This window comes from Abrus precatorius, unplaced genomic scaffold (assembly GCF_003935025.1).
Source record: "Abrus precatorius isolate BTA unplaced genomic scaffold, Abrus_2018 Scaffold11, whole genome shotgun sequence".
Lineage (NCBI taxonomy): Eukaryota > Viridiplantae > Streptophyta > Magnoliopsida > Fabales > Fabaceae > Abrus > Abrus precatorius.
Genome location: NW_020874303.1, coordinates 1,972,275 through 2,084,912, shown reverse-complemented (window position 1 = coordinate 2,084,912; position 112,638 = coordinate 1,972,275). Strand labels below are relative to the sequence as shown.

Genomic DNA, 112,638 nt, shown 5'->3' with positions numbered 1-112,638 from the left:
TCAACTTACGCGTGATAGGGAGAGGAAGATAAGCAAACCTACGCAAAGGTTTGGGTATGCTGACTTGATTTGTCATGCGTTGGTTACAGGTGAAAAGCTAGAAGGTGCAGAACCTAAAAACTTCAGAGAGGCAACAGAGAACGTAGAAAGTCAAAAATGGCAAGAGGCCATGGAGGAGGAACTCGAATCCCTGAGGAAGAACCACACATGGACACTTGTTGATCCACCATGAAGTCAGAAGGTGATCGGCTACAAGTGGGTACTCAAGAAGAAGGGAGGAATACCAGGTGTGGAGAAAGAGAGATTCAAGGAGAGACTAGTGGCGAAAGGTTTCTCATAGGTTGAGGGGATAGACTATAATGAAATCTTCTCACCTGTGGTGAAACACTGTCCGATAAGGATCCTTTTATCAATTGTTAACCAGTACAACCTGTTGTTAGAACAATTGGACATGAAAATCTTGAGGAGACCATCTACATGCACCAGCCGGAAGGGTTTGTTAAAGAAGGAGGAAAGGTGTGCCTCTTGAAGAAATCACTGTATGGCTTGAAGCAGAGTCCAAGGAAGTGGTACAAGAGGTTTGATGATTTCCTCAGAGTGACGAGGTTTCAAAGGAGCAGCTACGATAGCTGCGTCTATATTCAGAGAAAAGAAGAAAGGTCAGTGTTGTTCTTACTCTTATACGTAGACGATATCCTTATAGCCAGTCAGTATAAACATGAGTTAGATGAGCTCAAGGAGCAATTAGGATCAGAGTTTGAAATGAAGGATCTTGGACCCGCAAGGCGAATACTTGGGATAGACATACATACAGATCAGACGATAGGAGCTCTGCATCTGTCTCAGCAAGGTTACGTCAAAAAGGTGATTGAGAGGTTTAGGATGCATGAATCTAAACCAGTGAGTACACCTTTGAGACACCACACGAAGTTCTCAATTTCCCAAGCTCCAAGTTCAGAGGAACAAAGGAGGGAGATGAAGACTATTCCATATGCGAATGGAGTAGGAAGTATCATGTATGTAATGGTGTGTACCAGACCAAATCTGGTGCATGCAATGAGTGTAGTTAGCAGATTCATGGCAGATCCTGGACGTGCTCATTGGAAGGCTTTGAAGTGGGTGCTAAGATATTTGAAGGGGACAGCAGCGTCTGGTTTGGTGTTTAGGAGGACTACCCATGGCGGAGCTGCTTTAGAGGGGTTTGTGGATGCTGATTATGCAGGTAACGTTGATACCAGAAAATCAACTTATGGGTATGTATTCACGTTGTTTGGGACTGCAGTTTGCTAGAAAGTCAATGTGCAATCAGTGGTGGCTTTATCTACTACTCAAGCATAGTATATCGCACTCACAGAAGGGGTGAAGGAGGCTCTATGGTTGAAAGGGATGATAGGCGAGCTAAGTATTTAACAGGAGTGTGTGACTATTCACTGTGATAGTCAAAGTGTGATACACTTAACAGATCATCAAATTTACCATGAGAGAACTAAACACATTGATGTGAGGCTGCACTTCGTCAGATACGTTGTTGAGTCTGAGGCGGTCAAGATCGAAAAGATAGCTTCGGAAGATAATCCTACAGATGTGTTTATAAAGTCCTTGTCAAAGTCAAAGTTTTGGAGCTCATCCATTTTTTCATTTGAGAAAGAAAAACTTCCATGATTTAGAGTCTAGGTGGAGAATTGTGATGTTTAGACCCTTAAATCATATTTTTAGTTGTAACTACTTAAAACAGTTTTTTCTGTTAGTTTTTTGGTTGTAAGTTCAGTTGCTCTATTCTATAGAACTTTTAAATATGTAGAGAAAGAAATAGAATAAGTGAAATTCTCTCTCGAATAAATACAAGCAAGTTTCTTTTAGATACAGGTAATTAATCAACTTTTATATACATAGTTAAATTATTAACATCACTAAAAGCTAACATTATATCTGAGATGATGTATTGATATCACATTTGTTTTCTATATTTTCTCTAAAATAATCGACCCACCCCATTAAATTATCTTTTTGCATGTACAGGTAAGATTGGAATGCAGAGGCAACAGCTGATGTCGGATGCATTTTCTATTGCTTCTCTAATGGGACTTTCCTTATCCGTCGCTGCACTGCTTCTGTTTCTTTCAGTACACAATTCACGAAAACAAGCAAACAACTATCGCCTGAAGTTACCAATCAGTCTCCTTTTGGGGTTGAGTTTCCTCTTCGTATCAATTGTTGCAATGATTGTTTCTTTTAGCGCTGCCCATTTCTTTGCGCTTAAAGACAAATACAAGCTTACCTTGTTGCCTGCTTATGTTGCTGCTTCCTTGCCTGTGGCTCTCTTTACCATGGCACAAGTTCCATTTTATCTTGCACTTTTCCGGGAATGTCTTCGCCGACTTCCATAGATTATATATTGCATTTGAGTTGTATTCAATGTTTAGATCATTACAATAGATAAAAAATTAAGTTCATCTTTTCTTAACCCTAATGAAATTAACAAAATATAGCAGAAAAAAAAAAGAAGAAACTGAAATATATTATAAAAATAAAATTCATGTTCTAATTAACGGAAAATTATAGAAAAATGTAGATGTAAGAATCACTATTCTATTACAAAGCAAAAGGAATGGAAGGATATAGCTCTACTTCTCATCAAAATCACGTACAAAAGAAAAGAGAAAATTGAATGATAGACATTTATACATAGGGATGCATAGAAAATCTAAAATTTTATGTGTGAAAAGTGTAATAAAAAAGATGCTATCTTTAATAGAATATTATGTTTTTATATGCTTTGTCAGCAATATATATCCTCATATTTCATACTTTAATTATCGCACTCACTTTATATTTCTCTTTCATTGAACTTTTTACTTTGTCACATTACTCAATATGTTTAATAGTTATATAAATAGATAAACACTGTTTGTTCTTATCTGTCTTCAAAGAACAAAAATAAAATCAAGATAGTAAATTTAACATACCAATAATGGCCAATTGTGCTCCACACTACAGTCCTTGCTGAAGCAAAGCATAATTCTTTACTTATTTAGTGATATGGCTTTTCTGTCTCCCTACCTATAGCCAAAACAAAAGCTGTTCATGGTAAAAGTACTGGTCAAAATTCCAATATAGTGTACTTTAAAGTGAAGAAAGAAGCTCAAATATGATGAAGAGGACAAAAAACATGACGCAATTATGAAACCTCAGCCAAAATAATGAAAAAAAGAAGAAGCTTAATTAGGTTTAAGATAAGCTTGTGTTTTAATCAGCATGGAAACAAACGTGCATTGCGTTGTGACATTTTGGGCTGTTTAACGTAGTTCACAGAAGAGGCTAAAAAAGGAATGACGAGGGAAATAAATAAAGCAAATGGTTGGTACGTGGTGTAATATTGTATGCCTTTTTCTTTCTCCAAAGACGTAGACAAGAAGTGATACAGATGTACTTTAAAATGTTCATCTTGATTTAGAAGTTACTTTAACACAATAGTGTTGATAGCATAGAAATCACTTTATCTTCACTCTACTAAGATTCTATTTGGATTTAATGTTTAGGAGAGGATAATGAAATTTAATTTTTATTTAGAAATTACTTTAATAAAAAGAGAATGATTACAAGATTTTTTTAAACCTAGAATTTTTTTTAAAAAATTATAAAAATAAAATATTAATTTTAAATTTATTAATTTTTAGAGAGAAAAAATTATTTTATTATTTAAAAAATAAAAAACTATATAAATAAAAGGTATAGATGCCAATAATGTCATTTACATAATAAAACTTTCTTTACTCTCCCCTCTCAATGTTAAACTTCTAAATAAAGAAAGAGTTTAACTCATCACTCCTCCTTCTCATTTCAAATTCTTTCATTATCTTTCCTCTAAACAGGGATAAAAATAGGTCAGACTGCGCGTGTGATAGGAGCCTATGGCCTAACTTTTTTAAAACTTAGCCTGACTTAGCCTATTTAATTAATAAATTTAATTCAAATATTTTAAAAATTTAATTAATTAAATAAGTCAGGCTTAAGTATAAGAAAAAACCTATTAAATCTATTAGAATGACCTATTTAAAATTCATTAAATTTACAATAATATATTAAATAAGTTTATATAAAAATTATAATATATTAAATTTTAAAATAATAAAATCTTAAATTAAAAACTTTAATCCTTTTTATTAGAGTTAAAAAATGTCTCTAGTACGTATCATCTAAGAGAGATAGCTTTTCTTGTTAAGGTTTTTTGCATATCCTATACGTATAATCATCTTTTTACAATTAATACTAATGTGTAAGACTTCAAAACTATTAGATTTGCTTAATGATTTATAAATTGATGTTTGTTTTTTATTGTATTTTTTGTATGTGTAGTAATTTACTTATTTAAATTAAATATATGGTTTGAAAGTGATAAATAGAAATACATAATTTTATTATACATATTCAAGGTGTTGAATTATTTTTTAATAGTTTATTTATATATAAGCCTAATGATGTAGGGGCTATTTTAGAAGGACTACTTCCTAACAAAAATATTTGTAGGGACTAATCACAAATGACTTATATTTATAGGGACTAAAAATATAATTAAGCCAAAAATTAATTAGAAGGAAAAATAAGACGTAAAAAAAAAAAAAAAAACTTAATAGACACTTCCACATAATTAGAATAAATAGGAGAGTGTGGGCTTCGGACGTAGGGGGTATGAAGAAGATTGCTTTCAACCAAGTTCCTCACATTTCACGTCTGTCATCATCCTCCTTTTCATTCTTCGTTTCACTTGCAAATTGAGTGCACCTGGTAAGTCCAAAATGGAATGTAGATGATAACATTTATAAACTAACTATCTAATACTTCAAAATTTTCCTTAATTATGCTTAGGTTACTCTGATTGTTATAACTTTTGCTGAAATTTCTTGAACATCTTGTCATCCTACTTTTGAATGTATCCTATCGTATTTTTCTTTGTTGTTATTGTTAGAGATACATATGATGAGAAATTTTTTTTTAAAAAAAAAGCGTGTCATCATTTAGCAGGTTAAACCCTTTTTGAGTAGGATATATAACTGATTGATGATGTCAATTAAAGTCTCAATCTACTTATACAACCAATTGTGGCAGCTAGTGTTTGATCTTTGATGTTCTTGAGAAGATGTAATGTGAAATTATTATTTTTACTAAGCGAAAATATTGAGTATAAAAGGGTATACGCGACTCCATGTTCTTTCAAATTACACAACAAGCCTAAATTGCTAGGACCCAAAACTATTGATTTTTACAGGAAAAAAAAAGACACAGAAATGTGTCATCACCTAATTATTTTAACTTTTGGAGCAGTTGATTCACAATATTTAATAATTTATTCTATCAAAATTTCCCTTACCCATTACTTTCCTAACTTTAATTTAAGTACTTTCCATCAACAAGTTGTGATTCCATTAATTCAAACTATGTTTCAATCTATGTTTCATAGGATCAATGTCAACACCAATTGAAGGATCGGAAGTTGATGGGCATCAATTCTCAGTGTTCCGAATATGCGTGTTGGAAGGAAGATGGGATTATGCTTTTCCGGCCTATAAAAATAATAGTGTGTTTCACAAAATAAAAATAAATGAAAGTAGAGGAACTGCACTACACATGGCTGTGAATGATGGAAAAGCTGAACTTGTCAATAGGCTTGTAAATGTAATCATAGAACATGAAGGAAGGGAAGGATTGAAGAGTGATAGTGCATTAAAATCAACCAATGAGAGAGGGGACACACCTTTGCATCTTGCTGCCTCAAGAGGGTTCATTGGTATGTGTAAATGCATCATAGGGGAACATGGAGAAAGAAAGGATTTGGTTAAGGTTATGAACAATAAGGGTGAGACACCTTTATTTAGGGCTGTGCTCACTTGCCAAACACAAACCTTTGTGTATCTTCATCATGTCTCCAAAGATATAGATGTTTCACTTAGAAACAGTGATGGTGATACCATCCTTCACCGTGCCATTTGGAGAGAATTCTTGGGTAAGCGTGCTCTTAATTCCATGTTGATTTTCTTTTTCTTTTTTTTTTCTTTTTTTATCTATGACTAATACATACAAAACTATTTTTACATATTGATAAGTCCAGAGACGGACCTGACAAAAGTAGCAGATAAATTAAGTTAACTTGTAAAATAATATAAAAAAAGATATAATTATATATTTTTCAAATAATATCACCTTGCATACTTTATATTTTCATAATGAATTACAATACACAAAAATTAGGAGCTGTTTTATTTTAAGAAATATCTTCCGTGATTTTTTAATTACAAGATTTCTTAAGTTATATTCATTCTATTTTCAAAGATTTATACAGAAAATAGTAAAAATATTTTTATATTTTTATACAAACTTATAAAAATAAAAAATAAAGTGAAAATTAAAACTGAAAATAGAAAATAAAAATAATTTCTAAACCAAAGAGCTCCTTAATTTTTAATATTTCCATATATTCAACAAGTGAGTGCTCATTCTTTAGTCTTACCACACCTTTAAGTCCTCCCCCACACTCTTTTCTTTGCTTTCTAAAATTCCTACAACATTCCAACAAAAGATTTAACATTATTTATGCTTATGAAATGCTTTCTTAAAAGTGGATGAGGGTAACTTGTTTTTGTAATATTTATACATTAAAATAATTAGTCTGTAATTATCTACTGAAGAAATATTTTTATGTACATATATAAAAATTTATTATATTAACATAAAGGAAAGGATTAGTTTTATTATTTTTTTATGAACGAAGGTTCTTATATAGTTAATCTTTTTAAGAAATAAAAAATTACTAAAATAAATAAAAAAATTCTAATAAAAATTTTCTACCAATTGCTGTGTGTGATTGAACAGATTTGGCACTTACAATAACCCATTGCTATCCTGGACTTATGGACACGCGTAACAAAGACGGAGTCACCCCTCTCAAAGTTCTTGCGCATAAGCCTTCGGCCTTCAAGAGTGGATTAAATCTCTCATTGTGGAAGCGAATTCTATATTATTGTAAGTGTTACCTCGTGACATTTATAGCACATAATTCAAAAGTAACAACAATTTTATTAGTCTTTAAGGTTATAATTTGTTAGTTTCATTCTTAATTTTTTAAACAATCAGTTGTTTTGATTCCCTATTTAATTTGTGTCGAAGGCCACCATAAAACACTTTCTAAGTTTCTTTCTATTATTTTCATGCCAAAGGTACACCGGTAGAACCTCTAGACGCTGAAAAAGAAATAAAATCATATATGGTGGCTATAAAATCTGATGTGGACCATGAACACAAAGGTATACTCCATATCTCAAACGTTGTAAGTTATAATTAACTTCTTTATTGGTGTCAGAGTCATGTTGGTCTTACACAAGGTAAGTGATTTCTATCTCATTCTGCTACTTTTCTTGTTACTTTAGCAATGAATAATAAAATGTATTACTTTTTTCAATTTTGTGAGATTTTACGTAATTGATGTGTGTTTTTCAATAGGGGGGGGGGGGGTAGTAATTTTTTGTTTTTCTGGAAGACATGCGACATTACCATTTCATATTTTTTATAACATCAAATATGATCAGAATCCTTATTCTTCACTCGACAGATTGTCAATGCAATATCAAAATACTTAGTGCAAGTTAATTATTTAACAAGTTCACATTTTTTTCAGTCTTTTAAGGCATATCAAATCAGATGATCGATACACCAGAAGAATTATTAAGTGTTTTTATTAAAATTATATTACTAAATGTTATTAATATATCAAATTTTGTAATATCTTATAAATTTTAATAAAAAAATTATTTATAGTAGCTTAAACTCAATCTAAAGACTTTCGTTTTAAAAAAACATATTTCTATTCTTTATATTTTTAATCGATGGTATTTTAATTTAGAAGAGAGACTCGAATAGACTTATTTCTTAATTCAAGAATTTAAGGATATTTCATTATATCATATATATTGTTACATTTATTTTACTCAGTGAAGTTGTATTTTTCCAGTCACAATACCGTTCGATTATGAAGCAAAGAAATCAGCACATATCTATATTAAACAGAAGCATAATAAATCTGTTCGATTTGTAAGGAGCACTATTTGGTTTGTGTTCAGAGTTCTTAGCCTCTCAGGATTGGATGTCACTGCAAAGGGTATGTGAGTTTCTCTTCAGCTTTTTGACACAAAAGTGTGTACTATCTTAATGTATCCTAATTTAATAAATTTTAGGATTCAATACTCTAATTGAATAATTTTGAAAGGACATCATCTTGAAAAAAACCCTCTGTTCTTAATTAATTTCTAAAGATATTGTTTGCATTTAGTACTTAATTAGGTCAATAATAGATATTGATCTTAATCAAAAGAAGGGGTTTATGTTACAATTGTTCTTGCTCCTTGCATGCACATAATTTTAAAGATTTGAAAGCAATAAGGAAGATGAGGCAGAAGCACAAATGGAGTCATCAACTCTTGAATGTTTTCTTGAAAACACCTTATGAGTCATACATGGGAAATATTGGGAGTCAACAAGAAAGAGTTCTAGACAGAGGCATGGCACAAATCTTTCTTACCCCACAACAGTCACAAAGTAAGTAATAAACACTTCAGTTTAAGAAGTTGTTGCAGATAAACTTCTATTATTTTAAAGTATATAAGTTTAATGGTATTTTTACTCTTTATATTTTAGTTTTTGTGTGATTTTAATTTTTCAATTTTAATTTTTATTAACTTTTAATTATTTAAATAAATTATTTTATTTTTATTAAATTTTTGTTCATCTACATAATATGGAGTATTAAAAGTGCTTGTCTGATTTGTGGTAGTATGTGTTATGAGCTTAGTAAAATTTTTGCAAAAATTTAGAAGCTAGCTAATTATGAGATATAGTCGAGATATAATCGAACAAAGAGAGGGTACATAATAAAAGTAACATCGACTTTTATATTAATTAATATTTTTTATAAAATAATTTTCCCATAAATTAAGTATTAGATTGAAGTTTTTTTATCATATAAATTATTTCTGTACAATATTATCTTAATTCAAAATTATTTTATATATCAAAATTAATTTAATATACACTTTTGAAATATATAAAAAGATTTATTTGATTACATTCTTATAATTATTTAATTTTAACAAAATTCGACACATATAATATTAATTTCAGTCTTTATGATTAATTTTAAATGCATAAACATAATAAATTTTTATTAGAAAATAATAATATTTTATTATATTAAAGTTATAAAAATATGATAAATGTTTTTTATTAAAAAAATTATTATTGTTAGTTTCGTAAATTAAACTTATAGGTTAAAGTTAATTTTTTTATAAAATTATTAATGATGTAAGAATTAGTGAAACTTAGCTTTTGTAATTTAATCCCTCTTCTTAAGCAAATAAAATAAACAAAAATATTTAAAAATTAATATGAAATAAAATATAATTTATCCTTAATCTCATATATCCCAATATAACTACCAAAGAAATATCCTACAATTTAATGTTAAATTAACCTTTGTTAGTATAAGTTTTTTTTTTCTAACATAAATTAAACTATTAGCATATCCACTATAAATTTATACTAACAAAATTATATATCATAGCAATAAAGAATTTTGCTAGTATATATATATATATATATATATATATATATATATATATATATATATATATATATATATTAATATAGTATCAATATATTAAATGTTAGTATGATGTATTATTTATTAGTATATAAACTTTCAGAATTTAAAAATATACATATTAACAATGACAAAAATAAACCTTTTGTGTAGTTTATAACCAAACCTAAACAATAGGGTTGATTTATTATTGTCAATCTGTACATACAACATTGTTTCTCTCATTTGTTCTCAACAATTAGATCCTACAAAGAATAATGACACTTACCTTGTAATATCAAAAAAGGAGTAATACAACTAATCCACAAACAATTATGTATACCCAGAATTTGAATTTGCAGCGGATTTGGCTAGCACAATACAGGGGCCACAGGAAAATATCAAAAGGGAATTCGCATTAAAAAATGAGAAAAAAGAGACACTTGTGGGTGAAACAAAAGCTGGCAGAGTTGACATTGTTAATGAGCTTCAAACTGAAGTGCCAAGTGCCCAACATGACACTAGCCCTAACAAGGATAGCACAGTGCGTGTGGCGTTGAAGAACATCAATTACAAATCAGTTGAAAGTGTTGACAAATATGAGACAGCATTTTTGGCTGCAGCAAAAAATGGCATAGTGGAAATTGTGTTTGCACTTCAATCTGCAATACCAAGTGCCATCCATGAAACTAACTCCAACAATGAAAATGTGTTGCTTGTGGCGGTAAAGAATAGGCAAATCAATGTTGTTGAGGTGTTGCGGAAGGGTTTAGATAAGGAACTCTTTGATAGCCTAATTTTCGAAGTGGATAACAGCGAGAACACTGTGTTACACTTGGCAGCAGGCACAACCAGCAACATTGAAAGAACTTGGCAAATAGCTGATTTTCCAATGCAAATGACTTGGGATATCAAGTGGTATCAGGTGTGTATATAGTATATATGTGGGTCATGTAGAAGGCGTATCACAATTAATACACAACTTAATTAATTTATTTTAAAAAGATTTAATAAAAAATTATTAAAATAAATATTAAAAATTTTGAAGAAATTTAAATTATTTCTATGAATTCTTCCAAATAAGCTCATAATACATTTCATTTTATTTGGATGAAATGTTTGAACAGAATAAAACAAAGGATTTGAAGCTTAAAATCATTTTTAACAAACTTCTGAACATTAAAAAATAATATTAAATTAATTAATTTTTGTATAAATTAAAATTAATTTATACTCTTACCTTTTCAAAACTCAATCATCTCTATCTTTTTTATAAACTCATCCCTCATGAACACGGTACACATATAGTAGCTAATAAACTAATTACTGTTCTTATAACATATGTATAACTTACACATAGCTTGATCCTTTTAATCATATCATGAAACAGTACATCGAACAACTGGTGCCATTGCATTTTAAACTTAGAACCAACAAAGATGGTAAAATTGCAGAGGAAATCTTCGAGGAAAAACATGAAGAACTTGTTAACAAGAGTGCTGCGTGGATAAAGGATATAACCGAATCTTACTTAGCTGTCACAGTGCTCATTGCTGGTGTTGCCTTTGCAACATCTAGCAATGTCCAAGGAGACAACAAAGATACAGGTAATTAATTATCAACTTTTATATATATATAGTTAAATTATTAACATCACTAAAAATTAAAATTACACCTGAGATAGTGTATAATATCTCATTTATTTTCTATATTCTTTAATGTGTGTCCTAGTACAGATGTTAACAAGTATAGAAAGGTTTTATTAAAAATAAAAATATTCACTATCTAAAAATAATCCACCCCATTAACTTTCCATAAGATCTAAAAGGATGTAACCTTTGAGTTCAAATTTAAAACCCAGGAAAGCACACTTTTCTGGATCTTGAATTTGAAGTTTGGAGGAAAGTGTTGTTGCTTGAAGTAGCACAGCTTTTCTTGGCAAAGAATGGTTGTCTGCATGATAATAATCTTTTTGCATGTACAGGTAAGATTGGAATGGAGAGGCAACAGCTGATTTCGGATGCATTTTCTATTGCTTCTCTAATGGGACTTTCCTTATCCGTCACTGCACTGCTTCTGTTTCTTTCAGTACACAATTCACGAAAACAAGCAAACAACTATCGCCTGAAGTTACCAATCAGTCTCCTTTTGGGGTTGAGTTTCCTCTTCGTATCAATTGTTGCAATGATTGTTTCTTTTAGCGCTGCCCATTTCTTTGCGCTTAAAGACAAATACAAGCTTACCTTGTTGCCTGCTTATGTAGCTGCTTCCTTGCCTGTGGCTCTCTTTACCATGGCACAAGTTCCATTTTATCTTGCACTTTTCCGGGAATGTCTTCGCCGACTTCCATAGTTATATCTATACAAATTCTTCTTTCATAGCCTCCATCCCCTTCATAACGCTAGCTACATTCAAAAACATTAATTCTATTTGTACTGAGTTAATGACAATGATGATGATAATAATTTTGAATTTCATTGTTTATTGATGGCTTTTAAATCTCTAAATTTTCTGTCCTGTTTAGAACATCTTCTTCTGACAAGAAAAGATCAGTCAGTCTCTAGAACACATTGCCTTACACCAATTTCCATATTTTGATTAATTTTTTATAATTTTATTTTCAGTGAAAGAATAAAAAATTGTATTATTATAACTGTAGTAAAATAATTATTGTATTTGCTGGGACTTGAAGTGATGATATCTAAAAACGATAAGAAATATTAATGATGAAAATTTTTTATTCTTATTTTTTATTTAACTATAAATATCTTTCATTTAAAACAATATTATATTTATTGAGACTTAAACTGAAAATTATTGAAAAAATTATTATGTAGGACACAAAAGATATTGTGATAATATGTATTAATAAAGTAAATAAAAAATAATTAAGAAAATTTTGACATGTATAAAGAAAAGTATTAAAAATAGGATTGAAAAGAGTTTATTGTCTTGTGAAAAGTACAAGACAGAAATTAACCTTAAATAATTCCGTCAAAAAATTATTAAATAATATTTTTGAAAAATAGATTTTAATCCAGTTTAGTAGTATTTTATCGCTCATCTAGCCTATCTCCAAATAAGATAAGGCTTTATTATTATTATTATTATTATTCGGGAATATCTTTTAATGCTATTTTTAATATAAATTTAATCAATAAATGATAATTTTCTGCAAAAAAAAAATATCTTTGTAGGAGTTTTGCAAATTGAATTAAGTTGTCAAACTGCTAAAATAATTTTAAAAATTTGCATTTTATAATTTAACTTAATTTTTTTAAATTCAATTTTTATCGTGAAAATTGAATCAAAGAAAATGAAAATATACCTATAATATATTTATATTATGTTTAGTATTATATTTTTATATAAAATTATCTTTTAACTTTTACTATAACATTGTATATATACAATGCTTCACTTGACTCACTTCTAACTATTTTAGACTTTTTTTAAAAAAATTGAGTCTTTTCAGAATCAACTAACAAAATCATTCTTTTACAATCTATCCCTTTTAGTTAATATATTTTTCTCTATTTTTTATTTTCTTTATAAACTCACTTTGATTAATAGTTTACTCTTTAGTCTAATTAAAAATATATAAATTTTAAAATAATAATAATAATAATAATAATAATTTAAAAATAATTAAACAAATTAAAAATTCAAACTAATTAAATCAAATTTCATAATATTGATTATTTATTTAATTTTAATATTACATTTAAATTAAACTGTATTTAATTTTTATGTTCAATTATAAATATATTTTTTTAAAAATCAAATCAAACTAGACTACTAACGTCATTACTCTTTTGTCAAAGTCACAGTCAATCAATTAAACATCCATAAAAATTGAAATTTGAATTAAGATTAATTTATTTTAATTAAAATAAAGATCTGTATTGCTTTTAATTTAAATTTTTAATGCATAAACTTATCATGAATTAATTAAAAATTATACATTTGATTCAAAAATAGGTTCTATATTTGAGGTTAAGAATATTAATAATACTATTTATATTTTAATTTAATATAAAATAATTTCATTATGCATTATTTTATGTAAATATAAAAATATCTTTATATCAAACTATCATTTCCTTATTTTTACTTTCTACCCAACCAAACAGATGATAAAAAAAATTAACTTTTTTATATTTTTTTCTCTCTCTCAATCCAAACAACTTAAATTAAAATATCTAATCATTATTAATTACTTTGTATTCTCTTTTAATTTTGTTCATCCTATTTTTTCCTTGTAACTTATTCCTTCATATACAAACAAAACAATATCACTTTATACTTTGCGCATGTTGCACTCATATATGTTAGTGTTGCTCAATCAATTCATGTCACATTATTCATTTATTTTGTTAACAATATATATATCCTCATTTTTCATACTTTAATTATCGCATTCACTTATATTTCTCTTTCATTGAACTTTTTTACTTTGATACAACACTCAATATGTTAAATAGTTATATAAATAGATAAACACTGTTTGTTCTTATCTGTCTTCAAAGTACAAAAATAAAATCAAGATAGCAAATTAAAATACCAATAATGGCCAATTGTGCTCCACACTAGAGTCCTTGCTGAAGCAAAGCATAATTCTTTACTTATTTAGTGATATGGCTTTTCTGTCTCCCTATAGCCAAAACAAAAGCTGTTCATGGTAAAAGTGCTGGTCAAAATTCCAATATAGTATACTTTAAAGTGAAGAAAGAAGCTCAAATATGATGAAGAGGACAAAAAACATGACGCAATTATGAAACCTCAGCCAAAATAATGAAAAAAAGAAGAAGCTTAATTAGGTTTAAGATAAGCTTGTGTTTTACTCAGCATGGAAACAAACGTGCATTGCGTTGTGACATTTTGGGCTGTTTAACGTAGTTCACAGCAGAGGATAGAAAAGGAAGTGAGGAGGGAAATAAATAAAGCAAATGGTTGGTACGTGGTGTAATATTGTATTCTCCAAAGACATAGACAAGAAGTGATAAAGATGTACTTTAAAATGTTCATCTCGATTTAGAAGTTACTTTAACACAATAGTGTTGGCAGGGTTGAAATCGCGTTATATCTTCACTATATAGAAGCATCTTTTAAGACTGTGTTTGGTTGGTTTCAGAATATTTTTTATTTTAATTATAAATTTGTTACTTTACTTTTATTTTTGTTTTGTAAGATTTATATAAAAAGTAATTAAAATAAAATAAAATAAAAATTCTGCATTTTTTGTGTAGCATTTTTATTAATAATTATTTTATTATTTATATGCATATGATTAAAATTACATTCTATATTTAAAATTTTAATAATTATGTTCATAAAACAACGTTAATTAGTATGATGCGTAGAATATATGATAGACCACTTATATATTGATTATGAGTTGAAAGCAATTGAACTTTCACGTAGTGTTTTTAAAATACTAACGAAAACATAAAAAGAGAAAAAGTAATATTAAAAAAAAGTACATTAAAAATATTTTTATTCTCCTTTTTATATATACTAATAAAATAGTAATAGTACATAGAGAATATTAAGTTGGAAGAATCAGATTGAGATGTTTTGTGTATATAAGGGAAAGGGTTGCATGCACTTGGTCTAGTATCGTAAAGCAGCACCCATCTTCCATTTCTCTCATCCTTGTTATTTTCATTCTTCGTTTAAACCTTGGAAATCCATTTCTCTGATTTGAAATTTGATGAAAAATTTATTGGATTACTTGAGCAATTAAATAACTGGATAAGTTAAAATCTGAATTAATGTGAGAAAAACAGAGAATGTGGACAGGAAACAGTTCAGAGAACTTGTAATGGAAGGTAAGTGGGAGAAGGTTATTCCCCTCTATGAAAAGAGTTGCAAATATCACAGAATGAAAGTGAACAGAGCAAACAATAATGCAATGCACATGGCTGTAAACGACGGCGACGAAGCGTCTTGTAGATGCAATTGTAAGGCACGAAGAGGAAGAGGAAGAGGAAGAGGAAGAGGAAGAGCGCGTGGGTTTAGGTGATACCGCCCTGAGATTGACGAACGAGGAAGGGAACAGTCCTTTACAAGAATGAGTTTAATTCTCTATCCTTTCACCTCCTTCTCATTTTAAATTCTTTCGTGGTCTAACATTTTTAAAATTTAATCTAACATTTTTAAAGTTTAATCTGACCTAATCTATTTAATTAATAGATTTAATTCAGATTTTTAAAAAAATTTAATTAATTAAATAAGTCAAATTTAAGTTTAAGAAAAAATCTATTACTAAGCCTATTAAAATAACTTATTTAAAATTCATAAAATTTATAATAATATATTAAATAATTTTATATAAAAATTATAATATAATAATATATTAAATTAATTAAATTTTAAAATAATAAAATTTTAAATTAAAAACCTTAATTTTTTTATTAGAGTTAAAGAATGTCTTTACTATGTATTCTCTAAGAGAGATAGTCTTTCATGTTGAAGTTTTTTGCATATCCTATATGCATAATATTATTATATTTATTACTGGTTCGTCTCATCTCATCTATCATCTTCTTACACTTAATAATAATGCGTAAGACTTTATGCTATTAGATTTACTTAATGATTTATAAATTAATTCATTTTATTGTATTTTTTGCTATTAAATCGCTCTCAGAAGTATACATTAAAAAGTTGTTCTCTATTAACCGCTCTTAAAAATATATATTAGAAAGCAGTTAAATATTAACCGCTCTTAGAAGTATACTTTAGAGAGCGGTTCAATGCTAACTGCTCTCTAAATATATTATTATAAAGCGATTAATATTAATCGTTGTCTAAGTTAGCGCTTCAAAAACTCATTTCTGTTATAGTTTATGTAACTTTTATTATACATATTCAATGTGTTAGATCATTTTAGCCTTATAACTTTTAAAAGACATACCTATTTATAATAAAATTTAATAAACTATTGAATGTCTCGATACGAAATAGGTCATTAAAAAGGCTAGTAAATCAAATCAGACTCTTAAAAAAGTTAGGTTATACTTAATAAAAAATTTATAACAAGTAATATGTGAGGCTTAAGCTTCAATATTATTAGACAGACCTATTTTATTTCATTTTATTCAAAATCAAGCCTATTTATTTAAAATTTAACTTAACCTAACATATTTTCATCCCTACCTCCAAACATCTAAATAAAGCAAGAAGCATCTTTTTATGACTTTGTTTAGTTTCAGAATTTTTTTATTTTTAATTATAAAATTTTTACTTTATTTTTATTTTGTAAGATTTATATAAAAAATAATTAAAATAAAAATTCTGCATTTTTTTGTATAAACCTTTAAAACTAAGAAACGAAATAAAATCATGGTGTATGATTAATTAATAATTGTTTTATTATTTATATGCATATGATTAATTAAAATTACATTCTATATTTATATATTATTATTAAGTATGTTTATATAACAACGTTAATTAGGATGATGAGTAGAATATATGACAGACCATTTATATATTGATTATTAGTTGAAAACAATTGAAGTTTCAAATATGGAAGTTATTTTGCAAGGTATTTTTTCAAAAAGAAATATTTTATATAAATTATGGAAACATCCCTCCTAATAGAAGCAACAGATACATCCAAAAAGAAAAAGAAACATGAAACCAGACAACATGAAACTAAAGGCAAAAGACCAGCTTTTTTTCTTTACAAAATTAATTATTATAATCGTATCAAGAACTTTATATAGATTATGCAGTTTATTTATTTCATTGTTTATCCAACTTAATGTCAAAGTCAAATCACTTTAGAGAATATATAATATTTTTAAAATAAAAAAGTGACATCAGAAAATCCATTCATTTTGGAAGGCATTTACACCCTCAATTCAACTACATATTTTTTTCATTTTAAAATTTTAAAAAGTTCCAGAAAAAAAAAAAAACTTAACAAAAACTTTACTTTCCATGTAATCAGTAAACATAGCAAAAGAAGGAAATGGAAGCCCTTTGCGTTTTTCAGGCCAACTTTTTTTTCTCTTTTTGTCTATTTTGTTATTGTATAGTTAAAAAGCACATTCATGGAATAGAAACTAGTATAAACTCTCATGTTTTGTGTATATAAGGGAAAGGGTTGCATGAATTTGGTCTAGTATCGTAAAGCAGCACCCATCTTCCATTTCTCTCATCCTTGTTCTTTTCATTCTTCGTTGAAACCTTGCAAAACCTTGTTCACCAAAGAGAAAAAGCCCTTGCAAACGATGAATACCGAAATGACAGGTACATAAGAAGCTTTATTTTGGATTTTTCTATTGATTTGAAATTTGATGAAAACTATTTTATATGTTTATTGGATTAGTGGAGCAATTAATTAAGTGGATAAGTTTAAATCTGAATTAATGTGAGAAAAACAGAGAATGTGGACACGAAACAGTTCAGAGAACTTGTAATGGAAGGTAAGTGGGAGGAGGTTATTCCCCTCTACGAAAAAAGTAGCAAATATCACAGAATGAAAGTGAACAGAGCAGACAACAATGCAATGCACATGGCTGTAAACGAGGGCAACGAAGGTGTCGTTGAGCGTCTTGTAGATGCAATTGTGAGGCACGAAGAGGACAAGCACGTGGGTTCAGGTGGTAGCGCCCTGAGATTGACGAACGAGGAAGGGAACAGTCCTTTGCACACTGCGGCATGGAGAGGGTACACGGGTATTTGTAAGTGCATCATTGGAGAAAAGAGAGAGAGAGAGTTTGAGCAGAGTTAAGAACAACAAGGGTGAGACGCCTCTGTATTGGGCTGTTCTTGGAGGCCAAAAAAAAAGCTTTGCTTATCTCCATCTTGTTTCTCACACAAACGATCCCAATATTCTTATTGACAACAATGGTGATTCCATCCTTAACATTGCCATTCGAAGAGAATTTTTCAGTAAGTCTACTTCAGATATTCTCCTATCTATTTTACTTCTTCAAAATCATCATGGAATAAGCATTAATTCAGAGATTCTATCAATAATTTGTATTTGTATTTGTATTGCAACAGGTTTGGCAATTTTGATAAATCATTGTTACCCTGCACTCAGGTCCAGGGAGAACAATGATGGAATCACTCCTCTTGAAGTTCTTGCCACTAGGACTTCCGCCTTCAAAAGTAGAAGCAAGCTTTCATGGTGGAGGCAAATTCTATACTATTGTAAGTGTTCCATCACCAAAAACCAAATTAATTTGCATTGTTCTATTTGTGCTATAAACCCTGAAACGCAGTTCTAAGATTCAAGTAATTTTCACGTCCAAGGTATATTTGTAGAACCTCTGAACCCTCGCAAAGAATTGGATTTATATTCAAAGAAATATGGGACGCCTGAGAGCACTGAAGACAATGGTAAGCTTTCATTATCAATGAACTTGCTCAAATATTAAGAAATTTTCCTCCCATATGTGGCTTAATACTTGCCTCCTTTTTCTTAATTCATTTCGTAAAATATGATATTTATTTGGACTGTGTACAACTTTAATCTCTTAATTTATTTTCTAGTTAATTATATCTTTTATTTGTTCGATTTATATATTTCTTTATTATTTTAGTACAGAGTGCGTGTATGATTAAAAAAAGGGTACTTGTATATTCGTAAATTTGACAAGAAATATCTTCTTTAAATTAACGATTGTAATTCATTTAATATTTTAAAAATGAAAAAATATTAATTTTTTTTTAAATTAAACTATTAATTTTATTATTTATTTATATAAAATTAACTGTTAAGATTGTTTTATGAGAAAATACTTAACTTTCTCAGTTACTTGGAGTACCCTAGATTTTACCTTAAAAAGGTTGTGGCGTTGCAGAGAAAGATGAAAGACACATATCAATATGCTTCTCTTCACCACGTCTTCGGACTTGCGTTGTATCAGAAAAATTTGAAGACAACGACGCTCTTGAGTCAGCATTAGCATTCCTTACTCTTGGCCTCTCTAAACTTTGGGGTATGTATGTCTCGTCCTACAATTTTTATACAAATAATTTTTTTTAATATCTATCTTCACAAAAGATCTTTTAATTATTAAATAAAAATTTATTGAATAAATTTTATATTTTAAAGATAATAAATACATGTATTAATTAAATATTTCGTCCGTTTAAAAAATACAAAATTTAGACTTTATTCTATGAAATATTTTATTAAAATATAATCTTTATTTTTTTTATAAATTATTATTTTAATCTGCTTAACCAACGTAGTTAATTGAAATACTGATAAATGTCAATTTTTGATTGGACCATAAAAATTAGAGTGACTAAACATAAATAGTTAATGAAAAAGTATCATATTCTAATAAGATATTTTATAAAAATTAAGTATAAATTATATAACTTTTATGATGACCGAATACTTAATTAACCTTTTATTTAATACTTACTTTATATGATAATAAAAATATTATTAAAAAATGTATTAGAAACATATAGTAAAACTCTTTTTATATATGAGAAAGAATTAAATGAAGTCACACCATTGTTTACGAAAAAATATATATTATCTTATTATATATTTGTGTAATTTAACAATATATATAAAAGTATATTTCTATTATTCTCTTCATTATTGCTTGTTTTTAAGTCAAAGATATTAACTTAATTTGCACAAAACAATCTTAAGTATCACAATTTTTTTCTCCGTGTGTTACTTTTCTTTTAAGTCCCAATAAGGAAGATGAAGCAGAAGCATGCATGGGGTCGTCAACTTTTGGACGATTTTATGAAACAAGCCTATCAATCATACATTGGAAATTTTGGGGGAAAACCATTCGAGGAAGAAGAAAAGGAACAAATGGAAGAGGATGAAGAAGATCCCTTTTTTTTTTCTACCCTAAGACAGCTTGATCGCAGTAAGCAATAAACCACTACAATTTAAGCTTGTTACATAATTATATTTAAGCTTTAGTTCGGATAAACTTTTTAAAATATTATAAAAACATTAGTAATAAAAACAATTCAAAATCATTTGTGTTTTTTAAACTTTTTTTTGAAGATTTTTCATTTATTTATTTTTTAAATTTGAAAAGATAAATTGTTTCTAATCTATACGAAAAATTTTATTATTTTTTATACTAATTATTTCTCCTTTTCTCTCAAAATTTACTCAAATTGGATCTTAATTAGTAATGCGTTAATAGTTTAAATATCTTTTTAGTCTTTATACTTTTGTAATATTTTAATTTAAAGTGTTTTATTCTAATTTTTTAAAAAAATCAATGTTTTTAGTTTCTTTCATTGATATAGGACAGAAATTTAATAAGTGATAATCTTTTAGTTAATCATGCTATTGCTAAAGATTAAAAATAATAAGTAAAAATAAAAATAAAATAAAATATTGAAAAATATAAATATCAAAATCATATTTAAATATGAATTAATTAAATTAAAGTATAACATGTTGTATTGAATGTTTTATTTCAGAATAATTTTTGGATTAATATATAATTTATGTACAAGTGATATTGTATTGGAACATGTATACCCGTGTGATTCAAAAAGATTGCATCTTAATTACTCCTCTTTAAAATTTTACACTTGAAGCTGACTCTCCTATGATTTACTCTTAGAATGTAGAATAGAGATAGACTCTCGCATGTGCCAGACTTGATAAACTTTAGGTTGACAAACTTAATATCAACAACAAAAATAAAAACTAAAAAATATTGTGGTAATTTGTTATACGAAGAACAAATGTTATAATTAATCGATACAATTAAAGAATTCTAGTTAAGAAGTTTATTTTTTTTTATTTGCTCCAAAGGAAATAAAGAAAAAACAATATACTTAATTACAGCCTGGTATACATAACTCAAGATTTATCAGCAAAGTTATTTATGGTGCATATATACATAACTCAAGAAAGTACATTATTGGATCCCCTCTTGATACTACAAAGGGGAATTGTACAAAACATTGTAATTTATATTTGAAGATTTCGTTAGTGAACTTATTATTTAATTGCGTTCATCTTGTTTTCTGTATATTTGCAGGGAATTTACAACATGCTGAGGGAACAACTAGCTCATCCCAGATACCACAGGAACATAACAAAAAGGAATCTGCATCAAAAAGTGAAGAGAAGGGAACAACTAGCTCATCCCAGATGCCACAGGAACATAACAAAAAGGAATCTGCATCAAAAAGTGAAGAGAAGGAAACAACACTAGTAGCTGTGGCCAAAACTGGCATTGTTGAAGTTACAAATATGGATGAGCTTAAGACTAAGATACCAAGTGACCCCAATGACTTTAACTATACCAAGGAAGGCTTATTGCTTGTGGCAGTGACGAATAACAAAAGTGAATCGGCAAAAAAAATTGACAAAAATGAGACAGCATATTTGGCTGCAGCAAAAAATGGCATAGTTGAAATTGTGTTAGAGCTTCGAAAACACATACCAAGTGTTGTCCATGACAATACCTCAAACATGGAAAATGTATTGTTTGTGGCAGTGAAGAACAGACAACCCCATATTGTTCATAAATTGCAAAATAGTTTGCCCCCTAAATTATTTAGAAGCCTTATTTCAGGATCAGATAACATGGACAATACTGTGTTACACTTAGCAGCAGCAGGTGCAGTAGGCGACAATGAAAAGACTTGGCAGATACCTGGCGCTGCCATGCAAATGATGTGGGATATCAAGTGGTACCAGGTAATATATAATATTAATTATTGCTCAGTTATAATCTACGCAAATAACATATATCTCTTTAAACACTACTGAAATATCTCAACATTTTAGTTATGCATGCCCTTTGCTTAGTTACCGATAATTTAATAACCATTCAGCTTTAGGTTAATCAACTGAAAGTAATAATTTAATGAGTTTCTCTCTTCCACACACATATAATATCCAATCAATTATTTGAAATACCATACTCAACGTACACATAAATTGATCCTTTGAATCAACCGTGAAGCAGTACATTGAAGGGCTAGTGCCGGATCATTTCGCTTTTAGAAACAACAAAGATGGTAAAATAGCAGTAGAAATCTTCCTTGAACAACATAAAAAACTCGTTGAAGAAGGTTCTGAATGGCTAAAGGGAACCTCAGAATCATGCTCAGTTGTGGCAGCACTCATTGCTGGTGTTTCCTTTGCAACTGCTAGCACCGTCCCTGGGGGCACCGACGATGGTAAACCTGCATTAGAAGGCGAATCTGCATTTGATGTATTTACCATTGCTTCACTAATTGGACTTTTCTTCTCAGTCACTGCACTAATAATGTTCCTTTCTATACTCACTTCTCGAAAACAAGCTGCAGATTTTCATAGAAGTTTGCCCTTTAAACTTCTTTTTGCCTTAACTTCTCTATTTGCATCCATTGCTTCAATGCTTGTTTCCTTTTGTGCTGCCCATTTCTTTGTTATCAACGAAAAATTCAAACGCATATTCTTCCCTATTTATGTTGCCACTTGCTTGCCTGTGACTTTCTATGCAGTGGTACAATTTCCATTATATGCTGACCTTGTTAAAGCTATTTTCAAGAAGGTACCACAAACAAGTGGTAAAGGTATCCATTTGTAGAGGTGTTTCTCTTTAGTTCTTTTCTTTCCTTTTGATTGTGATGAGTTTAAAATTATCAGTTTGGCTTGTGCCCAAATAAGGTCTTGTTATCTGCTTCCTATGTTTGGAACATAGGATTCATATATTTTATTTTGGTGGTTGTAATTTGAGTGAGTTTGTATTATTAATGACTATGGCAATGTTTAAACTCATAAGATGATGAATTGACATGGATAATGGATTGTGCAATTTTTTTTTATATGTAAATGTATAGAATAATAGATCAGCAACATTTCCCTACCCCTTGCCCAAAAGCAAGCATACACAAAAACCTTAATAATTTATCACTACCAATAAAAGTTCTTCTTTAATATATATATATATATATATATATATATATATATATAAGAGAACCTATCTAAGAATTCAAGCAGTTTATGAACTCTTAAAAGTCAGTTTCTGATATATTGTTATTTTTTTTATTAATTAATTTCAATCAAGCTTTCGGAACCACTGCACTGTATGAAACAAAAACAATAAGGATTTACCTTTTCTAAGTAAGTATTTATATGAAAAAAAAATAAGAAATTAAAATAAATCAAATTTCTTTAATAAATTTAAATTAAATTAATCTTATCTACTTTTTAAAGATGTTCTTTTATTCAACTTCTCTAAAAAAACAAGGTACATAAGTTGATTTTTTATTTTTTTTTTGTGTAATATAAGTTAATTTTTAGTCATGAGAAAAATTTCATTAATTTTATTTCCTATTTTGTTCTTGTAAAAGTGTTTCTATAAAATTGAGGCAGTGTGTGGTAGGAAAATTTAAGACCTCATTATTTCTTCAAAAAGGATAACGTTTAAAGTGTTATATATGTCCTTAACAACATAGGTTCAATTGGATTGATCTGCCTAACTCGTCCAAATTGGGGTGACGAATTGAAATTTTAAATTCAAATATTTGCTTTGACTCACATCTCCTTAACCTGCATTTTAAAACGGATTAGGCAAAAGTAAAATAGGTTAATTTGTCAGCTTAACTATTTTTTAAAATTTAATAAAAAATATTCTTTATATTTTTTATATGTATAAATTTAATCACTATTAAAGTTAAATCTTAATATCAATAAAATTAGTTATTTATGTAAATTAAAATATTATATATATACATTCTTCGTTTAATTTATATGATTTTAATTATTTTTAATCTTTAATTTGCTAACCCAACAATCCACTAATACAATGGGATGGATTGATCTATTTTATCATCCTTAAAGATTGGCCACTGCTGATAAGCTGAATTGCACATCTAATGTTTACACTCTAATCCACTGTTGATATAATGCTTTTCTGCTATGTTGGGGAGGAGAATTTTTTTCATCATCATTCATATGTTTGGAGAGGTTTTTTCTTTACTAAAATAGTTTTCTTTTGTATTTCTTTTCCCATTATAAAAGTTGAAAAAAAAAACTCTTTTAATTAATTTTGACTTAATTAAATTTGTTTATCCTACAAATTTTATATTTTTCTCAATTATTTTTTATTTTTAAATACTTTTAAATAAATGTCTGATAAAATAGTTTTTTTTTCACTTTTTTCCCTATTTATCTCTTTAAATATCACAAGTTTTTCATGTAGTTCATCATTATAGGATCAAATGAAAAGCTCGTCATATACAGGGTTGAAATGAGAAATATGTGATATTTAGACGAACTAAATAAAAAAATTAAATATTAAAAAGGAATAAATAAAAATAAATACTACAAGAAAAACATTTGATGAAAAAAATAATATGGACTCATTTCAAAATTAAAAATAAATAAATAAAAAATTATAATTTTTTGGAGTCTTAAATTAAACCATTAACTTTACAAAAGATCTACTTGGTGAAACTTCTTTTTTTGTTAATAAAAAACCAAAAATAAATTTTCTATTTTAATCGCAGACAAAAAGACAAAACTCTAATCTTTTTTATTCTATTAGAAAAGATAGGAAATAAAAATAGATCAAACTCTATCCTTAAAAAATGACACCTCTTTAGTTTCAATTTTTATTATTGTAAATTTCAAACTGTAATTTCCTAAATTATTTTTTCTTACGTTTTATAATTTTTAATAAAATTCTTACCTTTTATACTTTACATAAACAAATATGTATATTTATTTACATTTGAGGATTTTCCTTGTTGCCTTTATACTATTATATGTACAAAATTTCTCTTAATAGTATGGATTTTTTTTAGAGGAAAAAAAACATTAGGATGGCAACAAATAAAAGCACAGAGAACGATTTGTTTCAATTCTAGTCATTCATCAGAGACGTTAGTTTTTTGTTGAAATATTTTCATGAAACAAAGGTTACTTTCCGTTTTCTCTCACCTTAACACAAATCCACTGTGTAATAATTCTTTTTAGATTTTATTTATATAATTTCTTTGTATATAAATTTACAATAAAATGAAAGATAAAAAAAAAAAAAAAAGATGTATATGATATGATTATGTGACAAAGAAAGAGATAGGGAAAAAAATGAATAAGTTTAACTATTTTTAATCTCTCAAAAATTTAAACTCTTTATTTGATTTTTTATTTTTAATTTTTTTAATAAGTCATTCATAACATTTTTTTTCTTTATTAGACAGTCTCCTTATGTGTTTAATCTTTCAAATAATACCTCTAAATATCATTAAATTTTTTATTTAATTCCCTAAAATATTACTAGTTTTTTTGTATTTAAACCTCGTAAATGTCATGAATTTTTCATTTAGTCCCATAAAGTGAGAAAAAAACACAAAATATTTAAAAGGGTCAAATTAAAAATGAATGAAAGAAAACATTTTTAATAAAAATATTTTTTAAGGACTTGTTTAAAAAAATTAAAATATGGACCAAATAAGAAAACAATATAAATTTTTAAGAGACAAAACTTAATTAAGCGAAAATAACATGTTTTTAAGAGACTTATTTAAAAAAATAAAAAGTAAAGACCAAATAAAAAATATGAATTTTTATGGGAAAAAGATAAGTCAAAAAACGTCACGGTGTTATTATATTATTGTATAAATAATATAAATAATATAATTATTGCTGTGAGAGTGCTGTTTGTTGAGTTGCAGAGTGCAAAATAGCATAACGCGTCCGTTTTCTTGCCGCGTTACCCATTTTGGAGTGATGTTAACACAGTGACAATGTGAAGTTCTAACAAAGTAACCAATTTTGGAAAATTGGGTTCATTAAGCTATCAACACGATTTTATCACACATGCACATTGTTATCCATATATTTTCTAGTTGAACAACCAAGCACTTCAGTTTTTGTGTCAAATTTGCAATATGAATGAATCAATGGAGAGCATCATGGAGGTGAGGGAAGATTGCATGCTTTCACCTGTTGGTGATAGTGAACCAACTTTGAGAATTGCCCATTTTCTGAAACCCATTTCAAATTCCATTGATGGATCAGTTTCTGAGACTCTGTCATCTTCTGTAACTGTGCCACCTGTGTTTGAACCGAAGGAGTGGCCGTTGGTGATCCATTTCAACGGGTGGCGCCACCCTAAGACGAAATGGTTTGAATGGGTGGATACCCTTCAAGTCAAGTATGAATCAGTGTGGAAAAAAGTTGGTATCTTTGAAGCCATTATGTGTAGCACAAAGTGCCACATAGTGAAAAATCAAAACTTGGCTATTGGGGTTGCAGAGAAGTGGTGTTCTAAGACGAATAGCTTTTTGTTTCCTTGGGGTGAGGCAACAATCACGTTGGAGGATATGATGGTGTTGGGGGGTTACCCTATTGTTGGTGAACCTGTGTTCACCCCACTTCAAAGCCAGGAAATGAGAGAGGTGGAGAAAAAATTGGTTCTTGCAAGACGGGAACCTTGGAGGAGCAGAAAAGGTAAGGCTACTACAACTGCATGGATGGATATTTTTTTCAATAGTGGGAGTGAAATTGAACATGAAGCATTTCTTGCAACTTGGTTGTCAATGTTTGTTTTTTCTCACAATGGCTTGATAAATAAGTTTGTGTTCCCTATTGCCATTCACCTTGCTAGAGGGAATTCCATTGCTTTGGCACCAGCAGTTTTGGCTTGCATTTATAAGGATTTGAGTTTGTTGAAGAAAACAATAGTTGGTTTGACAAAACCTCATGTAGTGGATGATAAATTGCAATTGGAGGTGACTCTTCAATCACCCTTTTACTTGGTTCAAATTTGGGTGTGGGAGAGGTTCAAAAATTTGCAACCACAGCCCAAGTTGATCAACCATGAAGACCCTATATTGTTTAGGTGGCATGAAGTTAAGGCCTTGAAAATTCACAATGTGAGATTTGAACTAGACTCTGCTATGGAGGATTTTCTTTGGCGCCCTTATGTTAAATATGCTGGCAAGTGCAGGATGTTTTATCCAGAACACGAAACTTGTGTACCGTTTGGGACAGATTTGGATAAAGAGATAGTCTCTTTTGTTACATGCTTGAGAGTTTCTGAGCTTGTTGGAATGGAGTCCATTACAAAGCAGTACCTTCCTCACAGAGTTGCTATGCAATTTGGAATGGATCAAGATGTTCCAGGTTCTGTGCCTCGATTCAATGGGAGTAGAGCCATTGCTTGGGCAAATTACTGCAGGCCTATATCTGATAGGGATTTGTATTTTCCATCAAGGCTTTTTGAGGCAGATGTTACTACTCGTTATGCAAAGTGGTGGAAGCAATCAGTATTGGCTCATCAGGATTTCGCCAAGAATATTGTGCGTCGAAAGAGAAGTGCAAGGTCATCAAATCACAGGCCTCGTGTATCAAAAGCAAACAAAAGTGGTAATGATGCTGATGTTCCACCTGGTTTTCCTCCTAAACTTGTTAGAAGAACTGTGTTTTTTGGAAAACCTTGTGATGATGTTTCGGATGCTAGGAAAGGTGAAAATGATGCTGATGTACTTGCTGGTTTGGAAACTGTTCCTTCTGGAAATTCTGTTCAAGATGGTTTGATTGCTAATGAAAATATTGATGCATATGTTCCAACAAGTTTTTCTCCAAAAGATGACACTTTGACTCCTTGCATTTCTGTTGAGAATTTTAAGCCTGTCTTGGATGAAAGTAAATGTGGTGGCATGACTCACTGTTTAGTCAAAGTGAAAACTGATCAATGTAAAAATTTGTCCAACCAAAGTTCTTCAGCCTCTACTGCAGATTATGGAGATGTTGAAAGGATATTACCACTGACAAAAGCAGTTGTAAAAGATGTCATTGAACCTACAATAGAGGGTTTGGAGGAAGATTTTGAAGATGCAAATGGGAGCAAAGAATCAAAGCTATTTGGGACTCAAAGTGAAAGTGGATATGGAATAAAATTAAAGGAACTTGAAGAGAGAATCAGCAGACTCGAGACAATGGTTACAAAACTAAAGAGAGCAAGGTTTGGTCATAGTTGAAAAAACTACTAGCTTAGCAAACTAAAACCTTACCACTTGTAAACATGTGTTACTTATTTCATATACTAACAGAAAAACATGCTCTTTCAGGATCATAGTGCTGGTACATTGTTTTGGTTTCCCTGCATTACTTAAAAACATGTTTACCAATTGGCAGTTAATTTGTAGAAACATAGCTAGCTATTAAGATCTTTGCTCGTGTAGGTATGAGGAATGCTAGTAACACTTTTTCTGCATCCTTTATTATTGAGAGGAATTCATGTGAAACCAACTAAGCACGTGATTGAATACTCTGCTTCAATTCAAATGTGGGTTTGTAATTTTGAACCAGATTTAGGCGGATTTTTAGTTTGTTTAGTTCTACTCATCCCCCTCTTTCAAGCAGGATTTTGCAAAAATCTATACTTGGAGGAAGCAAAGAGCTCATTGCTTTTGTAGTGAGTTGGTCAAATTTAATGCTTCTCAATTGTAATTTTTCTTCTCATTCCCATTTTCTCCTCCTTCTCACATTGGCTTCTTATGTCTGTGGCTTCTCATGTTTTCATTTCTGATTATATAGGTGTTTTCCTTTGTCTTCTCTCACTTCTGGGTTCTTTAAATCTGAAATTTTCCCTTCACTAGATTTTGATATGCGGCTTTGTATATTGATCATCTAAAAAAAATGGCTTCTTGTTCAGATCAAGAAGAACCTTGTTCTTAAGAATGCAACCTAGGTTTGAAGAATCTATGTATTGAGTCTGGAAGGTGAAAGTTAAGTCTGTTGGTAACGGGAGAGTTCTTGTTAAAATAACCAATGGCAGTGCCATGGTAGATTTTACAGATTCTAAAAGGTATCTATTCGTTGCACACTGTTAAAATATACAATGTGGGGTAATTGTACTCTTTCCATGTTAAAATGTCTCTTAACTGTATTCATTACTGATACTGATTAGAAAACCAGACATGATGTATGACCTGATCAGAAAATTTGCGCATCCAATATCAATGACATTGGTTGTGAATAAGCATGGATTTTGTGCATCCAATTGTCAAATTAAGCATGTTTCTTATCCTTCTCAAACAGTTTCCTGCTTTCCTCTTCTCTTTTTCTGTTAAGTTAATCACATTAGGAGCTTTGATTGTGATGGCCATAACAAGGCTCAAAATCTACACTCCTTTCAGAACATAAAATCTTTGCAGGTCTAGAAATGTTGTTAGTGCACCTTAAAGGGCCTTGTGGCTTTAATGCTAAATTATGAAGTTAATATGATAAATGTATAATGCTAGGTTTTCAGTTGAGAACGTATTTCAACAAATATAGAATTAGGACTTTGAATTCATGTTAAGTATCTATACTTAGTTCACACACATTTGTTTTGCTTCAATTTCATTTATAATTTAAAAGATTAACATTAAATTATGAAATTCTTACCTTTTTAAAATAATTTTATGGTTAAAAGTGGTTTTCATACATACAACCTAAACTACATTCATTTTATCAAAATTAATTTTGAGATAAAAGTATACAAGATAAATTATATTGCTATAAACCCAATTTTGTCAAGTTAATTCAAATTCGAGTTGTTAATTCAATTTCAAAGATGCATTAAATCATGATAGGCCTACTCCTTATTTAGCTATACTAAATTACATATTCCATAGTTTTGAAATTTTGTTGTCCTTCTTTTTCTTTTTCTTTTTTTTTTTTTTTTTTTTTGGAAGGTTCGAAGGTGACCAAGAAGAAACATGCAATGAGTGGTCTTAAGGTTATATGTGAAAAGTACAAAAATTATATTTGTATTATATTTTATTTTTAAAAATAAAAATATTTTTTTAAAAGGGAAAAACATGTTCTAATTCTCTCTAGAATTTTTCTAAAAACTTACTTTTTGCACTAATCTTATTAATCAATATTCCTAAAATATTAATTAAAAATTATATAATAAATGCAACGTCAAAAGAAAAAATATTAGTAATACATTTTCTAGCACTTTTTAAATTTTAAAAATTTTGAATTATAAAAATTATTTATTTTATTTTGATTTTAGGAAAAATAAAATATATCTTCTTTTTTTCAAAATTCTAATACAGAACTCACATGTCTTCTATTTAGTGTGAAATTTAGAGAGAGAAAATATTAATAATACATTTTTTAGTATATTTTTAGAATATATGTTTTAGTATTGACTAAAATTTATTAAAAATATTAATTAAAAATAAAAAAATACGTAATTTTTTTTTGTAATTTTTCAACAAATGTTAATCAAAGTGAGATGTTTTAAGAAGAGGACCGTAAAAATTGCGTTTGTTATCATTATGACGGCACAAAAATCAAAGAAATTTGAAACCAAAAGTGGCTTCGAATTCAACGTCAAAAGGGGACCATAAATTCCACATGATTTACACAAATGCCACAAACAAGAGCGCAAACAACAAAGCGAAGAAGTCTTCATAAACAGTGCGTTAGCCACGTGGATTAATAAATAATAGTAACCTTTTATTAAAAGTTATATTGATTTAATTTTTTTAACTTAAAAATAAGTAACTGAAAATATAAATTTTTATTAGAAAAAATATTTTTTATCTTAAGAATAAAAAAATACAATAAATATTATGTATTTTAATAAAATATACTATTTATAGGTATTTAAATTCAGTTTTAAAAGTTAAAATTAATAAAACTAAATATCACTTTAAGATATATTGAAAATTATAAAAATAGCATATTCTTAGTTTTATAATAAAATATTTTATTTTTGAATTTTTAACCTATAACTAAAATTACTTTGTTATCATTTTAAAGGGAAAAAAAAGTGACTAAAAGTAACAAATACTTTGCAACACATTCAATTTTCCTAAACCGCTCTCCTTCATGCGGGAAGTGTTGTGTGGTTCTGAATCCTTCACACGGTAAGTATTTTTCTTCATTGAATCCAGACTCAGCCACAGTATAGATAACCATATATTAAAAAACACATGAGAACAATTAATCTTATCATATAATCATATATTAATTTTATTTAAAAAGTTGATCTAATCATTTATATGATCAAATAACAATGCTTAGATATATTATAAGGTGCATGAAAGAAGAGTTAAACGAGCATATAATTATGTATATGATCAAATAACAATGCTTAGACGTTTGATATTGATTTTACTTAAAATTAATCTAATCATTTACATTAGTTCTTCTCACATATATATTATTTGGTGAGTGTTGTGGGTGTAAAGGTGAAAATGTACAAGACAAAGTTGCAAGAGTTTTGCCACAAGAGAAGGTGGGGTTTGCCTAGGTACTCTGCTATGAAAGATGGACCAGATCACATGCCAAGCTTTAAGGCTTCTGTTTTTGTTAATGGTGTCACCTTTACTTCTGGTGCCTTTAGTTCCTCTAAAGAAGCACATAACCAAGCTGCCATGCATGCTTTTCTCAGCTTCTCTTCAGGTACCCCAGTTCTTTCCCTTTTTGAGTTGTGTTTTTATCCATGGAAATTATTGTTTTGTGAAATGAGTTGTGTTTGACTCCTTGAATTGTTGATAACTTTTTGTCCTTGGATTAGTATTGGTAATGACATTTTCTGGTATGAAATTTAGCATCATGTCCTATATTGTAGAATCTCAATATTTCAATCAGTTTTGTTAAAAAGCTTTCATGTATAGCTTCCCTTCTTACTATTATGCCTTGAATGACAGAACAATGCAAAAAACAGAATGATGGTAGGAACTAGTAATGTTAAATCACGATCATATCATATGGTAGAAGTTGTGGCACTATATTTGTACAATTGTGCTCCAATTAATATTTGTGCTTTATGATTGTTTAGACTCTTTAATGCCAGCTACTGAACAGGATACAAAAGAGCAAATTGGACAGGTGAAACCTCAGGATATTCCAATTCCAGCACGATCTTCATCCATTATAGATGGTGAAGAAATTCCTCCCTCCTTACTTTTGAACTTGTTTTCTAAGCTTTGCTATATCTTATACCTTGTCAACAAAATTCAGATGATTTCAATTTAGTTCTCTACATATATCAGTAAAGAAAATTAACACTTTTAATTTCTTTCTAGTTCCATTTCTAAAGTACAACAATATTCATCAAACCCTCCAAACACCAGATTGCTTTCTCTTGTCAGTAGAATATAATCTTCGTAGCTGTCTAGAATCACTCTAGGCATGTAAAATGCTACAAGGTGTTCATATGCATCCCAGTTCATTTTGGAAATTGCAATTCTACTCACATTTCACTATTGTACTTTGTACTTATTTAAGTTCAAGTTAAATCTATTCTTTCTAAGTCCTAACAATATATTGGTAAAGTTGTCTCTGGATGTTCTTCTCTCTGTAAACATCAAAAGTGTACAATGCTTCTATGTCCATGTGAGTATTTCTTCTGCAATTCGCTTATGATTGTTCAATTTCTAGCATGTCAAAGGTTATTATCGTCTTTGTTTACCATACAAACACATTCCCCATTTTTTCAGAGCCATAAACTGTGACAACAATTTTTACATATACAAAGCAACTAACTACATATGAACATAGTATAATACATTGTTCTAGTGAATCTTTAGAAACATTGTCAAATTACTTTCATGTAATTCACTGTTGTATTTCACATTCATCAACCCATTCCTTCAGATATGGATCGTTTGTGCAAAAATCGCCTGCAGAACTATGCTCAAAAGAACAATCTTGATCCACCTGCTTTTACTTGTAAAGCTGAGGGCCCGCCTCATGCCACTCACTTTAAGGCCACAGTCCTGTTTAATGGGCAATCTTTTGAAAGTCCTTCATTTTTCAATAGTTTGAAAGAGGCAGAGCAGGCTGCTGCAAAACTTGCTTTGATGTCATTGTCACTTGATCTCTTTAAGAAGGCAAGTATCCTAATAATTTTTTTTTTCCTGGTTCCTATTTGGATTCTTTATGATCATCAAATTGATAGCTAGGTGTAGAGGGTTAAAGAAAATTTCTTATGACTGCAGAGGGTTCAAGTGCCAAAAAAGGGTTGCTAAAGTGGTTATATAGAAGTTTCATCTAGCATTAGTTAAGTTAGCATCCTAGTTCTCAAACTAAATGTTTATATGCTAATTATTTGATGTTTTCCAGGAAATATGTAGAATGCAACAATAAGTTTCTTTTCTTATCTTTTATAGAATATTTATATATAAGATTTTTCAGTTAAGAATAGTTTTTGAATCTTTATACTACATATTATTTCAGTGTTTACTTATTATTCTGTATGAAGCAAAGTTGAGTTATAGATGAGATTTAGATTTTTAATAGATGATAATTGATAACCTGATTTATTAGTAATTTTAGATCCATTTTGTTCACAAATTTGTGGGTAATGTCGACATTAAAAAAAAAATTGTAATGAGTGAAATTGGATTTGTATCCTCCTTGTTTAGGGTGACTCTGGTCCATTCAAGACTTTACTGTTCAAATTAACTCAGAGAGAAAGCCTTTGCAAACCAACATATAAGACTATACAATCTGGTTCTCCTCATATGCCAACTTTCTTCTCTACTGTGGAAGTTGAGGGCATGGAATTTCACGGAAAAGGAGGTAGATCTAAAAAACAGGCTGAACAGGATGCTGCAAAGATTGCTTACATTGCCTTAAAAGAGTGTATGTTGATTTGTCCCTCTACAATGGCATCCATCTCCGATTTTCTTGTCATGCATAAGAACCATTTTCAGGAATTTTGATATATTGTATAAATTTGATCTCTATTCTTGTGTATCTTGAACAACTTGAAATTTTCATGTTTAGCATGATATTTTGTTAAAAATCTGTTTGTTCATAAAACTTTTGATATTATTGCATTGATGAGTTTTAAATGATGTACGAGCAGGTAAGCAACTGAGCATACATGCATGAAGATGTTGGATGAACATCCTAGACCAAATTCTACTTTTTTGTGAAGAACAAATATGAGTTTTAAAATAATTAAATCATATTTTGAAGACTTTCCACTCATTCTTTCAAATTTCTTCAAATTCCTTCTATGTACATAAATTATGACATCTGCTAGTGATCCTAAGCTGATTTAGTTAAAACAAGGTGGATTTTGCTTTGGTGCCTTAGGATGAGAAAATAATTTAAGGAAATCTATTGCTCCTTAACTATGTGTTGCATCATGTAGCAGAATATACATGAATATTAATATGTTTTGATAATATATGTCCTGCACAGGTGGAGTTAATATGTATGCTGCTTTTTCTTCCTTTCACATTGAAAATGATGCAATACAATCAATTTATAAATCAAGCATCACTAAAAGCAAGAAGAATCTCAAAGTTAACGGTTTATTTCTTTCAACTTCATTCACACCTTATCTCACTTATCAAACATTTCTTTGAATCATTATGTAACTTTTTAAAGTTGTACTTAAGACACTAACCATAGGCTATATTTATGGCTTTCTGTTCTAGTAGATGAACTTTTGGACGTAAACTTAAATGAGGTGTTACCTGCTAACGTGAAAGTCAGCAATGAAGTGCACAATCCATCTAATCTACAACGACCTGAGGAAGACATGATGAACAATAGGTGTGAATTAGTATTTAATTCTTCACCAAAATCATCACTTCTTTCACAAAGTGGTGTTTCTAAGACTCCGAAAACAAGTAGTTATCTGTTGAGTAACAGGTTCAAGGTCTATACATGTTTTCCAAATATTCCATTCCCTGAGGGAATTACATTGCTACCAATTAGTAACAATGAGTGGGTTGCAGTGAGCCTAGAATTCCCCAATGGTAAAGATCCTTGAGTTAGAGATAAACTTCATGACTTTGCTTTAAGTATAAAAAAAGAACTTAAATTTCACTTTATGTTGAGTAAAACTCTTGATGAATTATCTACAGTGTAGATATGATGCTATTAAAAATTTAAGCATGTCTTTTACAGAGTAAACACATATGGTGATACTGATGCTCATACACTATTTAGTTGACTACCATTCACACACTATTCTAACAAATGATAGCTATTTTTACAAGTTTATACGTGCACATAAAAATTTTGAGCTCAAAATTATGGATTTTCACTGTTGGGTTGGCCAAATAATAAACTGAAAGTTTATATGCGACTAAGTCTTAGTCCCAAGATTATGAACAGGTAAAAATCATATCATCTTACTAAAAAAAAATAGAATTTAAATTCATATTAAATAGCTTGCTACAAAGAAAATCTATGTTTGAGATATGCACCAATAACTCGAAACTTCATTAGCTGGAGTAGGTTTATTGCAAATCCCAGAAAAATTTTCATTGTGAGCACAGATATTGATTCCAATCCTGTTATTAGAGTTTACTGCAGAAAATGAAATTGGTAGATGCAATCTTTAGACCTTCATTTTGTACCACTGGAACCACATAATTCATCACATATCTAATTTACTTCTAAACAACTAGATGATATACATATTTGAACATACATTGAATTTTGATAAAGAGAAAGATCAATCAAATGAACATATTAGGTAATAAGTACTCAATAATATAAGAAAATCCAATTTATCTGTGACCAACTGTCATCTATTTGGACAGATCTAAAAAGACATTTAAGGGAGAAACAAAAATGTTAATAAACGTTTAACATGCACTAGATCTTTTTTATTTAAATATTATTATTAATTTAATTACCCAATAAAAAAGAGTATTTTATATATAAATTATTTAAAGTGGAGCGGCATAGACATTTTAAAGTGACAAAAGACTCCCTTCACAAGTAAAGGTGAGTTTTTTAGTTTCCTAAATTTTTCATTATTGTGAGAGAATTATATGTCATTAATCTCATCATATCTCTAAATTTAGTCCAATTTTTAGCAATGAATTAAATTTTCAAATAAAATCATAAAATAAATAATAAATATTAAAATTAAATATTAACATATAACTAAAAAAAATATAAAAAAAAACTAAATACTAAGAAGTTTTTTTACACAAATAAAATAAAAAGAAATTAATATTACATATATGCACCAAAATAAAATATTTTACACAAATGTCCTGCTTTAAATTTCATAAAAGTCGATTAAAACTAATTTCAGACACAAATACAAAAGTCGATTATAATTATTTTTGTGAAAGCTCAATGACGAAGTCGATTATATGTTACATGAGAGTCGATTATAATTGACTTTTGTGTTACAAAAGAGTCGATTATAATCGACTTCTATGTTATCCCTTTGATCTATATATATTGGCTTATAAAAAAAATTTAAATATCTTACCCAAATTAAAGAAAAATAATAATTTTAATTAAAATTTTTAATATTTTTGTATAATAATTTTATAAATTATTAAATGATATCAATATAAAAATAATATTCTAAAAGATATAAAATTAAAATTTCAAAGTACATAAAATTAAAATTCTAAAATACATAAAATTAAAATTTCAAAGTAGATAGTCCATAAAATATGTAAATCACTATTAGCATATGTGACTATGGGTAACGTATGTTGCATCTGGACTGCAAGGTGACTCCATGTTACGTCATTTGCGTGCAGATACACGTGCTAGTAGATATCAGTACCGTGATGAGGCTTATATATAAGCTGACATTCTGGCACATGATGTATAACCTGATGTAAATATAACTGTACAGCATACATCACACTAAGTATACCACCCGACACCCACATACCCCAGTCATCACTTCATATTAGGTCCTAGCCAACAGCAGTACATGGCTGGTCCTTCTCAGCACCAGTTCATACTGGGCCCTAGCCAACTATGTATGACCCTTAGCCAATATTTTATGGCAGGCTCTAGTCATCAGTTCATGTCAGATTCTAAGTTTACTCTCACTCCTATGCAACATTTTGTCATAGGTCTAGCGTAGAGTGATATTGCACGACATATCTTTCAATCCACCTTTTATGTTAGATGCTGAGGTTATGACTTGGCTAAATTCGACCAGTACAAGCATATCTATGCCACCACCAGATAATCTATATCGACCATCATCAATACATATCTAAACTCCCTCCTTTAATAGTTCAGCGGAGTAGGAGGAGCATCAAACGAATGTCCAACCGTAGGAAGCGGATGACCAATACATGCATGACCAAAGTCAACAAGAGAAGGAACATGCACATCACAGACCTACGACAAATTGTATATCGTCGTTGTGCTACAGCGAGTCACCTTGCTGGGCCCAAACGCAACAAACATGGCCCATAGTCATATATGTCGATAGTAATCTACATATTTTATAGACTATGTATTTTGAAATTCTAATTTTATGTACTTTAGAATTTTAATTTTATGTATTTTGAAATTTAAAATTTATGTCTTTTAGAATATTATTTTTATATTAATATCATTTAATAATTTATATAATTATTATACAAAAATATTAACAATTTTAATTAAAATTATTATTTTTCTTTAATTTAAGTAAGAAATTTAAAAAAATTATATAAGCCAGTATATATGAATCTTGATTCAAACTCACAAAGGGGTAACACAGAAATCGATTATAATCGACTCTCGTGTAACATAGAAGTCGATTGTTATAATCGACTTCTTCATTGAACTTTCAAAAATAATTATAATCAACTTCTGTACTCGAGTCTGAAATTAGTTTTAATCGACTTTTATTAAATTCAAATCAAAATATTTGTGTAAAATATTTTATTTCGGTGCATATATGTAATATTAATTTCTTTTTATTTTATTTGTGTAAAATACCCTCTAAGAAGGAATGAAATAGGTTACTTCAAAGCCCCACTATTTTGTATTTGTTAATGCAAAATCTTTTATTTTTAAAAGCTACTTAAATTGATTCGTATTTACGAGGATAATTCTATAAGTTTCTTTAGAATATGGTAAGGAATGAAAATAAATCAAATCACTGTCAGTAACTTGCGACCTAACTCGCATCTGGCGAAGGTCAAACCAGACCTATTTGACAAATAATAAATTAAGTCATTTTTTTAGAAAATTTATTTAGCCAAAAATATCAAATGTTAGATCATTCAAAAAGTCATTTAAACTTAACAAGTTAACTTATTTAAATAAATATAAATAATATAATGATGATAAAAATATTGTATTAAATGTTTATTATATATTTTATATGAAAAAAATAAATTAAATTATACTTTTTTTCGTAAAGTTTTAATTTAGTCCTTATTTTTTTAATTCAATTTTGTTCTTAAAATCACTTTTTGGTGTTAAAGTTTTTCTCCTAATTTTGATTCATCTTTTATTTTTTACTAATTCAAAAAATATTTTAGTGTTTGATAAAGATATAAGTACATAATGGAGATGGTTAATAATAAAAATTATAAATGTATGAGATTTGATAACGACAATAGTTTCACAATGATTGTTAAGTATTTACAATTTAAAAAAAAAGGAAAAATGGGTATTTGGTTAGAAATGAATTTTGGACAGTTAAACCAGTTTTTAGTAATAATATAACAATTTTGGATGATAAATTAACAATACAATGCATAGAATATATTTTCAAAATTTTGGTTAAATTAAAAGATAGAACAAAGTAATTACAAAATTATTTTATCCTAACAAATAACATAAAAGGAATTAATTGAATAAAAAAAATAAAAGAAAGATGTAAAATTTAAAGGACTAAAGTGAATAAAAAATTATAATATATAATTAAAAAATTACTTAATTATTAATTATAGAGAAAATAAAATTATAATTTTACCCAAAAAAAATTACTATTTATTTGGTACTATTTTCGTTTTGGTACTAAGCCAAAAAATTATCATTTACAAACAAATAAACATTATTAAGTGTTAAAATAATCTTTGTTAATATAATCTTTGTATAACAAAGAAATTATTAGTATTAATTTTAAATATTGATATTAACAAATAACTCATTATTATTTTTATTAACAAAGAAATTAAATATTTTTAATTAACTTATCAACTCTAAATTTGTAAGTAATTTTATCAAACATAACCTAAAATAAATTTATTGTCATTCAAATATCTATTGTAATTTTTTTAAAAATTATTTATATATTAAATATTTGTATTTGTAAATTTAAATTAATTATAATAATACTTAATGTTTCCTAAATAAAAAATAACATATTTATATTTTGAGTCTCGAAGGTAAAATATATATGAAGTGAGCTATGTATGTCGTTTCATGCACTCACTCTACATCCAACCCTCTTCACCTTCTTCCATTCACCAGCAACACCTACAATGGAACCATCACAAGACATCATTGAAGTTAAAGAAGAACTCATGGTTTCACCACTATCAGGTCAAAATCCAACTCACAAAACTGCTTATTTCATCAAACCATGCATGGAAGATTCAGCACGTAACCTCTTTCTTCTTCCTCGTTCCATGTTCTCTTGTGGACCAACCATTTTGACTTCCAAAAATGCAAAGCTACCACTGGATGTAAGATACAATGGATGGCTATATCCTCATGAAGAATGGAAAACATGGGTCCGACAAATGCAACAAAAGTATGAATATTTGTGGATAAAAGCTGGAATAGACCAAGCAATCAAAGCTTCTACTTATCAAATCCATAGGAATGATGGGTTGATTCTTGAGCTTGCAAAAAGATGGTGTTCAAAGACTAGCACTTTCATGTTTCCTTGGGGTGAAGCAACTATAACGTTGGAGGATATGAAGGTTTGTTGGGGCTATTCTGTTATGGGAGCTCCTATTTGTAGCACTCTTGTGAGTGATGAAGAAAAGGAAATAGAAAAAGAACTGATTGCAGTGAGAAAAATGTTTTTCAAGTCTACGGCCAAAAGGGCAGATCATACTCCATGGATGAAGCATTTCATGAAGAATGAAAGCCAAGTTGAGCATGAAGGGTTCTTGTCTTTGTGGTTGTCAAGGTTTGTTTTCCCTGCTAAATCATATAATTCCATGTTGAAAAGTGTTTTCCCTATTGCAATTCATCTAGCTAGAGGGACTCAAATAGCTCTTGCACCAGCTGTTCTAGCAAGCATTTATAGGGATTTGAGTTTGTTGAACAACAAAATAAGAAATGCCACAACAGGGGAGTTAGGGATTACTCTATGGGCTCCTTTTCAGTTGGTTCAAGTTTGGGCTTTAGAGAGATTTCCAGCACTGAAGATTCATCCTCGTGTAATTGAGCAAGGCCAATCCATAGTGGCCAAATGGCACAAAGTGAAAATGTCAAAAAATAAAAACTTGAAATTGATTTTTGACTCTTTCGAAACAAGAAATGGCTTTCTTTGGCGTCCGTACAAGAATTCTCCAACCCTTAAGATTTACAATGAAAAAGACAAGTGGGTATGCAATAATCTTGATTTAGATGATGAATTACAATCCTTCGCGCGCTGCTTGAGGGTCTCAGAGTTGGCAGGTATGGAGTGTATAGAACAGTATTGCCCAAATCGTGTTGCTATGCAATTTGGGATGGATCAAGACATTCCTGGTATGGTATTACATTGCAATGAGAATCCTTGGATAAGTTATGGCCAACCAGTGATAGATTCAAATTTTTATATTGCATTATGTGCCTCTCACCAGCCAAATGTTACTTCTAGGTACTATCATTGGTGGAAGCAATCAAATCCCAGCAAGGCAAGAGCCAAAAGAGACATATATGATTATTGTCTTGTAAGCAGCTCAGAATTGTTACCAAATTTTTTATCTAGGCAGGTAGAGGGTGAAGGGTGCTATGGCCCACCACCTGGTTTTGCTTCCAAGTATAAGAGAGATCAAACACAGGATTCTGATAAAGAGGATAAGTTGTCATCAATTATTGAATTGTCCAGTTCTTCTAGTAAAGTTAGATGCATTGATGATCAAGTTGAAAATGACAAGGCTTTATCTAGTCCTCAATCTGGTGTTTTTCCATCATCATGTGTTGAAGGAGCAAAAAGTTTCAAGGATGATGGAAATGAAGTCAATATTAAGAATTCATTATGGGATAGAAATGGTGCCAATAGCATGGAAGGGGAAGATGCTAGTCCTTGTACAGCATTAGCATCTAATCTTGAAAACCGGATTTGGAAGCTTGAAGAAGTGATTGCTAAGCTTAAAGCAGCAAAATTTGGCCCTAAAGTTCAAAATATTGGAGCAAGGGCAAAGCCATAGTACTCCTTGATTTCTAAATACAAACCAACCTTTTTTGTCACTAGGAACCAACTTCCTAAATCTGATGCTCCGTTTTTTTTGTTTTGGGGGGGGGTGCAACTTTATTTGTACTTGGAAATTAGCTGTAGGTTATATCAAAGATATCCGAATTTGTATCAGTTCATTGATATTTCTCTTTATCAAAGTAAGAATGTAGTTTGAAACTTGTGTTTCATCTTGTTAGTCAGAAGTTAATTTGATTTGTGCTGACTTACATGATGATACTGGCTGAAGAAAGAAAAAGCTGAAGATTTCAAGAGTTTTTATTTACTGTAATAAACTACTAAATTCGAATATTTACATTGACAGTAATTTCAAACACAAATCTATTTCCAATTCAAAATTTTTATGCTATTGTTTCAAGCCTCAGGTGAGGAACAGGGATTATCTATGTACAAACTTGTTGTGACTATCTGTCATCGTACCAAATTACAGATTTCATCGTTTTAAAGTTTAACTGCGTCCTTCTGTGCCTTGAGAGTATGGCTGGAAGGTAATTGAAGGAGGTGAGAATCGAAAAAGATACAATGGATGCTCTTAATATGTATAATGTTATTCTGGTCCTCATGGGTTTCTCTCTAAGCAAAATTTATAAGAGGTTTTTTATTGGATTTGTTCTACTTGAAGTAGTGCTTCTATATTTCATTATTATCTGCTATTGTTTTTATATTTTCTTATATTTTACATTTAAGTAGGGCAGATTGTTTTCATTTATTTGCTTCTAAACTTAGCATTTTTAAAAAAATACATTCAAAAGTGCAATGCATATGTCCTATAATTTCTATTACTTTAGGAGCTTCATTTATCATGTATTCTCTTATATGCAATAATTTGGTGCCATGCTTGTTGGTTTAGATGAGTGCATTTAGAATATAATTTATGCTTAAAGCTCACTTCCTGATTCAGTTTCAATTTTCTCTCATCTCTCCTTGATCATCTCCTCTTCTTAATTACTTATTCTGAGTTCTTTCATTTGGTTAAACAACGAAAATCTTTCTTCTTTATGTTTCTTTCATTTCTCTAATTAAATTCTATATGCATTCCTTCCTGAAACAGTTGCAGACAATGATCGAGTTTAAAAGTATCAAGTAATTGATTTTAGCTATCATAACAATGCAACTTGAATATATCTAATGTATGACTTATTAATTTATTTAAAATATAAAATCAGAGACTATAACATAAATAATTTAAAACTTGCACTAAATGTGTAATGTTTTTCACACTATCTATGTAAAAGAGCCCTAGAATTAATTTAGAAAGTTATTTTATGAGAAGAAAATTTTTTAAAATTGTTTATATATATATAATTAATAGTTTTGCATCATATATTAAATAATTACATAAGCATTTGTGTTTCATAATTATGTTTATTTAAAATGATATTGTGCTAGGTAATGCATTAAAATTAAGCTAAAGTATTTAGATGGTATAATAAACTAATTTTTATTTGGATTTCATGTTGAGGTAGGGATGGAAGAGGGAGGGAAGCGTCAATTATCACTAACCTTTATTTGAAAGTTAATTAAACTTGAAAGGAAGAGTTAAGCGGTTTCTCTAGCTCCCCAAAACCTTCTTAACGTTGCTTTGTTTTTTAGCTTTTGCATTTTAAAAAATTTTACTGGCTCATGTGAGTTTATCATTTATATTTTTATTTATTAGATTAAATATTTAGTATGGTTTAGAGTTAGAATAGTAAAAAAAATAACAAAAATCAAAAAGTGTTAGTTTTTAAGGTGAGATTTTTCCAAAATTATAAAAAATAGAAATAAAAATTTTAAAATATTAATTTTTAGAGAAAGAAAATTATTTAATTTTTATATTTTAAAAAAATAAAAAAATAAAATATATATGAATAAAAAATATAAAAAGATAATAATGTTAATTACATGTTAAACTCTTCATTATCCTTATCTCTCAATATTAAACATCTAAACAATGAAAGGATTTACTTCTCTTTTTCCTCTCATCTTTAAGTCCTTTAAACTATTAATTTTCTTTTTTTTTTTCAAACTTCCAAATAAAGTCTTAGTTCTTCCATTTTAAAAAAATTTCAATATTTCATGTGATGAAAGTTTTAGTGTTGCAGTAAATATAGCTACATTTGATTTTAGTCTTATAAAAGATTTTATTAACTTAATCCTCATAATTTTTTAAAAAAATTAACGTAGTTGTTACTAATAGCACATGTATTTAATTATGTCATGTCATTTGTCACTTTATAATAATCATTGATATATTATAAAAATAAAAATATATCTTTTTTAAAAAATTTAAATTTTATAAGAATCAAAATTAACAAAAAAAAAATATTGAGAACTAAAACTAAATATAGTCATAGAGATTAAAAATATAATTAGACCTCCTAAACTAAATAAACACAAACATATCAACTCTGATTATTCCTTAAATGGAACATGCTATTCACATAATAATATTTATTTAATAGTGCATCCTGATTTATAATTAAATTTTTACATGCTATTCAAGGCACTATATAGATATATTAAAAAAAAGGTGTGTGTTATGATATTTTAAAATTTTTTTATGGATATCGTATCCAAAAAATTTACACCAATAAAAAAAATATATAGTAAATTAAAAAAATATTATTATATATAATTTATTTAAAATTATATTATTTATATTATTTGCTACATAGTTCTATTATTATATATATATTTTATATTAAATTTTTTATTTTATTTTTATCATTTTTTTAAAAAAAATTAGTTTTAAATAAAATATAATTTATATTTAAGCAATTTTAATTTATTATAACATAATATATTAACATAATAATTAAATAATTAAATATTAATAATAATATAATTAAAAATATAAAAAATATATTAACATAATATTATTATTTTATTTTTAAATTTTAGTTTATTTAATTTTGATTATATTATAACTACTTTTTAACTTTCAAATATAGTAAATATAATAATTTATTATTAAATAAATTTATTATTTAAATATATATACTTAAATATTATTGGTTAGAAATTTTTTATGTACGGTACCTTTAAAATTTACCTAAAAAAATGGGATTGTTCTTTCATTCCAAAGTCTTTATACATGTAACTGAGGTAGATGGAAAGGACAAAACATATGTAGATATGTTCAACCATTCGAGGGAGTTAGCATTATTCTTTCTGAGTTGGATTCATAATGAGACATCCTCTATTAGGTGGAATCACGTGGCCCAAGACATGTGTTAAATCCTAATTGTTGTAAGTGTAACAGATAGATTTTAGGCAACAAGAGCCATAGTTAAACATGAATAACTCACTTTGGCTATTTCTGGTTTGGCTTATTTGACCAAGTCTTCACATCCATCCCAACTTCATATACCTTGAAGAAAAGGAAGCACAAGAACCCATGTAAGAGATTTCAAAGATTCTCAGAATCTAGAATATCTTGGTATTTTTCAAGACAAGACAAGGTTTAGATTAAGAACATCGAAACAATATTTTAAGGCACTCGTGGAGTTGTGCATAAGGTTGATAGAACATTGGATTATAGGGTAACATTTGCATACTTATCAAAGAAGGATTTGGAAATCCAATAAAGGAAGCTTTGAAATTTTGTAAATTTGGGGTTTGATCAGATGAAATTGTAGGAGTGGAAAATGAGTTGCTTTTCATGTTGTACGTCCCAAGAGAGGATCAACAAAAAGTCATTGAAGAAAAGCGTTAAGGAATGTCATGAAGCAAAAGCTCTAGCTTCATTTGGCAACATCTCTTTAAAAACAGGTACATTTCCCAACTTCAATGATAATTTTCCTCATGGTTACACAATTTTTTTCTCCAACTCCTATTTGGATGTGGGGTTCTGAATTGTAGGTTCCTCATCATTGAATTGTATGATTTACAAGCCAAAATTCTGTAATTTAATGTATCATCTCGAGCTAATGTTGTTTTAATTATAATCATTTGCTGGTACTATTCTAATTCTCTAAATATTGAGGTCTAACTTGAAAATATATGTAATGTTAGTACAATCACGATTTCAATGTCATCAACTCTTATTTTTTCTGGTGCATAGATTTCATAAACTTTATTCTTATAGCAACTAGTATGAGGAGAGAAGGAAAAAATTGCAAATCTTAAGTACTAAACTTTGTCAAATATAAATACTAGTGCTGAAAGTTTGAACAAATTTTATCTTGTAGATAGTGGGAAGAAAAAGTTCATAGCAGAAGAGATAACAAAGCTTGGTAAAGGAAATATTACCTCAAAGAATTTTTCTTACCGTGAATTATGTGCTGCAACTCAAAACTTTCACCCTGCCAATATGATTGGTGAAGGAGGCTTTGGGAGGGTATACAAAGGACACCTTAAAGACACAAATCAAGTATTACTTCAACTTCTCTTTTGAATATTATGTTTAAGGAAGAAGTTTATTCAGGTTGTAAGTAACCTTCTAACTTCCAAGTGTTGTGTCACATGCAGGTTGTTGCTGTGAAGCAACTTGACAGGAATGGATTTCAAGGGAACAGGGAATTTCTTGTAGAGGTTTTGATTTTGAGTCTTTTGCACCACCCTAACCTTGTCAACTTGGTAGGGTATTGTGCTGAAGGGGATCAGAGGATTTTGGTGTATGAATACATGGTCAATGGTTCTTTAGAAGATCACTTACTTGGTAAGTAAATCATAAATGTACTTATGCAAAGTTAGAATGACATCCAATTTAAGTATCCAATTTAACAAATGGAATGATTAAAGAACAAAACTTAAGTGCAGTTTTTCAAGTGCTGTCGGTACTGCTTATCAATCAAAATTAGAAATTTAATTTGATAATATGCGTTGACATTAAATGTGAATTATTGCTCAAAATAAAACTTCAATTTTAATTGGTAAACTGCACTAACAATACTTTAAAAATTACATATAAATTTTGACCATAATTAAACTAAGATTAAGGAGCAATATAATATGAGCACAACGGGTCATCATCATGGTAGTTTACAACCTGTTTGGCTTGAAGAAAACATTTTCAGTTTTCATTTCCTATTTCCAGAAGTAATTAGAAAACTATCACACTATTTTTTCTCTGTTTCCTATTTTTCAAATATTTATACATCTTATGTCATTATTTAATAATTATAATCTAAATGTTATCTGAACGAACAAAATGATTTTCAGAATTAACTCCAGAAAGAAAGCCTTTGGACTGGCACACCAGAATGAAAATTGCTGTAGGTGCAGCAAAAGGACTTGAATATTTGCATGAAGTAGCAGACCCACCTGTGATATACCGAGATTTCAAAGCATCAAACATACTACTAGATGAAAACTTTAATCCAAAGCTCTCTGATTTTGGACTTGCAAAGCTTGGTCCAACTGGAGATAAAACACATGTATCCACCAGGGTGATGGGAACATATGGCTATTGTGCTCCTGAGTATGCATCAACAGGTCAATTGACTACAAGATCAGATGTGTACAGTTTTGGAGTAGTCTTTTTGGAGATGATCACAGGAAGAAGAGTGATTGACAATTCAAGAGTATCAGAAGAGCAAAATTTAGTCATTTGGGTATGTCTTGAAACTTCCTCTGTCTACCAAAAATCATTGCATTTCTCGAGTGAAAAATGATTCTTCTGTGAAAAATGTTTGTTTCACATCACATTTAGGTACACTTCATTCTCACCTTTTTTTAAAATTTCAAATTATTTGACACAGACAAAAGAAAGAGAACAACAAAATAGATTTTTTGTCAATGGGGTAGATAAACAAAAAATCAACTTGTAGCATGTTTGATAGTAATTGTTTTAGTAGAAATTATGGCTTATTTTTCAAGTGCTTCTCAAGAATAAACGATTATTTATCTAAAATAGGATGAATCAAACACATACTTATTCTTAATTTCTACACCTACCTTAAGCCAGAAAAAGAAACGATTATTTCTAGACTTATTATGTCATATCATTTATTATATCTATCACATAATCTATTTTTCCTTTTTGTTTATCTTTTCCCTACCAAAATGTATACACCAACAAGGGATGTGAAGAAAATTATTTTTTAAAAAGAAAAAGTGTAGTGAAATAACCAGGATTCTTGTTCTTTCCAGGCACAACCACTCCTCAAAGACAGAAGAAAATTTACACAAATGGCTGATCCATTGCTAGAAGAAAAGTATCCTATAAAAAGTCTATACCAAGCTCTAGCAGTAGCAGCAATGTGTCTCCAAGAAGAAGCTGAAACCCGACCTTTGATCAGTGATGTAGTTACAGCTATTGAATTTTTAGCAAGGAAGAAAGTAGAAGTGGATGAAGATGAACTACACTCTATAAAAGAAACTTCTCCTGAGAATGGAGATAGCAGTGAAAACAGTGAATCTGATGTTGTAGATAATGATGACAATGATGATGATAATGAAAACGATGAGGATGAAGAAGAGAAAGAGAACACTAAGAAAAAGGAGGAGAAGAATGGTGATGATATCAACAACAAAGAATAGGGAATGGAAAATGTTACTTCAAATGTCAACATTCATTTTCCTCTAACAGTGCATGGTTGAAGAACTTTTTCTCACTGTGTGTTCTCCAAGTGGTTAACAATGAAAATGAAACCATGCATGGCTGTTAAGTTGAAATTTCAACAGCTACTTGTCAATCATAATTGACGACATGCCATTCAATTTTTTGAGTTACATGCTATGATCCGTTTATTTTAAGATCATGAAAGAATTAATTTAAAAACAAATTGATACATTAATTAAAAAGAATCAACATTTTTATTTCAACCAAGTATCCATTGATATATATTAAAAGTTTCTGTTAATTCGTGTTTTTAAAGTCAAATAATAAAATTAATTTTAAAAAAATGTATTGAAATGATTAAAAAAATACGAAAAAAGTACATTTTACATTATCTAATAAAGAAACCTTAGTTTTAATATCTCATTAGTTAGTATTATCCATATATTAAACACGTTTTAAATAATAAATATTAAAATTTATAAAGAATGTAAGAAACAAATTAATGTTAGTGTAACAATGTGAGTTTAACTTTAATTTAACTATTATTGTAATTGTATTATTATTAAGATAGATTGGTGCAAGTATTTATAATTTAAATGAAATGAAATGAAATCATTTTTATTCTTAAAAATAAGATTTTATTGGATGATATTGGTATTTTTAAAAACCTTTAATGGCCATGTTGAGATCTTCATGATTAAAGACATATTTTAGTGGTTTTCTAAATAGGTTGACTGTTTATAGTAATTTACTCGTAGAACTATTATAGAAGTTTTAATTTTAAAAAATAAAAATGTTTCTCCCAAAAGAATTTTTTAATAAAAACTATTATTTATTGAAGAGTGTTAATCATAATTCACGCTACAAACTTTGGAATTGAATTATTTTAAAACAAGATTAGAGTACATATGTTGAACTTCAATTTAGACTACAGAGTCACTTAAAAAATTCATATATAACTTGAGTTATAAATGAGAGGTAATTGAATAAAAAATTAAACAATTAGAACAGAGTATGAAAATGAAAGAAGATAAGGATGCCATAATTTGAAATTTTGATCGGTCAAAATAAAGAATAGAGATTCTTGACAAATTGAAGTTCAATCTAAAATTCTCATTCAAAATTTGAGTTGTTTTTTTCTTTTTTTCCAAAAACCCTAGATATATTGATCAGCTAAGCAGTTGTTCCTCCAAAGTCAAAAATGTAATACTGAAGACTTAAATGGTAATTGTTCTCTCTATGTATATTTTTAAGTACAAATTTTTAAATGACAATATTTTGAAGTTTTTTTTTTATAAAAACACTTTCAAAAATTAATTTGTTTTCTTGTCTTGTCTGATAATTTTTTTCTACACTATTTATTTTTAAATTTAATATTAACTTACATTTTGATTAAGTATAAATTGTATTATTATTAAGATAGATTTGTGCTAGTATATATAATTTAAATAAAATGAAATAATCTTTATTCTTAAAAATAAGATTTTTTATAATGATATTCTTAGAATTAGTAAATTTCAAGAAAATCTTTATAAGAGAAACAATGATATAAAAATAAAAATTTTTTTTATAAATTAGGAATAACTTTTAGTTTTTTATTTCCTAAGAAGTTCTTTTATTGAGGAAATGAATTTTTATAATTTATAAAAAAAATTATTCATTTTTTATACTAATTTTTTTCTTATAATTTTTTAAATATATTTAATTAGTTTTTCATATTAAAATTACTGGTAGGTTGACTATCTATGGTAATTTACTCGTGGAACTATTATAGAAGTTTTAATTTTAAAAAATAAAAATGTGTAGCTCATAAGATTTTTTTTAAGATAAAAACCAATATAATATGTTAAATTTATTTATATAAAATTTTTAATAAGTATTTATAAAAAATAAAAATAGAATAAATAAAAAATCTCATATAAGTTAACATCAACTTATGTTCTATATTTTTATAAAACATTTTATTTAATTTTTCCAAAAGGTAAAGTGAGCATTACCTTTGTATTTTTTAAAAAAGTTTTTATCTAAAATTTTATTTAAACTAGACCATTATATAACCCGTTACATAATAAATTACTATAATTAATAAATTATTTGTGTATTGTATGATTATTATTAAATTGATTTTTTTAAAATAAAATTTTAAAATATATTAATTAATTAATTTAAATTTTAAATAAATTTATCCTTAGTAATAAATATTTTATTACAATAAATAGGATTAAATTAAATAAATAAAATTTCTAAGATTAAAAATGAACTATGAAAAATAATAAAATTATAATTAAGTTAAAAATATATAAATATTAAAAACTCAAAAGGTAATTGACCTCTCTGTATATATTTTTAAGTATAAATTTTTAAATGAAAATGTTTCGAAGGGTTTGAAATGAAAATACTTTCTTTTTCTTATTATGTCAAATAATATTTTTTACAGTAAGCATTTATTTTTTAATTTAATGAATTTAAATTTTGAGTTTTTTATACTTTATTTTTAAATTTAAATATATCTCCCTGTAAAATTTATTTTTTATTTAATATAATAAAATATTTATTATTAATAATTGTAATATTTTTAATTTTTAATTTTATTAAATTTTATAATAATCATCTAATATATTTTAATTATTTATTTAAAAAATTATTTTAATTTAATAATGTTCATAAGGTGTACAAAATATTACCAATAACTTTTTAAAACACTTTCATTAAGATAATTCTTTAAAGTATTTTCATTTAAAAATAATAATTAACATCTAATTATCATTTAAGATTCTTTACTACAATGATTCAAATTTGCCGTTATACATTTTTTATAATGCTTACTTATAGTGATAAAAATTATTATTATAGAATATTTTGAATCGTTAAAAAATTTCTATTTTGTAATAGTATGGCATCCAAATTAATTTAAAAAATGAAAATATCTTATTTTTAATATATATTAAAGATATCTCTCAATTAACAATTTAAGATGATTTTTTTCCAAGTATAAATATTTTAAAAGTTTTTTTTTTTAGCAAAATTATAAATCTGAACCAATATCTTTAAGAGACTTAATTATTTATTAACTGTACTAAACTTTATTAATAACATAAGATTCATACCCCTCATGGCCCTAAAAAAATCATATAACTAATAACCTAAGATTCAATACTGAATTATCAAAGGAACAAAATGGCCAAGCCCGACTCTGTAACAAGAAGGCTTATACACCAGACAATACATAACTCAGCATCAAGCAACACCCTAACCTAATCCGCACGTTTTTGTCCCTTAAACAATTGACTATTCAAAAAAACAACATAAAAGACAAGCCCTTTTACTATGTTTTTCATTTTTCTTTTTAATATTTTTATTCCTCTTCATTCTCCATTTTGTACTTGCATGAATTTTCAAAGTGCCAGGGTTTATGACCTCTCTTCTCCTTCTAATCCCTCTCTTCCTCTCTCTTATTATTACCCTCCAATGGCCTCACTTTGCACTGCCTCACTCACAGAATGCACCTGTGTTGATACTGAAATAAGGCCTTGACCCACCTTTCATACTTACCCTTTTTGCCACTGCCCTTTTTGTCTCCCAACTCTGGCACACACAAAGCTTGGGAGGCTTGCAGCCATGGGGGTCTCTTCTCAGAGCACCCCTTTTAGACCTTCTTACTATTGCCCCTCTTGTTCCCGCCCCTTTCGTGTTGCTCTCTCTTCTTGGTCCCTTTTGTCTCCACCCCACCCCAGGTTCTTTCTCCTTCAAAGTTTTCATCTTTTCTTCATTGGGTGTTTCTTTCACCTTTGCCCTTCTCTTAAATCCCTCTCCTTTCGTGATTATCGAAAAAGGCTCTGTGAGGTGTTGGGAATTTTTGGTGAAATGTTGAATTGTTTTTGGTTGTTTGTTAGTAATGTGTGTATGCTCACTGTGTTGTTTTGTTTTAGTGATTGACTTTGTTGAATGGCTTGGAGAATATGATTTGCTGTGGACTACTGTTGAGCTGAACTGTCTTGTTCTTTGGTAGCTTTGGTTTCTCTTTGCATTTTATCTTTTATTAGTGTCAATGATGCATTTAAATATATGAATTTTGAAGTATAAGTTTTGTTTCATTTGTTCTTTGTGGTATTTTGTGAGGTCTCTAATTACTACTGCTGTTTTTAAAGGCGTAGAAATGGTTTGATTTTATAGTGAAGTATGGAAGGATTTTGCCTGGAATGTATTTGTATGTGCCTGTTAGTAGTATGTTGAAAAAATTCTTTTAGGGGTTTTCGTTTAAGGTTGTACATTGTAACTGCGTAATTGTAATGTTTAGTTTATGGATGGTTGGACAAGATTTTCACTCATAACTTGAGGATTCAGGGTATTAGGATTTGACATGATTTGAGCAAAAGGTAAAAAAGGCTCGAGGATATATAGTAGCTGTTGCACTGCAAGCCACAAAGGGACTGTAAAGTTCACACAGATTTATGGTTGCTGGTTGACTTGATATTTATGTTAATAATCGTTTTCAAAGTTGTTAGTTGCTTAACTTCTAACTAGTGATTAAAAAAAATCAGCATTGAATGGCAAGTTGATAAAAGGTGAAGGGTAAGTTGTAAATCATGAAGGGATATGTAAATGATGTTGCTGCAGTTCTGTGGTCTTCCTATTGTTTTCTCTTCTGCACATTTTGGTATTTTTATTTCGAAATCATTATTTTGTATTACTCTTCAAACAAAGGGTAGGCTTAAATTGTTTTTTCTGTTAATCATTGACTTTTATAGTGTAAAGATCCACAGTTGCACAAATGATATACTGGATGGTGGAAATATTCTATTATTATTACTCATGAAATATGTATTATTTTATCTTACATGACGTAAGTTTTTTATTTTTCTTTGGCTAGTGCATGGCTGGATAGTCTTGTTTGCCCTAGGTGATTGTTCTTGTATTGCATCTTCTATATGCCAAAAGTGAAAAGTTAAATATGCTGTTACATATTCCATTGATTACCTTTCTATATATATATATATATTTAAACTTTTTGCATGATATGTAACAGGGGAAGAAAAATCCTAACAATCCAGACTGCCAACCATGTCCTTCAACGTAGCACATTGTCTAGTAATTCTGTTCAATTCAGAGAAGGTTTATACTGTCCAAAGAGAACGTCTTTTGGGTTGAATAAATGTAATGACATGGAGTATAGCCGTATATCCCCAGTACATATTTCAGTTATGAAATTTTCAAATGTGTCATATGGCATGTTGGAGGAAATGACACATGAAGAGCTGGGTTCATTACGTTCCAGTAATAGACAAGTAAGGATGGTGGGTTGGGCTCCTCAAAATTTTGGATTGCCCAGAACCTCTGCTAATAAAAAATGTGGGAATGAAAGAGACTGGGTTAAGGAAAGTATTAAATTGTCTGAAAGAAAAAAGAATATGCATGCTCTGAGTAAGTGCAGTGTTGCATCTAATACAATTACTTCCACTGGTCAGGAACAAGCTGTTTCTGTGAATGGGGGGCACAATCTTGTGCAACAGGATCTTGGTGAACCTGCCTCATCTTCAGTCAAACATTCTATATTAAACAACTCAAACATGTTGATAGACACTAAAAGGGTGGGCACCCAGTTAAATGTACCTTCATTAGAGATCTGTAAAGAGAAAGTTGATAGAGTTAATGGCAATCACAGTTCGGGTACAACTGCAAAGGATGCAACTAATGCAACATCTGTTAAAAAGACACGTAGTAGGGAGGAACAATCAAAACTTTGTGACAGGCTTTGTAGTATCTATGAAGATGTATTGGTTGTTAATGATATTTCTCTTGCAGAGAAAGTTGCTAAGATGCTTACAGTAAATTACAGGCATCTTATTCATGCATGTGATACTGAGGTATAATTTTTTACCGTGTTAACTTGTATTATGGTTGTGCCTTGGTTGCAACATTGTACAACTAGATTCTTTTTCTAATAAGTATCCTTTGAACATGCGTTCAGTGGTTTTGTCCTTAACTCATACAAATTGAAAAGATATATTATTCTCATAACCCTTTCTTCAATTGCTTGCACATTAACAGCTATATAAATTTGAATCTTTTGGCTACTTGTATTTCTTAAATGTTGAATATGTAATATGTGCCAATTTTTAATGTCTTCAAAGGTGGCAAAGATAAATGTCAAACAAGAAACACCTGTAGATCATGGGGAAATAATATGTTTTAGTATTTATTCGGGGCCAGAGGCTGATTTTGGAGGTGGAAAGTCCTGTATTTGGGTAGATGTTCTTGATGGTGGAGGCAAAGAGATCATGAATAAGTTTGCTAGATTTTTTCAAGATTCATCCATCAAAAAGGTAACCTTATCTTTCTTCTGACTGTTTTTATGTTGTATCCTATTACTAATCTGGATGTACACAAAATAAAATAGTCCTATGCGCCATGCTTCAAGCACAAATATAAACCTTTGACTACTTGTTAGCTTGAACTTTTGGATTGGTCGTTGACTAATATCATAGTAATCGTGATGTGACAATCTGCTATGTGCTAGTCTTAAATTATCCTTGGATAATCTAGATGTATATAAAGACATCCATATTCCTTTCCAATGTGTTTAGGGGTAGGATTAGCAATTTAATTTGTTCTTTAGTGTCATATTAATACTTGATTGTAATCAGTGCTGAAAGCCTGATACTTGAAATTAATTTTTACCTGGTGGAAAATAATTGGCAGGTACATGTTTTATGTCCAGAACAAAGAATTTGCATCTTTTAGAGGAGCAATATTTGTTAAAGTTGGTTGTTTAAGGCAGTTTGATGTTCTTATTTCATTTTGTTGTAACTTAAACAGGGAAGAGTCACACATTTTTCAGTGTGTCACATATTATTTCTGCCTATCTCTAGTCTCTTTTATCTAAAGGCAGCTTCTACTGGAATATATACCAACTACCGAACCTGGCATGTTTATTTTGGTATTATTTTGTGAGGTCCATCGGAGGTTTAGAAATTACACAAGGGGAGGGTTGTAAAATGCTAGTACAATGCACATAGATCTCACAGGGTACTTGCCAGTAAATATGTGAGCAAAACTTAAAAGAGATATAGAGAGACAGAGATGAACTATAACAGCTTTCTTTGAGGGAATGAACAAAACTCTAGGAATTCTATAAAATGACTAGAATATCATCTTCTGTGTTGTATTATTTACTTGGTGAATGTTTACTTCATATATTTCTATGCTTAGTTCCTCTTACTCTAACGCAAGCACATAATGGTTATGATATGGATTGTCTTACAGTTATGTTGGATACATCTAAACTTAGTATAATAAATATTTTCCTTTTCATTCCTTAATCTCTGAATATTGCATGCCCTTGTATGTCTCCCATAATAGAAACCTACAAATCCCCTCTTAATTAGTGATTGATCCTCTCTATGGTGCATGTGAGTAATGTCTAACATTTGGGTTTTGTCTATGCCTTACAAGTATCCACCCCTTATTCTCCTGCAACAAACTAAATAATTGGTGAAAGAATTGTTTGTTTATACTTTATACAGGAGGCTGATAGAACTGAATCAAAATATAGAAAAGAAATTGAAAGATTATTGATAGAAACCTCTGCCCTTGACCTGTATGGCCGTGACACAAGAACGTAGATGAGGAAATTTGAACCACAGTCTCCTCCAAGTGCTTGAGAGACTTGTGCACTTCCTCCCAATTCCACACCAAAACCAAAAAATCTCTTTTCTTTCCTTACTATTTATTTATACTGTCTCATCACTTCCTTTCTAATTAGGTAATATAGATTTGGCCCCTCTTTTTAGTGAAGTATTTGTCAGTGATGTCATTCCATCAGGTGTGGCAAAATAATGACCCTTTTCTTTATACTTTTTTTTAAAAATTATTTTAATTAAAAACGATTTATTTTAAAAAAAATTAGATTTAGCAAAAAGAAAAAGAAACTGAAAAAATCAGTTTTATGTTTTTCTCAATAACTAAAAATGGTAGCTTCTGTAAAAAAAGGTTTAAAAAAAAGTATATAATACTCAGTTTAAAAGCTTTTCCAATCACATAGTTCTAGCTTCATCTTCATAAACTCATATTTGCTTCATATTACTGGGTTTGTGTGATGTGATTAAAATTAAGTTTTGAAATAAAGTCACTGGTGCCTTCTGTAGGTCTGGCATAACTATAGCTTTGACTGCCATGTTATACAAAACTATGGATTTAAAGTTTCTGGATTTCATGCTGATACAATGCATATGGCAAGACTATGGGATTCATCAAGACGTTGGGTTGGTGGTTATTCTCTTGAAGCACTCACAGGTGACAGAGAGGTCATGTCTAAGGCTAAGCTGGACCATGAAAAGGATTTGATTGGTAAAGTGTCAATGACAACTATATTTGGTCAGAAAAAGGTGAAGAAAGATGGATCTGAGGGTAAAATGATCACCATTGCTCCTGTTGAAGTGCTGCAAAGAGATGAGCGTATACCTTGGATATGTTACTCTGTCTTAGATGCTAGAAGCACTCTGAAGCTTTATGAGAGCCTAAAGAGTCATCTGTCAGGTATGCCCTGGAATCTTGATGGAGTACGTGTTTTACACAAAAACATGTATGATTTCTACCAGGAATATTGGCAGCCATTTGGAGAGCTTCTGGTCAAAATGGAATCTGAGGGAATGCTAGTTGATCAGTTATATCTTAAAGAGATAGAAAAGGTGGCCAAAGCAGAGCAAGAGGCAGCTGTTAATAGATTTCGAAAATGGGCATCTAGGTATTGTCCTGATGCCAAGCATATGAATGTTGGAAGTGATGCACAGTTGCGTGTACTGCTCTTTGGTGGCACTGTGAACAGGTACACATTGTTTAAATCTTGTGTGGAGCATTTGTTTCTACTTTAACAAACTGATAATTTTGAAGTTGCGGTAGGTACCATGGAATCTTTTACGGAAATATGCTATGTAAAAAGATAGAGACATATTACATATGATAAGAACCTTGAGAGAACCACACCATAAAGCTAGCCATTGTAGTTAAATAGTTGGAGAGCCTAAGGCCTTATAAACTCCACATTAGTGTTATCGGCAATTTTATATTGTATGTTGAAACAATTCAACGGTAAGAGTACTGGTTCTTATGCTCTTTGAAGTGTAACTTGTCATTTTCATGGAACTTTGATGGCCAGATCATTGTGTTATATTCTCTTTATTGCTATAGAGTATTCCATAGGATAAAAAAGGTTCTTAACTTCTAGTTTTTATTGCTTGATTGTGACATTTCAAGATACTCCTAATACTATTTTGCTTGGTATGATGTCACCAGTCATAAATTTTTTGGTTTTTCATTTTTAAAGAATTTGATATTTTTATTCAGTGTCAATCATAATATGGCTGACCTTGATATTTTTAACCCATTCTGCTGGAGGGGTGAAGGATTTTGAACTTCTAGGGTTAGGCTTAGGGATAGGGTCTATTCTATTTGTATCAATATGGGAATCATTTAAGTATAATGTATCCATGATTCTTAACCCTTTGATATTTTGTATGTTGTTCTAGCTTAGCTCACAAAGGGGGAAAAAGTTACAATTCCATTTAAGAAACATTATTCTCTGTTGTTTACGCGAAGTTGTCCTAGTATATAATATATACTATATAGATAGAAGTAAAGTTTTCATTGTCCCCTGTTTATTCTTATTCATTACAGAAAAAACCATAATGAGGTAATTCCAACCGAGCGGATTTTCAAAATTCCCAATCTTGATAAAGTGATTGAAGAAGGGAAAAAGGCGCCCACAAAATTTCGTGATATCAAGATGAATAGCATTGGATATAACCTAAATGTTGAGACGTACACGGCAAGTGGTTGGCCCTCAGTTAGTGGTGATGCTTTAAAAATCCTGGCGGGCAAAGTTTCTGCTGAATATGACTTCAATGAGGAATGTGACTTGGATCTTGAAGATGAAGATGGAAATCCTCCTCAAAATGAAGTTGCACCTGTTGAAATAGACAATTCTGCTTATGGAACAGCTTTAAATGCTTTTCCAACATATGAAGAAGGGAGAGAAGCTTGTCATGCAATTGCCGCACTATGTGAAGTCTGTTCAATCGATTCTTTGATCTCTAATTTCATCCTTCCCTTGCAGGTAGTCATTCTTCTCTGAAAAATTTTATTTTGAATTATATCCCTTTTCTGGTTGTGTTTATTGATTTCATACTGCCCCTGTAAAATTTGCTTACCCAGTGTGATTGGCATTAATAGTGTTTGTCATAAGTGCAATATAAACACAGTCAAGGCTAGTTTTTGTTTGTGTGAGGATGGAATTAGGAGCACTTGATTAATCCAGTGGCTGCATGAACTTAAAGGAGGTTGTTAGTATAATATAGATTATGTATACATATTTAAGTTTGTTATGATTCGGTTGTTTTGTGATTGTGTATGCTCTATGTTAGCTTCTTGTTCTCAATGGCAGGGACATAATATATCAGGAAAGGATCAGCGTGTTCATTGTTCCATAAATATCAACACAGAGACAGGACGCTTGTCAGCAAGAAGGCCAAATCTGCAGGTTCTTTTAATTTGCAAGCTTATTAGCTGTTGCCTGTTGGTTTACATGAAATTTTTTAAATTTCATATTTTCCTTTCCTTCATCTGTATATGTTTATTGACTGATGATGATATGATTCCATCTTTTTGTTATGTGTCTTCACTTTATAACTGAAGCTTTTAGAAGAGTTGATTATTGATTTGATATCAAAGCCTTTGTTGACCAAGTGGTCTTAAATTTGATCATAGTTGCTCTCATTTTTCTAAATAAAAGGTTACTTTTTAGCCCAAGGTAGGTTTGGCCTATGCATTGTCCAACATCACTCAAGCTCAAAGGCCTCTTATATGACAGGCCAAGTTACATATATAATTATTTGTGTGCCCTTACCTATTAGCTTAAGCTAGTCAGTTCTTGACAATGCTAAGTTCTTAAGGTACTAAAATGATTTTATAATAATAGTTGTTGAGCAACTCACTTATTGATAAAACACTAAATATCCAAACAATTATTATTGATATGAAATAAAAGCTTAATTTAAGATTATTGTTTTAGATAATAACATGAGCCAACATCTTCCCCATTGACTGAAGTTATTTCATGACCTTTTTCTCATTTTGAGAAAATTTCTTTATCCTCCCTGCATGAATCAACAGTTAAGTTTAAGCTGTTAGGTGAAGATACATAATTGCTTAATGCATGCACACGCACACTCATACAAGAGCCATTTGGGCTTGAAGCGTGGAAAATGCTTTAGCCCACCTTGTGCTGAAATTCAACTTTTTATTAGAAGATGAGGGCAACAAAGATCAAACTCTCAAGTCTCAACCACTTGGTCATAGAGACTCTAATACCATGTCATGGACCATCTCAAACGCTTAAACTGTTAGGTGAAGACTGAAGACACATGAATGATTTTATACACTAGCAATTTTATGATAAAAGAAAAGACAACTCACTAAACTCTTTTTTTTTTCTTTTTTTTTGTATTAACACATCTTCCTTCCTCATACAGAATAATGTATTCATTTAATTTGGATTTGGAAGAGGATGGGGAGTACAAGTCTTAACATATAACTTTCAACTAGAAACATTCATTTTCTTTTCTAATTTCTCCTTGGTCTTGATGCATTATCTCTTAAATTTTTTACAATCATTTGAGCTTAATGTTAGTTACACTGCATTATGAATTTAAGTGATTTTTAATTTGAACTTTGAAATTCAAATACGAGTATTAGATGGATTAGATTAAAATCATTGGCTTTAAAAACGTTACAGATTTAATCTAACATATAATTCATAAATTAGAATCAACCTGCTTTGGAAAAGGACCGGTACAAAATCCGTCAAGCATTTATAGCTGCTCCAGGGAATTCTCTTATAGTTGCTGATTATGGACAGGTTAGCAATCTACTTATCTAGCCGATTGAATTAGTTGCAAGAAATTTCATTCTCTTGATGGAGTTTCATATTGTTACAGTTGGAACTTAGAATTCTTGCACATCTTGCTAATTGTAAGAGCATGTTGGAAGCCTTTGAAGCTGGTGGAGATTTTCATTCAAGAACTGCAATGAATATGTACCCATTTATTCGTGAAGCAGTTGAGAAAAAAGAAGTTCTTCTTGAGTGGCATGCTCAGCCTGGTGAAGACAAACCCCCAGTTCCTCTCCTGAAGGTAAATTGTAAATTGTCGTCTGGTGAAGACAAACCCCCAGTTCCTCTCCTGATCATAACACCTGCTCTGAGATACACAAGTATATCTTGTTAATTTGGCATATTTTGTAATCTATTGTATGTCAATTAGGAAGATAAAGCTTTTTGTTCACATTGAATCCCACCCCTCACTCATCCCCAAAAAAGTGAAAGAATGGTTTCCAGGAATTGGCTGCCAGCTGATGTACCTCAGTTATCAAGAAAAGTTATAGAGGAAATAAATTCTCTGCTAGAAAGATAGTAGCAACAATGGTTTGATGAATGTTAAATTGAGAGGAGAGATACTTAAAAAATTGAACAAAGTCCCAGAATTCAAGAACTTATCGCTGGAAATAAGGGGCAGTGCCGCAAACACTGATGTACATTGATAAAAGTAAGCCTGCCAATGTGAGGCTTAATTAAGCTTCTTTTAGCAGCTTAGCATTGTTATATTATGCCCTCCCAACCCAAGGTAAATGCTCCCTACAATTTTATTGTAATAACAACTTACGAGGACACAGGCACAGTACTTAGTAAATTTAAAGTCAAGATTAGGCAAAAATATAGACAGCTGTTCCATATAAACTGTGTATAATATTTCATGTCAATTTTTAACTTCCCTTTTTCATTTCAGGATGCCTTTGCTTCTGAAAGAAGGAAAGCCAAAATGCTTAACTTCTCAATTGCATATGGAAAAACTCCAGTTGGGCTTTCCAAGGATTGGAAGGTACCCTGAATTCTATAACTTATTGTTGAGGGCTTGAATATGTTACAAGTCCCCTTGATTATTGATTTGGTTATCAAAATAAGGTTACATGTATTTTTCGCTCAGGTTTCTGTTAAAGAAGCTAAAAGAACAGTTGACCTTTGGTATAATGATAGAAAAGAGGTGCTTATATGGCAAGAGGAACGCAAAAAAGAAGCTTGCGAATCTCAATGTGTTCACACATTGCTAGGACGAGCCCGGCGGTTTCCTAAAATAGACCCAGCTTACAGCTACCAGAAAGGTCATATTGAGCGAGCTGCTATTAATACTCCAGTGCAGGTCCTTGATTCTTCCTAATACATTAATACAATAATGTGCTACACTCCCTCTGTCTGTCACTACTTTTAAGTTTGATGATTACTTATGGTAAATTTCAAATATACTGATTTCCTTATCCTAACCCCACCATATAAATAAGGTGACTAATTTTTACAAGAGCAGGCCCACAATATATTCAATTACTTTCAGTGAGTATTTGGTATTCTGTTAGAATAGAGCTTAATGGACTTTTGGCCCAATGCAAAAATTTACATTTTTCACCTTGTGAAATAAGATTTATGGCAACATGACTATTATAAAAAGTTAAATGAATTTAAATAAGTACTGCAGGATCCAAATATCAAAATTTACTTGTCTCATTCTCATTTGAGGGACTCAATCTTTTATTATAACCACACCACCTTTGAAAATTAACTTTCTTGTTAGAAAATGTTTATGGTGGGTAATTGATACATGGTGTTTTTTATTAGTAAAAGACTAAAAGATTTATATTCTTTCACCATTCTCCATAAATCCATAAAGTTTGTTATCCATCCCCACCTTCATACCTTACCTTTTTTGTTTTCTGATTTGTCAAATGCAACAGGGTAGTGCAGCAGATGTTGCCATGTGTGCCATGTTACAAATATCCAATAACAAGAAGTTGAAGGAGCTTGGATGGAAGTTACTTCTACAGGTTAATACTAAGTCTAAATTTTTCTCCTTTTAGATTTCTATGCTCACTTTTTGTCAAGTTCCATTCCATTCAAGTATGTTCATCTATTTGGGGTTTAAGTGATCTATTTGGGGTTTAAATGAAGTCACTTTTTCATTTACTCATGATATCATCCCGGTTGTGTTGCTTCCATACGTCATTCTAATAACAGTTGCATTGCATTCGTTGTAGTTATTCCATCATACAATTACAACATAAAAAAAGGTTGCTTTGCTTTCATAAATCATAAGCTTATTAGAATATACTGGTAACATGATTGTTGTGATTGTTTATTGACTGTTACTCAATCACTATATTCTAATATCTATGCTATTTCAAATCTGAATTTTTTTTAACATGTAATTAATCACACTTCCTTGTACATGGTATCATATGGCAAAGTAGGTTCATGATGAAGTCATATTGGAAGGGCCAACAGAGTCCGCTGAGGTCGCGAAGGCCATAGTTGTTGAGTGCATGTCAAAACCCTTTAATGGCAAGAACATTCTTAAAGTTGGTCTCTCTGTCGACGCCAAGTGTGCACAAAACTGGTATACCGCAAAGTAGGTCATGAAATGCCGTGATGGTTGGTTTTCCACCCTTGATTTCATACAAAGGCCATGGCTGGATTTGAGAGAGATGTTTTCTCGTTCATTTGGCATTGGTTGTATCTTGCATGGTTCCTTTGGTGAGTGTAATCAAAAGAGGCTTCTAAAGGGTGCCTTCAATTTTCATGGGAGTAGTTCTAGTGCCCTTGATATTATCCTCCTTGATTTGTAGAGGTTTTTGACATCTTAGGAGGAGTAGGTCTATTGTGATGTTTTGGTAAGCATGGCATTTTTAACTCTGAAGGATGAAGCACAAAGGGCCAAAATCACTGGTGTCGACATTTGACTGCATTTTTAGCCGTTCTCCTTTTATTTTTGAATGTATACATAGATGTCATTCCTTGCATCTTGTACTAACATGGCCCTCATGGCTTGATTCAACTGTATCATTTTGTATTGTATATAATATGAAATTTGCTGAATTTGTAGCTAATTTTTTTTCTGTACAACTTCAGTAGGATCCTCATGAATTGGTATTTTTTTAGAAAATCTAAGTTTTACATTAAGAATTTTCATGCTAATGGGTTGTAGACGTAGCAAAATGTACGATGTGCTTTTGAGAAAGGTGGAATATTCATTCGGTTAGAGCTTATAGGGGTGTGTGAATATTTGGTTGTTGTGAGCACGTGCGCATACACGCGCCCATATTTTGTATTATTTTTTACCATTTAATCAATTTTTGTTTTCAATCATACAGTTCTTAAAAAAATTTATGTGAATCCTACAATTGCACATCACTTCTAATTTGTGTTTTTATTATAAACTTTTTAATATATTTTTAAACATATTTATACATAGAAGACTAATTCTTAATTTGAAGGGGCTAGATAGTAATGAGTTTTGCTACATTGTCTTATTTATTCTTTTAATATTTTTCTAATTATTTTATAAAGTAAGCATAAAACAAAAATATGTATATTTATTATTTATTATCTTGAAAGTATGAAAAATATATAACATTTCTTTATTTCATAATTGCAAGGATAATAATAAAATTTTGAAGGATTTAAAATTACTTAAGCAATATAGTAAGTTTTTTGGGGTTGAGAACCCCAAAGCAGTGTTGGTTCTATGTATTTTCATAAGAATAAAAGTTGTCTTGATATATCAGTGTGTATTTATTTCTACAGAGAAAATGAGCTTATGAATATCTTTAGTATTCATTAAGAAGAATACTCTTTGCACCACTTTTTTTTTTTAACTATTTGTACCATTTTTTATCCTCACTTTCAAAATTTAATTTCTAAAATTATCTTTAATACCTTCTGAAACTTAAATTTTGAAAGTTATTTGTAATTCACATTTAGAATTTAATATCTATAAATAATTTTATACTTCTCAAAATTTAGCTCTGAAAATAATTTGTAAATGACTTCTGAAATTTAATTTTGGAAATGTTAAGCTTATTTTCAAATTTTAAATTTCAAAATTAAAAATAAAAAAGGCGGTGATTGAAATTAAAAAAAAGGTAACACAAATAGCAATAATCTTTTATTAGTTGGTACTCCCAATCTTGGAATTATGGGCTAAATTGGTATTCTGAAGCTCAACCCAAATAAATAAGGCCTACAACAGTTGCAGCAAAAATCCAACAGAAATAAAAGTCAATAAATAAAAAGCTTGACCAAAACAAATAAATACGTATGCAAGCCGCAACTGAAATCATTATTTAAAATATTGAAGCTGATGGACTAGAAAATAATGGATGAAGCTAGTTAAATTTCAAATTGACCTCAGCCCATAATTCAGAAATTTAAAGGGAAATTTTAGTAGAATCTCTTATTTGATTAAAACAAATTGAAAACAGCACAAAAACTTCTAAATAACCTCTTATTATATGAGAAGTTTCTATCATAAATTTAATCGTAAAACTTATTAATATAAACAAAAAATATTTTAATAAATTATATAAAAAAACTTATTGAAAAGAACTTTTAAAAGTTATAAATTATTTTTTAATAAGCTCTTTCAAACGCCTCTTAAATATAACACCTAATTATGTAACAAAGGAAATAGTAATGCTTGTCAATATCAATAATAGCGTGTTTTTATCTCTTGTATCCTATCAGGCATAATCATCTTTTACGTTTAAAACAAAAACAAGAGAAAATGATACAAATGAATGTAGCAAATGAACAAATTACACATAATTACACGGAACAATTGTTCATTGGTCTCAATTTACATTGTTTTAAAGCAGACTAGTTGGGCACTTGCTGACAACCAGACACTACCTTTAAATGGTCAAACATTGCTCTGACCGGTATAGGATCATCCAAAGTTCACCAAGATACAGGAAAAAATGGAGCATTAATTTGTGCCATTGTAATTGTTACGTGGAGGTCCAACATTTGAACAGCATATGTATTTCAAATCTTACACTCATCACCATCCATGTAGAAAATTAGAACAATCTAGGATATGACCCAATTCAAATCCAAAATATGAGAATCTTAATACCAGCATGGTTTGTTCTCTGTGAGCTACTTGTCATGTTGTTGTAGATCAATTTCCCAGGCTGATGCCAACTGCAATAAAAGTTGATCCGGTGGTACACCTTCCCAGTCCTCAGCTGTATCTGTTGAAGCTTCATGTAAATTCAGCAGGAGCTCTTTCTTCACTTCCATAGCAATGCCAAAGGTATCAGGGCCATTTTCCAATACTATCTCCAGCAACTGACCATTATGACCATGAATTCAATATTTTAAACACGGATGAAAGACAAAGCAGGCAAAAGGAAAGTAAAGGCATAATTGTTTACAATGCAGGTACAAACCAATTGCCAAACAAATAATTTGCCACGGTCTCAGTGTGGTAATATTGGTCCAAGGAATGAATGTGTTATTGAATATGCACTATATTATATGACCAATAACTTTCCAAACCAGATCAAATACATCTTGAAGAAAGAAAGTTAGAACCATTCCATTTTCTGTTTTCTCTTTTAAATTATCATTGCTTTCATTATGTTTTCAATGTAAACACTGATATTCGAAGAGGCAAGGGATATACGTGGCTGAACTAATCAAATTATCTAATTGATAATAATAAATAGAAATAGACGTATGCAAGTCCTACAACTAAACATACTCAAGAAAACATTAATAGATGCTGCAACTTCAGATCTTTCACTCAAAAACCCTCAGGATATATGATCTTGAAGTAATTCAAACACCAAATCTTGAGACAGTGGAATGTCTGGCTTCTAAAATAATTACACACGAGTCACTGAAACCCTTCAACTTCAATGATTTGAAGTCATTTTTGGTAGATGAAGATCTATTCCAGTGGTTGCAAAGTCCAAACTACATAGTTTTGATTCTCATAAGTCATAATAAAAACAAGAGGAATAGAGTATCATAAGAAAAGTCATACCTGTTGAATCCAAGACAAACAGATGTCGTACAGGTTCTGCTCCAGCAAGAATTGTCCAATGGCGTGCACAATTTCACATGCAACCTCACTTGAAAGTTGGTCAATTACAGGGCCCGTTCTATCCATTATCTTTACAAGCAAGAAATCATCACCAGTGGACAGTACCTCTGCAAAGGCTGAATCTACGTCACCAACTTGAAGGGCATCCATTGCATTACTCCAAGAAGTCCAGATGGCATCCCTCTCTTGTCCAACATTATCATCGGCCAGAGCTTCTGCAGTCATTTCAGGGATTGCTACCCTTGTTGCTCGAGATGTTCCATTGTCCTCACCAGCAACCCTAATTGCTTCCAAGGTAGCTTCATCCTTCGAAGCTTGCCAGACACTTCTTGCAGAGGGCCCCTCACCAAGCCGGATGGGCATTGCTGCTTTATCCCAGGCTCTCCTATTGCCCCCTTGATCACCCTCATGCACTGATTTTGGTGATCTTACATCAGCAGAACTACCACCAAAAGCCCTTCTTGAGGAAATCTGACCATTTCTAGATGCACCATACCCAGGAAAATCCCATCCCTCAGACATGTCAGATCTCCAAGATGGCCCTCTTCCCCTCATTCCCAAAGCATTTCCCTCTTGGGCATATCTTTCACCAAATGGGAGACGTCCATCACCACCTCTTCCATACTTGGAACCAGAGAAGTCATTAAAACCATTATACTTGCCAGAAGGCCTACTGGATGATCCCTCAAATCCTGTATAGTTACTGCCCCTACGACCTGATGATATAGATAAATCCCGTGACATGTCTTCAACAATTCTCTCAAGACCTCGTACTCTATTCTCTAGAGTCACCATGCTATCATGAGATCCACCCATGAAATCCTGCAAAATTGCTCAAACATCAATCACTTATGAAGAATATATACCAAACTAATATTTTGTGCCAGTGTCCATACCTGCAGCATGTTCATCAGATGAACCTGTTGTCTTTCCAGCTGCAGTAACTGCCTCTGGATGGCCAACCAGTTTCCTCTGTTGTTATTGGAGAAAGGTACTTCTGATTGACCATCATTCTTAGAAAAACCTGCAAGACTGGCAGAACCCTCCCTCTGATCAATTTCAGTCCTCTCATCAGTATCATAAGCTTTTGTCCTCAGTTCTTTTGCATTCACTCTCTTTTCAGGGTATCTGTCATGTGCAATGTCATCATAATACCTTTGTCTGGAATTTCCATCACTGCCTCTCTCAAAGATACGATATTTATTACTGGCAGATCCATGAAAATCATCATTAGGGATGTTGCCAACAGAATTTATTCTTTCTTTTGAATCTTTAGCACTTGCCTCTGATTCTTGGTCATTGTTAGAGTTAGAAGAATTGAGGCATCTACGAGGAACAACTACTTCCACTGGTAAATCACCTGAACCCCTTCTTTCAAGTTTCTGGAAAAATTCTGCATTTAGTTCTTTATCAGTTAATGCAGGAGCTTTCTTTTTCAATATTACAACTGCCTTCTCTGAGATGCCAGCTGCTTTGGCCTTTGCAGTTGGATCCATGTTTGAAGAACTAGATGATGAATCCTTTACTGATGGGTCAGTCTTCTCATTAATATCTACTTTTTTCAGGTCACTTGTTTCGGACAAACTATCTGTTTCAGGATTTCCATTATCTAAAGCATTAAAAACAATCACCACTGAGATAAACTAGGACAGTGTGATTGACAACAGACAAATGAAATACACCTACCAGATGAGGGCTTTGAATCATCAGGGGATCCATCTCCATTCCCTGCAACCTTTTTCCACAATTGCAATGCCTCTGTGATGCTATCTCTAACAGGTTTTATCTGACAGTAATAATAAAATATTCTTTAAAAAGCAAAGAAACATTTCTCCAGTAATGAGGTTTCAACAAATTACAAATCTGCCATACTAGAACGAATAACCCTAAACTGGACTCAACAAGAGAACAGTATATGTGGTAGTGATACTATTGTCAAAGACACTTGCTAGACCAATTACATAAAATGTACTATCAGTATCACCAATTTACAGGCATGTAACAATTTCAGTGTTCTTTAAAAAAGGTACACTCAAATGCAAGCAACAAAGTAAGGAAAAATATGTACCTATCTCCCTAAATGTTTTAAGTCCTTACTCTTATTGAACTAATTCCCCTTCTATAAACAGAACATTTTATTAAAAATAAGAACTGTAAGAAATTGTGGCCTTTGAAAGGAGAGAAACAAGAAAGAAAAATAAGATGGGAACTCAACAAGTTATGATAGGGCAATCTCATTGCAAATGCTACCTTGTCAAACCGAGAAGCCTCAAGTGCTGCCACTGTGGGTGCCGCTTTATCAGTAACCAAACTGCTTGAATGCAAAGCCAAGGAACTTAATGCCTCAGCTGCTGCTTTACGTGTTGCCCAATCAGTACTGTTAAGGCATTCATGAATGCTAGGCAGCAAATGTTCCAAGCTTTGTGGTGCAATTGCTCCAACCTGGAATCAAGACTTAATTAATTAGGAATTTTTGCACTAGTTCTTTTTTATCATAAAATGGTAATTTCATGATATAAGAAGACACTAACTAACAAAGACCTGCCAAATTGGATTTCCAAAATCATTCTCATTACATGAAGCGATGTTAAATTGAATTTTCGAAATGCCATAACGCTAATATCAACAGGTCTAATTATATCACAGTTTTTCATAATCCTAATGAATCAGCTACATTAAACAAACGCTACATTTTCAGTCATCCTCCCAAACATATTTTTTAGTCTTTAGCTGAATTTCCAGTTCCAATATCACCTGCTCTATTCCATATTTGGAGCATTCTAAAAATAGAACATAACCGTTCATAGGGTTAAAATCTAATACATTTTGGTTCCTCTAAAAGAGATCAACCTTTCCCATTCTCTTCTATCCACGCACCAAAGGGTACATAACATAAGGCTATATTTAGGAGTTGGGTTTTGGAAGGGAGAGAAGGAGCGAGCAAATATTTTATTTTTAAATTAAGATATTATAAAATAGACAAAATATTAACACAGTAAATTTATATTAATACACTATTTATCTCCTTTATTTTTTTAAAAAAAAATCATCAAATTAAAGAAATTTTGACCTCTCCGAAACGTACTCTGAATTTCAAAGCTCAAAAAATAAAAAACTTAAATCTTCACAAATCATTTCATAACTCATTTCAATTATCAATTCATCAACCGCTGATTCAATTCCGCCAACCCAACACTGAAACACACACCACAACAACATCAATTAGCATCTTCACCTGTGACAAACTACCAACAACAGGCAAAATCGCAGCCTTCGCCAAGAAATTAGGGCTATTGAGCAGCTTGCAGATCCTCGGACACAGCTTCTGAAACGCCGGCACCGGCACGTCGCCGGCGCATTCCACCATCTTCGCCATGCAAACTGCCGCACCAGCCTGCACACCCTTGTTCTGTTCCCCCATTGCCTCAAACAGAGGCTTCACAAACAACCCCACCACCGACCCCACTCCACCACCACCACCATTGTCGCCGCCGCCACCGGCACCCTCCCCGGCCTTCAAGTACCGCGCCGCGAGCGCCCCGACGGCGTCACGGCACGCGTCACGCACGGAAGAATCGGCGTCCTTAAGGCGCCGAACGACGTGAGCGATAATTCTAGTAAGGTGAGCGGCGGCGGCGTCGGGGTGGGCGGCGCAGACGACGGTGAGGAGGCGGAGGGATTCCTTTTTGACGGCGGGTTTGGGGTCGGTGGCGGCGTCGTAGAGGCAGTTGAGGATCATGGGAATGGCGTCAGGGGAAAGCGCGTTTATGGTTTTTTGAAGGTCGTCGACGGCGATCTGGTGAGTGTCGCGGTCGGAGAGCTTTGAGAGTGAGGTTAGGATCCTCTGTTTGAGTTCCACCATAGCAAGGTGGGATGAGAGAGAAGAAGAAGATCTTGAAGTTGAAGTTGATGAAGATGATGGTGTTGTTGGTGTTGCTTGGTTTTGTGGGGGCTTTGGGTGTTTCATTTTTATGTGTTTTTGAAGAGACTCTGAATTTGTGGTGTGTTTGTAGTTTCAGAGAGAGTTATGTGAATGGAAACTGGGAAGTGAGGGAAAGGGAATGGTAGATCTGAGAGTGGAAGAGAGAGTGAGGGAAAGTGGTTTTGAAATGAAATACCAAATGTGAAGAAAATTATGCCCTTTTTCTTTTTCTTTTTCTTTCTTTTGGTGAATTGTTTTGTAAGTCAAGGTTGCAGGAATCACTCATGGATGGACCCATACAAATCTCATTATCTGTTTGTAACAAGAGTGAAATAAAGACAAATTAATTAGAATGATGATAAATAAAAAATTAATTAATTATATTATTTAAAAAATTAATTAATTCCAAAAATTAATATTTATTATAATAATTTAAAAACAAAAAATGAGGCACTTTCATTATTCCTCTTTTATTTCTCTCCCCCAACCATGGTTAGTAACACTCTTTCATTACTTTTTAAAATATATTTTCATTATTAATTGAAATTTATTAAAAATATATATGAGCTTTATTCTTAATTTAACATTTTTAATAAATTCCATTAACAATAAAAAACATTATTATTATTATTATTAACTACTTTTGTTTAGAACATTTTTTAATCAAATTAATTGTAAAAGTATTTTAAATAAAATTATAATGAACACGTGAGAATAATAATGGACATACTTACTATTTTAGAATATTAAGTAGGTGTAGAAAAAAAAAAACAAGAAAATAAAATATAATGTAATTTTTCAAAATAAAAGTGTTTTTCTTATCAATTTTACAATGAGGTGACTAAATGATAAGTAAAATTATGTCAAACCACTAGTACTTCTTAAAAAAAATTAAGTCAATAAATCATTGGATGAAAAATAATGAAAGGTCACTAGGATTTTTATCAAGGTTAATAATGATCTTTACAATAAATAATATCTATTTTATAGTTATATGAATTTTACGGCTATATAACAATAAGAAAATGACATTAAAAAAAATGATAAGGATTATATTGAAAAATTTACATAAAATTTTAATCAAATATTAATAAGTTATATTTTGTAGAAAGACAATGCATATTTTAACCTCAAAAGAACAGTAAGTTATTAAAAGTAGAAGAAGGTGTTGAATAAAATTGAATAAATTTATCTAGTTTTACAATAAAAATTTAAAATCATAAATGAAAAATTTCAAAAGTTTTTTTCTAATTTTTTTTTCTTTTCAATCAAACAATATAAATTTAAATTATAAAAAACTTTTTATTTCTTTCTCTGTCCAAACAATACGAATAATTTTTAGAATAATAAATTAAAAAAAGTAACGTTTGGTAGGACTATGCAATTTTCAATTAACGAAACAACCAATCGAATTATTTTGAACAATAAATGTGGTTCACTTTTTAATCTAAATTGCATTCCATTCACAAGAAAAAACTAAAGTATGATAATTAAATTTTCTCACACTTTATCAACCAATTCAAACACTTAAAAATCGAAGCACATGTGATCTTAACTCCACCCAAATTCTCCATAGTAATGCACTAGAATATGATGTAGTACTTGAAAATTAAAATGCTATTAAAGCTCCTCTAACATTTTAAATTGGTTTAAGGCTTATTTATTTTACAGTTAGAAAATCAGTTTTCATATTTTGTTTAATAAAAATTATAATTTAATTTACACTGTTCAGATTAACTTTTATATATTTTAATTTTAGTTAATAGCATTCTTTTTCAACTTCAAATTAATGCACATTCAATGTGTTAATTTTCAAGAATAGGTGGCACATTTTTCTGACACCAAATCCTCTTCACAAGTCATGTTAAGGGATACCAACCATTAAAAGTTTGCAATGTTGTCAATTAAGGTGGTGACTGTGAGTTTGCATGAGCTATTTTGGAATTGTTATTGTTATTATTAAAAATCTAATATAGAATTTATCTGCTGTAAAAATTAAACTAATAAAACTTTTAGTATCAAATAAAAGAATGAGAAAAATATGTATATTACATAATAGGATCCAATAAAAGAGATAAAAGTAGACGTAATTTATAGTATTAGCTTTTTCTATGATTTATACGAACCATATTATTAAAAAAAGTCAAATATTAAAAAACTTATATCATATATATCATAAAAAACTTACCGAACCAATTTCAATTTTAAATTATTGTCGCCTGTTGGTTTATTTATAGACAACAAAAGGCTTTTATACGAGAAAAAAAATTAAAATATAAAATTTAAAAAATATGAAAATTTGTAAAATATTAACAAATTTGATTAGCATTTATAAAAAATATTAAATAAAATTTATGATATTCTTTGTAAATGTGAGAATTTGATATTATTTCTTACACGTAAAATAATTTTGATCATTAATTTTATAGATTTTATTATAATGTTCATAAAATTAAAAAAAGTATTTTATATCATCTTTAGATTAATGATTATGATTTTTCTATTATTTTAAAAATTAAAGAGTATTAATATTTTTTTAATTAAATCACTAACCTCGTTATTTATTAATCTAAAATTAATAATAATTTTTTTTACATATAAAAGAGAATATTAAACTCTATAAATAAATAAAAAACCGTAAATTTTACCTTAAATAGATAACAGAATTAATAGTTTAGTTAAAAAAATATGTTAATATCGTATTCTCTTAAATTTTTAAATATTACAAAATGCTAATGATAATTTTGAATAATTTAAAATTTTAAATACTTTATAATTTTTAATTGTTTTATATAATGTAGCTCTAAAGCATGAGGTGGCTTAAGGCAAAGACTTTTCCTATAAAAGAGACATTGAAATAAAAGCTTAGCTAATACTTATTACCAACATAAAACAAGCAGCACCATGGGTTCATAATTTGACACGACAAAATGTTGTCAATGATAAGATGTTACAATCCCTAGACAAACTTTAAGAAACTGCAATATATAAGTAATTTGAATAATGATTGGAACCCACTCACTAGGTTAACTATTTTGAGGTTTCACTTTATAAAAAGCATAAGTTTTCATTTTTAAAAGTTCATTATACTAAAAAAAACCAACCACACTCACCCTAATTTTTATAATGGGTGAATATTCTTCAATAATGAGAAATATATTAGAAAAAATGTAATGTTTTAAACATAAGAGTAAAGATGACATTATCTAAGAATATTGCAAGAAATGCCCTATTTAGGATTCAAAATTTGACTTTAAAAAAGAATTCTAAAACCAGGGATGAAACAAATTCATATATATATATATTTTTAAAAGTCCTTTGCAGTGTCTTTAATTCTATACAACTAATTGTATATCACACACACGTATAAATGGTTATTATTATTTTTTGTCATTTTCTTAAAAAGATATTGTTTTTAATGCACTATAAAGGGGGAAAGTCTTGCATTCAAATCCAGTGAAAAAAATTTATTGGGCCATTGGATGAAGCCCACTGGGCCTAAGTAGATCAGGCAGAGATTCGAGCCGACCCGGCCCATTACACGTTGGTATTGTTGAAATTGCAACAACTAGTAGCAGCAGAAGAAGAACCCTTCTAAAAACCTGCTTCGAAGAGGCCACCACCACCTCTCTGCACAAAACGATGTCGCCCAGCTTCGTTTTCGAAGCCCCGAGTGACGAGGAAATCGAACACTTCGAAGAAGAGGGAGAAGAAGAATCAGAAGAAGCAGAGTCAGCTTCAGAATCAGAAGATGAACAGAAAGAAGCGCGAGTGTCGAAGAAGAAAACACAGTCTCCATGGGACTTTGCTAAATACACTGAATCAGTGGCCGAAGAACACGCTCGCAGAAGCACAACCTCTGTGGACGACAAAATCTCCAAAGCACTGAGACAACGTTCCACGCCGGTCGTTGCTGTGCCTGACAGAGAGGACAACAGCTCCGAGTCCGAATCTGATCAACAAGTATTACTAGGGTTTTTTGTTTTTCTCATACATGCATACATCCTTTTGGACTATAACTAATTTACGATTAAAAAAGTGCTTATTTGTCTGAATTTTTTTTTTAATTTTGTTGGGTTTGTTTAAAAATATTATGGAAAGAAAAAACTTGTGTCATTTTTTCAGAAGTTGCTTTTCTTATTCATTTTAGAAAAAAGAGGTAATTTGTTTATTTTTTTTTATTTTAATTTGTTGGGTTTGGTTTGGAGGACTATAGAAAAAAGGGGCTTGGTTAATTGTTTCTTAAGTTGCTTTTAGATTCATGATAGAGAAAGTGCTTATTTGTTGCAAAAGTTGTATTTTATTTATTGGGTGGGTCGTCTGTTTCAAAAGTTGATTTTTGAATTTGTTGGGTTTGTTTAGGAAGATTATAGACCGGATGAAGATGATGTGGAAGAGGGTAATGGTGGTGATAGCAAGTCCTTTTTTGCTCCTTCTGATGGAGCCTCTTTCCATGCTGATTCCTTCTTGCAGCTCAATTTGTCTCGCCCCTTACTTCGGGCTTGTGAGGCCTTGGGGTATGCTAAACCAACACCAATTCAGGTCCTTTTTTAATTCTTAGCATTTTGGTTATATAATTCGATGATATTTAGAACATTTTGCCTTGAATAGTTTACTGTGTTATTGGAATTAATTATGTGAATTCATGCTGCTTAGGACTCTTCATCTTGACTTTGTTTTTTTGGGATTTTGAATTTTTATGATAGGCAGCATGTATACCATTGGCATTGACTGGTCGTGACATATGTGGAAGTGCCATTACCGGGTCAGGGAAGGTAATCTCTTTGTTAATTTTCTTTGGGTGATTGTGAATTTATGATACTAGGCTTCTGTGATTTGGTGCCTGGCTTTTGTATAATGGTGTTTCTTTTAATGCCCTTTGTTCGTGATCTGCTTTTTGTGTTTCCATGCAGACTGCTGCGTTTGCTCTACCTACTTTGGAGAGATTGTTGTTTCGTCCAAAACGCGTTCGTGCAATAAGAGTCCTCATTCTTACTCCAACGAGAGAGTTGGCAGTCCAGTAAGTATTCTTATAGCTGTTTGTTCTGATTATTGCTTTAGATCACATTTCTCATTAAAATATTCCAAATAAAATATTTAGCTGTGCTGAGCAAGTGGCCTATATGTATGAGGTCCTACTTGTATATACGGCTTTGCACACACGTTCTTCAGTGCCACCCATGCTAAAGCTTGAGCTTATGAGCTTCAATGAGTATATATAGCTTAGAGCTCAGTGCATACCCATCTGTTGGATGGATCTAATATTTTGCTGTCCTTTTTTCTTCTTTTATGTAAGCTAATGACATAATTTTTTGTTGTAAATTTAAGTACAAACTTGTTGATGCTCAAATTCAAAGTAGGCTTCATTTAAATCAAGCATTTTTTAGAAATTGTAGCTGTAAAATTTTGGAAGCAAATTTTTATGATGATTCATGTAAATTTCTTTCCAAATATATTCATTACTGATTATTTTTGACAGAGTTCATAGTATGATAGAGAAGCTTGCTCAGTTTACTGATATAAGGTGTTGCCTGGTTGTTGGAGGTCTGTCAACAAAGGTAAGATTGCTGTTTCAATTTCATGATGACTGGATTTCTAGCATGTGCTGGTGGGTCAGAATAGAGTTATGTGCTTCTTGTGTATGCTGTTTGGCCTTCCTCCATGAAAAATATCCTCTTTTGTCTTCAGTCTGCTTTACAGTTCCATCTACAATTCTGATCAATGTTGGTCCTGTTACCATGCATTTCTTGTAATCTATTGTTGGGTTTCAACTGATGATTTTTCTTTCTTACTAGCAGTGTATTAGTTTGAGTTTGACTTCTTTGAGTACAATATATAATTGGGTCTCAACATGTTTTTGATTTTATGAGTTTTTGTAACCAAGAATTTTATAACAACCTGCTCATTTTTCTCATGACTTGCTGGATAAATGAGCCTTCTTAAGAAATATTTCAATCTAATTAGCTAGTAAAATACAAAGAATTGCATTTGATAAATGAAATTTTGATGGTTTTGTAATCTGTGCTTTGTCCCCTTTTTACCAAATGTTATCTCATTGATGATATTTACATCATATGGACATGGTAATGTGTTTTATTTTTTATGATTAAGAGAATGCAAGTAGTTTTTATTGTTTTGACAATTCCCCCTATTATTGAGTTGGTTGGTAAATGGTAATGCAGATTGTCTCCTTTGTTATTTTTATCTATGCTTTAAAACTGGTCTTTTCTCATTCTAGGTGCAAGAGGCTGCCTTGAGATCGATGCCAGACATAGTTGTGGCTACTCCAGGACGCATGATAGATCATTTACGCAACTCTATGTCAGTGGATTTGGATGATCTTGCTGTTCTAATCCTTGATGAGGCAGATCGTCTTTTGGAGCTTGGATTTAGTGCTGAAATTCATGAACTTGTAGGTTTTAGTAGCCCGATACTAATGCAAGAACTCCAGTTAAAAATGCTGTTTTACAATTTATATTGATTTCATCTTTTGGAATAAAATGACAAACAGGTTTGATTGTTTTACAGGTTCGCTTGTGTCCCAGAAAAAGGCAGACCATGCTTTTTTCAGCAACCATGACTGAGGAAGTTGATGAACTTATTAAACTTTCCCTATCAAAACCTTTGCGTCTTTCTGCTGATCCATCTGCAAAACGGCCTGCAACCTTGACTGAGGAGTAATTTCTTCATCATTTCTCTTTCCCTTTATATATATTATAATTTCATCATTAATTTCCATTTTGTATTGTAGTGATAAATCACTAGTTATTCTGAGAGAATTTATTAATTCAATGAGTAATACTTTTTTATTGTTCAGCCATATGTGGATCTTTTGGAAGGATGAACATCGAGACTTCTTTAGAAACAGATGGAGAATAGTGTTTTTCATTCTTGTGCAGAGCATATTTTATTCATAAAGCTTAATTATGCAAAACTATTATGTTGTTATTCCTTTTTGAAGTTTGCATTGCTTCTTTAGCCATCCAGTAAAATACCTTGAGCCTTATTAACCATTGGTTTCGTTTTTCAGGGTTGTTAGAATACGAAGAATGCGTGAAGTAAATCAGGAAGCAGTTCTTCTTGCAATGTGCTCCAAAACTTTTATTTCTAAAGTTATCATCTTCAGGTTTTATTTCATTGTTATTTACCATGCTTATACATGCAGTTTTTTATTGTTATTTTCATGAGTTGTTTATGAAGTCCCTTATGTAGCTATTTGTTGAAACTGATTGGCAATAACAATGAGATTGATTACAATCTGTGTTGACTGATCATACTAATTATGCTCCCGTTCGTTTTATTATTACAAAATCTATTCTCTCACTTTCCATTGAAAAACACATGTTCCAATGCTAATATGGAGTTCAATTTAGGCACACATCTCAGCCACATTCAACTGTTCAAGTTCAATTCCATTAAAATAAAATATACTAAACCCTAAACCATATGTGCACTATGCCTATTATTGCAATGGTGGGTTCCAACATTGATGGTTGTAACTTATAGTCATGGGGAACCTTTTGTGATAAGCTGAAATCTCTAGTCTTTTATTGCATATTTTAAGTCTATTTCCTTCATTTCCACTGTTTTTGGATTGTTAATTCCTTTCTGTGGTTCTGGCTCTATTCTACATTTCTACGACTGTTAACACTATCATTTTGATGTGCAGTGGAACAAAGCAAGCTGCACACAGGTTGAAGATTGTTTTTGGATTAGCTGGCTTAAAAGCTGCTGAGCTTCATGGAAATCTTACTCAAGCCCAGCGCCTTGAAGTATGTTTCTTATATTTATGTATTATGGCTTTGTAGTTATGTTACTATTACATTTTTGGGTTACCAATATGATGATGTTTGCTTGGATTGGATTTGTTAGTTTCTTATTTTCCTGTTCAAGGGCTTTGCATCATTGAATGTGTTTGTGACAATATGCTCACTTCTGAGTTCTGATTATTTGATTAGGCTTTGGAACAGTTCAGGAAGCAGCAAGTGGATTTTTTGGTTGCAACTGATGTGGCTGCTCGTGTAAGAATCAATTCCTGAAAATTTTTTCTTTTTTCCTCATTTTGAATATGGAATTAATATCTCAAACACCCCATTTTTATCCCTTATCCTGGGAGACAGGATAAGGATAGTGAAACTGCATTAGCTCAAGGGGAACATGCAATGATTAAATCTGTGGCTTATTATGATTTTCTATTGGCATTTTGGATATAAATTTGACACTAATTTTATGGATAGGGCCTTGACATTATTGGTGTTCAAACAGTTATCAACTTTGCATGTCCGCGTGATCTTACCAGGTATATTTTATGATCCATGCTGGTGATAACTCTTCCTTTGATGATTAATATTGGACATTTTGCAGTTTTATTGCACATCCTGCAGTTTTTGTCATTTTTCTTCATTGCTCGAAGTTACAAATATCATACATGATTCCATGTTGAACTCACCTAACATTATCTGATTCTCTTGTTGTGAAACCTGATAACTTTCATTTTTAACATTGAAGCTATGTTCATCGAGTGGGTCGGACTGCAAGAGCTGGCAGAGAAGGATATGCTGTCACATTTGTGACTGATAATGACCGGTCACTATTGAAAGCTATTGTGAGTATCATTCAAAGAATTGCTGCATCTCTTTTAAGCTTTATTTCATGGCAGCTATGTCGCTTTGTATATTTGCTTGTGCAGTGTTACTTATCAGATATAAAGTTCATGCAAGTTAATATGGATTTTGGGTCTCAGTAACATAGATTCTGTCAATAATGTTAATTTTCCCAATTAGTTATTTAAGTTTGACATTTCGTTAGAAAGTTTCTACATAGAACATTCATAGAGCGTCGTTTACAGAGAAATATGCCATTCATTATGCATCTTAGTATCTACTGGTTTTACTTTTCTTATGTTCTTCTGGATTATATAGAATATGCCCAAAGAGAACCAAGATATCTTTATTGTTTTCACAAGTTGCTGTATGTCTAATTTCTAGGAGTGATTTGGATATCCCTAGTTGAAAAGTTTATTGATTCTCTGTTAAAGTAGAGAATGCACAGTAAAAAAGGAAATGCTTTTTTAAACTAACCATCATATAATCTTTGTTGATGGTTGATTTTCAACTAATTAGGCAAAGAGGGCTGGTTCAAAGCTGAAAAGCCGCATTGTTGCAGAGCAATCTATACTTAAATGGTCTCATATAATTGAGCAAATGGAGGATCAAATTGCTGAAGTACTTCAAGAAGAGAGGTTTTGATTAAATTTAATTGTCAAGGCTTTATTCCCTCTATCTCTCTCAATATTGGGCTGTAATTATATTTTTAATTTATTCAGGGAAGAAAGAGTCTTAAGGAAAGCTGAAATGGAGGCCACAAAGGTACTGATAAGTTTTTCTTTTGTTTTACTTGCCTTCAATCCTGACATGCGTTGGATTACACAAATTTAATTATTTCATGTTTTTATTTATACTTCGTGTCTTATGGTATATCTTTTCCAAAGTAGTATCACTTAGCAAATTGTATCGACTTAAATATTGCTATATAATATACTTTGGTTGTGGAATCCTATATTGATTTTTTTCATTTTCTCATCCTTCACATTTTTCCTTCAATAAAATCATGTGCTTGTATGATATGAGCAGGCTGAAAACATGATTGCACATAAGGAAGAGATCTTTTCCCGCCCCAAAAGAACCTGGTTTGTCACAGAGAAAGAGAAAAAGCTGGCTGCAAAAGCAGCAAAGGTACAATATTGTTCCATCTTCCTGATATTCCTCAAATTGCTGGCATTTATTTTCCTAGTTTACCGTGGAGCACTATACTTATTCAAAGAACAATCTGATTAGGGATAAATTGTGTATGGACAGTCTAAACAAGGGCTCGCCGTAGTAGTGCATGCCTGGTTTAGCTTATTTTGAGGAAATGGTCTGTCTCTCCCCCCTCCATTCCTCCCTCCCTTTTGCTGCTTTCTGAGAGAGCTTTCAGAAAAAAGCAACTATTGCTCGTGTAAAAGATAAATAGAACATGCTACTTGTTAGTCTTAAATACGATGACTCAATCCTAATTATGAAATTATAGGATTCTTAATTAGCCATAAGATATCGAAGATATTCTAACAATTGTGATACTATGTGAGGTTTGCTATGCCCATGTTCTGCTACCTTTTGCAGTGAAGGTGAGATGCCAGTCAAACTAATGATCAAATGACAAGTTGGTTTTATTTCAAATTCTTTCTTGGGTAAAACGTTGCCTGATGTTGATAAGAAATGAAATGACTGTTGACAGGCATCTGTGGATAAGGACAAGAGTTCTGGAAGAGAGGTAATTAGTGCTGAACAAGCTGAAGACCTCAGAATGAAGGAAAAGAGGAAGCGAGAGCGAGAGGTAAATACTCTTTGTTATGCATACAGAGACAGATTTGTGTTTTTATACATATAAAATGTAAATAAGCTTACTTGCATGAAGTTATATGTATTTACTTAATGAAAATATCTTTGGTGTAGAAAAATTTGCCTAGAAAGAAGCGTAGAAAGTTGGAAGCGGCTAGAGAAATGTTGGAGGATGAGGGGCAGGATGACAATCCAGTGGAAGTATGTACTCTTACCTTTTTATTAACCTTTTCTATGCAGTAAAGGTTGGAATATACACTTTGTTCCTCACTTTCTGTTGTGCTGAAAATGAAACGAAGGCTAAGGGAACAAATAAGAAAGAAAAGGGTGGAATGTCACTTGTAGATCTTGCTTATCGACGAGCCAAAGCAGTGAAGGCTGTCAAGAGGGCATTAGATTCTGGCAAGATTGTGAAAAAGAGTACAAAGAAATCTAGTCATCCTTCCAGAAAGACTTCTTCAAGAACCGAAGAGATGCGAGAGCTATTCCAGACTGACATGAAAGATAAAGAGCCAAAAAGAAGAGGTGTTGGAACGGGAAAGAAGTCCAAGAGTTCATTCAAAAGCAAGTCAAGGTATTAAACAAAAAACCTGTCTCATTGCTAAAAATAGTATCAAGCTGAACTTTTAAACGCCTAACATAATATTGATCTTGATTGAGTCATTAAGTAGTCTTTTGCTTCTAAATTTGATTGATCTGGAGTTAGGCTTTTGAGAGGCCAACTTAACGAGTAATGATGTAGTCAATTGACTTTTTTTAAATCTCATTTTCATTTTGTTGGCAATCTAATTGTATTTGTTATACCTTGTGATTATAGAGCTTGCTGGCGTTTGTAGATTTTCTCTTGTTCCTCCAAATAGAAAGCAAAACGTAGCAGTCAATAAATTTAGAGAACTTTTGTTAAAAGTTAAAATAAGGTGTATCATTTAATGGTTTTAGGTGCTTATTGTAGTTGTGATACATTCCCGCCAGTAGGTGACATGTCTAGATCCCATCTTGGTGGTATATCATGTTAGGACATGTGCAATGCTGAAAACTAAATAAGGCTCAATTTAGGTAAACTTATAGAAAAGTTCTTATACAAAAAAATTAATAGTATGAAAAATGAATAAAACTTCTCTCATAAGTTAAAAATAACTCATGCATCTAGATTTTTTAAAATGTTTTCTCATTTAACTTATCTAAAATTTGAAAAGATAAGTTGTTTATTTATAATGTAAAGACTTATCTAGAAATTTATCCAAACTGAGCCTAAACATGTTAGGAGACACTACTCAATTTGCTTTAATATTTTTCCTCTTTGGTTTGTTAAAGTGGTTATTTTTTTGCAAATAAGATATATTTGGCTGCTATATATTTTATTGTTGTTGTAAAATATGGTGAAAATTCAGAATGTTTGTCCCCCTTTAATTCGAAAGGAATTGCACCGGTAACTTTATGCATCTTAAGATTTGTTTGTGCAATGCTAATAAATAAAGTCTAATTCAAATTTCCTTTTCAGGTACAAGCGCAAGTAGTCTGAGGCTAATAATCATTGTCATAAATACGCGCATGAAAGGATCATAAACCTGCAAATGGGTATCCTTAATCGTTGACCTGACATGCAGTCAACTGCTTATACCACTATAGGAGGTGATTAAATGTTCTCACGTGTGAATTTCAGCTGATGCCTCTAGTGTTTTTGAGTGGTCTTGGTGATGGGTATGATGCAATCCATGTGGGGGGTGGTAATAGTAACTACTACTGTCAATACCAATTTTTTTCTCCTAATTGCTATTGTATCACTTGAGCTTGATTCTTATCCTTATCGGACAGCATATATACATTTATAGCTGCTCAATTTTGTAATCCTAGCATAAGATTGAGTTTTAAATTTAACCAATAGAAAAGTGTTTATTTCAGGTGACCCTTCGATTTTTTTGCGTCTACGGTACATGTGTTGTTAAAGGTGCCAATCTTTATGCAAGGCTTGAATATGGTATAAATATTACAATTTTACGAGATTTTGACTTTAGTCCCTCTATTTTTTTTTAGTCTTAGTCTCTAATTTTTTTAAATTCATCAGTTTTGGTCCTTGATGATGTGTCTTTACAAAAAAATTGACACATTATATCCTCTAATCTTACAAAAATGAAGAGATTAAAATTATATTTTTTAGTAGACAATGATATCGCCATGTTGGCATGTGATTTATCAATTTACTTGGCTAGGAAGGTTAAAATGCTCCTCCATTTACTCCAAAGCCAAGATGTTGGCAATGGTTAAACTTCAGGAAATTCATTATGATAGTACGCATTAAATGCTCCATCATAAAAATCGTAAGAAAAAGGAAGCAGACAAAACTTTTGTATTACACCTATTTTTCAGACGAAGTTGCATTAACCTCTTTCATTGTGAGAGGAAGTTTTAAAATTTTATTTCCTGAAGTTACTTTTCTTTTTTTAATCAAATTAATAATATATTGCCTACATTTTCCTTCTTGTCATTTAAACAAATTATATATGGATTTGCATAGTGACTTGTGACAGAAAGAAAGCGGTTCGCGAGCATCCATCACCATTAAACTGAAAACCTCATTTTCTTTTCAATTTCAATTATAAGGTTCTGTTACAATTAATTATCACTGTATTCTAATCTTCATCTCTTTTTCTGTCACATTTTTCCTGGTAACACAGTTTTTAGAATAAATTGTAATCATATTCTCATCATCGTAACTATCTTACAACATTACGGATCTGTCTTTGTCTTTGACGCAACTCTAATTTGTTGTAAAGTTCTCAACTAATTTGGAAGGAAAAAAAAGAAAAGAAGGAAAAACCCTTTTTAAATTTTGTGACTTTTTTAAGAGGTTCTTTTGCACGATTTTTTTTTTTTTTTCTGAGACTTGCAATTGTTTTTATTTTGTGTTCTAGAATCTTTTATTTATCGAATTTTATGTAAATTTGAGCATGCGTGCTTAGTTATGTTATATTTACATTATGTGCACTATTGTAATACTCTTATAATATAATTTAGCATTCTTCAGTATTAAAAATCCTAATCAATGATTTTTATTAAACAAACAAATAATAACATTTTTATCAATTCCCCTTCAACAAAGTCAAACTTAGCATTATTATTACTTAACAAGATCGTCGTAGGAAAAATATATATTAACTTTATTTTTATTTATTTGTTAAAAAATAAATTACAAAAACTTAGAAATTACATAATTGTTTTTATAAATGGGTTGTATTTTAATTTTTAAAACTATTCAAATACTATAAATATTTTATATGTATAAAAGTATATTCCGGAAAGAATAAATATTCATATTATTTTGTAGACTGATAAATAAAAATAAAAGTAACAATTTATAGAATAATTTAAATTATTTAAAGTTAAATTCATAGATCATTGCACACAGTAAATTTGTTAGTTTATGACGGAGTTGCTTTATTACGCGTTAATTTTTATGATATTTTTTAAATTAGAAGAATATTTTATATCTTTTCATACAGAATAATTATCACTATTAATAAAATTAGTAATTTATTTAAAAAATATGTATTAAAATATTAAAGGTGGCAAAGATGATATAATGTTTTTATCAAATTCATAGTTACCGTACCTTAACTTGTCACGCAAGACTTTTGGTGATAGTGGACTGTGTGTGTGAGTTGATGGGAAGTTTTGTTTATATTCACTATAATAAAATAATTAAATTGATACTGAAATTCTTTAAAATGATAAAAATAGTAATACTTGTCTAGAAAGTTGAGTAAGGATTCACTGTCAAGAAAAAAATTAGATTTTATTCATTTTAATATTATTTCTATGATATTAAATTAAATCCAAACATCTTTAATCTAATTCGCTAAAGTTAATACTCATCATTGCCCGGTACAAATAAGTTTATTGAATACAAGTGAAGCCTAAAAATTATGTTTATTATTTTAATTTATATACTAATAAAATTGTGAATTATATATTTAAAACTATAACTATATACTTATAAAATTTATATTATATTTTATGTATTTTTTTTATTTAACAAATTTATAAATTAAAAAAATAGTATGATTTTTATAATTTGTTTTGAAAAGGAATCAAAATAAAATTATGAATATTTGATTTGAAAATTAACGCCGCGGCGCGTACAATGGTTGCAATTAAATCAACGACAGTGAATCCGACACAGTCCGTTGTAGAGACACAAAAAGTTTGTCTTAAAGTTGGATTTAGATATGATTTTTGTCGCTATTTTTGTTTTTTTCTTAGAAAAAAAATGTGATTTTGCCTGAAGACCATTTTGTCCAATTTGCCTTTAAACCGAAGATTCGTTTTCAGTGATTCTACTCTGCAAAAAGATTATCTTTACCTTTTCCCTTTTTTATATGTGAGAAAATCTAGCTGGGTCTATTTCAAATCTTCAATTCTGAGACCTGAGGAGCTGTTTATGAACTGGACTGCAATGCTTGTGAGTGAGATAGCTAACTACATTTCTACTCCCTTTGATCTTATAGCATGCTTGGTTTTTCAAAACTTTGTCTCTGGGAATTGAAAGAAATAAGCGATTTTAAAAAAAAAAATTTAAACAAACATGCATTTTACCTAGGTTGCTTTCTGCATCTACAATGTATGGCTTGTTAATATCAAACTATCTTGATTTAGGAAAAAAATCTGCATATTTTTCAAAAGCTCGCTCAGAAAGTTGAGAACAAAATAAAGTAGTATTTCTTTCAAATAAATTGAAACAAACATGCACTAAATTTGAGTGTGCTTGTGTTTTTATTTGTTTTCTTTTTTATTATACGAGTCTTTGTTTATGTATACCAAATTCGATGTCTAGTTTGTGTTTGATTTCGAAGTCTTTTGGTGGAGTTGCTTCCCTTCTCTTGATTATGCTAATGTACTCCCTTTAAGGGTTGGATGGCTTTCTGTAGAATTGATTCTGTATCATCTTAACCACTTTGGGTTGATAGTCCTTTTGGGTTTGTTTCTTTTCTTTTTCATTCTTTTGTTATTGAAAATTGTTATTATTATTGATGATATTATTATTTTGTTACCTTAATGCTATGGTCTCAACTGAAAACAGATGATTGTTGTTGGCATTTTCAAGATTTGATGTGTGGTTGGTTGGGAGGCAACATAATATATTGTGGCAATGTGCATTTATATTTATGCTTATTCACCCAATAAATCATTCTTTATTTGCTTGGCCTACTCAATTATTGTGTTTCTGGAAAATTGGTTTCCCTTGTTTTATGATTGGAATCACCAAAAAATTCTTGTAATCAAGTGGGCATAGTATAAGGATAATTTTGAAATTACTGTTCTGCTGTTGTGGTTGATGTGTTTACTTTCAATTGTGAATTGTTAAATGGTAAACCAGGTTACTTACTATCATTTTCGTAAACTATTTACAAGTATTACAACTCTTCTGACAATTTTCATCTTTCAATCATGAATTGATAAACAGTTCATTCGGTAAATTTGCTGCCAATATCCATATATCACAGAAGCTTTGAACATTTGGGCCTTCGATTGGAGCTAAGAGGAGCATGGAAGGTAGCGATGAAGGAACCATCATGGTAGGAACCACTGGAACAATCAGCTCATTGATGACAAAAGAATTGGATCAAATTCAGAACTCTTCCCCTCCACACCCGCAGGTATCTTCGACAAGTAAACCTCGAATTTCAGTTACCCGTGGTAGCACTACTCCTAAACAACTACAACCGAGAAAATCATTTGGTGAAGCAAGTAGTAGCAGAAGCAGCAGTAGTGACATCGTAAACCATAGAAGCACTGGGATTGGCTCCAAAATAAAACTTAATGGAAAACATACCCATCAAATACCCATGCTTGGTTCCAATAACTTTCCATCGGACACTTGTCCAGTTAGGAAAAAAAATGACAAAAAGAAAAAATCTAACATTGTCGAAGTTGTAGACATCAAATGTGGTTATGTAGATAAAGCTTGGGCTACCCCTATAACAAATTCTCTCAAGAAGTTGGGTTTCTCCAAGCTCTCTGAGAGCATTACCTAAAGCTGGAATTTTATGTCAGACTTGTGGTTCTTGTAGCTGAAAGCATCCCATTCGGCTTACTGTTGTTGGATACATCCATCATATGGCACATACTTGGTAGGATCTTGCTACTTCCTCACATTTTTTTTGTAGTTTCTATTCTGAATAAGAATCTGAAATTTGTACTAACCAAGTAACCCACTTAGAAAGTTTGAGCTGTCATTATGCCAATTGTCTTGGGAATTTAATTCAAGCTGGCTAAAGTACTAAATTTCTTGGATTAGAAGGGACCCAATGGTGCCTCTGGTGCCCATCTCTTGTGTTGCCTGTGGCAAGGATGATGTGTTTATGCATGCCTTTTTGGTTGGTATCAAGGAGAAAGCAAAATCTTCTGATTGAGGGGATGGTTTGGGGTACTATTTTTGTGGGGACCTTGCAGACTCATTTGAAGAGATTTAGTTTCACAATAATTTGCCATTTTATTTATATAAAGGGCATGTAATCTTTATGTGTAGTTGGAGAGCTAGTTGATGGCATGGTCATTGTCTTCATGTGTTTGCTGTAAAACACTCAAGTTCCAAACTACTGTACTATCCTTGTAACTTTTAGGTTTCATCAACTTGTCTTAGGTACATGTGACCTAAGGTCTTTGGTTTGTGTAATTTGGACCAGATAGAATTCATGTCATGTGAAAAAGGTGATGGATGTTGAATTCATGTCACACACTGGTATTCCATTCATTTGTATGTTGAATTCTTTTGGACATGGATTCCTCCCCACAAGATGAAGAAAAGGTTGTCAACAAAGCTAAAAGTACCCTTCCTCATTCATGAACAGAACCAGCATCATACCATTTGATCTATTGTATATTTTAAGAATACCACTACTCTTAAAGATAATCAATTTGTATGTTATTGATATTTTCCTTGGTAAAAGATACTTCACACCCGTGATGACGTTTCAATGGCATTTGAAACCCCCAATGCCTACTTACAACCTTATCTTTTAGCACCACTTTAAAGGCCTATTACCTATAAACTTCTGTAAGAAATTTTAAGTTCTTGGGGCTCAATTTTTTTTTAAAAGCTCATAAAACCAACTTCACATATAATAGGATACTCAAGGAAAATCTCCTTCGAGATATTGAACAATATTTAAGTACTATGGTATTAGTCCGAAACACAAATCTCCGTTTTGTTATCTGGGTCTGGTGGCAACTTGTAAACAAAATCTTTTGGGGAAAATTTTAAATCCAAGGAAGAACCAACAAAGTAATAAATTTTGGACAAGTTTGCTTATGTCAGAGGCACACCTTACAATGATTATGATGGTATCTTATTTTTCATTCGGAAATTTAAGAAAACTTTATGGATGAACAAATTACATTTTAGCAATCAACCGTGCTTCTGAATAAAGGTTTGACCAAACATTATCATACCAAATACCCAAGGATTTTCAATTCAATCATTTTCGTATAACTATAAACCATAAATGACCATACATTTAACTGGAAATGGAAGGGGCCGCGCGAACGCAGGCCCCCACTGCCACAAATTATGATGTAGGCTCTGCCACTTGGGCAGACCTTAGAGCAGCACCCCTCCCAAGTGCAATGAAGGTCACTGCCCTAGGCCATGGGCCTTCTTGATCACCCATTGACCCCATCCAGGTAAGTATGTTGCTCATTGTCTTGTGCTTTCATTTTATATTCCATTCTTCACAATACTTTGTCTAACATTTTCAATGTGGGACTCACTTAAATTGAGTGCTTCGACGGCGGATTCAAGTGATATTAAGGTGCTTTTTCTCAAGGAAAGCAACCAGTCGTTCTAGATCTGAAGTACAAGGCTTTGCTTCCAAGAATCGGTGTTCAATTAATAAACCTCTTGTAGTTTAACTTTCCACTGTGATTTGTGTTGCCTGTGGCAAGGATGAGGAATTTATGCACATTCTGTTTTGTTGGTGTCAAGGAGAAAGCAAAATCTTTTCATTGAACAGGGGTATCGTTTTGTTGGGGAATATGCACAGACTGGGGGGCCATTTACTTAGTCGTGAAGAGTCTTATTTTCACTAGAACTTAGCCACCTTATGTAATTTATACCAAGTTCATGGCATCTTTTATGTGTAAATGGAGAGTTAGTTGATGACATGGTATAATGTTCTTGTAGTAACTTCTACTTTCATCAATATGTCCTAGGTATATGGCAGGTAATGTAACTACTTGGGACTCTGGTCAGTATAATTCCGATTATATGGGAATCATGTGAAAGTAAAACATAGGACAAGCAAGTTGTATTGAAGATCTGTTGGTGGGATGAGCAAGTTGAGAGATTCATTTTTTCCCTTTGCTCAAATATGCTTGTGTTATCCTGCAACTGTATTATTATATTATGCTTCTTACATCTGTATTATTACACATTAAAATTGTTGTATACATTATGGAACCGATTTCTTTCTTTGGTGCTTTCTGTTTTCTACATTATTTTGTTGTCACCCCCAACTTTTCTACCCAAAAAACTCTGCATGTTAGGAAATTGTGCAATCACTCCAGATACCACCAGTCCTGGTGGACCCTTTGTGCTTCCTTCTTTGTGGTATCACTCATATTCCATTTATTTGTTTGTGGATTTCTTGGACGTTGATTCCTTTTCACAAGATAGAACAAAAGGTTGCCACAGAGCTAAGAAGTGCTCTCTCTCATTCACAAACAGGACCGGTTCCTTACCATTTGATATATTGTGCATTTTAAGAGTATTTTCAATCATTTGTCACTGTATCCTTAAAGTATGATGAACTTTTCTGATTTTGTTTCGCTTGTGAGAGATATATCATTGCTAAAAGATACTTTACATGTGATTACGTTATCTTTTGACGCCATTAAAGATTTCCTTAAATAAAAATGGCTTTCATATAGTTAAGGCCTAATGAACTTCTGCAATATTTTGTTAAGCTCCTGGGGTTCATTTTATTTTTGCAAACAGTAAAACCTCCCTCAAGATATGGAACAAATCTTTGGTACTATAGTATTATTCGGTCAAGAAAGTGAAATTGTCCTTTGAATTATGATTGTGTTTATTCTTAAATTTAATTTATACTACAATGCAGTCTTGATTCACTAAAATTCAAAAGATTAAAAATTGACCGAACAATTACCTTTTCACTTTAACGTGAAAGCAAATTCATCTTGGAAAAAAAAATTATTTCGAAACACACTACTGTTCTAATCTTAGGCTTTGTTAAGAGGGCCTTTTCTAAAGACTAGGGTGGCAACTTATAAACCCTGTAATTTAGGGGGAAATTTTGACCAAACGAATCTATGCACTGGTAGGGTGAATTAGAATTCGTGGATAGAGTAATCTTAAATAAGCTTTATTTATCATAGTATCAATTAGTAACCTTCAGACAACTCAGACAGATAAGGGTCAATGTATGATATTTTGTAACTTTTGTTGTTGGAAAATTTAAAATAAATCAGCTCAATAAATTGAAACCAAGTACAAATGAACATTGGTAAATTTCTCGTCTTATTTTAGGGTAGTGCATCTACATTCCATAACATGGAAGTTTCAAGTGTGGTCACAAAATAAATCAAATGCGTGCTGTATTAAAAAGTAATACCCCTCCACTCCACTTTGGAATGGACAAACCCTGGAAACAGGACAATTGTCAAGTATAGAAATATAACAAAAACTGTAAGAAACCTAAAACTTTGAACAGAATTGGAAGGGGCCGCGCGAACGCAGGCCCCCGCTGCCACAAATTATGATGTAGGCTCTGCCACTTGGACAGACCTTAGAGAAGCACCCCTCCTAAGTGCAATGGAGGTCACAACCCTAGGCCATGGACCTTCTTGATCATCTATAGACCCCATCCAGGTAAGTATGTTCTTCATTCCCATAAGCTTTGCTTTTATTTCACATCCTCCATGCTACTTTGACTATCTTGTTCAATGTGGGATTCATTTAAACAGAGTGCTTTTGAAAGGGTAATGCAAGTGGTCTCTGGTTGCAGTGTGCTCCTTCAAACTTGAATCATTATAAGATGTGCTGATCCTGGTTGCATATACCCAATTGAAAACGTGGTGGCTTCAAGGGTCTTGTATCTTTGAATAAGACGAACAAGAATTAAACTCTAGCATTCAGATCCATTCATGATTTTCATAATAAAGACTACATTTGCTACATCAAAATATAATGGTCCCAAAAAATAGAAATGATAAAAATATGATAACAAGATAAAATAGAAACGATAAAATAATATGACAAGAAGATTGGACAAGAACTTTCGCCTTACATCAACAAACTGAAACAGACTCGCTCACTCATATTCTCAGTATAAATAATGACACATGCTAATGTAATTTCCCACAACATTTGTCATCCAAAATACAAATACGACATTTGCAACTACAATTGGAGGAACATTTATTAACTAAAATACATAAATACAACATTTGCAACTAAAATTGAAAGGAGCCGCGTTTATGATGGTATAGTGTATTTTTCATTCGGAAATTTAAGACGTTTTAACAGATATTATCAAACCAAATACCCAACGATTCTCCATTCAATCATTTTCGTGTAATCATAAAACATAAATGACCAAACATTAAAGAACTAGAAATGGAAGGGGCCGCGCGAACGCAGGCCCCCACTGCCACAAATTATGACGTAGGCTCTGCCACTTGGGCAGACCTTAGAACAGCACCCTTCCTAAGTGCAATGGAAGTCACTACTCTAGGCCATAGGCCTTCTTGATCACCCATTGACCCCGTCCAGGTAAGTATGGTTCATATGGTCATAAGCTTCAATTTTATAGCTTGTCTTACACGCCACTTTGGCTAATTTTTAGATGTGGGGCTTTTCTAAACCATGTTGGACTTGTGGTTTGTTCTCGCTGCAGTTAAATTTACTTTTTGTTGTCTCAGTTTGGTTGAGATATTTCTTTGGAAGCTATTTTATTTATGGGTCAGTGGCGATTCTTGTTTTCAGGAAAAGATGTACTGTTATTTTTTGGTTATCTGCTTCTTTAATTTGACTTAAAAACAGAATGGTAGTTCTGAATATCTAGATAACAACACTTTGAAGGATTTGCTTCTTGTAGTTTACTTATCCACTGTCTAGTTTAGGCATATACTTAGTTTTGTTGGTGTCAAGGAGAGAGCAAAATCTTCTGATTGAAAAGGGGTGGTTTGAGATGTTGTTTTGGTGGAGAAATTGCAGAATCTGGGGCATTTTCTTACATTTGAAGTCTCTTTAGTTTCACCAGAACTCACCACCTTGTGTTATTTGTACAAATTGCATGGCACCTGTATGTGTAAATGGAGTGTTAATTGATGTGACATGGACATCGGATTCATGTGCTGGTAGTAAAATACTCAGGCTCCTAACTATACTAACCCTGTAACTTATAAGTTTCATCAACTTGTCCTATGTACATGCTAGCTACAGTAATTATTTGGGTATCTGTTCAGTGAATGTTGACCAAATGGAATTCATGTGAAAGAAAAAAGTTATGACAGTTTCTTCCGTTGACTTATTTTGTTTGTCACAGAGCTAAGAAGTGGTGCTCTCTCTCATTCACAAACGGGAACGGTTCCTTACCATTTGATATATTGTGCATTTAAGAATATTTTCAATCATTTGTCACTGTATCCTTAAAGTATGATGAACTTTTCTGATTTTTTTTTTGCTTGTGACAGATATATCATTGGTAAAATATACTTTACATGTGATTACGTTATCTTTTGACGCCACTTAAAAGATTTCCTTAAATAAAAAATGGCTTTCATAAAGTTGACTTGAGGGTTAATGAACTTCTGCAATATTTTTTTAAGGCTCCTAGGGTTCATTTTATTTTTGCAAACAGTAAAACCTCCCTCAATATATGGAACAAATCTTTGGTACTATAGTATTATTCGGTCAGGAAAGTGAAATTGTCCTATGAATTATAACTCTGTTTATTCTTAAATTTAATTTATACTACAGTGCAATCTTGATTCACTAAAATTCAAAAGATTAAAAATTGACTGAAGAATTACCTTTTCACTTCAACATGAAAGCAAATTCATCTTGGAAAAAAATTATTTCAAAACACATTACTGTTTTAATCTTAGGCTTTGTAGGAGGGCCTTTTCTAAAGACTAAGGTGGCAACTTATAAACCCGTTTGGGGAAAATTTGACCAAACGAATCTATGCACTGGTAGGGTGAAGCTAAATATGGAAAAAGTATGCTTATGTCATAGAGTTTACATAGCTTAGAATTAGTGGATAGAGTAATCTTAAATAAGCTTTATTTATCATAATAGCAAGTCGTAACCTTCAGACAACTCAGATAAGGGTCAATGTCTGATGATATTTTGTAATTTTTGTCGTAGGAAAATTTAAAATATGAATCCAAGTACAAATAAACTTTGGTAAATTCCTCGTCTTATTTTAGGGTGGATACCATCAAAGATTGAAGTCCATATATGAGTGCATCTACGTACCATGACATGGAAGTTAAGTGTTGTCACAATAAATCAAATCCGTTCTGCATTAAGAAGTAATACCCATTTATGTCTGCGATGATATTTATGTGATAAAAATGATCAGTTCAACATCTACTGCCATATGTGCAATTAGTTTTTAATGCAATTAGTTTTTCAATTCTTTGTGCAATACTATGCAGCATCATCAGTTAATGAACGTCAAATAGGCAAAAAACAGACAGTTTCATTTTTCTTCCCTCTACTTCACTTTGGGAAGCTTACGTATGGACAAACATTGGAAAAGGACAATCGTCTAGTCGAAAAATACAAGGGCCCCCACCACCACAAATTATGACGTAGGCTATGTTACTTGGGCAGAACCTCTCCTTAGTGCAATGGAGGTCACTGCTCTAGGCCATAAACCTTCTTGATCACACATCATTAACCCCATTAAATATGTTGATAAACGTCATAGTCTTCAATTTTATAGTTCATCCTACGCACTAATTTGGCTAATGTTTTTGATGTGGGACTCATTTGAACATGGGGTTTGGGACTAATACAAGTGGTCTAAAATTGCAGGTGATTTAAAATCTGAAGTAGGAGGGATTTTCACTTCACAGGAAATATATAATGGGTTCAATGCTTACTTGTGATGACTTGTAGAGGTTCATTCAATAGATGCATATATTCAACTTAAAACGACTTTGTGTTCATTCTCTTAGCAAGATAACACAAGAAACACATTTAAAGACCAGCTGGCTTCAGAGGATAATTATTGGTCTAGCATCTCGAATTCTTGACACATGTTTTGTGTCTTTGGTTTTTGATGATACAAAAACAGGAAGCGATCCTTCTAGCTGGACATTGTTCATGTGTAAGTCTTTCCAGATTCATTCAACCAGCGATTTGATTCAAGTTATTCACAAAATGTAATACACTGGAAGATGATGACAACCATAAGTCAATTTTTCAGGGACAGATAGTACCGAATGATAATAAAAGACCAAACCAGAAAGAAGCAACAAGAAGTCTCAATTAAAACATCCTCAAGAAAAATGCTATTTCACCAGCTTTACTTTTTGTTAGTCATCCATGACATTAAACTTGAAAGTTTCAATTGTTGCACAAAATAAATGAAGTGGGTACTTTACTAAGCAGTGTGCATACGAATGATCAATTAACTGAATTAAGTGAGTGTTTTGATGTCAGTTAAAATGGCATGTATGTACGTTTTGGATCCATTAGCTACTTCAAAAAAAAAAAAACGCAGGTCAACCACGCCAAACATACACTAAACAAATTTGTTGCGATGTGTGTAAACAGTTTTTTTGTTCTTTGTATAGTCTGCAAAATTTACTGTAAGACATCGTAGCATGAACCAAGAATAATATGTTAATTTCATAACAATTTTAGAATGACAGAAGCTGAAACGGCGTAATTCTAGCTAAATTAACCATAGTCGCGGAATCCAAATGCAGATACATCATGGTATCATAGTCATTTCCAATGTAAGATATATCTATATTTATATCTATATGCTCTGCATGGAAATAACTCAACAGATGCAGATTCCTAAAAATCAAACTACTATCAAACTTGAGAAATTCCAATTCGAATTGGTTTTTTCGAAGGATTACAATTGACCTCTCTAAATTAAACTGAAATTAGAAGGAGCCGCGCGAACGCAGGCCCCCACTACCACAAATTATGATGTAGGCTCTGCCACTTGGACAGACCTTAGGGAAGCACCCCTCCTAAGTGCAATGGAGGTCACAGCCCTAGGCCATGGACCTTCTTGATCATCCATAGACCCCATCCAGGTAAGTATGTTCTTCAATGCCATAAGCTTTGCTTTTATTTCTCATCCTCCATGCTACTTTGACTATGTTGTTTAATGTGGGACTCATTTAAATGCAATTGGTCTCTGGTTGCAGTGTGCTCCTTCAAACTTGAATCATTATAAGATATGCTGATCCTGGTTGCATATACCCAATTGAAAACGTGGTGGCTTCAAGGGTCTTGTATCTTTGAATAAGACTAATAAGAATTAAACTATACACATGAAATTTACATTTTGTGTCAATTTCACTGTATCTACTCAGAATATTTTTTTGTCTGATTATTACACTACTTTCACTTTTTTATTACTCAAACAACAACAATCTTTTAAAGCTGTACATATGGGCTTGCCAGAATAATTTTCACAACTTTCATCCGCAGAAGTTCCACAGCATCACTGTATTCTACAAGCTTATAAGTTCAGCTTTGATATTTAGGTAAGACTCATATCTTAAAATATGACCATGCCGCTAAACATCCAGTAAACAAAAGACAGTACTCTAGGATTCAGATCCATACATGATTTTCATAATAAAGACTACATTTGTACTACATCAAAATATAATGGTCCAAAAAAATAGAAATGATAAAAAATATGATGACAAGATGAAATAGAAATGATAAAATAATGATAACAAGATTGCACAAGAACTCTCGCCTTACATCAACAACCTGAAACAGAAAACTCACTCATATTCTCCAGTATAAATTACTGACACATGCTAATGTAATTTCCCACAACATTTGTCATCCAAAATACAAATACAACATTTGCAACTAAAATTGAAAGGAGCAGCATGCAGACCTCACTACCACAAATTATGATGTAGGTTCTGTCACTTGAATAGACTTTAGAGCAGCACTCATCCTAAGTGCAATGGAGGTTACTACACTAGGCTATGGATCTTCTTGATCATCCATTGACCTCATCCTAGGTAAGTATGTTGCATACCACAATAAACTTCAAATTTGAATATCATCTGCTTCACCACTTAGGCTATTGTTTTTTCACGTGGGATTTATTTGAACTGGTGTTTTGAAGGCTTGCTTTTCAAGTCCGCTATGAACGTTCTTGCTGAAAGATTACTTTTCATTTGTAATTGCAACATCATCATTATGAACCTTGTTTTTGGTAAATGAATGAAGAAAGAGAGAGAATGAATGACTAGCGGGCTAGCCTTCTTCAATAGTGTTAACTAATTTCAAACACCATTCAAGTTGCATCATACTTTGTCCGAAGGACAACGGGATTGTCTCCAAGATTCAATTCTCTGGTATACGTCAACAAAGAGTTATAATCGACATAAAAGGAGAAAACACATACATCTTTCATCAAGACCTTCTATTTTATTTTGTTTATTGAGTGATGCAATATCCAAATTCACTGATTCAAAAGCTTCAACTTCCTTGTCATAATTCTTTGGTTTTTAAAAATATTTCTTTGGCCGTGGCAAAAGTTATAAATATTGTCAATCATATTCTATAACTAATGCATGCGTTTCATTCCATTTATCAACACACTTACATTCTACCACTCCATAAGGGCTTGCCAAATAATTTTTACAACTTTCATCTAGGGAAGCTCCACAGCATCATTTGTATGGAAGTGCCAGTAGTTTACTTTACCAGTGGGCATTAACTAATTAAAAATGGAAAAAGTTAAAAACTTGTCCTATTTAGCTTGGTCTGATATAAGATAGATCAGACGCATTGCCAATTTGCTGAAAAATGTAAGTCTTTAGGGGACCAGATCATCCTGTGCATATCAACTATGGCTTAATACAGGAGAAAATGTAAGTAATTATTTTTCTTCACCTTTCTACACATATTAACATATTAACCCCACCTCCTGCCAATTGGACAACATTTACGGCTTAATTGGTAGGGGCCGCGCGAACGCAGGCCCCCACTACCACAAATTATGATGTAGGCTCTGCCACTTGGGCAGACCTTAGAGCAGCACCCCTCCCAAGTGCAATGGAGGTCACTGCCCTAGGCCATGGGCCTTCTTGATCACCCATTGACCCCATCCAGGTAAGTATGTTGCTTTGTGTTGTATGCTTTCTTTTTATATCCTTTCCTTCATACTGCTTGTTTTAACACATTCGATGTGGGATTAATTGACACATGGTATTTTGCGAACTTAGCTCTACAAATAACAAGTGCTAGAAGATTGGTCTCCATTTGTCATTATGAATCTTTGTTTTCGTAAATAAATGGCAAAATAATGAGTAATAAGATTAGCCTCCATCATTAATGTCAACTAATACTGAACACCATTCAGGTTGCAACAAGCTTTTTGCCTTTAGGAGAACCACGACCAACATTCAGTACTCGAGTTGTATACTTCAACCATAACTTTTTGTTTGTTTAATATATGATACAATATCTAAATTCTATACGTTTTGGCACTTAACACTTCCATTTGCAGTTGTAGGAATCAATGTTCTCTTTTTCAAACTGATGATGTGAATTCAGATTCCCAAACTTTTCCTAATAGGAAATTTGAATTTACGAGATGAAAGCTTGGAGTTACGAAAAATAAAATCTCAAGGAGGTGTGTTAGAAACTGTATGTTCAAGAAATTACCTTGGTTAAAATCTGAGTTTGTGCTTACTTTTGAATACAAAAGTTTGTGAGCAGTTTTAGGTAAAATCAAATCTTAAAATAAGTTATGACCCTGCCCAACTCGCTGAGCTAAAAAGAGCACTGCTCAAAGGATTATTTTTTTTTCTTAAGAAAGATACTCTAAGGAGCTAAATCTGCATTTGGTTTTCATAAAAAGAATGCACTACGTTAAACGATTAGAGCAAAGATTGGACAAGAAAATGGAGAAAAATTTGAGAAACGAGTCTAAATATATGATTAAAAAGATACATGACTGAAAATGATAATTGCATGTTTTTTCTATGGTTTATGGAACTTCTGTTACCATTTGATGAGTCACTATCTCATCTAGAAAATTAAATATTTTTAATCATATTTCATTGAATTTAAATTATAAGTCAATGCAATTAATTAAGAAATTCAATGGAATGTTGTATTTGCTGAAAAATTTATGAATCACTCATATTCTAATGGCTGACAATTTTATTTTGAAGGGATTAAAAAGAAATTCTGCAATTGGACTTAAAGAACGAAAATTAAATGCTACAGGACACACTTTGTGGGGACACGAACTCTTATTTGTGGGAACACGATACTGACTGATACATATAAAAGCGAAAAAATTCTGAAAAGGCAGCATCTTTTATCTTTCCTTTTTAGAATATTCTAGAACACAGTTTCCTAGGTTTTACATACAGTTTTACGTAGAATAGGGTAACTAGGATATTTTCTTTACATCTTTGTTAGAGGATTAGGATAGGAACTTGGATTTCCCTCCCATCTTTTCTGATTTCTGTAGTAGAACAGTAACTCTTTTACTTTATCAGTTCATTGTAAGTTTTTCTGTGACTATGAATTTTGTTTCTACAATATATCTCTGTTTTAATTCATTTCCTTTCATAATGTCTAGCTAAATCTCTTTGGGGTTGAGTAAAGATGAACTTATATCTTTATCCATTGCAATGAACTAAACATTATATGTGACTCAAGATGGAAGCTTTAATCTAACTTTTTAATTCTGAACTTAATGTCTCGCTGTTCTACGTGAATGGAGTTGATGAAAAGAAGTTCATTACTGGAAAGTTGTGGACTTTCTTGGACTGGGGTTAAAATGCTTATTATGAATTGTCTAGGAATAGAAATTTATGATAATGTGGTCATATGGGTTTTATCCTTAATGCTGAACGTTTTTGGTTTACCTAAGGGATTAGGAGATTAAAAGTTGTTTTAGAACCAATTACAAGGAATTGGAGTTGGATAATTTAGACAACCTGACCATTAGATTGGCTATATTTTGAGTTACAAGTATATTTTAAGCAAGGGAAAAGGGATAAGGGATTCTAAACTCAACCCATTTATTAATATTTGCAAAAACCTATTTTCTCTATTTGAGTTATTTACATTCTGTAGTTCTGTTGCTTATTTTCTGTATTAAGTTTTACTTTTATCCATTTATTAATTGTAATTCCAGCACATTTACTTTCAATTTTATAATTCTGCTATGTTTAATTTCGTATTACTATATATACTTTGTTTTTTGTGACTCAACTAGTAATATTCTTATGGTTTGATACTTAACACTTATTCTTTCTCATCCTTATCGACAAGCATAAAAGTTAGTCTAAAAGCAACACTTTCACTATCTCCTTTGAATTATGACTCTTGAGTAAATTATATCCTTTGTTTTTAACTTCTAAATCAAGGTTTCAAAAAGCTGGATGTAGATCAATTATTTTGCGTGAAAGTTTTGAATAATCTAACTAAAAGAGAGATTGAATTTCTTCAAATTAGAGTTGATAGTGTAATCTTGAAGGAAAGAAAAAAGCTTCACTATATTAGAAAGTGTCTGTGACGAAAAAGAATCGATTTCTGCAAAATTGAAAATTATTTCTTGCCATCCAACGTTTATCGTAAATAGTAGTCTTAGAAAAATTTTAACAATAGTATCTTACTTTAGTTATCCTCCACGGGTTGAGATATAGGTCTTAGACTACTTATTGAAAAATACTAAAATAATTTATTAACCAATCACAATAAGTAAATTGTTGGTGGTCTAAAATTCAAATAGATTATCTTATAAGAAATCTTATATCCATAAGCAATGTAGCTTACCTTAAAAAGACTCCAACATTCTTTCTACAAAGTTGAAACGGCCCCCAATGTTGTATTTATAAGAAACTCATTCTTTTCTCACGGTTAAAATTCTATCAATAAGGGAGTTATTAATATTTAACATGTTAGTTTCAATAAAATAAAATTATATTGAAGATTTGAGCATAAAGTGAACCAAATTCACTTATAGATAAAATGTTGAAGATTGTTTCCTTACAATTTATTATTGCATAAATGACACCTAAAACTATCAAATTTAATCAACTCAATTCATTCCAGTTGGCACACTACGAGTTGAATTATAAAATAAATCCATTTAACCCAAACCACTTTTATTATATGTTAAAAAATAACATTAACTCATATCACAATAATTTCCCACTTTATTCATTTATATTTTATATTAAATTAAGTCCGTTCAGCTAAAAAACAAAACCACAACATTGTTGTCCTTATCACAACACGTGACCAAAATCATGTGAACGGCCTAAATGTTGCTGCACAGCTAGATAGAGTGCATGCCAAGCACCGTATCATTGCCCTATCTATCTTTCAATTTCAGACATGTGGATGGATAATAGAAACATAGACATAAGTGAAACTGAAGTGGAACAAGCAAATTTTGTTTTAGAACTCAAGAATGGCTTCTATCCCATGCATCACCCAGCAACCCATCACTTCTAAGTTTAACAATGCCTTTCCTTCACCACTTGTTTCTGCCCCAAACTTGGCTTCACGTTTTCTGGGTACCCGAAAAAGTGTTGGGTGGCTCAGCCTCACCTCTAGAATTGGACCCTCTAATGGTTCCAAAGCCACATGCTGGTTCAGGTTTGGTAAGAATGGTGTTGATGCTGAAGGTGCTGGCATTTATGGAAGCCAGTCCCGGGATGATTTTGATAGAGATGATGTTGAACAGGTTGGTAATTGAAATTCTCTATGTTGGTACTATTCCCATTGGTGTGTGGAATTGTTTCACACTTGTGCTTGTGGTTCTGCTACTTAGATATTTGTTTATTTATGAAATAAGAATTATGCTTCTATGTTAGTTTTTTGGTAAGAATTGTGCTTATGCATTACTGGTATGTGTTATCGTAATTTTCATTTTTTACAAATTTTTGAAGAGAAGCATGAGTGCAGATTCATTCATGCTTCAATGCTAGAGTAGGGTAGATCACAGTTTTGTTGAAACGAAATCTGGAAAAGGGAAGCATAATTTTATGTTTTCATATATAACAATTGAAACTAAACTAGGGGGGCCGCGCGAACGCTGGCCCCCGCTACCACAAATTATGATGTAGGAGCTGCTACTTGAGCAGACCTTAGGGAAGCAACCCTCCTAAGTGCAATGGAGATTGCTACCCTAGGCCATGGGCCTTCTTGATCACCCATTGACCCCATCCAGGTAAGTATGTTGCACCATGTTACCCACTTTGATTTTATATCTCATCCTCAACACTACTTTGTCTAAGTTTTCCAATGTGGGGTTCACTGGGGGCTTTGGAGGCACCCCTCTCATCCTCCATTTTCCTAAGAGTAAGACCTGCTTAATTTGTCTCATTGAGACAATAGTTGTGAATGACGTAGAAGGATCTTCTTCAACTAGTAAAATGATTTTCTTTTATTCTGGAAACCTTTAAGTGTCTGAAGACTGTAATTGATAGGAAAAAACTGAATATTCTGGGAAAGGGATATGTTGGTTAACTATGCTAAATGAACCTTCGTGAGGTTCTGAAGTTACTTTAAAGGAAGGAACAGACACAGCAATAAGTCATTTGGAAAATTATTATCTAAATTATCTCAATTAATGAACTTAAGATCATCTCATCTACTGTGCACATATCTGATATAATATGATGAATTCATCATAAATTTGATATCTTCAGAACTCCAAGACATTATTTGTCACAAATAAGACAAGCAAAGACATCGCCTAATTTTTCACTGCATTAGGATATAACCACTTTTCTTATGACCTTGAGGCATCTGTAGTAGCAGATTTCAAGAGTTTCTCTATATTTAAATGTATAGTTCAGTTGAAACACTGAAACTTATTGGGTATCTATTTTATTAAAATGCTGCATTAGAGGAAAAGTATGTTTGGCAGGCTCTGCATAGTCCATCATTGCTACTGGTTCTACTCAGGAAGAAATTTGAATTTGTCTTAGAAGTATTTATTTGACATTCCCCTTTTTCTACTACTTCAAATTGTTTTATTGCAGGCATTCTGAGTTTCAAATTTCCTCAACTAATCTACTTTCGAGAATACTATTAATTCAGTGTTGTTATTAGTATATTATTGGTTTTGTTAACTTAGAAAGGCTAAGTTTAAGCATATAAAGATAGTAAACTTTTACTAGAAAAGGAAACATTTATTATGTTGGAGATACAAAAGTGTATAATGCTTCATCTTTCAATAAAAATTTACTACTCTTTGGACTAATGTTAACAAAATAGATATTCTATAGCTTTACCTATTCTTTTATTGACTATCCTTAGGTATTTTAATTTGGAAATTCAGTTTTGTAGTTGAAAAAAATGCATGTGATTAGAAAATGATTTTATGGTCCAGCAGGATGCACAAGCTTTATAATTATATCATAATCTTTTGCAGTACTTCAACTATATGGGAATGCTCGCAGTAGAAGGATCATATGATAAAATGGAGGCTCTTCTAAGCCAAAACATACACCCTGTGGACATCCTTTTGCTGTTGGCTGCCTCAGAAGGTGACAAACCAAAAATTGAGGAACTCTTGAGAGCTGGAGCAAAATATGATGTAAAAGATGCGGATGGACGAACAGCTCTGGATAGGGCTAATGATGAAATTAAAGATTTCATTCTTAATTTTTCAGTGCAGAGGGCATGATTTTTTTTGTTGCCATTATAAGCCAGTTCAGCTACATATTTGTTTACATTTTCATAACTTTCAAACTATGTTAATTTATAATATATGCTTTGGATTGTCACAAGAATGAAGTTTATCTCAATAATCAGTGTATACACAATGACTAAACCTAGACATACTATACTAATTAAGAACATGTAACACTGCAACCTATAAAGTAGTTAATACAATCCAGATGGTGTGGACAATATTATATAGAATTGGGTTGCCATTTTGCAAATGAAACTCCCCTCTGCATATAACTTGTTGATACAAGTACAACCAACTCTTAAATTGCCAGTGCCAAGTGCACGGTATATTGCTGCTATTGTAATTATCTAGGTCCCATGAGCTTTTGTTAATGATCAAATTTGGCACAAGCTTTGGTGAACTTGTGTCATGAAATTTCTTTTGATTGTGAACATGTTCCAGCTTAAAATGTCTGATTTATTTCTTGCTGAGGTTGTAGAAGCTGTTAAGATAGATTAATTTAATAGGAATGAAACAAAGGTTTCTTAACTTATTTTTATATTTCATAATGTCATTTTTGCAAAATTGTCACGTAAATCCTCAATTCGCATGCCATGCATATTAAAATGAACCTGCTTATACTTACAGATGCTGAAGGCAATGTATACTTTTCATATATTTGAATGGGGCGTTTCACCTATACATTGCACATTACTTATTCACAATACCTGCATTTACAACTTTGTTGTTTGTACATGGTCGCATCCTACATCTTCTTTATCTCAGTACGTCTCTATCTTCTAAGTTGTGCTTTTCTTTAATTTTTCTTAACCACTGCGTCATAATCTTTTAGTACGTATCAATTCCTTCAAAATCATTTTTTCCTATTTCTAAATACGTTATTCTACACGAAGAGAGAGAACTTAGTTTAATTATGTTTCTTTTAAAACATTCAGCAAAACAAAATTGTTTGTGTCAAGTTGGCATCATATGGTAGAGACCTAATTGTGTGATCGACTGCAGTTTGAGAAACTAATGAGATGATTTTAAAAAGTTAGAGATTGATATACTCAACTCTTACGATATGTTCTTGGACTCGTTTTGGGGGGGAAGACTTCTCGTTAGTGTGGAAAGGAGTCGAAACAGAGCAGGCATAAACAAACTTCAAAGTTTAGTTGCAAATAAACTTAGTTAACAATGGAAGGCATATTATTAGAGTCAACTCATAGGTATACCTATCGCTTCATTTGTTAACCTATGCTTAATCTTAAAGTATTTTAATATTGGCTAGTAGACAATTTTTAAAGGATTGTAGAAAGACTTAGAAGGTTTGCTTTTCAAAAATTTAATGGAAAATGCAAATTTTGTAGCCTTCGCTGCTAATAACAGGGTGGAGTGGGCTGTTTCGATAATTTTGCACAGGGCCATGGTTCAAATTGTCTCATTTGTCCGGAAATATTCAATTGAAAATATTATTTTTGTTTCAAATTTGAAGTTACTCCTCAATAACACATTTTATATTCTCACTAAACTATATTGATATTTTTTGGAACATGAAGCAGTTTTTGAACATACGATTGGAAGCAACACTGAAGAAAAATGTCAGATAGATTAGTAAAATCCGTAAATTCACTAGCAGCAATATAACCTTGGCAGGCCAAGAAAGACCAATTGTCAAGCCTTTCAGAAATTGTTGATCAAGTGTAGGAAAAGATTGCATAGGAAATCATTTCCAGCAGGCATTATTGACCATTGACCAATTATAAAAAAAGATAAAATCAACAAAAGAGACAAGTGCATCCTAGCTGTACACTAAGATAAGAAAAGAAAGACATGCACACATGCACTGTTTAACGACACCAAGGTGAGGTTGTGCTGAGAAAGAGACACAAGATCACCTATTTCTCGCTGCATCTCCACTGGGGGTACTTAAGTCACTCGTCTCCATTCAGGTATAGATTTAGGTTACTCAATATCTTAACTTGTTTTGCTTCCTTATTTCCTAATTGCTCATAAAATCTGAACACTCTTTGGTTGAATCTAACTTGATATATTTTGTTTTTGTTTTGGGGTTTTTGATATGAACAAATCAGGTTTAGAACAATTTCAAGTTTCTTGAGAAGTGAGAACAGTGTGAGGTTTCACTTTTCATTTCTTGGTAACCAACTTCCCTTGGTCTTTCACTTTTATGTCATAGCATGTTTGTTAGTTGTTTCTTAGTTGTGTAATTCTGGATCTATAACAAATAACGGATATATTTTGTGTTTGATATGCTCTGTTATTTTAAACTTCAATGATGCTTCACGAATGTGTATTTGTGTGTCTATGAAATTAAAGTGCACACAGTATGCCCCTTGAAGAGAATTTTGTTCAGTTCACTTTTTCATCAAACATTAAATGAGAAAAATATATGGTGATTCAGACCTAATGATGTACTGAATAGGGAAACTAAGAAAGAAATCAATTTCTAGAAATCTGCATTTAGATGAAGCAGTAAATAAGCTAGGCTTACATTTAGCTATTGTAGGGACCAAAAGATGAGATAAGATACTAATAAAAATATTGTGGCACATTTAGCTACGGTGGTGAGGTTATCTGATGTTATGATTTTACCATGTTGAACAATAATTTGGTTAATCAAATTGAGTTCAATCAAGTATGCATTTAGTGCACATTTAGGTAATAACAATGGTTTTACAATGAGTGTCTTTGCCATAACTGAGAAGAAGCTGGTTGGTGTAATTGTTAATTGCTCCCACAACACACCTTTCCTTCTCTCTATTATGATCTTGCAATCCCCTGAATGTTCAAACAACTGATCAATTCTACACATTATCCAAATCCTTTTACATCATCCACTAAAAAGTCACTAGATTTCTAACCCATAAATTTTATAAACTCAATAATCAGTTTAATTTTTCAGATACTAAATGTTGAGAGAGAAGAGATTGATAGACATCAAGTGAAATTTGTGTGTTTGATATACGACCGAGAGCTTTATTTATAACTAGATGTAATTCCTGCGTTCCCGAGCAGATTTATAAAATTAATTTTATTTATAATAGTTAATAATAAAATTGTTATAAAAAATAATATTATTGGTAATTATTTTAAATCAGATTAATTATTATTATCAAACAAATAGGCTGTAGTAAAAAAATTAATTATTATATCATAAGTAAATATTCTACAATATATTCTAAATGAGAGCTTATTATTTGGGAAGTAAAGTGTTCCGGAAGCTACTTGCTTTCACATTTCACCACATATAGTATTAATTCAACTAGCAGTAAGAAATGGTTCTTTTTATCAAAACTTTGGGTTCAACCCATTAGAGCACCTAGTAAACAAAATATAAAAATTAGAAAACAATTTAATAAAAACCCAATTATGAGTATAAGCAAAAACAACAAAAACTTTACTGCAGGGCTAAACTACAACACAAAAATCAACAAAAATAAGAATCAATTTAACAAAAAAACAAGTAAAGAATAATAATTTTTGAAAATGTGAAAAATCGTGCCACTTTGCAAGAAATAATTGAGTACAACAAAAAAATTAATTCGTAAAAAAATTAATTCTTTAGAAAGACCTGAAAGCTCAAAGAAAGAAGTTAATGATTCAGATGACAATAATATGCATCATTAGACAATTATTTAGACATTCTAAAGAACAAACAGGGTTCTGTTTAGAACTAGGATTGTGTGATTGCAACGATTGCATCATTCCACAAATTAATGATTTAACATCATACAGGAGTTATAATTTCTATTATATATAAATTATAAGACTCCCCTTTAAGAACAAAATTCATTGGTAAACTTAATGAATTAACACAAAAAATAGAATAAATTGCATTAGAAGTTAAACCTATAGAAATGAAGGAAATATTCTCTAGGTTTAAAGAACTCCAAAATCAAGCAACAATGGAAGACTTACAAAATGAGATTAAAATAAAAAAAATATTTTAGAACTAAAATAAAATCAATTAACTTTAGAATATAGGTTAATTGAATTAGAAGGACAACAATTAATAAAATAAGTTAAATTAACAGAAGAAAAAGAACTTGAAATTTTTCAAATGTAATTATTAAGTTTAATCACAGCCCATAAATGGTGGCCTGAAATAATATTAGTAGTTGAAAAAAAAAAGTTTAATTTTATTATACTAATTGACTCAAGTGCAAATGCTAATCGTATACAAGAAGGTTTAATTCTTACAATTTTTTTTAATAAAAATAACTGTAAAAATAACAAGTGAAAATAGTAATAAAATGATAATTAATTACAAATTGTCTAAATTAAAAATTTGTAAAAATAAAATATGTTTTACAACAGCTTTAGTTATAATTAAAAATATGAACAATCAAATAGGAACTCTCTACTTAACATTGCTACATCCTTTTCAAATTAGTAATGTCGGATTATCTGCACAGGTAATTCCAGAAAAACAATAACTTTTTGAGTTTCTAAAAGCACCTAGGACAAGAAAACATAATCTATTACAAGAACCTTCAATAAAGGAAGAAAACATTATAGGAAGAAAACAAATCAAATAGTTTCTTAACAAAGAGATTCAAAACAAAAGAATAGAAGAACAACTGGAATCACCAAAAACAAAAATATAATAAGAATTTTCAACAAAGAATAGAGAAAGAATTTGCGAAACAAATTCTGTGGTTTTTCTCTTTATTAAGAAACTTTATTTGATTTGGTGTGGCTTTTTGCAAAATCCAAACCATGCCCACCAATATAGCTACAAGCTAACAGTTAAACAATGCATATGCTTCTTTCAAAAGTTCATGAGGATATAAGGTATGAAGCTTGCTTACTCTGAATATGCATATACTAAATGTCTATATGGTAAAATTAATTTGTTGCAATCCGAATTAGACTTTCACCTACTGTATAAGTTTGTTATTTATGTGTGATTAATCGAAAAGATGGAGGCCTTAATATTTTATCTCTTTTTTGCCATCCTAAAATAAGCTTATTCATATGTAGTGTAGGCTTCTAAGTGGGACTAAAATGTGAGTTATATTTGGAATTTCTTATTTACAAGTTCATCTACTTTCTTCAAATTGATTTAGCATGTGTAGAACTCTGAGTTGCTTCTTTGTCACCCAACAACTGACCTAACCATAAATTCCATATTGAAGCATCTTCCACTAACCTATGCCCACGATTCTATTGTTAGGTTGCATTTGATTTGATGGCTGATATTGTTCTCTCCATTGTGGCTAAAGTTGCTGAATATTTGGTGGAGCCAGTAATACATGAAGGAAAGTATTTTTTTTGTGTTAGTAGAGTAATCAAAGATCTGCAGAATGAAAAGGAGGAGCTGAAATCTGAAAGAGATAGCTTGCAGGACCGTGTTGAACAGGCGAAAGAGAGAACTGATCTAATTGAAAAACCTGTGGAAGAGTGGCTGAATAATGTGAAAAAGCTACTAGATGAGGTGGAAGATTTGGAGCAGAGGATGAGCACAACCGACAATTGCTTTCAAGGGCGTTGTCCAACTTGGAAAAGGTATTGTTTATGCAAGAAAATTGTAAAGAAGATAGAGGCAATGGGGAAATTCAAAGGAAAAAGCAATATTCATCCGTTTTCTCGCCGTTCTCCACTTCCAGGAATTCAGTATGAATCATCTGAAAATTTTACTTATTTTGAATCTACAAAAGTGGCTTACAATCAACTCTTGGAAGCAGTTCAAGATGATTGCATCAATATGATAGGGGTCTATGGGATGGGTGGATCTGGGAAAACAACTCTTGTAACAGAAGTGGGTAATAAGGCTGAGGAGTTGAATTTGTTTGACAAGGTTATATCAATTACAGTGTCTCAAACTCCAAACATTAAAAACATTCAAGGAAAAATGGCAGATATGTTAAACTTGAAATTGGATGAAGAAACTGAAGACGGAAGAGCACAACGGATATGGCTGACTTTGAGAGAAAAGCGAGTTCTTATAATAGTAGATGATATATGGGGAGAGTTCAAATTGAAGGATGTAGGGATTCGCTTAGACAATGAGTGCAAGAGCAGATGGAAGATCCTTATAACAACTCGTCGTCAAGAAATATGTGATTTACTGGACTGTCAAAAGAGGATTCATCTAGGTCTCTTATCTAATGATGAATCTTGGACTTTGTTCCAAAAGCATGCCAATATTGATAATGCCTTCTCTGAGTCATTGATGGATGTGCCGCTAAGACTTTGTGATGAATGTAAAGGACTACCCATTGCAATTGTAATTTTAGGATCTTCCTTGAAAGGAAAATCCAAAGATGAGTGGGAGGTGGCACTACAAACCTTAAGGTACTCAGAATCAATTGAAGATCACGAAGGTGTGAGAACTGCTCTAAGTTGTCTTAAATTGAGTTATGATTACTTAAAAAACAAGGATGCAGAGTTGCTCTTCTTGATGTGTTCGTTTTTTCCAGAAGACTCTAAAATCTCCAAAGAATATTTGATTAGATGTGGTGTTGGACTGGGTAGGGAAGGAGCATTTTCGTTAGCCTCAAGAAGAAGTCGGATCCAAGTAGGCATAAACAAACTTCTAGATTCTTGCTTGTTGATGCCTGCTGAGGAAAGCAGACACAACTGGCATGGATATAGTGAGGAAACAGTAAAGATGCATGACCTGGTTCGTGATGCAGCCATATGGATTGCCAAAAGATTGAATCACAAAAGTCTGGTAAATCTTGACAAACCACTTAGCACCTTGGCAGAGGATTATATTATAAGAGATTATTTTGCCGTTTTCTCATGGTGCGAGGAAAATAAAATTTCTTTTCAATGGGATGCTCCAAACCTTGAAATTCTCTTGCTACATATTGATAATTTGCATTCCTTGAATTTATCTTATGCTACATTTGAAGGAATAAAAGGGCTCAAGGTTTTCTCTATAATTCGTCCTTATCCTTTCTTTTCTAGTTCACAATTACTATCATTGCCTCAATCAACTCAGTTGTTGACCAATCTTCGAACTCTGTGCTTGAATGGATGGCAGTTAGATGACATTTCTTTCATATCAAGTTTAACTGCACTTGAGGTTCTTGACTTGCAAAGTTGTCACATCAATGAACTTCCCAATAAAATGGAAAATCTCAGTAGACTGAGGCTGCTAGATTTGACAAATTGTTTTATTCTACAGAAAAACTATAATGGAGCAATAGGGAAATGTTCGCAACTAGAGGAATTATATGCTTTAGGATGCAAACCAGAAGAGTACCTTTCTCAGAGCCTTATGGATATTGTTACATTGCCAAAGCTGCAGAGGTTTGTAATAAATACTATTAAGAAAAACAATGATCCAGATGTGGAGGAACATTTAAACAATGCCGGTAATATTTGTCCGGAAGGGGTGAGATTTCTATCACTAGATGTTTTTAATATCTCAAACTTGAAGACATCAAAACAAAATCTTCTGCAAATTGCTGAGATTGTTTGTTTGCAACACCTTCATGGAGGATGTAAAAATGTCATCCCAGACATGATTGGAGTTGTGGGAGCCATGAAAAATTTGAGTAGTCTCAGTCTTGATGATTGTGCAGATATAGAATGCCTCTTTGATACAACCACTGATCCTGTTTGTGTAGACTCACATGCTTTGATTCCCAAGTTGGTCGGGCTAGAGCTATTGAGATTGGAAAACTTGAAAGAAGTGTGTCAAGGTCAACCTTTGCAAGTGCTACGCCTCTTTGAGAAATTAGAAAAAATCTATATAAAAGATTGTTTCAAGCTGCATAGCATATTTCCATGGGAATGTAATTTACAGAACCTTAAGATTCTTGACATAGGCCACAATTTCGCTTGTGAAGCACTCTTCTCAATGTCTGTTGCTGAAAGTTTGCATCAGCTGCAAGAGCTCTATATTCATTGTTGTTATGCATTGAAACATATAATTGCAAGTGGAAGAGATCATTGTTTAAGTACAAGCAATGACATAGCTTCAGCGCCAACAAGTTCTCATTTTCGGATGTTGATGCCCAATATGAAAAGATTATACATTTCTCATTGTCCAAAGTTAGAGTCTATATTCCCAATCTTTTTTATTGGAGGACTTGCTCAACTGCAAGAGATAGCAATTGTTAATGCTCCTAAGCTTAAATATATATTTGGTGAATGTGATCAAGGGAATCATTCATCTCATTGGTATGAGGGCCAAATCATGCTCCCTCATTTAGAAGTTCTTACTCTAGAAAATCTTCAAAATCTCATTGGGATATGCCTTGAAAACTATCATGCAAAGTGGCCATTCGAAACAACTGTGTCAAATTGTCCAAAATTGACTCCATCAGAGACAACACCACCAGTTAGTTTGATTTAATTTCATACATTTTTTGGAATATGAATTTCACCAGATTTTAATTTGCATCTGATGCTTCATAGTTTTGTTTTATTTATACCATTTCCTTTATGATATTTGTAATCTCATTATTTGGTTAGTTTATCTTTTGAATATTGCATTTTCAGAAAGTTGTCCTTTGTGAGGATCAGCAAAAGAAGTTGGCCTCAAAAATAAAAAACTCGACATTAAGAGGTTTACCTCAATTAAACCTTATATCATGTGTGGGTCCTGCTCCCGGACAGATTCTGAGTCTCCAATGACTTCAAGATTTAAACGTCAGTCGATGCGAAAACTTGAAATCTCTGTTCTCCATGATGGTACATGCAAGCCTACCAGAGTTGCAATTCCTTACTATACATGACTGCCATAAATTGGAGCATATCATTGCAGAAAATGAAGAACTTGAGCACCTATCTAATGCTGAAGTATTCTTTGTAGAATTAAAAACTGATAGAGAAGAAAGATTATTTCTGTATTTCTCACTATTTTGTCAAATAATACAATGATCTATTCATAGGATGAAAAACTTAAATTCTATTAATAGGTATAAACTACAATCAAAACTCATTATACCCATTTATCAAAAAATAACTACTGACTCTTGACCTTTTATTCTAAAAAAAAGTTGAATTAAAACTATTAAAACTGACATTTAAGTTTATTCAACAAAATTCCCCCGTAAACTTAAATACTTCTGCCATCTTTCATGCCGATCAATTTCTTGTAGTTGTCGAAAAGTACCGTCGGTAGCGGTTTCGTAAAAATATCTACGACTTTATCTCGACTTGCCACGTGCACTAATTTCACATTTCTTTCTTTTACATGATCTCGAATGAAATAAAAGCGAATGTCAATGTGTTTGCTTCTCTCATGATTCACTGGGTTCTTTGCCAATTTAATTGCTGATTTATTGTCAACTCGTATCACAGTTACATCGATTTGTTGTTGCTCCAATTTGCCCAACAGATTTCTGAGCTATATTGCATGACATACACACCCAAATGCTGCCACATATTCAGCTTCACATGTTGAGAGCGTCACGATTGGTTGCTTCTTTGAAAGCTAAGTAAAAGTCGTGTTATTCATAAAGAACACATATCATGATGTACTTTTCTGATTGTCTAAGTCTCCGCACTAGTCACTGTCAGAGTATCCAATTAACTTGTAATCTTCCGCTTTCAAATAGAATAACCCTAGTGATACCGTTCCTTGGATATACCTTAGAATCCGCTTCAACGCCTTCCAATGTGAATAAATTGGCTCCTCTATGAACCAACTTACAACGCCAAACACTTAACGAAAGGTCTGGTCTGGTGCATGTGAGATAGCAAAGGCTTCCCACCAAACTTCGATATTTGCTCGCATCAACTTGTTCTCCTCCATCGAATTTATAGAGTTTTGCACCTGGTTCCATTGGTGTTAATATAGGATTGCAATGTGTCATCTTGTATTTTTTCAAAATCTCCTTTGCATATGTTTTCTGTGACACAAAAATACCCGTCTCTTCTTGTCTTACCTTCAGACCAAGGAAAAATTTCATCAAGCTCAAATCTGTCATCTCGAATTCCCGTGCCATTGTACTCTTAAACTCTTGTATCATTTCACCACTGTTCCCCATAAAAATGAGATCATCAACATAAAGAGCAATAAATAACATATTACCTCCACTCTTCTTCACATAAAGGGCATGTTCATAGGGACATTGTTCAAACTCGCTCTCCTTGAAGTATGTATCAATGCTAGAATTCCATGCCCACGGTGCTTGCTTCAACCCGTAAAGTGCCTTTTTCAATTTCAGCACCTTCTTCTCTTCTCCACTTTTCATGTACCCGGGTGGTTGTTCGATGTAGATTTCTTCTTCAAGCACTCCATTCAAGAATGCCGACTTGACATCTATTTGAAATATCGACCAATTGAATTGAGCCG

At 31.2% G+C, this 112,638-nt stretch overlaps 12 protein-coding genes, 7 non-coding genes and 1 pseudogene across 26 annotated transcripts; 11 read left to right on the top strand and 9 right to left on the bottom strand.

Annotated features, from left to right (window-relative positions):
- The first annotated feature begins 5,463 nt into the window (after window positions 1–5,463).
- LOC113854251 lies at window positions 5,464–11,977 on the top strand. The gene is made up of 6 exons (XM_027485154.1): window positions 5,464–6,001; window positions 6,868–7,017; window positions 8,003–8,149; window positions 9,988–10,550; window positions 11,016–11,232; window positions 11,610–11,977. Exons 1-6 carry the CDS (start codon window positions 5,464–5,466, stop codon window positions 11,975–11,977), a joined length of 1,983 nt encoding a protein of 660 aa, XP_027340955.1.
- A 5,903-nt stretch (window positions 11,978–17,880) lies between these two features.
- On the top strand, window positions 17,881–23,172 carry LOC113854250. Its single transcript, XM_027485153.1, has 7 exons — window positions 17,881–17,887; window positions 18,022–18,321; window positions 18,647–18,796; window positions 18,899–18,985; window positions 19,450–19,587; window positions 21,631–22,295; window positions 22,567–23,172. Exons 1-7 carry the CDS (start codon window positions 17,881–17,883, stop codon window positions 23,170–23,172), a joined length of 1,953 nt encoding a protein of 650 aa, XP_027340954.1.
- A 3,322-nt stretch (window positions 23,173–26,494) lies between these two features.
- On the top strand, window positions 26,495–28,576 carry LOC113854249. Its single transcript, XM_027485152.1, has one exon. The coding sequence runs from the start codon at window positions 26,495–26,497 to the stop codon at window positions 28,574–28,576; it is 2,082 nt and encodes a 693-aa protein (XP_027340953.1).
- A 3,182-nt stretch (window positions 28,577–31,758) lies between these two features.
- On the top strand, window positions 31,759–34,346 carry LOC113856599 (double-stranded RNA-binding protein 1-like). The gene is made up of 4 exons (XM_027488488.1): window positions 31,759–32,003; window positions 32,398–32,484; window positions 33,201–33,436; window positions 33,971–34,346. The coding sequence occupies exons 1-4, from the start codon at window positions 31,796–31,798 to the stop codon at window positions 34,268–34,270; spliced, it is 831 nt and encodes a 276-aa protein (XP_027344289.1). The 5' UTR covers window positions 31,759–31,795; the 3' UTR covers window positions 34,271–34,346.
- Window positions 34,347–39,760: 5,414 nt separating this feature from the next.
- On the top strand, window positions 39,761–41,647 carry LOC113854248. Its single transcript, XM_027485151.1, has 2 exons — window positions 39,761–41,018; window positions 41,214–41,647. Exons 1-2 carry the CDS (start codon window positions 39,761–39,763, stop codon window positions 41,645–41,647), a joined length of 1,692 nt encoding a protein of 563 aa, XP_027340952.1.
- A 3,402-nt stretch (window positions 41,648–45,049) lies between these two features.
- On the top strand, window positions 45,050–48,156 carry LOC113854247 (probable serine/threonine-protein kinase PBL23). Its single transcript, XM_027485150.1, has 6 exons — window positions 45,050–45,444; window positions 45,864–46,045; window positions 46,144–46,333; window positions 46,837–47,228; window positions 47,767–48,042; window positions 48,085–48,156. Exons 1-6 carry the CDS (start codon window positions 45,321–45,323, stop codon window positions 48,154–48,156), a joined length of 1,236 nt encoding a protein of 411 aa, XP_027340951.1. The 5' UTR covers window positions 45,050–45,320.
- A 3,398-nt stretch (window positions 48,157–51,554) lies between these two features.
- Window positions 51,555–63,316, top strand: LOC113854640 (DNA polymerase I B, chloroplastic/mitochondrial-like). 2 transcript variants are annotated; one of them, XM_027485774.1, is made up of 12 exons: window positions 51,555–51,912; window positions 53,205–54,042; window positions 54,310–54,501; window positions 56,323–57,002; window positions 57,851–58,289; window positions 58,617–58,712; window positions 59,997–60,089; window positions 60,169–60,363; window positions 61,015–61,107; window positions 61,213–61,425; window positions 62,012–62,101; window positions 62,525–63,316. In XM_027485774.1, exons 1-12 carry the CDS (start codon window positions 51,797–51,799, stop codon window positions 62,684–62,686), a joined length of 3,207 nt encoding a protein of 1,068 aa, XP_027341575.1. In that variant the 5' UTR covers window positions 51,555–51,796; the 3' UTR covers window positions 62,687–63,316. The 2 variants fall into 2 exon arrangements, with proteins under 2 accessions (XP_027341575.1, XP_027341576.1); XM_027485775.1 differs by lacking the exons at window positions 61,015–61,107; window positions 61,213–61,425; window positions 62,012–62,101; window positions 62,525–63,316 and adding an exon at window positions 60,493–60,737.
- Window positions 63,317–64,794: 1,478 nt separating this feature from the next.
- Window positions 64,795–70,284, bottom strand: LOC113854215 (TORTIFOLIA1-like protein 1). 4 transcript variants are annotated; one of them, XM_027485108.1, is made up of 10 exons: window positions 69,398–70,284; window positions 68,413–68,604; window positions 67,828–67,948; window positions 67,410–67,717; window positions 67,205–67,346; window positions 67,059–67,156; window positions 66,867–66,984; window positions 66,609–66,734; window positions 66,103–66,575; window positions 64,795–65,402 (listed from the first exon to the last, which is right to left on the bottom strand). In XM_027485108.1, the coding sequence occupies exons 1-10, from the start codon at window positions 70,127–70,129 to the stop codon at window positions 65,211–65,213; spliced, it is 2,502 nt and encodes an 833-aa protein (XP_027340909.1). In that variant the 5' UTR covers window positions 70,130–70,284; the 3' UTR covers window positions 64,795–65,210. The 4 variants fall into 4 exon arrangements, with proteins under 4 accessions (XP_027340909.1, XP_027340908.1, XP_027340906.1 ...); XM_027485107.1 differs by having other exon boundaries at window positions 66,103–66,984; window positions 67,059–67,750; window positions 67,843–67,948; XM_027485105.1 differs by having other exon boundaries at window positions 66,103–66,984; window positions 67,059–67,771; window positions 67,849–67,948.
- A 3,385-nt stretch (window positions 70,285–73,669) lies between these two features.
- On the top strand, window positions 73,670–82,361 carry LOC113854235 (DEAD-box ATP-dependent RNA helicase 28). Of its 3 annotated transcripts, none has more exons than XM_027485135.1 (19): window positions 73,670–74,047; window positions 74,447–74,626; window positions 74,791–74,859; window positions 74,998–75,104; window positions 75,564–75,642; window positions 76,323–76,496; window positions 76,613–76,761; window positions 77,115–77,210; window positions 77,754–77,856; window positions 78,043–78,105; window positions 78,322–78,383; window positions 78,593–78,689; window positions 79,207–79,325; window positions 79,410–79,452; window positions 79,717–79,818; window positions 80,360–80,458; window positions 80,578–80,664; window positions 80,763–81,037; window positions 81,965–82,361. In XM_027485135.1, exons 1-19 carry the CDS (start codon window positions 73,727–73,729, stop codon window positions 81,978–81,980), a joined length of 2,241 nt encoding a protein of 746 aa, XP_027340936.1. In that variant the 5' UTR covers window positions 73,670–73,726; the 3' UTR covers window positions 81,981–82,361. The 3 variants fall into 3 exon arrangements, with proteins under 3 accessions (XP_027340936.1, XP_027340937.1, XP_027340938.1); XM_027485136.1 differs by having other exon boundaries at window positions 73,675–74,047; window positions 80,375–80,458; window positions 80,709–81,037; window positions 81,965–82,312; XM_027485137.1 differs by lacking the exon at window positions 81,965–82,361 and having other exon boundaries at window positions 73,675–74,047; window positions 80,763–81,044.
- Window positions 82,362–84,810: 2,449 nt separating this feature from the next.
- Window positions 84,811–86,764, top strand: LOC113856285. Its single transcript, XM_027488038.1, has 2 exons — window positions 84,811–84,922; window positions 85,925–86,764. The coding sequence occupies exon 2, from the start codon at window positions 86,007–86,009 to the stop codon at window positions 86,493–86,495; it is 489 nt and encodes a 162-aa protein (XP_027343839.1). The 5' UTR covers window positions 84,811–84,922; window positions 85,925–86,006; the 3' UTR covers window positions 86,496–86,764.
- A 1,226-nt stretch (window positions 86,765–87,990) lies between these two features.
- LOC113856781 lies at window positions 87,991–88,151 on the bottom strand. The gene has a single exon (XR_003503014.1). It is a non-coding gene; the product is annotated as a U1 spliceosomal RNA (small nuclear RNA).
- A 2,045-nt stretch (window positions 88,152–90,196) lies between these two features.
- On the bottom strand, window positions 90,197–90,357 carry LOC113856702. Its single transcript, XR_003502934.1, has one exon. It is a non-coding gene; the product is annotated as a U1 spliceosomal RNA (small nuclear RNA).
- A 742-nt stretch (window positions 90,358–91,099) lies between these two features.
- Window positions 91,100–91,260, bottom strand: LOC113856759. The gene has a single exon (XR_003502992.1). It is a non-coding gene; the product is annotated as a U1 spliceosomal RNA (small nuclear RNA).
- Window positions 91,261–93,271: 2,011 nt separating this feature from the next.
- On the bottom strand, window positions 93,272–93,402 carry LOC113856724 (annotated as a pseudogene).
- A 1,212-nt stretch (window positions 93,403–94,614) lies between these two features.
- Window positions 94,615–94,775, bottom strand: LOC113856690. Its single transcript, XR_003502921.1, has one exon. It is a non-coding gene; the product is annotated as a U1 spliceosomal RNA (small nuclear RNA).
- A 797-nt stretch (window positions 94,776–95,572) lies between these two features.
- On the bottom strand, window positions 95,573–95,729 carry LOC113856713. The gene has a single exon (XR_003502946.1). It is a non-coding gene; the product is annotated as a U1 spliceosomal RNA (small nuclear RNA).
- Window positions 95,730–96,667: 938 nt separating this feature from the next.
- Window positions 96,668–96,828, bottom strand: LOC113856747. The gene has a single exon (XR_003502981.1). It is a non-coding gene; the product is annotated as a U1 spliceosomal RNA (small nuclear RNA).
- A 3,243-nt stretch (window positions 96,829–100,071) lies between these two features.
- Window positions 100,072–102,446, top strand: LOC113855286 (protein LHCP TRANSLOCATION DEFECT). Its single transcript, XM_027486863.1, has 2 exons — window positions 100,072–100,421; window positions 102,117–102,446. Exons 1-2 carry the CDS (start codon window positions 100,146–100,148, stop codon window positions 102,369–102,371), a joined length of 531 nt encoding a protein of 176 aa, XP_027342664.1. The 5' UTR covers window positions 100,072–100,145; the 3' UTR covers window positions 102,372–102,446.
- Window positions 100,755–100,915, bottom strand: LOC113856770. The gene has a single exon (XR_003503003.1). It is a non-coding gene; the product is annotated as a U1 spliceosomal RNA (small nuclear RNA).
- A 1,816-nt stretch (window positions 102,447–104,262) lies between the features above and the next one.
- LOC113855292 (probable disease resistance protein At4g27220) lies at window positions 104,263–111,230 on the top strand. Of its 2 annotated transcripts, XM_027486875.1 has the most exons (4): window positions 104,291–104,311; window positions 104,453–104,517; window positions 107,557–110,680; window positions 110,838–111,229. In XM_027486875.1, exons 3-4 carry the CDS (start codon window positions 107,572–107,574, stop codon window positions 110,852–110,854), a joined length of 3,126 nt encoding a protein of 1,041 aa, XP_027342676.1. In that variant the 5' UTR covers window positions 104,291–104,311; window positions 104,453–104,517; window positions 107,557–107,571; the 3' UTR covers window positions 110,855–111,229. The 2 variants fall into 2 exon arrangements, with proteins under 2 accessions (XP_027342675.1, XP_027342676.1); XM_027486874.1 differs by lacking the exon at window positions 104,453–104,517 and having other exon boundaries at window positions 104,263–104,311; window positions 107,557–110,676; window positions 110,838–111,230.
- The last annotated feature ends 1,408 nt before the right edge of the window (window positions 111,231–112,638 follow it).

What these genes read in the sequence shown, in the direction of transcription:
- LOC113854247 (XM_027485150.1), top strand. Translation starts at nt 45,321, where the DNA reads ATGAGTTGCTTTTCATGTTGTACGTCCCAAGAGAGGATCAACAAAAAG. An exon ending in TTTAGAAGATCACTTACTTG is followed by an intron (nt 46,334 to 46,836) that starts GTAAGTAAATCA and finishes AATGATTTTCAG; the next exon opens with AATTAACTCCAGAAAGAAAG. An exon ending in AGCAAAATTTAGTCATTTGG is followed by an intron (nt 47,229 to 47,766) that starts GTATGTCTTGAA and finishes TGTTCTTTCCAG; the next exon opens with GCACAACCACTCCTCAAAGA.
- LOC113854249 (XM_027485152.1), top strand. Translation starts at nt 26,495, where the DNA reads ATGGAGAGCATCATGGAGGTGAGGGAAGATTGCATGCTTTCACCTGTT.
- LOC113854251 (XM_027485154.1), top strand. Translation starts at nt 5,464, where the DNA reads ATGTCAACACCAATTGAAGGATCGGAAGTTGATGGGCATCAATTCTCA. An exon ending in ATTGGATGTCACTGCAAAGG is followed by an intron (nt 8,150 to 9,987) that starts GTATGTGAGTTT and finishes TTGAATTTGCAG; the next exon opens with CGGATTTGGCTAGCACAATA. An exon ending in GGGATATCAAGTGGTATCAG is followed by an intron (nt 10,551 to 11,015) that starts GTGTGTATATAG and finishes ATCATGAAACAG; the next exon opens with TACATCGAACAACTGGTGCC.
- LOC113856285 (XM_027488038.1), top strand. Translation starts at nt 86,007, where the DNA reads ATGGAAGGTAGCGATGAAGGAACCATCATGGTAGGAACCACTGGAACA.
- LOC113854640 (XM_027485774.1), top strand. Translation starts at nt 51,797, where the DNA reads ATGGGGGTCTCTTCTCAGAGCACCCCTTTTAGACCTTCTTACTATTGC. An exon ending in TTCATGCATGTGATACTGAG is followed by an intron (nt 54,043 to 54,309) that starts GTATAATTTTTT and finishes ATGTCTTCAAAG; the next exon opens with GTGGCAAAGATAAATGTCAA. An exon ending in CAAGAAGGCCAAATCTGCAG is followed by an intron (nt 58,713 to 59,996) that starts GTTCTTTTAATT and finishes TTCATAAATTAG; the next exon opens with AATCAACCTGCTTTGGAAAA.
- LOC113856599 (XM_027488488.1), top strand. Translation starts at nt 31,796, where the DNA reads ATGTACAAGACAAAGTTGCAAGAGTTTTGCCACAAGAGAAGGTGGGGT. An exon ending in ATCTTCATCCATTATAGATG is followed by an intron (nt 32,485 to 33,200) that starts GTGAAGAAATTC and finishes CCATTCCTTCAG; the next exon opens with ATATGGATCGTTTGTGCAAA. An exon ending in CACTTGATCTCTTTAAGAAG is followed by an intron (nt 33,437 to 33,970) that starts GCAAGTATCCTA and finishes CTCCTTGTTTAG; the next exon opens with GGTGACTCTGGTCCATTCAA.
- LOC113854250 (XM_027485153.1), top strand. An exon ending in TGAGAGCACTGAAGACAATG is followed by an intron (nt 18,986 to 19,449) that starts GTAAGCTTTCAT and finishes GTGGCGTTGCAG; the next exon opens with AGAAAGATGAAAGACACATA. An exon ending in GGGATATCAAGTGGTACCAG is followed by an intron (nt 22,296 to 22,566) that starts GTAATATATAAT and finishes ACCGTGAAGCAG; the next exon opens with TACATTGAAGGGCTAGTGCC.
- LOC113854215 (XM_027485105.1), bottom strand. Translation starts at nt 70,129, where the DNA reads ATGAAACACCCAAAGCCCCCACAAAACCAAGCAACACCAACAACACCA. An exon ending in TTGTTGGTAGTTTGTCACAG is followed by an intron (nt 68,605 to 69,397) that starts GTGAAGATGCTA and finishes TCTTGATTCCAG; the next exon opens with GTTGGAGCAATTGCACCACA. An exon ending in ATCTGATGAACATGCTGCAG is followed by an intron (nt 66,985 to 67,058) that starts GTATGGACACTG and finishes GCAATTTTGCAG; the next exon opens with GATTTCATGGGTGGATCTCA.
- LOC113855292 (XM_027486874.1), top strand. Translation starts at nt 107,572, where the DNA reads ATGGCTGATATTGTTCTCTCCATTGTGGCTAAAGTTGCTGAATATTTG. An exon ending in CATCAGAGACAACACCACCA is followed by an intron (nt 110,677 to 110,837) that starts GTTAGTTTGATT and finishes TTGCATTTTCAG; the next exon opens with AAAGTTGTCCTTTGTGAGGA.
- LOC113854248 (XM_027485151.1), top strand. Translation starts at nt 39,761, where the DNA reads ATGGAACCATCACAAGACATCATTGAAGTTAAAGAAGAACTCATGGTT. An exon ending in CAATGAGAATCCTTGGATAA is followed by an intron (nt 41,019 to 41,213) that starts GTTATGGCCAAC and finishes CTAGGCAGGTAG; the next exon opens with AGGGTGAAGGGTGCTATGGC.
- LOC113855286 (XM_027486863.1), top strand. Translation starts at nt 100,146, where the DNA reads ATGGCTTCTATCCCATGCATCACCCAGCAACCCATCACTTCTAAGTTT. An exon ending in ATAGAGATGATGTTGAACAG is followed by an intron (nt 100,422 to 102,116) that starts GTTGGTAATTGA and finishes AATCTTTTGCAG; the next exon opens with TACTTCAACTATATGGGAAT.
- LOC113854235 (XM_027485136.1), top strand. Translation starts at nt 73,727, where the DNA reads ATGTCGCCCAGCTTCGTTTTCGAAGCCCCGAGTGACGAGGAAATCGAA. An exon ending in GGTCACTATTGAAAGCTATT is followed by an intron (nt 78,690 to 79,206) that starts GTGAGTATCATT and finishes TCAACTAATTAG; the next exon opens with GCAAAGAGGGCTGGTTCAAA. An exon ending in CTGAAATGGAGGCCACAAAG is followed by an intron (nt 79,453 to 79,716) that starts GTACTGATAAGT and finishes TGATATGAGCAG; the next exon opens with GCTGAAAACATGATTGCACA.